Genomic DNA, 144,179 nt, shown 5'->3' on the forward strand with positions numbered 1-144,179 from the left:
TTCTCAATCAGAACTTTTAATGTATTCCAATTTTATTACAAAAATAATTGGAAACACAATTATAGAATAAAGATTTGTTAGCACTGTGCCTAGTATCAATTAAATATTTGATTAATGAATGGAAAAGGAATGTAGTTTTCCCAATCCTCTTAATTGTGAAAGCATGCAAAGCCAGATTAAATTTCCTTGAATGGATGTGCTATCAACAGCAAAGCCACTGAAAAATTATAAGTTTTTTCCTCTCTGTAGATAGTATTTCCATCTCTTTTGCTTTTGAACATTTTAGTTTGCTCTTGATAAAAATTTGGCTGTAAAGGACAGTACAAGTAACACTTAAAATATTCAGAGCAATTTTGTTAAGATTTAGTCTGTTCTTTTTATTGCCTGACAAAATTTACTGTAGATGGAGAATCTTGGCTTGGGTGTTGAAGATTGTCCAGAAGTCCTGAGATGTGAGCCCAGCAACTCTGAGACCCCAAGCAGTACACAAATGCCTTATGGAGAAGTAGGTGATCGGTGACCCCCTTGGAGATTGTGAACTAAGCACCAAGAATCTTCTAGCTACAAATGAACCAAATAGGTTACTGCTTCTCAGATCCATTGCAGGGAAAAGGAAAAAAGAAAAAAAAGACGGTACATGGTGCCCACAAAATCACTAGTGCCTATGATTGTACATTGTCCCCCTTTTTTTATAATATATGTAAATTTTATTCTAAATGTACCTGGAAAGAAAGGGTAAGATCAAAAGCACACTGTGTGATATGGAAATTGCACTTCCAGCATATATTTCAATTATGTCATGGAGTTTGAATTTAGAAGTACAGGAGTTTGGGGAACTGTGCTTTCTTTCCAGTGGGTGCAGATGGTTGATATATTCATTATTGAAGATAAAGAGGATTTCATAGGATATTTTTGGCCAGAAAAAAAAAAAAAAAAAAAGAGCTCTAGGTAAGAAATTCAGGGTCTTCATTAGGGGAAGTTTTATTTACATATTGTCTTTCTTATGGTATTATGTTTTTCTGTTGTGTAAGCTTTTTCACTGAATATTTTGGATATTTTCTAGCATAATAAGAGGATAGTTAGGTCACTAAGATCAGTCTAACTACATCTCAAAAAAAATATGCCATCTGTGCAAACTTAATAGAGGACACTATTGCAAGTTGGGTTTTTCATTTCTTAAATCATGTGGATTTGTGTATGTGTATATTGAGACATATATGTGTGCAATTTAAAATACTATATATTTTTTAAAGAGCATACATCTTTCTACAGAGTTTTGCCAGATACAATTAAACCTCATTTGCTATAAATTCAAGTATGTGAATCAATACTTGTGGTGAAAATAACATTACTGTAAATCAGTCTTTCTGGTCTTCAATGTGAAATCGAAGAAGAAAAGAAAATTGCTAAACAAAGATTCAAGACTTCTGGGAGATTTCAGTGTATGCTTCTGGTTTTCAGTTTTCTCATCTGATATTGATATTGTATTATAAGTCATTTAAGGACCTTCTAATGAAATATTTAATATTGATTAAATGAAATGATATTTACATATATTTGCTATAAGCCACATAAGAAAGCTGAGTGCCAAAGAAATGATACTTTTAAACTGTGGTGCTGGAGAAGACTCTTGAGAGTCCCTTAGACTGCAAGGAGATCAAACCAGTCCATCCTAAAGCAAGTCAGCCCTGAATATTCATTGGGAGGACTGATGCTGAAGCTGAAACATCAAAATTTTGGCCATCTGATGTGAAGAACTGCCTCATTGTAAAAGACCCTAATGCTGGCAAAAACTGAAAGCAGGAGGAGGAGATGATAGAGGACAGGATGGTTGAATGGCATCACCGACTTGATGGACATGAGTTTGAGTAAGCTCCAGGAGTTGATGATGGACAGGGAAGCCTGGCATGCTGCAGTCCATGGGGTCACAGAGAGTCAGACATAACTGAGCAACTGAACTGAACTGAACATATGTCACGATATAAGAAAAAGGTTCAGCGAATGTTTGGTCTTTCCTTTCATTTGTTTCATCTAGATCAAAGTATACTATAACTTTTCCTAACAACTCACATGAGCTTAGTCAAATATTAAGATTTCTCACCATTTTAGATTATGAGTTTCACATAAAATAGTTTGGCTTACTTTTGAGTGAGCAGAGTGGAACATGTGTTTACAGACCCCTTCTCTTTAGATCTACTAAAGAAAATCTGGTATATTCTCTCTCTTTATATATAAATATATATATATATAATATATATATTCTCTCTCTTTATATATAAAACATTATATATATATATATATATATATGTATAATTTGGCTTTCCTGGTGTCTCAGCAGTAAAGAATCTTCCTGCAAAGAAGGAGCCAGAGGAGATGAGGTTTTGTTCCCTGGGTTGGGAAGATCCCCTGGTGAAGGAAAAGGCAACCCACTCCAGTATTCTTGCATGGAAAATTCCATGGACAGAAGAGACTGAAAGGCTACAGTCCATAGCATTGCAAAGAGTTGGACATGACTGAAGCAACTCAGCATGTAGCACATATATATATATACTTATGATATGTATTCATATAAAATTATAATATGTGATAATCACTATCTCATATTTAATGATATAATATATGATATATAAAATTATCTAATAAATGAGATAATTTTATAAGTAAATATGAGAATAGGAGATAATGATAGATCTCTGGAGACATCTTTAAATTATTAATGATATATGTCATTATCTTCGGAATTTAAAGATGAGGCTACTGACAGTATTAAAGAGTTATTTGATCAATGGAATTTTCACACATAATTCAAATGACAAGTACTTTTTATTAGAACAAAACATTCTGTACAACATTGCTTTGAGAATGTGTAGATCTTTTCAAAATATTTGAAAAACATGGAAAGCTTTTGTTCTCCATGCACGTATTGTTTATGGCATTCTCAAATTTATTTCAATGTATTATTATTATTTTTAATATAAACTTATTTATTTTAATTGGAGGTTAATTACTTTACAATATTGTATTGGTTTTGCCATACCTGTGGCAGATTCAATGTATTATTGATATATAATTGTGTAACAGAGAAAACCATAGCCTTGAAGTCTGTTTTAATCCCTCTGTTTACCCTCTGTATCAGAGACCTTATTGACAAATATTACAATTTCCTATTTAGTCTATTATTCTGTTTCTTACAATGAATTATAACCTACTTCAGGCTTTCTTGATTACCTTTTATAAATCATTGTATTCTTAGCATGTAGCATTACATTTGATACATAGTAAATCATAAATGTTATCAGTGAATAATCATTTAATGATTTGCCATGCCATATATTTTTTTTAAATTTCAATTGCCTCAATTTGTATGATTGGTATACTATTTATTTATTTATTTTGCAATGCCACACAGCATGCAAAATCTGGGTTTCCCAACCAGGGATTGAACCTGTACCCCTAATTGTGGAACCACAGAGTCTTAACCATTGGACTTTCAGGGAATTCCCCCAGTATACTACTTAAAGAGATATTTTAAATGATAAAGTTATCTAGTATCAAAAAGATATTTGAATGTTTTTTCTTTCAAACAATATATTAGTATAAACAATCATTCCTTATGAAATGATTATGTCTACTTTTTACTTACGAAAGTGGCCAATCACAATAGGTGCCAATGAAATCACAGTGCAGAGAGACTTTTCTATAGAAAAGCTGTTTATTTAAAAGAAATCAAATGAGAACATTAGTATTGTGCAATTACTGTAGTAATTATGTACTATTGATTTCTGTATTTTTTATGCATTTGTTTTAGAAGTTATAGAAGTATTATGCATTTAGTGTGGCCAATTTGAAGAAAAAATGTAACAGTTTTTGTGGCCTTTTCCCTTTATTGCTGTTAATTTTATTAATATTTTAATGTTTCCTTTCATCATTCTTTCTCTTAATATTTTAAGATCGTATGAAATGTACTCCTCTGTCACATTTAACATATATTTAAAACATTTATTTGATATATCTCTCACATACAATTTTAAAGGCTCTGTAACATTTCACAGTCTTTTGGAAAGCACACACTTTAGAGGCCTCTCTTCTCTAGAAAATGGGTTTTATTCATCATCATCAATGCCAACTAAAAGAAAAAGAGACAACGTTAAGAACTATGAGTTTCAGTTTTATTCTGGGACCTTACTGAGAACTATAACCCAGGAAACAGCCTCTTAGTAGTTCTGCTCCAAATAGGTAGGGAGACAAGCCAGTATATAGATGACTTATGTGGGCTTCCCAGGTGGAGCTGGTGGTAAAGAGAAGTAAGAGACATGTGTTCAGTCACCTGTTCAGGAAAATCCCCTGGAGGAGGGCACAAGAACCCATTCCAGTACTCTTTACTGGAGGATTCCATGGGCAGAGGAACCTGGCGGGCTGCAGTCCATAGGGTTGCAAAGAGTCAGACATGACTTCAGTAACTTAGCAAATACAACACATATGACTTTTTGGCTAAGGGATACACTCAATAAAGCAGGCATTTTCCTAAGAGGTTACTCTTATGGAAACAGATATCTCACTGATTTTAGTGTTGTTCTTTCTGTGGGAACATACAAGAATCTGAATTCATTAAAACTCTTTCTGAAATGTACCTCTGACTGATGCCTGTTTTTCTCAGAGGTAGAGTGCTTCATCCTGTGTTTAATCCTGAATTTCTCACAGGGTGCACTGTTGGTCTGTGACTACATTGGCTAATAATTGAATCCTTGTAGAACTGGATAGTGGGTAATACCTTTGTTTTACACTAACTTTCTTGTTTAGACTAATATTCTTGTTTCACACTTTCTATTATTTATCATCTTTCTTCACTTCTGAAACACACTGAAAAAAATTTAATGGCCTTCCAATTGTATTAATAAAATTTATTGGTGACCACTTTATTTTCTGATATCTTTAGTTATACCTCCATATATTACATAACTTTGTATTTGGGGGACTTTTTTTCTTATTTTCTGTTTTTTCCTTTTTACTATATGTTTACACAAAAATAAATATGCTTGATAAAGATAATATATTAAGAAAATTGGCTTTGAAAATAAACTTTTAAACTTTAAATTTTTAGAAAACTGCATGATTTTGAACAAGCTCTTCAACTTCCTTCAGCTTCATTTTCCTCATCTATAAAATGGGAATAATTTTAGTGTTCATTTCCTAGGATTGTTGTAACTATTTAATAAAATTATGTAAATAAATAGTCTTAAAAAACCTTAGATATTGTGTATATAGTACAGTTAGCTTGTACTGTATTATTTGTGTCATTAATTCTGGTATAACACTAGAGTCAGACACATGATTTTAATGTTTAAATTCATAGGAAGTTAAAACCAGTAAGTCTGAGGCACAGTTCTTACAATTGACTGGATGATAATCTCAAAGCTCTGAAATATCTGACAAGGCACAAATACAAATGCTTAACCTCATTGACTGCATTAAAGTTGAAAGGTATCTGTGAAACAATAGCAACAAGCTATACTTTTAGGCAAGGTAATATTCTGTCTTATTCTTATAATTCCTTCTTGACTATTAAATCTCTGAGGTGTGCTTAGTGTAAAGATAGAAGTCATTTGGGTTTAATTATTTTTGTCTTTGAAAAGCTAATATGTGAATAGAGCTATAAAGATTTTTTATTCCTATATTAATGTAAATACTTGTAATAGAAACGTGTCTCAGGCCCTTTAAATATTTTCTATATTAGTCTTCAGTTCAGTTCAGTTCAGTTCAGTTCAGCCACTCAGTTGTGTCCAACTCTTTGCGACCTCATGAATTGCAGCATGCCAGGCCTCCCTGTCCATCACCAACTCCCAGAGTTCACTCAGACTCACATCCATCCAGTCAGTGATGCCGTCCAGTCATCTCATCCTCTGTCATCCCCTTCTCCTCCTGCCCCCATCCCTCCCAGCATCAGAGTGTTTTCCAATGAGTCTACTCTTCACATGAGGTGGCCAAAGTACTGGAGCTTCAGCTTTAGCATCATTCCTTCCAAAGAAATCCCAGGGCTGATCTCCTTCAGAATGGACTGGTTGGATCTCCTTGCAGTCCAAGGGACTCTCAAGAGTCTTCTCCAACACCACAGTTCAAACGCATCAATTCTTCGGTGTTCAGCCTTCTTCACAGTCCAACTCTCACATACATGACCACTGGAAAAAACATAGCCTTGATAAGACGGACCTTAGTCGGCAAAGTAATATCTCTGCTTTTGAATATGCTGTCTAGGTTGGTCATAACTTTTCTTCCAAGGCTGAATAGTTTGACATCATATTATAATTATTATGATGAGAAAATTGATTCATAAAGGTATGAATTAAGTCTATCAATTTTTAAGCTTGTTGAACAATGCATTAACAGGCAAAGATGGGTAGGCAAAAGAAAGTTGCAGAGAGGGAGAAAGACAGATATCTTTATATCTGGTTAGAGGTGCTATAACAGTTGCTGACTTCCTTAAATCTGAATTTTTAAAAGCATCAATTGTCTGACTTTAGGCAAATATTGCAGTTTCTTAATGTCATTCTCCTGCATAAAAAGGAAACAACAGTCCCCAAAATTGAGATATTGTGATTTTCAAACTAGAAGTATGGAAAGGCACATAAAAATAACAAAGCATTAAAGAACAGTTTTTCTAATTTTTAAATATGCATTCTTTAAGTTGAACATATTTCACGCTATTTGGATGATTTCACTAAAATAAAACTACATAAAAAATCTTAGGGGAAAAAAAGGTATTTAAAGGATTTGGTTAAGGAACAATTAAAAAAGGAGGTTTTGTAACTTTTCAGGAAATGATTATTGGATGTATATGCCAAAGGCAAATTGAAGTAGCATTGCATCGGTAGCAGTCAGGGTTCTGTCACCTTATAATTGCACATCCCTAGACATATGACTTAATCTTTATAATCTTAAGCTGTCTCTTCTGAAACATTCAACGACCAATCCTTTGTATATCAACTATTAATCTCTTTCCAGTATATGGTTGTTCTTTCCCCACTAAGAGTTTTGAGAGAAATAGATTTGCATTCAGGCACTTGACACATTTGAAATGAATTTTTGTATAAATCAGGTACTTTCATAGGAAGCAGAAATGCAGAAAGATTAAATAGTACCTGAAGCAAAATACTGGTTAGGGACAGTATATATAAACATTTAATTACATTACTGTATTTAAATGTTGAATGCTGTTGTGTTCAGTGCACTACAATAATAGAGCATTAATAACACTACTTACAAGACAGCTTTACAGAAGAGGGAGCATGCAAATTTGAATTCGAGTAAGGAGACAAAAAGGCATCATTTTTCTTTTAACTTTCTGTTCAATCACACAAAATTAATGACAAAATAAAAACTTAGATGAATCCAGCTTACCTTGCTATAAACATAAGTATGTAATTAAAATGCATGGAATTAAATAAAAAGAATTAAAAATTTAAATCTCAAAAGATTAACTTAGTTCTCAATAGAACAGCTTTTTCTCTTAAGTATAAAAGCATTATCTTTCATTTATTATGTCTCTTTTTATTTAAAAGAAGTATTACTTAAATAGTCATTGTTATATGTGGTTGACTATGAAGAACTTAAGTCAGAAACTTTAATGTGGAAATAGATGGCATTGAATACAATAAGAGTCCCAAGCGGGGCGGGGGAGTGATTTTTGTTAGAGTGCTTCCTTTTGCAATATAGATTAGTCTAGGTCTTGAATATTCACAATTCGAGATGTATGCAGAGATCTAAAATCAGAGCTCACATAGCCATTATAAAACAAACATACTTGACTCAGTGTCAATCTTTATTATGAAAACACTATTTTCTCAGAGATAGGGAAATAGGTTTGTAGGGCAGCAACTTGTGTGATTTTCCATCCTAAACTCCTGAGTAATGAATGATAGAAGTCATTCTCACCATCTCTCAGTCAGTTTTCCTCCATTACTGAAAGGTAATATAGTGTCGTTTCTGAGGCTCTGTGACTTGGAAACCGTTGAATGCCAAATTACATATTTTCATAGCTTTAAATTGGTAAATAATAACCTGGTATCTAGCATGAACCCAGGAGTGGATTGTTCCAGTTAATCAGATATTTTTATGCTCTACTAAAGGGCTTCCCTCCTAACTCAGCTGATAAAGAATCCACCTGCAATGGAGGAAACCCAGGTTAACTTCCTGGGTCGGGAAGATCCCCTGGCGAAGGGATAGTTTACTCACTTCAGTATTCATGGGCTTCCCTGGTAGCTCAGATGGTAAATAATTTGCCTTCAATGCAGAAGACCTGGGTTTGATCCCTGGGTTGGAAAAATCCCCTGGAAGGGGGCATGGCTACCCACTCCAGTATTCTTGCCTGGAGAATGCCCATGGACAGAGGAACCTGACAAGCTACAGTCCATGGGGTTGCAGATTACTACTTCATTCATTCTGTAAATCAATCTTTCAGATTCCCACACCTTCAAAAGATGTCCCTAGTCTGTATTTCCAGATATCAATAGTTAATATCAGAAAATCACACTTTCCATCCTCTATAATCTTCATTCACTGACTCTATGACTTGGGCAATTAATCTAATGGCTGTGATTTTAGTTTTTCTTATTTGAAAATGAGAATAAAAATGGTATCTGTCTACTTCAATGTATAGAATATTATTATTGACACTGCAAAATCTTCTTTTATGCCAAATCATATATTATTACGATCTTCATTTGCATTTCTCCAGTATGCTGATTGGATGTGTGGCCCTAGAGAAGGGAATGACACACTACTTCAGTATTCTTTCCTTGAGAACCCCATGAACAGTATGCAAAGGCAAAAATAGGATACTGTAAAATGAACTCACCAGGTCAGTAGGTGCCAAATATGCTACTGGAGAACAGTGGAGAAACAACTTCAGAAAGAGTGAAGAGACAGACCCAAAGCAATAACACTGTTGTGGATGTGACTGGTGGTGGAAGTAAATTCTGATGCTGTAAAGAGCAATATTTGTATAGTAACCTGGAAGTTTAGGTCCATGAATCAAGGCAAATTGGAAGTGGTCAAATAAGAGATGGCAAGAGTGAACGTCAACATTTTAGTAATCAGTGAAATAAAATGGACTGGAATGAGTGAATTTAACTCAGATGGCCATTATATCTACTACTGTGGGTACAAATCCCTTAGAAGAAATGGAGTAGCCCTCATAGTCAACAAAAAAGTCCTAAATGAAGTACTTGGATATAATCTCAAAAACGACAGAATTAACTGTTTGTTTCCAAGGCAAACTATTCAATATCACAGTAATCCAAGTTTATGCCCTAACAAGTAATACTGAAGTAGTTGAAGTTGAAAGATTCTATGAAGACCTACAAGACCTTCTAGAACTAACATTCAAAAAAGATGTCCTTTTCGTTATAGGAGTCTGGAATGCAAAAATAGGAAGTCAAGAAATACCTGGAGTAACAGACAAATTTGGCCTTGGAGTTCAGAATAAAGCAGGGCAAAGGCTAATATAGTTTTTCCAAGAGAATGCACTGGTCATAGCAAACACCCTCTTCCAACAACACAAGAGAAGACTCTATATATGGACATCACCAGATGATCAATACCAAAATCAGATTGATTATCTTCTTTGAAGCCAAAGATGAAGAAGCTCTATACAGAGAGCAAAAACAAAACCAGGAGCTGACTGTGGCTCAGATCATCAACACCTTATTGACAAATTCAGACTTATATTGAAGAAAGTAGGGAAAACCACTAGGCAATTCAGGTATGGCCTAAATCAAATCCCTTACAATTATAGTGGAGGTGATAAATAGATTTAAAGGATTAGATCTGATAGAGTGCCTGTAGAACTATGGACAGAGGTTCATAACTTTGTACAGGAGGCAGGGATCAAGACCACCCCCAAGAAAAAGCAATGCAAGAAGGCAAAATGGTTGTCTGACAAGGACTTACAAATAGCTGAGAAAAGAAGAAAAGTGAAAGGCAAAGGAGAAAAGGAAAGATATACCCATTTGAAGGCAGAGTTCCAAAGACTACCAAGGAGAAATAAGAAAGAAATCACTTCCTCAGTGATTAATGCAAAGAAATAGAGGAAAACAATACAATGGAAAGACTAGAGATTCCCCCAAGAAAATTAGAAATGCCAAGGGTACATTTCATGCAAAGATGGGTACAATAAAGAACAGAAATGGTAGGGAGCTAACAGAAACAGAAGATATTAAGGTGAAGTGGCAATAATACAGAGAAGAACTATACAAAAAAAATCTTCATGACCCAGATAATCATGATGGTGTGATTACTCACCAAGAGCCATACATCAAGGAATGTGAAGTCAGTCAAGTGGGCCTTAGAAATTATGCCTATGACGCTAGTCAAAATGATAGAATCCCAGTTGAGCTATTTCAAATCCTGAAAGATGATGCTGTGAAAGTGCTGCACTCAACATGCCAGCAAATCTGGAAAAAGCAGCAGCGGCCACAGGCCTGAAAAAGTTAGTTTCATTATAATCCCAAAGAAAGACAATGCCTAAGAATTGTCAAACTACCACACAATTGCAGTTATGCCCCACAATAGCAGAGCAATGCTCAAAATTCTCCAAGTCAGGCTTCAACAGCACATGAACCATGAACTTCCAGATGTTCAAGCTGGACTTACAAAAGGCAAAGGAACCAGAGATCAAATTTCCAAAATCCACTGGATCATTGAAAAAGCAAGAGAGATCCTGAAAAAGATCTACTTCTGCTTTATTGACTACGCCAATGACTTTGATGGTGTGGATCACAACAAACTGTGGAAACTTCTTAAAGATATGAGAATGCCAGACCACCTGACCTACCTCCTGAGACATCTGTATGCAGGTCAGGAAACAACAGTTAGAACTGGAAAAACAGACTGGTTTCAAATCAGGAAAGGAGTATGCAAAAGCTCTGTATTGTCATCCAACTTATTTAAATTCTATGCAAAGTACATCATAAGAAACACTAGGATGGATGAAGCACAAGCTGAAATCAATATTGCTGGGAGAAGTATCAATAACCTCAGATATGCAGATGACACCACCCCTATGGCAAAAAGTGAAGAGGAACAAAAGAGCCTCTTGATAAAAGTGAAAGAGGAGAGTGAAAAAGTTGGCTTAAAATTCAACATTCAGAAAATGAAGATCATGGCATCTGGTCCCACCACTTCATGGGAAATAGATGGGGAAACAATAGAAACAGTGAGAGACTTTCTTTTTGGGGGCTCCAAAATCACTTCAGATGGTGAGTGCAGCCATGAAATTTAAAAAGGCTTACTCCTTGGCAGAAAAGTTATGACCAACCTATTTAGCATATTAAAAAGCAGAGACATTATTTTCCCAACTAAGGTCTGTCTAGACAAGGCTATGGTTTTTCCAGTGGTCATGTATGGATGTGAGAATTGGACTGTGAAAGAAAGCTGAGCGCCAAAGAATTGATGCTTTTAAACTGTGGTGTTGGAGAAGACTCTTGAGAGTCCCTTGGACTGCAAGGAGATCCAACCAATGCATTCTAAAGGAGATCAGTCCTGGGTTTTCTTTGGAAGCAATAATGCTAAAGCTGAAACTCCAGTACTTTGGCCACCTCATGTGAAGAGCTGATTCATTGGAAAAGACTCTGATAATGGGAGGGATTGGGGGCAGGAGGAGAAGGGGACGACAGAAGAAGAGATGGCTGGATGGCATCACTGACTCAATGGACATGAGTTTGAGTGAACTCCGGGAGTTGGTGATGGACCGGGAGGCCTGGCGTGCTGCGATTCATGGGGTCACAAAGAGTCAGACACAACTGAGGGACTGAACTCTGAACTCTTACATATTCTATATGTGAGTATTATCTCTGATATTTTCTTGCAATATATTTTCACATTATTTATCTAATTTTTTATTTCATTATTAGTATGCTTTGATGACTATGCTTTTAATTTTATACATTTTTATTTATTCATTTTCCTTTATTGTTATTGTTTTCTATATTCTGGCAAATACATATTATACCTGCTCACCTCTGCAAGATAATATAAATGCTGTCTTATAGTACTAATCAAGAAACTGTTTTACCTCTTGCATTTATATCTACAATCCATGTTGTATTTGTTTTTGTAGATTGAATATCATGTTTGATTTTTCATGTCTTTCCTACTTTACTTGTTTCCAATAGTGAAATCATCTTGTACTGTAGTTTATTTGGGGGAAGTTTATTAGTAATACCCTAATTTTTTAAACAGACACAGGAACACAGGATCGTTCAGACACTACTATTTATTCTTTTATCACATTTTAAAAATTATATTTTTCTAGATTAATTTCCACTTCATATAGTTTACTTTCTTTTTTAGCATGAAGCTTCTCTCCTTTTGAGTTTATTTTTTTCTGTCTGTGGTGATGCACCCGTTTATATTCTTTGTGTTGATAATTTATGTCTCAGATCAGCCAATGAATATATCATTTGTATTAGACTTTTAAGTAAAAAAAAAGTCTTAGCTCTCCATTGTTCCATTATAATTGATTTGATGTTAACATGCTTTCTTTTATTCATATATTATGTTTTCAACACTGTCTTTAATGTGTTAATTTTTTTTTCCTGAGTAAGCTTTATCATCACAAATTGGGAATATATATTTTCATTTATATGTCATTCAAAACATTTAATAGTTTTTCCTGTGACATTTTTTGACCCATGTATTAGGTAAAGATACTTTACTTAATTTCCAAATATTATGGGTTTTGCAGTTATCTTATTTTTATTGATTTCTTATTTAATCCTATTAGTATAGTCAGACTATATATTCACTATGAGTATAGAACTTACAAAATTTGTTAATTGTTCCACAGTCACTTGAAAAGAGTGCAAATTGTATATTTCCTCTCCCTCACTTATGAAATTCATGGTTAATTTTTGATTGAAAATAATTATTTAGATTACCAGTTCTCACATTTCCATCCAACACCCTAGCCTCTAATTTTCTTACCTTCTGCCAGCAGAATTCACCTCAGTCACCTACTTCCATGGTCTTACTCTAAGCCAGTCTCTCATCATCTTTCTGTGGTGTGTATCATTAAATTTGAAAACCTAGGAATAAAGCCGCCATATGTCCTAGAAATCCCTCTACTAGGCATACACCCTGAGGAACCCAAATCTAAAAAATGACACAAGTACCACAATGCTCATTGCAGCATTATCTACAATAGCTAGGACATGGAAGCAACCTAGAGGTCTATTGAAAAATTAAAGGATAAAGAAGTTCTTGTACATATATACAATGGAATATTAGCCATAAAATGGAATGCATTTGAGTCAATCCTAATAAGGTGGATGAACCTAGAGCCTATTATACAGAGTGAAGTAAGTCAGAAAGAGAAAAACAATGATTGTATACTAAATTATATGTAGATATATGGAATCTAAGAAGATGGTATTGATAAACCTACTTACAGGACAGCAGTGAAGATACAGACATAGAGAACAGGCTTATAGAGATGGGGTATGGGGGAAGGAAGGAGAGGGTAGGCTGTATAGAGAGAGTAACGAGGAGACATACATTGCCATATGTAAAATAGGTAGCCAATAGGAATTTGCTGTTTAACTCACGGAACTCAAACAGGGGCTCTTTAACAACCTAGAGGATTGAGATAGGAAGGCGGTGGGAGAGATTTTAAGGATGGAGGAAACATATGTGTACCTGTGGAGGATTTATGTTGATGTTTGGCAAAAACAGACACAATGCTGCAAAGTAATTATCTTTCATTAAAAAGGAATTTAATTAAAATATGAATCAGTCATAGGGGCAGCATTGTGTAACTGTGAGGGCCACAACCAAGAATCTTGCCTACCCAGATGAAACAAACACTTTCTATGGTTATCTGGCTTTTTTGTCTTCGTGCTAGTCTAGTTAATTGCGTGGTCCCACTTTTATATATTCTAAAATATAGTTGTTCATACTTAAAATATGAAATACTATAGCTCTATATTTAACAATATATTTATTATATTTTTCAGTTCAGTTCAGTCGCTCAGTCGTGTCTGACTCTTTGCGACCCCATGAATCGCAGCACGCCAGGCCTCCCTGTCCATCACCAACTCCCAGAGTTCACTCAGATTCACGTCCATCGAGTCAGTGATGCCATCCAGCCATCTCATCCTCTGTTGTTCCTTCTCCTGCCCTCAACCCTCCCAGCATTAGAGTCTTTTCCAATGAGTCAATTATTCGCATGAGGTGGCCACAGTACTGGAGTTTCAGCTTTAGCATCAGTCCTTCCAAAGAAATCCCAGGGTTGATCTCCTTCAGAATGGACTAGTTGGAACTCCGTGCAATCCAAGGGACTCTCAAGAGTCTTCTCCAACACCACAATTCAAAAGCATCAATTTTTCAGTGCTCAGCTTTCTTCACAGTCCAACTCTCACATCCATACATGACTACTAGAAAAACCATAGCCTTGACTAGACGGACCTTAGCTGGCAAAATAATGTCTCTGCTTTTGAACATGCTATCTAGGTTGGTCATAACTTTTCTTCCAAGGGGTAAATGTCTTTTAATTTTATGGCTGCAGTCACCATCTGCAGTGATTTTGGAATCTAAAAAAGTAAAGTCTGACACTGTTTCCACTGTTTTCCCATCTATTTCCCATAAAGTGATGAGACCAGATGCCATGATCTTCGTTTCTGAATGTTGAGCTTTAAGCCAACTTTTTCACTCTCCTCTTTCAATTTCATCAAAAGGCTTTTTAGTTCCTCTTCACTTTCTGCCATAAGGGTGGTGTCATCTGCATATCGGAGGTTATTGATATTTCTCCTGGCAATCTTGATTCCAGCTTGTGTTTCTTCCAGTCCAGTGTTTCTCATGATGTACTCTGAATATAAGTTAAATAACCAGGGTGACAATATACAGCCTTGACGTACTCCTTCTCTTATTTGGAACCACTCTGTTGTTCCATGTCCAGTTCTAACTGTTGCTTCCTGACCTGCAGACAGATTTCTCAAGAGACACGTCAGGTGGTCTGGTATTCCCATCTCTTTCAGAATTTTCCACAGTTTATTGTGATCCACACAGTTAAAGTTTTTGGCATAGACAAGAAAGCAGAAATAGATGCTTTTCTGGAACTCTCTTGCTTTTTCCACAATCCAGGAGATGTTGGCAATTTGATCTCTGGTTCCTCTGCCTTTTCTGAAACCAGCTTGAACATCAAGAAGTTCATGGTTAATGTATTACTGAAGCCTGGCTTGGAGAATTTTGAGCATTACTTTACTAGCATGTGAGATGAGTGCAATTGTACGGTAGTTTGAACTTTCTTTGGCATTGCCTTTCTTTGGGACTGGAATGAAAACTGACCTTTTCCAGTCCTGTGGTCACTGCTGAGTTTTCTAAATTTGCTGGCATATTGAGTGCAGCACTTTCACAGCATCATCTTTCAGGATTTGAGACAGCTCAACTGGAATTCCATCACCTCCACTAGCTTTGTTCATAGTGATTCTTTCTAAGGCCCACTTGACTTCACATTCCAGGATGTCTGGCTCTAAATGAGTGATCACACCATCGTGATTATCCGGGTCATGAAGATATTTATTGTACAGTTCTTCCGTGTATTCTTGCCACCTCTTCTTATCATCTTCTTCTTCTGTTAAGTCCATACCATTTCTTTACTTTATCAAGCCCATCTTGGCATGAAGTGTTCCCTTGGTATCTCTAATTTTCTTGAAGAGATCTCTAGTCTTTCCTGTTCTGTTCTTTTCCTCTATTTCTTTGCACTGATCGCTGAAGAAGGCTTTCTTATCTCTTCTTGCTATTCTTTGGAACACTGCATTCAGATGCTTATATCTTTTCTTTTCTCCTTGGCTTTTCACTTCTCTTCTTTTCACAGCTATTTGTAAGGCCTCCCCAGACAGCCATTTTGCTTATTTGCATTTCTTTTCCATGGGGATGGTCTTGATCCCTGTCTCCTGTACAATGTCACAAACCTCATTCCATAGTTCTTCAGGCACTCTATCTATCAGATCTAGGCCCTTAAATCTATTTCTCACTTCCACTGTATAATCATAAGGGATTTGATTTAGGTCATACCTGAATGGTCCAGCAGTTTTCCCTGTTTTCTTCAATTTAATTCTGAATTTGGTAATAAGGAGTTCATGATCTGAGCCACAGTCAGCTCTGGTTTTGTTTTTGTTGACTGTACAGAGCTTCTCCACCTTTGGCTGCAAAGAATATAATCAATCTGATTTTGGTGTTGACCATCTTGTGATGTCCATGTTTAGAGTCTTCTCTTGTGTTGTTTGAAGAGAGTGTTTTCTATGACAAGTGCATTATCTTGGCAAAACTCTGTTAGTCTTTGCCCTGCTTCATTCCACATTCCAAGGCCAAATTTGCCTGTTACTCCAGGCATTTCTTGACTTCCTACTTTTGCATTCCAATCCCCTATAATGAAAAGGACATCTTTTTTGTGTGTTAGTTCTAAAAGGTCTTATAGGTCTTCATAGAATCGTTCAACTTCAGCTTTTTCAGCGTTACTGATTGGGACATAAACTTGGATTATTGTGATATTGAATGGTTTGCCTTGGAGACAGAGATCATTCTGTCATTTTTGAGATTGAATCCAAGTACTGCATTTTGGACTCTTTTGTTGACCATAATGGCTACGCCACTTCTTCTGAGGGATTCCTGCTTGCAGTAGTTGATGTAATGGTCATCTGAGTTAAATTCACCCATTCCAGTCATTTTAGTTCACTGATTCCTAGAATGTCGACCTTCACTCTTGCCATCTCTTGTTTGACCACTTCCAATTTGCCTTGATTCATGGAACTGACATTCCAGGTTCCTATGCAATATTGCTCTTTACAGCATTTGATCTTGCTTCTATCACCAGTCACATCCAAAGCTGAGTATTGTTTTTGCTTTGGCTCCATCCCTTCACTCTTTCTGGAGTTACTTCTCCACTGATCTCCAGTAGCATATTGGGCACTTACTGACCTGGGGAGTTCCTCTTTCTGTATCTATCATTTTGCCCTTTTGTTTATATTGTTAATATTTTCAAATGTTGTAGGAGACAGGAAGAATAAAAGAAAAGCAGGCCCTGGCAAGGGCTGCAAAAGAAATCTATGATTATTGATAAACTGGATGCTATAAGGTGTGAGACTCTTGAAACAAGTCCAGAGGGAACAGTTCATAATTTTGAAAATAAGATATGGTCCTGCGGTCGGAAAACTGACCCCAAACTGTTTCTCAATTGGCATTTCAGAGTCACATGTTTTACGTATCTGGTGGAAAATCTATAAAAAGGAATATTAGTCTTAGTTACTGATTTGTTCTTGATTACTGTTTCCTAATTACTCAATGGTTAATGATCATTTTGTTCTTTGGTCCCAAAGGCCACATGAGTTATAGTTTAACTCTCCGCATATTCTTTCATTCATAGCTGGAAGTATAAAAAAGCTGGCTTGGATTCAGTTTTAGCACCTTCACCTTGGAGCATATTGGTCCCCTGATCTTCGCTTTTCTCTGAATTCTTTTGTCTTGTTTCTCATTCTCTCACTGTGTCACGCTTTTGGAAACCCTGCTTGTCGAGCCAGTCTCGACAAAGTGTAAATTTATAATTAAATTGATTCAGCTACTTTTTCTCAGGTTTTAGTCTCTATATAATAAAGCCATGTTATAGACATGTGCAAATTTAATATTGCTATTTTAGTTTTAAATTGGCCTCTTTAAAAAAATTATGATTCCTTTTAATCTTTTGTAATATTGATTGACCCAAAATTTGACTTCCTATTTCAATGTACTATATCAGTCTTCTTATAACTGGTAGTTTTATAGTATATATGTTTTTTCTGGCCTTTTGTTATCAACTATTTGTGAACTTGTTTAAAATGTGAGGATAATTGAGGTGATCATTTAAGGTCAATTGAAGTTAATAGGTTGTTAGAAGTTAGATTACAATGTTTACTGTAGCTGTAAGTCTAGTGTCCATGATTTTCCATCTCCTCTTATTTATGTCCTTCTCTCAGAACTATTCTATAAATACCTTGTTTTATAGCTCTTTCAGCTCCTTTTTTCTATTAATTCACTGGAGGCCTGGAGATGTCTTAGTAATATTTGGGAGGGGGAATATTTTCTAATTTTATGGTTAAATTGATTTTGATAGGTCTTTGTTCTTGGGCTATGTATTGACACATTCATGAGTGTTTCTTGTCTTCTCCTCCCCCCCCCCTTTTGTAAGGGACAGATTATATGTGATGTAGCAGTCATTGAATGTATGCCCTTCCCTCCAGATAAGATAAGATTCTCCTAAAGTCTTATCACCTAAAAATTAAATCTTTATTATAGAAATCTTTTGGAGGTATTTCAAAATGCTTACTTTCATCTCATCCTGGGGGAATCCTTAGTGGTTTCTCACTGTGAAAACTGGCTATATTCCTAGAGTTAAAATGTGTGGAAGAGTGTCTCCAGCAAGATTGCAGATCCCTTGAAGCTTCTCACTCTCATTCTAGTCAATCCTCACTCACACTCTCCAGCCTTTCCAATGTCCTTACCAGTTAAGAGCTTCAGGGACTTTGCCCCAGAAAAAAAAATATATTGTCCACTTTCTTGTGTGCATCTTTCTCTCTCAATTTTGGAGTAACAGTTTATTTTTATCTCTATGACTTGTGGTATATATATGAACCACCACTGGCATTCTTCTTCAAGTCGTCCTGAACAATCAGCTATGTGTGTCCTTAACCAGTCACTTGATTTCTATTTACTTCAAACATTTTCTACATTTATCCTCCAAAAATATAAATTTTTGAGAAGACTTAAAAATAGTTAATGCCTTGTCACAGTAGTGAGCAGAACTTTAGAAGAAATAGTTTACATTATAGGTTATGAAATTGATAGGCGACTTCTTCAAAATCAAGAGAAAGGAAAATAAATATATGATGAAAATATCAGCCTTTCAGAGGATGTGAACAGAACTATTAAAGCAAAAAAAAAAAAAAAAAAAGAAGATGGAGAACCAACATACATCCAGCACAAAAATTATATTGTATAAGTGCCAAGATTAATCACAGCTTGTGAAGTATTATCTAGATTGAAAAATTACTTTTCAATATCTTACTGGCATGTTTCAAATGTAACCCCATTTTAAACTACTCAGAGATTCCCTTCTTGTATAAATCTTAACAAGATTAGATCTCAAAAATAAACTATACTATGGTTTGAAAAATGCATCTAAAAAGGCCAATACTAGTTCATATGATAAAATATTAATACTGGTTAGTATTTGTACTTGGAAGGAGCATTCCCATCTTTTAAATGATTAGTCATCACATCCTACTTCAACAACATGGAGGTTGGGGTGCAAACCCTGCTGAAAAAAAATGCCTATTACATATTTGGTTGTCATTATATGCAGTTCCTCTACAAATATACAGTTCCGTGTCCATAGATTCAATCAGCCATTGGATTGTGTATTACTTACTGTAGCATTTACTCTTGAAAAATTTTACCTATAAGTGTACCTGCACAGTTTAAACCTGTGTTGTTCAAGAGGCAAGTGTGTCTTCATCTAATTTGCATTATTTCAAAATAATAAAGGACAGAAAAAAATATCTTTCTGAAGCATGTGCCTGATTACCTCAGCATCTGGACTATTTTTTTGAGGGAAATACAGAAAATCAAAATTAACGCCTTGAACAGGGGAAACCTACAGGGTATATCCAGGGGTGCATGGACTTCTGGATCAGGCACTCTAGGAATTGGTGAGAGCTGAATGTCCCATGATGCTGTGCTGTGCTTAGTTGCTCAGTTGTGTCTGATGATGCAACTTCGTGGACTGCAGCCCGCCAGGCTCCTCTGTCCTTGGGGATGCTCCAGGCAAGAATACTGCCATGCCCTTTCCAGAGGATCTTCCCAACCCAGGGATCCAAATCAGATCTTCCGCCTTGCAGATGGATTCTTTATGGACTGAGCCAACAGGGAAGCCTGAATGAGCCATGATACAGAGGAAGTTTGGCTTTTCCTAGAGGATTCAGTCGAAGAGAAGAATGCCCAAGGTCATTCAGCTGCAAACTCCCATGACTCTCCAAAACGGCAGGACAGCTTCTTCCATGGGTACTTGGAGTGTCTGCTTGAACTGACAGAATTTGATGGATCTGTGATGAGTCAAAATGGTAGCTGATTGTTTCCTCTTCTTGCGTTTGGAGGAAGGGACAAAACGTGCACTTGAGAGGATTAGAGAGCACAAAAGTTCTCTAGACTTTTGAAGAGGGATAAGGTTTTGCCAATCAACTTACCACCAGTAGTTATTCTATTCCACTGCCCACGTTGTTTTCCCACTTCTTGCCAAACTGTAAAGGACTAAGGTATATAGGTATTATTGGATTTAAAACTGTCATAAATATGCACACAACACATATATACACATATACATAGGCGCATATACAACTCAACAACATAAGGGAGGAGATCCAAATTGTATATCACAAATAAATATATGTTAAAGAAACACTTTTGATTGCCAAAATTAAAAAAGTAAATATTAAAAAGAAAGCAAAAATGATTTATGGAAAGAAATGAAATCTGAATTTTTCGAACAATAGAGGGTGGAGACTAAAACATTGACCTTCCTGAGAAGATGATTAGTGATTTCAAGTATCCAATTAAAAAAATAAAAAAATAGAATAAACAATGAAATATTATAAGGAAAACGAGTTAGAAGAAAGGTACAAAGACATATTATGAACAATAAATGTTCTAAAAGGAAGAAAAATAATAAGACAACAATTTAGACAAATACAATAAGATAATTTCCTTTATCTAAAGAAAGGACTCAAGATTTGCTGTTGAAAAATTCACATTATGAAGTGTTTTTCAGGTAAACTAGCCATGTACAAACAGTCACACTATTTTGTAAGTTACATAATTTCATAAGTAATTTGAATTATAGTTGTTTAGTAAAATGTAACCATAACAAATTTTTATTTTGTAGCATGTTTCTGCATATATACCTAAAGAAGGTATGCCACAACTTATCATCATTGATTCCTTAATTCTTTAACTCGATTCTTTAACATGAAGGAAATTACATGTAGTTGGGAAAATAAATATATATATATATTTTTAATATATGAAATGTTTAAAGCATGCTATAGATGCAAAGACTGAAGTAATCAGTGACAAACCTAGTAGATGAAGCATCATTTATAAGTGGAAATATGTTCTTTTCTGTGGCAGCATTTTATCATCACCTGTTCAGAAAAAAATGGCATAGCTGAAGGTAGTCTTTATAATCACCTCTTTCTTCAATACATGTATTTAAGCATTTGAGAAGAATAGTATTTTAACTTTGTGAAAAGGTAGTATTATATATACATAGAAGTTTAAAATTTCTTGCTATTATAAACAACTGGGCTGTAGACATATATTCATTTGTCTATTGAAGGATTTTTGATTTAAGTTATAACATCAGTTCCAGGTGTACAACATGGTAAATCTGTATTTTTATAGCTGATATTCCATATAAATTTATTATAAAATATGGGTTAAATGCCCTGTGCTTTACATTAGATTTTTACATGTTCTAATTAGCTGTTTGTACTTCTTAATCCCCTTCATCTATTGTGATCCTCCCACTACCTCCTCCATTCTGGCAAACACCAGTTTGTTCTCTTTATCTGTAAGTGTTTGTTTTATTTATTTGCTTTATTTTTTTTGAAATTCCTTATATTAGAGAAAACATACAATATTTGTCTTTGTTTCACTTGTTTTACCATGTATAATACCCTCCTCATCCATCCTTGTTGTTGCAAATAGCAAAATTTTTATTTTTACAGCTGAGCAGTGTTCCATTGCACACACACACATACATGAAACCATATATGTATAAATAATATCATCTATATATTTCATATTCTTTGTCCATTCAACCGAACTATGTACCAGAATGAAAGGTTGTTGCTGAAACATGCAAAGACGGTTGTATTCTTGGCCTGCAGAGAAGAAGAATTCAATCTGGGGCCAGAGATGAGGCTTGATCACTCAGAGCTTTTGTGTAATGAAGTTTTATTAAAGTATAGAGGAGATAGAGAAAGCTTCTGACATAGACATCAGAAGGGGGTAGAAAGAGTATTCCCTTGCTAGTGTTAGCAATGGAATTATATACACTCAAATGAATCCAAAGAATGTCTGGAGATTGTAAAGACCTGACCAGACCTACTCCCATAATTTACATTTTAAGATAACAGGATTAGCCAGAAGGTTTAATCCAGAGACTGTCCTCAGGCAGGATATATTATTGTTATATAATCCTAAGGAATATAGAGGAAAAATCTTTGTCCTTTCTCTTTGAGAATTCCAGACCCCTCTCTCCTTGGGGACCCCTAGACTTCTTATCAACCCACCTAGGAAATGACTCTCCCATTCCCCCATTTTCTTTTAGGAGAATTATGTTGCCAAGGGAAGGGGGCATTGTTTCCATTCCATAACTACTTTGTGCTATTTAAGGGCATAGTCCCTAAATTGTTGAGGCAACATATTCTCCTAACCCTCATATTAAGGATCTCTGATCCAGGGGCCCCAAGTAATAGTTGGAGGAGGCTGTGGCACTTGTAGAAGCTTGAACAACCATTTGTAACTTAAAAGCTTTTAGACGGTTATAAAACACCATTATACAGTTACAGACATAAGACAAAATAGTCAGTAAACCAAGTTAAAGTCAAAATGAAAAGTCACATTATGTCCATAGTTACATCAGTCCACCTTAAGGTTGTTAGATGGAATCAGTTTAAGAAGAGGCATCACATGCAATTGTTGTTGAGGGTATTCCAAGACTTGGAGAAAGTCATTTCCTTGAACTGGAGATGTCCACCATGGAAGCCTTCCACTGATGAAGAGGGGAGTGCTCTGCAGACCCAGCAGTTAGACCAATTATGAAATGCAGCATAGGAGTGAACCCAGGACAGAAGGGCATTGTCTAGAATCAAACGGCAGACTGAGTATTTTTGGACTCAGCAGAAGTAAGCTCACATAGATTATCAGGCCCATCTTTTGTCTCATCCAGACAGTCCCATTATGGAAGCAAATCAGGAAGAAAGTGGGCCAGGGGCTTCAGTAAGTAAGGAGTAATTTGCCCTGGTGTCTAAAAGGAAATCAATGGATTGGCCTCCCACAGTTAATACCCAGGGTTCCTTAGGTGTAATTAGGATGGGAGCTTGTGTGGGGACCCCTGGGCACCTTCAGTCCTGATTGTCTTGAGAAACCTACACCTCTGGGGGCAGAGTCTCTTCCAGTGTGGTCCTTTGCAGACCAGACATGGAGTCTGGGTGGCTTAGATGCCTGAGGGCAATTCCGCTTGAGATTCCCCTCCCTTCCACAGTAATAGCAAGCCCATCTCTTTTCACCAGGGTCCCTCTGGGCATTTTCTTTTTTTTTTTTTTTTTAATTTTAAAATCTTTAATTCTTACATGTGTTCCCAAACATGGACCCCCCTCCCACCTCCCTCCCCATAACATCTCAGTGGGTCATCCCCATGCACCAACCCCAAGCATGCTGTATCCTGTGTCAGACATAGACTGGCGATTCAATTCTTACATGATAGTATACATGACAGAATGCCATTCTCCAAAATCATCCCACCCTCTCCCTCTCCCTTTGAGTCCAAAAGTCCGTTATACACAGCTGTGTCTTTTTTCCTGTCTTGCATACAGGGTCATCATTGCCATCTTTCTAAATTCCATATATATGTGTTAGTATACTGTATTGGTGTTTTTCTTTCTGGCTTACTTCACTCTGTATAATCGGCTCCAGTTTCATCCATCTCATCAGAACTGATTCAAATGAATTCTTTTTAACGGCTGAGTAATACTCCATTGTGTATATGTACCACAGCTTTCTTATCCATTCATCTGCTGATGGACATCTAGGTTGTTTCCATGTACTGGCTATTATAAATAGTGCTGCGATGAACATTGGGGTACATGTGTCTCTTTCAATTCTGGTTTCCTCGGTGTGTATGCCCAGCAATGGGATTGCTGGATCATAAGGTAGTTCTATTTGCAATTTTTTAAGGAATGTCCACACTGTTCTCCATAGTGGCTGTACTAGTTTGCATTCCCACCAACAGTGTAGGAGGGTTCCCTTTTCTCCACACCCTCTCCAGCATTTATTGCTTGCAGATTTTTGGATCGCAGCCATTCTGACTGATGTGAAGTGGTACCTCATTGTGGTTTTGATTTGCATTTCTCTGATAATGAGTGATGTTGAGCATCTTTTAATGTGTTTGTTAGCCATCCGTATGTCTTCTTTGGAGAAATGTCTATTTAGTTCTTTGGCCCATTTTTTGATTGGGTCATTTATTTTTCTGGAATTGAGCTGCAGGAGTTGCTTGTATATTTTTGAGATTAGTTGTTTGTCAGTTGCTTCATTTGCTAGTGTTTTCTCCCATTCAGAAGGCTGTCTTTTCACCTTGCTTATAGTTTCCTTTGTTGTGCAGAAGCTTTTAATTTTAATTAGATCCCATTTGTTTATTTTTGCTTTTATTTCCAGAATTCTGGGAGGTGGATCATAGAGGATCCTGCTGTGATTTATATCTGAGAGTGTTTTGCCTACATTCTCCTCTAGGAGTTTTATAGTTTCTGGTCTTACATTTAGATCTTTAATCCATTTTGAGTTTATTTTTGTGTGCGGTGTTAGAAAGTGATCTAGTTTCATTCTTTTGCAAGTGGTTGACCAGTTTTCCCAGCACCACTTGTTAAAGAGATTGTCTTTACTCCATTGTATATTCTTGCTTCCTTTGTCAAAGATAAGGTGTCCATATGTGTGTGGATTTATCTCTGGGCTTTCTATTTTGTTCCATTGATCTATATGTCTGTCTTTGTGCCAGTACCATACTGTCTTGATGACTGTGGCTTTGTAATAGAGCCTGAAGTCAGGCAAGTTGATTCCTCCAGTTCCATTCTTCTTTCTCAAGATTGCTTTGGCAATTCGAGGTTTTTTGTATTTCCATACAAATCTTGAAATTATTTGTTCTAGTTCTGTGAAAAATATGGCTGGTAGCTTGATAGGGATTGCATTGAATTTGTAAATTGCTTTGGGTAGTATACTCATTTTCACTGTATTGATTCTTCCAATCCATGAACATGGTATATTTCTCCATCTATTAGTGTCCTCTTTGATTTCTTTCATCAGTGTTTTATAGTTTTCTATATATAGGTCTTTAGTTTCTTTGGGTAGATATATTCCTAAGTATTTTATTCTTTTTGTTGCAATGGTGAATGGAATTGTTCCCTTAATTTCTTTTTCTACTTTCTCATTATTAGTGTATAGGAATGCAAGGGATTTCTGTGTGTTGATTTTATATCCTGCAACTTTACTGTATTCATTGATGAGCTCTAGTAATTTTCTGGTGGAGTCTTTAGGGTTTTCTATGTAGAGGATCATGTCGTCTGCAAACAGTGAGAGTTTTACTTCTTCTTTTCCAATTTGGATTCCTTTTATTTCTTTTTCTGCTCTGATTGCTGTGGCCAAAACTTCCAGAACTATGTTGAATAGTAGCAGTGAAAGTGGACACCCTTGTCTTGTTCCTGACTTTAGGGGAAATGCTTTCAATTTTTCACCATTGAGGATAATGTTTGCTGTGGGTTTGTCATATATAGGTTTTATTATGTTGAGGTATGTTCCTTCTATTCCTGCTTTCTGGAGAGTTTTTATCATAAATGGATGTTGAATTTTGTCAAAGGCTTTCTCTGCATCTATTGAGATAATCATATGGTTTTTATTTTTCAATTTGTTAATGTGGTGAATTACATTGATTTCTTTGTGGATATTGAAGAATCCTTGCATCCCTGGGATAAAGCCCACTTGGTCATGGTGTATGATCTTTTTAATGTGTTGTTGGATTCTGATTGCTAGAATTTTGTTGAGGATTTTTGTATCTATGTTCATCAGTGATATTGGCCTGTAGTTTTCTTTTTTTGTGACATCTTTGTCAGGTTTTGGTATTAGGGTGATGGTGGCCTCATAGAATGAGTTTGGAAGTTTACCTTCCTCTGCAATTTTCTGGAAGAGTTTGAGTAGGATAGGTGTTAGCTCTTCTTGAAATTTTTGGTAGAATTCAGCTGTGAAGCCGTCTGGACCTGGGCTTTTGTTTGCTGGAAGATTTCTGATTACAGTTTCAATATCCGTGCTTGTGATGGCTCTGTTAAGATTTTCTATTTCTTCCTGGTTTAGTTTTGGAAAATTGTACTTTTCTAAGAATTTGTCCATTTCTTCCACGTTGTCCATTTTATTGGCATACAACTGCTGATAGTAGTCTCTTATGATCCTTTGGATTTCTGTGTTGTCTGTTGTGATCTCTCCATTTTCATTTCTAATTTTATTGATTTGATTTTTCTCTCTTTGCTTCTTGATCAGTCTGGCTAGTGGTTTTTCAATTTTATTTATCCTTTCAAAGAACCAGCTTTTGGCTTTGTTGATTTTTGCTATGGTCTCTTTTGTTTCTTTAGCATTTATTTCTGCCCTAATTTTTAAGATTTCTTTCCTTCTACTAACTCTGGGGTTCTCCAATTCTTCCTTTTCTAGTTGCTTTAGTTGTAGAGTTAGGTTATTTATTTGACTTTTTTCTTGTTTCTTGAGGTATGCCTGTATTGCTATGAACTTTCCTCTTAGCACTGCTTTTATAGTGTCCCACAGGTTTTGGGTTGTTGTGTTTTCATTTTCATTAGTTTCTGTGCATATTTTGATTTATTTTTTGATTTCTTCTATGATTTGTTGGTTATTCAGAAGTGTGTTGTTCAACCTCCATATGTTGGAATTTTTAGTAGTTTTTCTCCTGTAATTGAGATCTAATCTTAATGCATTATGGTCAGAAAAGATGCTTGGAATGATTTCGATTTTTTTGAATTTATCAAGTTTAGATTTATGGCCCAGGATGTGATCTATCTTGGAGAAGGTTCCATGAGCACTTGAGAAAAAGGTGAAATTCATTGTTTTGGGGTGAAATGTCCTATAGATATCAATTAGGTCTAACTGGTCTAATGTATCATTTAAAGTTTGCGTTTCTTTGTTAATTTTCTGTTTAGTTGATCTGTCCATAGGTGTGAGTGGGGTATTAAAGTCTCCCACTATTATTGTGTTATTGTTGATTTCTCCTTTCATACTTGTTAGCATTTGTCTTACATATTGTGGTGCTCCTATATTGGGTGCATATATATTTATAATTGTTATATCTTCTTCTTGGATTGATCCTTTGATCATTATGTAGTGGCCTTCTTTGTCTCTTTTCACAGCCTTTGTTTTAAAGTCTATTTTATCAGATATGAGTATTGCCACTCCTGCTTTCTTTTGGTCTCTATTTGCATGGTATATCTTTTTCCAGCCCTTCACTTTCAGTCTGTATGTGTCCCTTGTTTTGAGGTGGGTCTCTTGTAAGCAGCATATAGAGGGGTCTTGTTTTTGTATCCATTCGGCCAGTCTTTGCCTTTTGGTTGGGGCGTTCAACCCATTTACGTTTAAGGTAATTATTGATAAGTATGATCCAGTAACCATTTACTTTATTGTTTTGGGTTCGGGTTTATACACCCTTTTCGTGTTTCCTGTCTAGAGAATATCCTTTAGAATTTGTTGGAGAGCTGGTTTGGTGGTGCTGAATTCTCTCAGCTTTTGCTTGTCTGTAAAGCTTTTGATTTCTCCTTCGTATTTGAATGAGATCCTTGCTGGGTACAGTAATCTGGGCTGTAGGTTATTGTCTTTCATCACTTTAAGTATGTCTTGCCATTCCCTCCTGGCCTGAAGAGTTTCTATTGAAAGATCAGCTGTTATCCTTATGGGAATCCCCTTGTGTGTTATTTGTTGTTTTTCCCTTGCTGCTTTTAATATTTGTTCTTTGTGTTTGATCTTTGTTAATTTGATTAATATGTGTCTTGGGGTGTTTCGCCTTGGGTTTATCCTATTTGGAACTCTCTGTGTTTCTTGGACTTGGGTGATTATTTCCTTCCCCATTTTAGGCATTTTTTTCTCAGGCTTTTTAAGAATGGTTTTCATGGTTTTCATAGCCATTGTGAAGGCTCCCACCTGTTCCTTTGTCTTTTTCTGCCTTTCTTTCTTTTCCTCATATTCTCTACCGTAATAGACTGTCTGAGCCAGTTGTAACAGATTATTTAAAGAGTGATTTGGTCCATACACCCATTTTAATAGATTATGGCAGATATCTGGAGACAACTGAGTGAGAAATCTATCTTTTAAGACCACTTTTCCCTCTTCACTTTTGGGATCAATCTCAATGAATCTGCAAAGGGCTTCTCTCAGTCTATCTAGGAATTTATCAGGAGCTTCCTTCTCCTGTTCTATGTTTGCCAATTTGCAAAAGTTTAAAGGCTTACCACATGCCTGCCTGAGTCCTTCAAGAATACATCCGACAAAATTACTCTGATCCCAGAAAACTTGTAGCTGTGTTGTAGTCCCAGTGTGTTTCTGTAGTTGACACCTCCTGATTTCCAGTGGGGAGGGCAGTTATCTCATCCTCCCTCTTCCCTACTGATTCATTACCAAACCATTCATCTCCATAAACAACCACTTTTCCCAAAACTCGAGTTTCTGAGTCAGGAGCCAGCGTTTGTCCCAAGATATACATCACATCCTTCCAAGTAAGGTCATAAAGCAGAGTAACACCTTTAAAATCTCTGATATATTTTACTGGGTCCTCTAAATAGTCTCCCAGATCCTTCTTGATTCTTTGTATTTCTTGATAAGGAAAAGGCTTAATAACTCTCATAGACTGTTTCTCCCAGTGGGTGCTTCATGAAGAGGCAACAGCTTGTGTGACTGCTCCTCAGTCTTCCTCGCTGCTCTGCACATATGACCCCAGGGATAGATTGGAGAAACCTGCTTTTCTTTATCTCTTTGTCTACTGTCCTCCATCTCATCTAGCAAAGTAGGAGGACAGGAGGGACCTGAAGGAGTCACACCCAAATCTATACCCTTAGGACATAAGTCTGTCATATTTCACAGAGAGAAAAATAGCAACACATATGCTACTTCTATCCATTTCCCTTGTTTTCTAGAGAATTGGTCTAATTGTAAAACAGCATAATTCTTAAGAGACCCTTGAACTGGTCACTGTTCGCCATCCTCCAGTGGATATCGTGGCCATGCAGTATCACATAGGAAGACCAGGTATGTCTTCTTTTAGTCCTGGGGATCAAATCTATCCCAGTTTTTCAGGATGCAGCTCAAAGGAGTGAGGCTGAAATTGTTAGCTCCCAATTGTAAGGGAGAAAAAAAGTGACCAGCACCATCTTTTTTACCAGAGGCATTCTTTCTTGCTCTAGATGGGGGTGTAGACAGATTTTACACCAAAACTTTTCTTTCCTGGTTGGACTTAATCTGTCCCTTACTGACTCAGGTGACCTACTCATCCCTCCTGGTTCTACGACTGAGACAGGGTGGAGATGCACCAGGGGTAGATCTGATGGCATCCCTGATTGACGTCCAGCTCCTCACCATTAAAACCTTGTTTGCCTCTGATGTCACCCAGGGTGGGATCAGAGTAACCTTCCTGAATGCCTCCCAGGCTAAACCGCTGGGGGAAATATTTATCACCTGAGTGCCTGTGCACGACCCTGAGTATATTCCTGACCACAATAAGACTGATATGAACATAAAACTGAGATGTTTCTTCCAAGCGTCACTACACCAGTATAAGAGCCTCCTAAGTGTCACCATACCAGTATAAGAGTCTCCTCTGGTCCACTAAGAGCCAGCGTTACCAAAGGAAAAAAAAACATTGTAGTTCCAATCTGAGTAACCATTAACCTCAAAGATGCTCTTGTAGCTAAAGCTCCAAATAACTTCCAAACTTTCAATTCCTAGCGAGGCTAGGTGCTTCCTGACTACCAATCCAAATTTGGGACCAAAGTCATAGAACACTGTAACAGCATAGATCACAAGTCACTAGAAGGTCTATGGTCCTATAGATTAGGTTCAGTTCAGCTTGGTTAAGTTCAGTCACTGAGTTGTGTCCGACTCTTTGCGACCCCATAAATCGCAGCACGCCAGGACTCCTTGTCCATCAGCAACTCCTGGAGTTCACTCAAACTAATGTCCAGCAAATCTGTGATGCAATCCAGGCACCTCACCCTCTGTCGTCCTCTTCTCTTTCTTCCCCCAATCCTTCCCAGCATCAGAGACTTTTCCAATGAGTCAACTTTTCACAAGAGGAGGCCAAAATATTGGAGTTTCAGCTTTAGCATCAGTCCTACCAAAGAACACCCTGGACTGATCTCCTTTAGAATGGATTGGTTAGATATCCTTGCAGTCCAAGGGACTCTCAAGAATCTTCTACAACACCACAGTTCAAAAGGATCAATTCTTTGGTACTCAGCTTTCCTCACAGTCCAACTCTCACATCGATACATGACCACTGGAAAAAACATAGCCTTGACTAGATAGACCTTTGTTGACAAAGTAACATCTCTGCTTCTGAATGTGCTATCTAGGTTGGTCATAACTTTCCTTCCAAGGAGTAAGTGTCTTTTAATTTAATGGTTGCAATCACCATCTGCAATGATTTTGGAGCCCAAAAAAGAAAGTCTGTCACGGTTCCCAGTTTCCCAATCTTTTTCCCATGAAGTGATGGGACCAGATGCCAAGATCTTAGTTTGCTGAATGTTGAGCTTTAACCCAACTTTTTGACTCTCCTCTTTCACTTTCATCAAGAGGCTTTTTAGTTCCTCTTCACTTTCTGCCATAAGGGTGGTGTCATCTGCATATCTAAGATTTTGATATTTCTCCCAGCAATCTTGATTCCAGCTTGTAATTCTTGAAGCCCAGCATTTCTCATGGTGTACTCTGCATATAAGTTAAATAAGCAGGATGACAATGTACAGCCTTGACGTACTCCTTTTCTTATTTGGAATCAGTGGGTTGCTCCATGTCCAGTTCTAACTCTTGTTTTCTGACCTGAATATAGGTTTCTCAAGAGGCAGGTCAGGTGGTCTGGTATTCCCATCTCTTTCAGAATTGTCCACAGTTCATTGTGATCCACACAGTCAAGGGCTTTGGCATAGTCAATAAACCAGAAATAGATGTTTCTGGACCTCTTGCTTTTTTGATGATCCAGCAGATGTTGGCAATTTGATTTCTGGTTCCTCTACCTTTTCTAAAATCAGCTTGAACATCTGGAAGTTCACGGTTCACGTATTGCTGAAGCCTGGCTTGGAGAATTTTGAGCATTACTTTACTAGCTTGTGAGATGAGTGCAATTTTGCAGTAGTTTGAGCATTCTTTGGCATTGTCTTTCTTGTGATTGGAATGAAAATAACCTATTACAGTCCTGTGGCCGCTGCTGAGTTTTCCAAATTTACTGGCATATTGAGTGCAGCACTATCACAGCATCATCTTTCAGGATTTGAAACAGCTCAACTGGAATCCCATCAGCTCCACTAGCTTTGTTTCTAGTAATGCTTTCTAAGGCCCACTTGACTTCACATTCCAGGATGTCTGGCTCTAGGTGAGTGATCACACCATCGTGATTATCTTGGTTGTGAAGATCTTTGTTGTACAGTTATTCTGTGTATTCTTGCCACCTCTTCTTAATACCTCCTGCTTCTGTTAGGTCCATACCACTGCTGTCATTTATCGAGCCCATCTTTGCATGAAATATTCCCTTGGTATCTCTAATTTTCTTGAAGAGATCTATAAGGTTTCCCATTTTGTGTTTTCCTCTATTTCTTTGCATTGATCTATTCCCTACTATACTTTAACTTTTGAAAAGTGAATCAGGCAAATTAAATGAAATATGCTAATATCAAAGTAGAATTTAGAAAGTAGAAATATTTCAAGCAATATATTCCATCAGATAAAATAATAATAATAATAATAATAATAATCTGGAAATTACCAACAAAAACAAAGAGTAAACCGACAAATAGAAAAACAAACAGGCCCTTTTATCTAGAAAAATTTTAACCTATTACCAAGCAAATCCTGGGTAGAGAAAAAGTATGCTCTGATATTACAGATTTAAAAAGTAAATCAATCATAAAGAAATCAATACTCATCATGGGATATGTGTAAATGGTAGATTCAATTTATTATTAGACAAAATTCATGTCACTATAAACTTTATTACTAATACAGAAATTATTAAAACTAGTGACTTGCTCTTACAGATAAGAAGATAGATAAAAGAACACAAAGTAAATCTGCATGTGGAAATCAGAAGAAGATAATAATGTCAAAATATTATGAGAGAGAGTCTAGAAAAAAGATATAATTAATAAATCAACATTCAACAACTGATAGCCAATGTGTTCAAATAAAAAATGAAAAACTACAAACAACATAAGAAATCCAATGGGAAAAATAAAAACTGAAACACAGGTGACTGGAAAATTATGAGAAAAATATGTAGATCCTTAACTAAAATGGACTGGAATGGGTGAATTTAACTCAGATGACCTTTATATCTACTACTGTGGGCAGGAATCCCACAGAAGAAATGGAGTAGCCTTCATGGTCAACACAAGAGTCTGAAATGCAGTACTTGGATGCAATCTCAAAAATGACAGAATGAACTCTGTTCGTTTCCAAAGCAAACCATTTAATATCACAGTAATCCAAGTCTATGCCCCAACGAGTAATGCTGAAAAAGCTGAAGTTGAACGGTTCTATGAAGACTTACAAGACCTTTTAGAACTAACACCCAAAAAAGATGTCCTTTTCATTATAGGGGACTGGAATGCAAAAGTAGGAAGTCAAGAAATACCTGGAGTAACTGGAAAATTTGACCTTGGAATACGAAATGAAGCAGGGCAAAGACTAACAGAGTTTTGCCAAGAAAATGCACTGGTCATAGCAAAACCCTCTTCCAACAACACAAGAGAAGACTCTACACATGGACATCACCAGATGGTCAACAACGAAATCAGATTGATTATATTCTCTGCAGCCAAAGATGGGGAAGCTCTATACAGTCAACAAAAACAAGACCAGGAGCTGGCTGTGGCTCAGATCAGGAACTCCTTATTACCAAATTCAGACTTAAATTGAAGAAAACAGGGAAAACTGCTAGACGATTCAGGTATGACCTAAATCAAATCCCTTATGATTATATACAGTGGAAATGAGAAATAGATTTAAGGGACTAGATCTGATAGATAGAGTGCCTGATGAACTATGGAATGAGGTTCATGACACTGTACAGGAGACAGGGATCAAGACCATCCCCATGGGAAAAAAATGCAAAAAAGCAAAATGGCTGCCTGGGGAGGCCTTACAAATAGCTGTGAAAAGAAGAGAAATGAAAAGCCAAGAAGATTAAAAAAAAAAAAAAAAGCCTCTCTCAAAGATCAATGCAAAGAAATAGGGGAAAATAACAGAATGAAAAGACAAGAGATCTCTACAAGAAAATCAGAGATACCAAGGGAACATTTCATGCAAAGATGGGCTTGATAAAGGACAGAAATGACATGGACCAAACAGAAGCAGAAGATATTAAGAAGAGATGGCAAGAATACACAGAAGAACTGTACAAAAAGGATCTTCATGACCAGGATAATCACCATGGTGTGATCACTCATCTAGAACCAAACATCTTGAAATGTGAAGTCAAGTGGGCCTTAGAAAGCATCACTACGAACAAAGCTAGTGGAGGTGATGAATTTCCGGTAGAGCTATTTCAAATCCTGAAAGATGATGCTGTGATAGTGCTTCACTCAATATGCCAGCAAATTTGGAAAACTCAGCGGCGGCCACAGGAATAGAAAAGGTCAGGTTTCATTCCAATCCCAAAGAAAGGCAATGCCAAGGAATGCTCAAACTACCGCACAATTGCATTCATCTCACATGCTAGTAAAGTAATGCTCAAAATTCTCCAAGCCAGGCTTCAGAAATACGTGAATTGTGAACTTCCTGATATTCAAGCTGGTTTTAGAAAAGGCAGAGGAACCAGAGATCAAATTGCCAACATCTGCTGGATCACAGAAAAAGCAAGAGATTTCCAGAAAAACACATCTATTTCTGCTTTATTGACTAGACCAAAGCCTTTGACTGTGTGGATCACAATAAACTGTGTAAATTCTAAAACAGATGGGAGTACCAAACCACCTAACCTGCCTCCTGAGAAATTTGAATGTGGGTGAGGAATCAACAGTTAGAACTGGACATGGAACAATAGACTGGTTCCAAATAGGAAAAGGAGTACATCAAGGCTGTATATTGTCACCCTGCTTATTTAACTTATATGTAGAGTACATCATAAGAAACGCTGGACTGGAAGAAACATAAGCTGGAATCAAGATTGCCGGGAGAAATATCAATAATCTCAGATATGCAGATGGCACCACCCTTATGGCAGAAAGTGAAGAGAAACTAAAAAGCTTCTTGATGAAAGTGAAAGAGGAGAGTGAAAAGGTTGGCTTAAAGCTCAACATTCAGAAAACGAAGATCACGGCATCTGGTCCCATCACTCCATGGGAAATAGATGGAGACACAATGGAAACAGTGTCAGACTTTATTTTGGGGGGCTCCAAAATCACTGCAGAGGGTGACTGTAACCATGAAATTAAAAGATGCTTACCCCTTGGAAGGAAAGTTATGACCAACCTAGATAGTATATTCAAAAGCAGAGACATTACTTTGCCAACTAAGGTCCGTTTAGTTAAGGCTATGCTTTATCCTTTGCTCATATATGGATGTGAGATTTCGACTGTGAAGAAGGCTGAGTGCTGAAGAATTGATGCATTTGACTGTGGTGTTGGAGAAGACTCTTGAGAGTCCCTTGGACTGCAAGGAGATCCAACCAGTCCATTCTGAGGGAGATCAGCCCTGAGATTTCTTTGGAAGGAATGATGCTAAAGTTGAAACTCCAGTACTTTGTCCTCCTCATGCAAGGAGTTGACTCATTGGAAGAGACTTTGATCCTGGGAGGGATTGGGGGCAGAGGAAGAAAGGGATGACCGAGGATGACACGGCTCGATGGCTTCACTGACTAGATGGGTGGGAGTCTGAGTGAACTCCGGTAGTTGGTGATGGACAGGGAGGTCTGGTGTGCTGCGATTCATGGGGTCGCAAAGTCGGCCTCGACTAAGCGACTGAACTGAACTGAAATGAACTTGTGAAAATATGAAATCCATAGTTTCCTAGCTAAATACAGATTATCAACATTGATCTCATGCGTTAGACCACACGTTTCAAAACGAAATAAAAGACATTGGCTAGTTGTTTAAAAATAACCCCAACCTGAAAAATCAGTACACATAGAAGGCTCTACAAGAAAATTCTGCTAGATAATACAAGGTTCAGTTCAGTTCAGAGTAAGCGTCTTTTAATTTCATGGCAGCAATAACCATTTGCAGTGATTTTGGAGCCCAAGAAATAAAGTCTGCACAGTTTCCATTGTTTCTTTATGTATTTCCCATGAAGTGATGGGACCTTATGCCATGATCTTCGTTTTCTGAATGTTGAGCTTTAAGCCAACTTTTTCACTCTCCTCTTTCACTTTTATCAAGAGGCTTTTTAGTTCCTCTTCACTTTCTGCCATAAGGGTGAGGTCATCTGCATATCTGAGGTTATTGATATTTCTCCCGGCAATCTTGATTCAAGCTTGTGTTTCTTCCAGTCCAGCATTTATTATGATGTACTCTGCATATAAGTTAAATAAGCAGGGTGACAATATACAGCCTTGATGTACTCCTTTTCCTATTTGGAACCAGTCTGTTACTCCATGTCCAGTTCTAACTGTTGCTTCCTGGCCTGCATACAGATTTCTCAGGAGGCAGGTTAGGTGGTTTGGTATTCCCATCTCTTTCAGAATTTACACAGTTTATTGTGATCCACACAATCAAAGGCTTTGGTCTAGTCAATAAAGAAGAAATAGATGTTTTTCTAGAACTCTCTTGCTTTTTCAGTGATCCCATGGTTGTTGGCAATTTGGTCTCTGGTTCCTCTGCCTTTTCGAAAACCAGCTTGAACATCAGACAGTTCACAGTTCACGTATTGCTGAAGTCTGGCTTGGAGAATTTTGAGCATTACTTTACTAGCGTGTGAGATGAGTGCAATTGTGCGGTAGTTTGAGCATTCTTTGGCATTGCCTTTCTTTGGGATTGGAATGAAAACTGACCTTTTCCAGTCCTGTGGCCACTGCTGAGTTTTCCAAATTTGCTGGCATATTGAATGCAGCACTTTCACAGCATCATCTTTCAAGATTTGAAATAGTTCTTCCGGAATTCCATCACCTCCACTAGCTTTGTTCATAGTGATGGTTTCTAAGGCCCACTTGACTACACATTCCAGGATGTCTGGCTCTAGGTGAGTGATCACACCATCATGATTATCCAGGTAATGAAGATCCTTTTTGTACAATTCTTCTGTGTATTCTTGCCACCTCTTCTTAATATCTTCTGCTTCTATTAGGTCCACACCATTTCTGTCCCTTTTTGAGCCCATCTTTGCATGAAATATTCCCTTGGTATCTCTAATTTTCTTGAAGAGATCTCTAGTCTTTCCCATTCTGTTATTTTCCTCTTTTTCTTTGCATTGATCACTGAGGAAGGCTTTCTTATCTCGTCTTGCTAGTCTTTGGAACTCTGCATTCAGTTGCTTATATCTTTCCTTTCCTCTTGGCTTTTCACTTCTCTACATAGTCCAAATGTTGTACAAGTTATCCTAAGCATTAAAAAGATAAAGACATTTCCAAAGCTTTTGTAAAAGAAATATAACATCGTACATAAAACTGTAAATCAACCTTCTCTTGAATGTACGATATAAAAATAATAAAGTATCAGTGAAAAGAATTCAACAAGTGGATCCATACAGTACAGGTGCATTTTCCAGTTTAGCCCAGAGAATGGCACACAGAGGGTTACTGACAGTTCATATAACCAGCATCAATAGTATTCAACTGACACCATCTCTTTTAAGAGTCTGTTACAGGAAATTTTTACTGAGGAAATAGGATAGTAAATAAGAAATTTACTGTTTTCTTCAAGAAATTCTCACAAATCATTTTGTCTAGTCAAATGATTTGTTCATCTGGAAAACTTCTCTCATACTGATATAATGGATTGCACACATGGCCACAGCCCCCTTACCAGACAAGTTTATTTTAAAACTTTTTTCACAAAAATATTGTTATTTTAATCCAATTACTATTGGCTCCTCATCTCAGAAGGCATATCTTAAAACTCATGAGCCTAGACACAAAAGGCCTATAAATATCTTTCTTCAGCCTACTTCTGAGACGATATTTTCAAGTTAAGTTCTCCCTTGATGCAGTAAATTTAATGAATCCAGATTTCCTTTATCAATAGGTTTCTTTGCTAGCCTTCATGGAGCATTCAGTTGTCAATGCAATACCATTTCATGTTTTTAATATAGTCACCACAGTCAAAGAACATATTTAATTTAAAGCTCTGAAAATCAACTAGTTACAAATCATCCTTCAGACAAATTTAAAATTGGAACTCGTAAGCTAAAAGAAAAGATTTAGAAGTAAGTTTTGCTTCATTTATACATGTTTGGGGCTCCCAGTGGATGCAGTAGTAAAGACTCTGTCTGCCAATGTAGGAAATTCAAGAGACACGGTTCAATCTTTAGGAAGATCCCATGTAGAAGGAAATGGCAACCCACTCCAGAAGTCTTGCCTGGGAAATCTATGGATAGAGGGGGCTGGTAGGCTACAGTACAAGGGGTTGCAAAACAGTCAGACATGAAAGCACACACACATGTAAATGTATCATGTTCATACACATTCTTATTTTAATGGAACCAACCTTTTAACAGACAAAATTTGAATATCAAAAGAAAGATTGGTAAAAAAGTTTACCTTTCCTACTATTAGATTGGTGTAAATGTAATTATGGGTTCAGGCTGTGACTTTTAAATCACAAATAGGTTAAAATACATCTTTATTAATCAAAATAAGAACCTTATATTCAGCACATTTTGCCAAGTTTGTTTATCCCTGTAGCATAAAAAAAAAAAAAAAAAAAAAAAAAAAAAAGCCTGTTTCAGGATTCAGTGAACTCTTGGAAAGTATTTTCTACCTCCTGCTGGTTGTGGAAGCATTTTCCCTGCAGAACGTTGTTGAGGTGCTTGAAGAAGTGATGGTCTAGTAGTTTGGTGAGAGATCAGGTGAATATGGCAGATGAGGCAAAACTTCATAGCCCGATTTGTTCAACTTTGTAAGCGTTGGTTGAGCGACATTCAGCTGGGCATTGTCATGGAAAGATTTGGGCCCTTTGTGTCTACCAATGCTGGCTGCAGGCAATGCAGTTTTTTTGTTGTTTGTTTTTTTCTTTTTTAATATAAATTTATTTATTTTAATTGGAGGCTAATTACTTTACAATATTGTATTGGTTTTGCCATACATCAAGATGAATCTGCCATAGGTATATACATGTTCCCCGTCCTGAACCCCCCCTCCCATCTCCCTCCCTGTACCATCCCTCTGGGTCATCCCAGTGCACCAGTCTGAAGCATCCTGTATACTGCATTGAACCTGGACTAGAGATTCTTTTCTCATGTGATATTATACATGTTTCAATGCCATTCTCCCAAATCAACCCACCCTCTCCCTCTCCCAAAGAGTCCAAAAGACTGTTTTATACATCTGTGTCTCTTTTACTGTCTCACATACAGGGTTATCGTTACCATCTTTCTAAAATCTACACACATGCATTAGTATACTGTATGGTGTTTCTTTCCGGCTTACTTCACTCTGTATAATAGGCTCCAGTTTCATCCACCTCATTAGAACTGATTCAATGTATTCTTTTTAATGGCAGAGTGATACTCCATTGTGTGTACGTACCACTGTTTTCTTATCCATTCATCTGATGATTGACATCTAGGTTGCTTCCATGTCCTGCCTATTATTAACAGTGCTGCCATGAACATTGGGGTACACATGTCTCTTTCAATTCTGGTTTCCTCGGTGTGTATGCCCAGCAGTGGGATTGCTGGGTCATAAGGCAGTTCTATTTCCAGCTTTTTAAGGAATCTCCACACTGTTCTCCAAAGTGGCTGTACAAGTTTGTATTCCCACCAACAGTGTAAGAGGGTTCCCTTTTCTCTACATCCTCTCCAGCATGTATTGCTTGTAGACTTATGGATTACAACCGTTCTGACTGGCGTGAAATGGTACCTCATTGTGGTCTTGATTTGCATTTCTCTGATAATGAGTGATGTTGAGCATCTTTTCATGGGTTTGTTAGCCATCTGTATGTCTTATTTGGAGAAATGTCTGTTTAGCTCATTGGCCCATTTTTTTTACTGTGTCATTTATTTTTCTGGCATTGAGCTGCAGGAGTTGCTTGTATATTTTTGAGATTAGTTGTTTGCTAGTTGCTTCATTTGTTATATTCTTTTTCCCATTCTGAAGGCTGTCTTTTCACCTTGCTTGTAGTTTCCTTTGTTTTGCAAAAGCATTTAATTTTAATTAGATCCCATTTGTTTATTTTTACTTTTATTTCCAATATTCTGGGTGGTGGGTCATAGAGGATCCTGCTGTGATTTATGTCGGAGAGTGTTTTGCCTATGTTCTCCTTTAAGAGTTTTATACTTTCTGGTCTTGCCTTTAAATCTTTAATACATTTTGAGTTTATTTTTGTGTATGGTGTTAGAAAGTGTTCTAGTTTCATTCTTTTACAAGTGGTTGACCAGTTTTCCCAGCACCACTTGTTAAAGAGATTGTCTTTTCTCCATTGTATATTCTTGCCTCCTTTGTCAAAGATAATTTGTCTGTAGGTGCATGAATTTATCTCTGGGCTTTCTATTTTGTTCCATTGATCTATATTTCTGTCTTTGTGCCAGTACCATACTGTCTTGATGACTGTGGCTTTGTAGTAGAGCCTGAAGTCAGTCAGGTTGATTACTCCAATTCCATTCTTCTTTGTCAAGATTGCTTTGGCTATTCGAGGTTTTTTGTATTTCCATACAAATCTTGAAATTATTTGTTCTAGCTCTGTGAAAAGTATTGTTGGTAGCTTGATAGGAATTGCATTGAATCTATAGATTGCTCTGGGTAGTATACTCATTTTCACTATGTTGATTCTTCCAATCCATGAATATGGTATATTTCTCCATCTGTTAGTGTCCTCTTTGATTTCTAAGGATTCTTTAATATCTGCAATCAATCAAGGTAATACACCACATTAACAAATTGAAAAATAAAAGCCATATGATTATCTCAATAGAGGCAGAGAAAGCCTTTGACAAAACTCAACATACATTTATAAAAACCCTCCAGAAAGCAGGAGTAGAAGGAACATACCTCAACATAATAAAAGCTATATATGACAAACCCACAGCAAATATTATCCTCAATGGTGAAAAATTGAAAGCATTTCCCCTAAAGTCAGGAACAAGACAAGGGTGTCCACTTTCACCACTACTATTCAACATTATTTTGGAAGTTTTGGCCACAGCAATCAGAGCAGAAAAACAAATAAAAAGAATCCCAATTGGAAAAGAAGAAGTAAAACTCTCACTGTTTGCAGATGACATGATCCTCTACATAGAAAATCCTAAAGACTCCACCAGAAAATTACCAGAGCTAATCAATGAATAAAGTAAATTTGCAGGATATAAAATCAACACACAGAAATCCCTTACATTCCCAAACACTGATAATGAGAAAACAGAAAGAAAAATTAAGGAAACAATTCAATTTACCATTGCAATGAAAATAATAAAATACTTAGGAATATATCTATCTAAAGAAACTAAAGACCTATATATAGAAATCTATAAAACACTGGTGAAATAAATCAAACAGGCAAAAACACTGGTGAAAAGAATCAAACAGGCAATGTAGTTTTCAGTGCATCTCATTGATTCGCTGAACATACCTCTCAGATGCAGTGTTTCTCTGGGATTCAGAAAGATGTAGTGGATTAGACAGGCAGCAGACCACTAAACAGTGACCATGACCTTTTTTTTTTGGTCCAAGGTTGGCTTTTGGAAATGCATTGGAGCTTCTCCTCAGTCCAACCACTGAGCTAGTCATCACTGGTTGTCCTATAAAATCCACTTTTCATCTCACATTACAACCCAATCAAGAAATGGTTCATCACTGTTGTTGGATAGAATAAGAGAAGATGATACTTTAAAATGATTTTTTTTTTTTTTTTGGATTTGCAGTCAGCTCATGAGGCACCCATTTATTGACCTTTTTCACCTTTCCAGTTTGCTTCAAATGTTGAATAACCATAGAATGGACAATGCTGATTTCCTCAACACCTTCTCATGTAATTGTAAGAGGATCATCTTCAGTGATCCTCACAACCAGTCATTGATACCTTTTGATAACCAGCTACTATGCTCCTCCACTTTAAGGCTCTCTTCTCCTTTGCAAAACTTCTTGAATTATAGCTGCACTGTACTCTTATTAGCGGTTTCTGGGTTAAATGCACTGTTGATGTGACAAGTTGTTTCCACTGCTTTACAACCCATTTTGAAACCGAATAAAGAAATTGTTTGAATTTGCTTTTTGCTTAACATCATTTCTATAGTCTAAATAAATATAAAATAAATAGCAAATAATAAGTCATTAGCAAAAAAATAGTGAGAAATGATCATTAAATTCATGTATAATATAAATACATTTATTTAAGAATGTATTCCAATACCAAATGACAAAGTTCAGCAATGTAAAACCACAGTTACTTTCGTACCAAACTTATACTTACTTTATGAAATTTTTATTATATCTATTTTGGTCTTAAAAGGATTTTTTCCATGGCCTAGTAGTTTAAGGCTAAATACTGTCGCATTATTCATTTTAACTTTATGATTATAAGAAAGTCATTTTACCTCTCAATACTTCATGAGAAAAAACTGTATATATCATCAATTCATAGTTCTAAATTGTTTCTTAATCCTTTACCACATTATATTATAAAGTTATTTCCATAGAAACTCTTAAATATATAAAATATTATTCAATATTATATTTTATTTTCCTCCATACAAATCTGTAAACTTCACTGAAAAATTCATTTGCTCCTGCTGTCACAACAAACTTTTGCATGCCAATGAAAATACTAATTGATATGTTCAGTTCAGTTCAGTTGCTCAGTCTTGTCTGACTCTTTGCAACCCCATGAATCGCAGCACGCCAGGCCTCCCTGTCCATCACCATCTATCTCCCGGAGTTCACCCAGACTCACTTCCATCGAGTCAGTGATGCCATCCAGCCATCTCATCCTCTGTCGTCCCCTTCTCCTCCTGCCCTCAATCCCTCCCAGCATCAGAGTCTTTTCCAGTGAGTCAACTCTTCACATGAGGTGGCCAAAGAACTGGAGTTTCAGCTTTAGCATCATTCCTTCCAAAGAAATCTCAAGGCTGATCTCCTGTTTATTTACTGAGGTGTCTCATGGCTTCTAGTGGTGCATTGTATATTTGCACTGTGAAAAGCAGACTTAAATTCTCCAAAACAAATCATCAAACAGCTGGATAAGAGAACTGAGTTACAAAATCATTCACAGTTTGGAACATCCAGTACCGTTTCTGCCTCCCTTCTATCTGTATACCTGTAAAGGAATAGGGATATGTTGCTTATCCAGGTTAGAGTAATTCCAACAGTAACAAGAAATTAAATGGGAGTACAGAAAAATATGAAACTATTACATTATGTGAAGATCATGTGGAAAAGTGATTTCAAATATGCAAAAAGAAAACATGATAATTCAAAGTTCCTGAATAATAGAGGAACAGCAAGTTGCCTCTAACTTTCAGTTTTCTGGACTATTTCTTGGACTGTTCTTAGAAGTTTCTTGGACTGTTTTCAAGTAAAGTGAAAACTGATATTAAATAATAGTAGTATTGGCTTCCCTGGTGGCTCAGATGGTAAAGCATCTGACTGCAGTGCAGGATACCCAGGTTCGATCTCTGGATTGGGAAGATCCCTGGAATAGGAAATGGCAACCCACTCCAGTCCTCTTGCCTGGAAAATCCCATGAACAGAGGAACCTTGTAGGCTATAGCCCGAGGGGTTGCAAAGAGTCGGATACGACTGAGCGACTTCACTTTTCAAAATAGTATTATTAATAATAGTACCATTAATGATACCAACCTCTTACAGAATTATTTTTTATTTTATCTATCAAAGACCCTTATTCATATCATTTCTAATCCTCACAACCACCATACAGTCAATTTAATATTCAAGTATATATCTGTCTCATCTCAAGGTCATTTTTTTTACATGATGCTATATTTCTTATTCCACTAATGATAATGAGACGTAGGGAATATTTGTGGGAGAGTTATCATTTTCCTTTAGTATCTACATTGGTAAGTTTCCCACCCTAGTCCAATCACTGTATTTCCTTCCTGCCTTCCCAAAACATTTTCTTTGGTCACTTTAGCCTCCTTGTATTGACCATTGCCCTCATTTGTACCTGGACATGAACTAATTCCTATTTCAGTGCTCAGATGAAACAAGAAACAAAATCAGTTCCTCATGAAACATATACTCATAGACACTACTCTCAGTATTTAATCATCACAAGTATGATCAATAATTGAGCTGCTGCTCCTGCTGCTGCTGCTAAGTCGCTTCAGTCGTGTCCGACTCTGTGTGACCCCATAGAAGGCAGCTCACCGGTCTTCCCCGTTCCTGGGATTCTCCAGCCAAGAACACTGGAGTGGGTTGCCATTTCCTTCTCCAGTGCATGAAAGTGAAAGTGAAGTAACTCAGTCGTGTCCGATTTTTCACAGCTCCATGGACTGCAGCCTACCAGGTTCTTCCGTCCATGGGATTTTCCAGCTAAGAGTACTAGAGTGGGTTGCCATCACCTTCTCTGATTATTAGGAATTATATTTTTAAAGTAAATATTCTTAATTAGATTTTAAGTTGTACCAGGGACAATAATTGAAATTTCAAGGGACAGTATTCACAGGTAGGACATTGGTGCCTTTTACAATTCCTGATATATAGCAGGAGCTCAATAAATATTAAGAAAAAGAAAGCAATTATATTTGAGGTAGCAAACACTCTTTTTTCTTGTAAGTTTCTGTTTCATGGAACAGCTGATTATACTCTACATACAGACAGATTTTAGTGTTGAAAAGTTCTTTAAACTTCATTTAGCTAGAGGTTAGATGCTTGCACCTGAGCTATAGCATCTCTTTAAATGGTCACCTGTTCTGAGGCTAAACATCTTTAATCTTGGGAAATTCAGTTAACACATTGTTGTTCAAGACCGGATTACTAAATTCAGAAATCATTCAATAAAAATGTGTATTTTGGCAGCAAACTAAATTTAGATCTATCAAACTCATTAGTGAATTTCTGCTTTTCCAACCACAGAAAATAAGTTTAAATAACAACCAGAAAATATTAAGAACAATGTCTGTTGACCTTCTACCTGGGCATAGATAATGCAGATCCTTAAACAATACATACCCTTAGATATAATCTGTGGATCTTTCTGACAGTTGGATGTAATTCCAACTGTGCTTCAGGGAAAGGTCTGCTTGCTAAAACATTCTCTGCAGGTGATTGTTCCAGCTCACTGGAATTTTGTTATTTAGAGGATCATATCTAGCACAGAAAAAAAAAAAAAAAGCTTGATGATCTTGAAATGTCACCATTTCAGAATGGTTATAAATTAGGCTCCTCTGAGAATCTTTATATAAGGTTTAAAGGAAAAAAATAAAACATAAAACATGGAAATATAGTCATACAGTAGGGTTATTTTCCAGTTGTCATACTGCTATTTATTAAAAAAACACTGGAGACATATGCAGACAAAAAGAAAACTTGCAGAGATTCACTTCACTAGTAGAATTACATTTATGTTATAAAACTTTAATAGTGCCTAGTCTTTTTCTATTTTTTAAATATTTTTTTTTTACGTTCAGCCTTCTGAAGCACACATGCTTAAATTGGTAACATGTAAATAGTTGTGGCATTACAGGAAGGAAAAGCCCAATCTAATTTAATTTGTCAATCTTCCCTGGTCCTCATATATGAGAAGCTAGCTATATTAGAATCTCTTACATAATACTGTTAACAAAAGCAGTTTGTTTTACTAATTTTTTTTTTTAATATAGGCTTCTTCACAATAACTATGTTTGCATTTCAAACTGCTTTATCTTATACAATTGGCTTGATTGATCATCTTCTACATTTCCTTTAAATAAAATGCCAAAATAATAGTAAAATTCTGGCAAAGAAAAATGATTATACCTGCATGTGTTTCCAGTCATAACTATGTACCCATAGCAGGTGAAAATACTCATTTTTTTAAAAAAACACTGTCTGATGTTATAAAACACTAACCTTTGCCCACAGATTCATGTTGTTCCCCATGGTGTATTGTATTATTTGTTTTCCTGACAACAAACACTCAAGAATCTGACACTATATCACTTTCAATTAGGTATCAAAGAGTGGCAGACAAAAACTCAAGGGGAAGATGTATTTTGACTTAATGTCAGTATAAAAGAGTTTTTACTCTGGAAAACATTGTTGTTACCAAATAAAATCCTAGATATTATAGAATCAAAGTTGTTATAAAACATTTATGATATACTTTTATATTGGAACATCAATATATAATTTTTTTTCTTTCACTTTAATGGTGGGAAAACAAGGCTATTAGTATGAGCCCCTGCACATGTTGTCACTCTTAACAAAATAGTCTCAACTTTATACCCAGCCAAATACCTTCCTTTTTAAATCTTTAACTAAAGACAAGGGAGTAACTAGAAGAGATTTAAAATGCACAAGAAATCACTATGATACAAGTAAAAGAAAATAATAATAAAAAGACTACAATAATAATAATATAGATAATTCAGGCTTCTCTGGTGGTTTAGACGGTAAAGAATCTGCCTGCCAATGTAGGAGATCCTGGCTCGATACCTGGGTCAAGAAGATCCTCTGGAGGAGGAAATGGCAACCCACTTCAGTATTCTTGCCTGGAGAATTCCATGGACAGAGTAATCTGGCAGGCTACCGTCTTTGGGGTTGCAAAGAGTTGGACATTACTGAGTGACTAACACTCATTCAGGCTCATAAATAGTTTCATGAGACAGTTAGAGACAAAACATTCTAAATAATTTCATTGAACACATTATAGGTTAGGTAAACTGACAAGCAGGTATGCATATAGTCATGCTTTATTGAATACCTTAGGGCTTAAACTGCATAACTTTCAGGCGTTTGATTCCTTCTATCTGGGCTTAGCCATTTTTTCAGAGACCTCAGATGCTTATAAATAACAGATTCTTTGAAACATCTTTTGACAGACTATTAGATAACAGATTGGTCAAATATCTGGCAGATAGGTACCTGTGTCAGCAAAACAAGCCCCTTTTATTATACCAAGTGAAAGTGGAAGTGAAGTCTCTCAGTCGTGTCCGACTCTTCGCGGGCCCATGGACTACAGCCCACCAGGCTCCTCCGTCCATGGGATTTTCCAGGCAAGAGTACTGGAGTGGGTTGCCACTGCCCTCTCCAGGGAATCTTCCCAACTCAGGGATTGAACCCGGGTCTCCCACGTTGCAGGCGGACACTTTACTCTCTAAGCCACCAGGGAAGCCCTTTATTGTACAAAGCTATCCATAAATCAAATGGGAATGTTTGAGTTTTCAGTAAAGTTTTTTTCTCAAGGACAAGATCAATGTAGAGGAGCATAGACAAAGTGGGAAGGCAACCACCAGTCTTGGTTTCAGTTTAATAGTTCCAGAGAAAAAGAATTTTTGTATTTCAGCACATTTGGCCTTGCTCATATTACAAGTCTACTTTTTATCTCAGAAATTATATTGATAGTAATTTCTTCATAGCTCAGCTGGTAAAGAATCTGCCTGCAATGTGGGAAATCTGGGCTCAATCCCTGGGTTGGGAAGATTCCCTGGAGAAGGGAATGGCTACCTACTCTAGTATTCTGGCCTAGAGAATTACATGGGGTCTCTAAGTCTCAGACATGACTGAGCTACTGTGACAGGTATAGACAGTAATTTCTCCACCTATCTACTAAGATGTAGCCTGAATGAGTATGTGCTGTGTATACTACTCTAAGCTACAACTCATCAGATTTCTCAACTTTTTGATCCCCACACCAAATCCAAACCAATTAAAATATAAAGTATGTTTACTTGTTTGGTTTTTTTTTTTTTTTTCTGAGTGTGCCTCAGGCTTATCTTTTTGGAAGATAATTTTATTATGAATGAGTACAGTCCACATACATTGTTTTTCAAGTTACTGAGCACATCCTACATTTATCCTGTTTTGTCTCAGAAAGCTCTGCATTAATCACATTGTTCCAATGTATATTATCAGCATACAATTATTGCTCTTTCAGGAAAAGAAAAAAACAAAAAAATACTAAGCTGCATTCTTTAAAAATAAGAATTTCCTGGGTCATCCCAGTGCACCAGATGAGAGATGATATGGGGAGGGAGGTAGGGGGGGGTTCAGGATTGTGAGCTCATGTACACCCATGGTGGATTCATGTCAATGTATGGCAAAACCAATACAGTATTGTAAGGTAAAATAATAATAATAAAATTAAAAAATAAGAATTTCCTATATATTATTCAAAGTAAAGGTATGGAAAAAAATTGGAAGTAGAAGTAAAAAGAAAAACAAAGTTAGTTTTGTTTGTGCTTGGACATATATCTACTCACCACAATGAAATTATGCAGCTGCTGCTGCTGCTTCTGCTGCTGCTACTAAGTCACTTCAGTCATGTCTGACTCTGTGCGACCCCATAGATGTGAGCCTACCAGGCTCCACAGTCCCTGGGATTCTCCAGGCAAGAACACTGGAGTGGGTTGCCATTTCCACAATTAAATTATTATTAATAATAATGACAGTCAATCACTATATTGAGCTACTAACATGTTTAACAATTTCTTCATTTTCATTTACCCTCACTGATAACTACCCAATCTTCAATATTTTCTTTTGGATTTAATTTCCTCTTTATTGAAGTATATTGATTTTACTGAATTTTAAATAATGAGCCCTGATTGATTTTTTTTTTTTTCTGAGTTTGAATATGTTCTCATTTGGCCCTCAGTCTAGAATTATCTATTAACATGATATTTGATTCTAATTTGACAGTTGTTTATTATCAACATGTAGAAGATATTAGTTAACAGTTTTATGGACACCTTTGAGTCTGATGAGAAGTCTGTTAGAAACATTACTTTAATTGTAGTATAATTACAACTGTAATATATTTTTAATGATTGTTGTTATAAAGATTTATATAAATATCTATTAGTTCTAATAGATAGCTAATATGACAAGAAGCTTAGCTTGGTACTCTGTGATGTTCTAGAGAGATGGAATGGGGAGAAACTGGGAGTGTGGTTCAGGAAGGAAGAGATATATGCATATTTGTAGCTGATTCACATTGTATAGCAGAAACCAGCACAACATTGTCTTCCATTTAAAATAAAAATTTAAAACGTTATTTAAATTAAACAAAAAAACATTCTGGATATTTGGTATGGAATTGTGCTTATCACTCCAGTTAATTACTTGGTGTGCTCCTTTACTGTCAGCTTGTCTTCAAATGTAGGATGCTTTCAACATTCTCTTTTAATTTTAGTGTACCCACATTATGTATAAGTAACTTTTAAAAATAGATAATTATATGTATGTATCTAGAGAAACTTGAATTAAGTGGTGAAATACTTTTAACTAGATTCAAAGTCCAACTCCCAAATATATTTGCTAATGGAACAAATGAAGTTGTAATCGTGCTAGGCTATAGAGACGTAAGCAGAAGACAACTTATCAGAGGAGATATTGAAAGCTAAAAAGAATAATCAAAAGAACACCACAGAATAAAAGAAAAATATTGCAGGCAAAAATCAATCATAAAGAATGCCATGGTAATTCACTATTCACTACTATTTTATTAGAACAGTTCATATTTACAAAGAACAAAAGCTGACACAATATGTCCATAGATCAGTGAGGAACTGGTGGATGTATTGTCCTAACTTCTTTACAGATAGACTATTGGTTTCCAGAAAAGTAATAGGGACATTGGATAGGAAATTTAAGGCCTGACATTAGCCTAAATTCAGTGAAAAAGTAATTAATACCGATAACAGTCAGCTATTTAGTCAAGTCTTGAGTGGTCAAAAGTCTTGCTTAGGTTTTTCTGTAACATCTTAAGGAAAAACCTGAATGAACTTTTTGGCCAACCCCACACTATCAGATTGGGGGGCTGGGAGAAAAGTAAACAAAAAAGGTGAGAGTAGTCTTTATAAGATAAGGTTTTGAGACTTGGATAATAAGAGCAGAATGAAAATATGTAGGATTTTGGATAAAATGAATAGATTGTCCCAAATATCAACCAAAACAGAAACCTTACAGGTTTTGACTTATCTGGATAACACTGACTTTACTCTCTAATAAGATCTTGTGAGAAAATCCCCTTGGCACTATCACCATGCTACCCCATAGGAAGGACAAGCTTGAAGGAGAAAAAGAGTGGTAGTTTTTCAGGGTCCTATTTAATGGATCCTGTTGCTGAGGTTTTAAGGAGAAACTAAATATAGCTCAGGTTGATTGGTGAAAATAAAATATTTTGTGTTAAAACTCCCTGAATCATGTTTTTATGCTTTTCAAAAAACAGAAAATGGTAAGAGTATATGTATCAATTGGTCAGTTTGAGTAACAATGAGATTATTTTGTAATTATAATTATTATTCATTATATTGAAATATTTTGAAGGCAGCTTTAGACAAAGTATACTATATCCTGTGAGAAAAGTGTGATCTAGCTGAATCTCATGAAGGGTAGCTATGAAAACAATGAATAATAACATAAGAATTAATTGCAAAATATTAAAAATTTTTCTACATTTGATGAGATGCACTAAAACTTTTATTTTTTTCTTTGAGCTTAGAAAAAGAAAAGGAGGTCGACTCTCACCATTTCTATTCAACATTGTACTGCAGATTAAAACTGGCTCTTTAAAGAGAGGAAAATAAATAAAACACATACATATTAAAAAGGAAAAACTAACTTTTCCTAGGTGGTGTATATGTATATGTAGCAAGTGAAAAATAATCTGCCAAAAGCAACCATAAACAATAAGTTGCTTTAACAAACTCACTGGATATAATTTCATATATAAAACTTTATTTCTATGTACTAGCAACCAATATTAAATGACAAAATTAAAATATCACTTACAGTAATGTTGCAAATAAAAGTTGTGAGAAAGAAAGATATAATGAAAGATGGTCAAACTTCAATGCCTAAAGAAATAACTTTAAAATTGGTCAAATAATGAACAGAGACAAATAACTGGAAATATTTGACTATGTCCTTTGATTGAAAGATTCAAAATTATGATAACAAGTTTTCAAAAATTTTCTAAAAACTTATTGTAATTCCAATCTAAGTCTCAGCAGACTTTGAGAAAGCCAATCTTATTCACTACCAACTATAAAGATACAGTATATAATATAGTAACTAGGAAAATATGGATTCCAGTACAAGAAAAGGAAAACCACTGACTGAGTCCCTTCTCCCCAACCCCAGAAAAAGACCAACACACATGATTTTTAACAAAAACATCACTTAAAAATTATGGAGATACTTTTTTCTCTATAAATGGTGCTGAATCACACTTATTAAAATGAAAAACTGAACTGTTCCTCTTCAGTTCAGTTCATTTCAGTTGCTCAGTCGTGTCCGACTCTTTGCAACCCCGTTAATCGCAGCGTGCCAGGCCTCCCTGTCCATCACCAATTCCCGGAGTTCACTCAGACTCACTTCCATTGAGTCAGTGATGCCATCCAGCCATCTTGTCCTCTGTCATCTCCTTTACCTCCTGCCTGCAATCCCTCCTAGCATCAGAGTCTTTTCCAATGAGTCAACTCTTCACATGAGGTGGCCAAAGTACTGGAGTTTCAGCTTTAGTATCATTTCTTCCAAAGACCACCCAGGGCTGATCTCCCTTAGAATGGACTGGTTGGAGCTCCTTGCAGTCCAAGGGACTCTCAAGAGACTTCTCCAACACCACAGTTCAAAAGCATCAGTTCTTCGGCACCCAGCTTTCTTCACAGTCCAACTCTCACATCCATATATGACCACTGGAAAAACCATAGCCTTGACTAGAGAGACATTTGATGGCAAAGTAATGTCTCTGCTTTTGAATATGCTATCTAGGTTGATCATAACTTTCCTTCCAAGGAGTAAGCTTCTTTTAATTTCATGCCTGCAGTCACCACTTAGCTCATATTCTACTAAAAATCTCTGGATACCAAAATGTGAAATCTAAGACAAACAAGTTTACAGAAAAACACACAAGGGAAAATCTTCATAACCCTGGAATAGGCAAGAATTCCTTTAAAATAACACAAAATATACAAATATAAAATACCAAGAGAAAAATGAATAAAATTTGCTTTTTTATATTAAAAGAAAAAGTTTAGCTATCAATAAACAACACTAATTGAGCAGTCAAGCTATAGACAAGAAGAAGAAAATACATGTTGTGGATGGATATGTGGACAGAGGCACAGATATATAGAGACATAGGTATGGCACATATTGTACATAAATGATAAAGAACACATAGGTGGCTTACATATACAGTTAATAAAAGCAATAATAAATAAGTTACTCAGACTTTCAGAGGAATAAAAAATAAATAGAAACTTATTAAACAGGAAAGAGATTGAATAGACTAGAGACTATCCAAATAGCAAGTATAATGTAACCCACATTTAATATTTATAACATCACTATTTTCAGGAAGTTCAGTTCAGTCACTCAGTCATGTCCAACTCCTGCGATCCCATGGACTGTAGCATGCCAGGTTTCCCTGTCCATCACCAACTCCCAAAGCTTGCTCAAACTCACTTCCATTGAGTCAGTGATGCCATCCAACCATCTTATCCTCTGTCATCCCCTTCTGCTTCTGCCTTCAATCTTTTCCAGCATCAAAGTCTTTTCCAATGAGTCAGTTCTCATCAGGTGGCCTAAGTATTTAAAGTTTCAGCTTCAGCGTCAGTTCTTCCAGTGACTAGTCAGGACTGATTTCAGCTTGTGCTTCATCCAGCCTGGCATTTCACATATGTACTCTGCATAGAAGTAAATAAACAGGAAGACATATATACAGCCTTGATGCACTCTTTTCCTGATTTGGAACCAGCCTATTGTTCCATGTCTGGTTCTAACCTCGCTTCTTGACCTGCAAACAGATTTCTCAAGAGGCAGGTCAGATGGTCTGGTATTCCCATCTCTTAAAGAATCTTCCACAGCTTGTTGTTATCCACACAGTCAAATGTTTATTGTAGTCAATAAAGCAGAAGTAGATGTTTTTCTGGAACTCTGTTGCTTTTTTGATGATCCAAAGGATGTTGGCAATTTGATCTTTGGTTTCTCTGCCTTTTCTAAGTCCAGGTGGAACATCTGGAAGTTCATGGTTCACACACTATTGAAGCTTGACTTGGAGAATTTTGAGCATTATTTTGCTAGTGTGTGAGATGAGTGCAAATGTGTGGTAGTTTGAATATTATTTGGCATTGCCTTTCTTTGGGATTGGAATGAAAACTGACCTTTTCTAATCTTATTGGAACACTCCACTGCTGAGTGTTCCAAATTTGCTGGCATATTGAGGGTAGCACTTTCACAGCATCATCTTTTAGGATTTGAAATAGCTCAACTGGAATTCCATCACCTCCACTAGCTTTGTTCGTAGTGAAGGAAAATGCAAATTATAACCATTATGCCTCTAGCAAAACAGCTAAAAGGAAAACAACTGATAATACTACATAATGCTAAGTTGGAGGACCTCACTAATATTGCTAATATGCTCAGTCATTCAGTCATATCCAACTCTTTGAGACCCCATAGACTGTAGCCCCCCAGGGTCCTCCATCCATGGGATTTTACAGACAAGAATACTGGATAGAGCTGTCATTTCCTCTTCAGGGGTCTTCTCAACCACGGATTGAATCCTCATCTCCTGCACTGGCAGGCAAATTCTTTACCACTGAGCACCTGAGAAGAAATATACTGCTAAATGAAGTATAAATTGATACAATTTTTTGATAATTATTTGTCATTATAGCCAAATATGTTCTAACCCTATGAGTCAATATTTCCAATTCTAGGTTTACAAACTATATTTCTCTTTAATAGCTGGATTTCTTTCACTTTTTTTTTTTTGCAAGTAAATAATTTTATTTTTGGAAGATCTAGAGAAAGATAGGAGATTAGATAAATGCTGAACAGAATGGAATAGATAAGACAATGTGTTTTTTTCTTTTTTTTTTTTTTACTATATAAATAAATTTGAAAATACTTATGGTAATAATTTAAATGAATTATTTTAGAACTAGTTTATTCATCGATCAAAACAAAATATTACTTCATCACAAGAAAATGAAGATTCCAAGATATCTGGAAAAATGCTTTTACTATTCATGGTTTTTCTTACTAATTTTTTTACATTTACCAAGTAAAATATTCATATTTACTGTGACTTTTATTAAACACTGTAAATACTTCAATTACTGATAAAAATTTTTAGAAATAATGTGTTAAATACTTTTAAATATTTCAGTATGATCACTTACATTGACTACTTAAAACAGTGTGGTTTCTCCCTTCCCCAATTTTGAATCCATTTATTAAAATTGGAGCGTATAACTTCTACATAATAGAAATATAAAACTATATTTGAAATAAAAAAATTCTGATTTTTAATATAGAAGCAATTTAGGCTCCAATAATTTAGCTGTATAATGACTGTATTTTGAGGAATAAAATATCCTCCCATCTTTTTTTTTTTTTTATAATGAAACTCTCATGAAAAATTACAAATGCTTAAGGAGTGGCTGAGATGGCAGAGTAGGAAGAGCCTCAGCTCACCTCCTCCCATGGGAACATCAAAATTGCAAATATTTGAAGTGCAGAAATTGAAGAGAAAGACTGGAAGACTAGCAGAGAAAAACCTTTGACAGTTAAAGCTATAAAAGTAACACAACAAGATCGGTAGGATGAGTGGCGATTCTAAATAGTCAAGACCCATATTCTTGGGCAAGTGACCCACAAATCTGAGCGTAATAACTATATAGGTCTTCTCCAAGGAGCAAGGGATCTGACCCCTAAATCAGACTCCCGAATCTGCTGGGCTATACTGAAATATGAGCCCTGCAGAATATTTGAATTTAATGGTCACTGGACTTCCTATCAGGAAAGGCAGAGGGCTAAAGTATATGGAGATTCCACTCCTAAAAGGTGCACACAAAATATAACATGTTCTAAGACCCAGGACAGAAGAAGTAATCTGAAAAAGCCTGTGTAAAATACATCTGCTTTATCTTGGAGAGCCACCTTGAGAGTCAGGACACAACTGGAGCTAACCTTAGAAACATAGCTTCAATTTACACACCCATGAGCAGTGTCTAAGTCTTCTCTCTCTACATCCTCACCTTTTGTGATTTGTGTTCTTTTTTGATGAAAACCATTGTGTGTTTTTCAAGTGTGAGGTTTGACTCAGAAAACCTCAATGTGATTTTTACTTCCATTTCTCTAATAATCAAATTTTCAAAAAAATCATTATCTATTTATGGGAAAAAAAAGACTCTAAACAAAGTGAGAATAGAAGGAACATATCTCAACATAAGGAAGGTCTTATATGACAGACTTACAGCTGTCATCATACTCAATGATGGAAAACTGAAAGCATTTCCTTTAAAATCAATCATAAGAAAAGGATACCTACTCTTTCCACATTTATTTACCATGATATAGGAGATTCTCGCCACAGCAATCAGAAAGAGAAAGAAATAAGAAACATCCAGATTGAAAAGAAATAAGTACATCTGTCACTGTTTGCAGATGACTAAATACTATAAACAGAAAACCCTAAAATGCACTCCCCGCCACCCCCCCCATCCCCGCAAAAAAATCAGAGCTCATCAATAAATTTGGTAAGGTTGCAGGAATCAAAATCAACATACAGCAATCTACTGTATTTCTGTACTGTGACAACAAAAACAACAACAAATAATTCAATTTTCAACCACATTGAAAAAAAATCAAACACCTAGGAATAAACCTACCTAAGGAGCAAAAAGTCCTGAACTCAGAAAAATAAGACACTGATGAAAGAAACTTAAGACAACAAAAAGAGGTAGAAAGATTTATCATGTTCATTGATTTAAAGAATTAATAATGTTGAAATGATATTATCCAAGGCAATCTACAGACTAAATGCAATTCCTATCAAAATACCAGTTGCATTTTTCACAGAAGTAGCACAGACACTTCAAAAAATTTTATGGAATCATAAAAGACCCTAAATAGCCAAAATAATCTTGAACAAAGCTGGAAGTACCATTTTCCTGATTTCAAAACATACTATAAAATTATAGTAATCAGAACAGTATGGTACTGGCAAAAAACAGATGCATAGAAAAATGGAATAAATTTAGAACTTAATAGTGAACCCATATTATATGGACAATTAATCTACAAAAAGGAGGCAAAAATATGCAGCGGGAAAATATAGACTTTTCAATAAACAGTGTTGAGAAAATGAGACAGCTACATGCAAAAGAATCAAACTGGACTACTGCCTCACTCCATGCTCTAAAAGAAATTTAAAAATGGATTAAAAACTGAAATTTAATATCCAAAATTATAATACTCCTAGAAATAAACACACACTGTAAGCTCACTGATAGTTGTGTAAGTAATACTATGTTGGATATGGCTCCAATGGAAAAAAAGAAAAGTTAAAGACAAACAAATGGTACTACCTCAAATTAAATCCTTTTGCCCAGTGACGGAAACTATCAGTGAAATGAAAATGTCACCTACTGAATAGTAGAACATATTTGCAAATAATATATTGCAAAATTGGTTGATATTTAAAATATACAAAGAAATAATTCAACTCAACATCAAAAATATTCAATTAAAAAGTGATCAAAGGATCTAAATATAGTTTTCAAAGAATACATAGAAATGAATAACAGCCTTGTAAAAAGATGTTCAACATCATTAGTCATCTGAGAAATGCAAATCAAAACCACAATGAAATATCACTTAATACATATCACAATGGCTATCATGAAAAAGACATCAAATAACAAATGTTGGGCAAGGATGTGGAGCAAAAGAAACTCTTGTGCACTGTTTGGAATGTACACTACTGCAGCCACTATACTTCAAAAAATTAAAAATAGAACTCTGGTATAAGCCAGCATTTCAACTTCAGGGTATTTATCTGAAGAAAATGAAAGCAACATTTGATAATACATGCACCTTTATATTCATTACAGTATTACTAAAATATCCAAGATATGGAAGCAACCTAACTAGCCATCAAGGAACAAATGAATAAAGAAAATTTCTTGTGCAAATCATTCTGTCTTTGGTCAATAAGTGCTCTTTCAGTTGGCTTATTTGTCTCTCTGATATATCTCCATCAAAGCACATGTTATTTTTTCAAGTATTTCATTATTTTCAGGTATTTTGTTACTCTAGGCTCCTCTTGTATATTTTATGCCCCATTGTCACAATCAGCTATTTTTCTTTCCTGAGAAATTCTGATTCCTCTATTGCAGAATGTTATTAGAAACCAAGGCCTAGGTGCTGGGATGAACTCATTTTTACTGAAATAGCATTTCTTCTAGGCTTTCTAAGAACAAAAGCAAGAAAGTAAGTGTGTGCATCCTAACAAGTATATGTTCACACATACAATGTTTCTATATGCAACCATTTATATCTATGAATTCACACTGATATCTTCTAATATAATCCATTAACACACGGACTACTCTGGCTTCCTCCGTGCCTATGTGTATACTCCCACTCTAAGACTGAGAAGCCAGGCTCCCATTATCCACCATTTACTTAACTGATCAGTTCTAATTTACATATATAAAATTTGTATCAATATTGTTAACCTGTACCATTCTGGTGAATGGGAAAATCTGTATGGTTAGCTAGGGTATAGAAAGAAACAATACCAAAGATCAATGAAACTAAAAATTTCTTCTCTGAGAAGATAAAGAAAATTGGTAAATCTTAGCTAGACTAGTCAACAAAGAAAGGAGGAGAACATAAATCAGTAATAATAGAAATGAAATCAGAGAAGTTACAAGTGACTCCACAAAAATGCAAAGGATCATAAAAGACTATTATATGGTACTAATATAGTCAACTTGGAAGAAATGGAAAAATTCCTTGGAAAATTACAACCTTCTAAGACTGAACCAAAGAAAGACAATGCCAGAGAATGTTCAAACTACCGCACAGTTGCACTCATCTCACACGCTAGTAAAGTAATGCTCAAAATTCTCCAAGGCAGGCTTCAGCAATACATGAACCGTGAACTTCCAGATGTTCAAGCTGGTTTTTGAAAAAGCAGAGGAACCAGAAATCAAATTGCCAACATCTGCTGGATCATGGAAAAAGCAAGAGAGTTCCAGAAAAGCATCTATTTCTGCTTTATTAACTATGACAAAGCCTTTGACTGTGTGGATCACGATAAAGTGTGGAAAATTCTGAAAAACCTGAAAGCATTTACTCTAACAAGTGGAACAAGATATGTGTGTCCACTCTCACTACTCTTATTTAGTGTGTTTTTGGAAATCTTAGTCTAGGTAATCAGACAAGAAAAAGAAATAAAAGGAGTGCAAATTGGAAAAGAAGTAAAACTGTAACTATTTGCAGGTGATGTGATATATTACATAGAAAATTCTAAAGACATCACTGGAAAACTACTTGTTGTTCAGTTGCTCAGTCGTATCTGACTCTTTGTGATCTCATGGTGCAGCACGTCAGACTTCCCTGTCCTTCACCATTTCCCATAGCTTGCTCAAACTCATGTCCATTGAGTCAGTGATGCCATTAAAATGTCTCATCCTCTGTCATTCCCTTCTCCTCCTGCCTTCAATCTTTCTTATTCAATGACTATAACAAAATTGCAAGATACAAAGTTACTTCAGAAATTTCTTATATTTCTATATACTAACAACAAATGATTAGAAAGAGAAATTTAGGAACTATTGCATTTATGATTGAAATAAGAAGGGTAAAATACCTAGAAATAAACTGACTTAAAGAAACAAAATAACTGTACTGTGAAAATTATCAAAGAGTAATGAAAGAAATCAAAAACAAAATAAACAGATGGAGAGAGATACTGTATTTTTTCAAATTAATAGTATTATTCAGAGAATTAGAACAAAAATTGTAAAATTTTGTGTGGAAACACATAAGGTCCCAAATACATAGAACAAACTTGAGAAAGAAAAATGGAGGTAGAGGAATTAGACTCCCTGACTTCAGACTATATGAAAACCTACAATAACCAAGGCAGTGTGACACTGACCATAAAAGAAACATATAGATCAATAGAACAGGATGGAAACCCCAGAGATAAATGCACACACCTACTGTCACCTATCCTCTGATAATTTAGCAAGAATATACAGTGGAGAAAGCAGTTTCTTCAATAAGTGATGTGTGGAAATCAAAAGTTACATGTAAAACAGTGAGATTAGATCATTATGCAATAGCATGTTGCTGCTGTTCTTCAGTCACTCTGTCATTTCCATGTCTTTGCGACCCCATGGACTGCAGCACACCAGGCGTCCTGACCTTCACCATCTCTCAAAGCCTGCTCAAACTCATGTCCATTGCAATGGTGATGCCATCCAACTATCTTGTCCTCTGTCATCCTCTTCTTCTGCCCTCAATCTATCCCTGAATCAGGGTCTTTTCTAAGAGTCAGCTCTTTGCACTAAGTGGCCAAAGTATTGGAGCCTCAACTTCAGCAACAGTCCTTCCAATTCAGGATTGATTTCCATTAGGACTGACTTGTTTGATCTCTTTGAGTTCCAAGGGATTCTCAAAAGTCTTCTGTAAGACCACAACTCAAAATTACCAAGACATTCAGCCTTTTCTATGGTCCAACTCTTACATCCACACATGACTGCTGGAAAAAACATGCCTTTGATTAGATGGATCTTTGTTAGCAAAATAATGTCTCTGCTTTTTAATATGCTGTCTGGCTGGTCATAGCTTTTCTTCCAAGGAGCAAGCAGCTTTTAATTTCATGGCTGAAGGCATGGTCTGCAGTGATTTTGAAGTCTAAAAAAAAAAAAAAAATAAACAAGTAAATAAAGTGTCTCACCATTTCCATTGTTTCCCCATCTATTTCCCATGAAGTGATGGGACCATATGCCATGATCTTCATTTTTTGAATGTTGAATTTTAAGGCAGCTTTTCTTCTCTCTTCTTTCACTTTTCTCAAGAGGCTCTTAGTTCCTCTTCATTTCTGCCATAAGTATGGTGTCAACTGCATATCTGAGGTTATTGATATTTCTCCCTGGATTCTTGAGTTCAGCTTGTGCTTCATCCAGCCTGATAGTTTGCATGATGTTCTCTGCATGTAAGTAAAATATGGAGGATGACAATGTATAACCTTGGCATACTCCTTTCCCAATTTGGACCCAGTCCACTGTTCCATGTCAGGTTCTAACTGTTGCTTCTTGACCTACATCCAGGTTTCACAGAAGGCAGGTAAGGTATTCCCATCTCTTGAAGAATTTTTCACAGTTTGTTGTGATCTACACTTTCTAAGGCTTTATACAGTCAATGAAGCAAGAATAGATGTTTTCCTGGAATTATCTTGCTTTTTCTATTATCAAATGGATGTTGGCAATTTGATCTCTGCTTCCTCTGCCTTTTCTAAATCCACCTTGTATATCTGGAAGTTCTTGGTTTAGGTACTGTTGAAGCCTAGCATGGAGAATTTTGAGCATTACTTTGCTAGCATGTGAATTAAGAGCAATTATGTGGTAGTTTGAGCATTCTTTCCAATATATCTAATAGCATACAGACAAATAAAGTGGATTAAAGATGTAAATGTAAGACCAGACACTATAGAACACTTAGAGGAAAGTATAGACAGAACGCTCTTTGACATAAATACAGCAAGATCTTTTTTGACTTACTGCTAGAGTAAGGAAAATTAAAAAATAAAAATAAACAAATTGGACCTAACTAAACTTAAAATCCTTTGCATAGCAAAGGAAACCACAAACAAGACAAAAAGACAATCTAGAGAGTGGGAGAAAATATTTGCAAATGAAAAAACTGACAAGGGATAAATTTCCAAAATACACAAAGAGCTCATTGCAGCACAATTAAAAACAACAACAACAAAAAAAAAAAAAAACACACACAAAACAACAGCCTTATCAAAAAATAGTCTGAAGACCTATATAATTATTTTTTTAAAAAAAATACATACTGATGGCTAACAAAGACATGGAAGATTCTCAACATCACTTATTATTAGAGAAATGCAAATGAAAACTACAATGAGGTATCATCTCACATTTGTCAGAATGACCATCATCAAAATATCTACAAACAATAAATTCTGGAGAAATATGGAAAAAAAGGAACCTTTTTACAGTGTTAGTAAGAACATAAATTGATACAGCCACCATGAAGAAGAGTATGGAATTTCCATAAAAACTAAAAGTAGAACTATTATATGTCTCAGCAACCCATTCCTGGGTATATAACCAGGAAGAAAAAAAAATTCAAAATTATACATACACCCCAATGGTCATTGCAGCATTATTTGCAATAGCCAGGACATGAAAACAGCTTAAATATCCATCAATAAAAATCTGGATAAAGTAGGTATGGTACTTACATACATGGCATATTACTTAGCCTTTATTATTACTCATAAACACAGGAAAAAATTGTCATTTGCAGAGACAGGATGAACCTAGAGACTGTCATTCAGAGTCAAGTAGCTCACAAACGAAAAATATCTACGCATATATGTGGAATCTAGAAAAATGCTATTGATAATCTTATTTCTGAAGCAGAAATAGAGACACTGATGTAGAGAACAAATCTACACTACCAAGGGGAAATAGGCAGGTGGGATTAATCAGGAATTTGTGATGGACACATTCATACTTCTATGTATAAAATTGATAACTAATGAGAACCTATTGTGTAGCACTCAATGCTCTATGGTCACCTAAATGGGAAAGGGACTCCAAAAAGAGGAGTTATATATAAACAAGACTATATTATGAGAAACAGTGGGCTGGAAGAATCACAAGCTGGAATCAAGATTGCCGGGAGAAATATCAATAACCTCAGATATGCAGATGACACCACCCCTATGGCAGAAAGTGAAGAGGAACTAAAAAGCCTCTTGATGAAAGTGAAAGAGGAGAGTGAAAAAGTTGGCTAAAGTGCAACCTTCAGAAAACTAAGACCATGGCATCTTGTCCCATCACTTCATGGGAAATAGACGGGGAAACAGGTGAAACAGTGGCAGACTTTAATTTCTGGGGCTCCAAAATCACTACAGATGGTGATTGCAGCCATGAAATTAAAAGATGCTTACTCCTTGGAAGGAAAGTTATGACCAACCTAGACAGCATATTCGAAAGCAGAAGCATTACTTTGCCAACAAAGGTCCATATAGTCAAGGCTCTGGTTTTTCTAGTAGTCATGTATAGATGTGAGAGTTGGACTGTGAATAAACCTGAGTGCTTTTGAACTGTGGTGTTGGAGAAGACTCTTGAGGGTCCCTTGGACTGCAAGGAGATCCAACCAGTCCATTCTAATGGAGATCTGTCCTGGGTGTACTTTGGAAGGAATGATGCTAAAGCTGAAACTCCAGTACTTTGGCCACCTCATGTGAAGTGTTGACTCATCAGAAAAGACTCTGATGCTGGGATGGATTGGAAGCAGGAGGAGAATGGGACAACAGAGGATGAGATGGCTGGATGACATCTCCAACTCGATGGACATGAGTTTGAGTGAACTCTGGGAGTTGGTGACGGACAGGGAGGCCTGATGTGATGCAATTCATGGATTGGCAAAGAGTCGGACACGACTGAGTGATTGAACTGAACTGATGGCTGATTCACTTTGCTATAGAGAAACAACTGACACAGCAGTGTAAAGCAACTCTAATCCAATATATAAATAAAAGATGGCTTGCATACATTCAATGGAGTAATACAGTCATAAAAATAATGTAAAAAATAATGTAATTTGAACCAACATGGATGGACATAGAGATTGTCATACTGAGTGAAGTTCAGTTCAGTTCAGTTCAGTTCAGTTCAGTTGCTCATTCGTTTCCAACTCTTTGTGACCCCATGAATTGCAGCATGCCAGGCCTCCCTGTCCATCACCAACTACCAGAGTTCACTCAGACTCATGTCCATCGAGTCAGTGATGCCATCCAGCCATCTCATCTTCTGTCATCCCCTTCTCCTCTTGCCCCCAATACCTCCCAGCATCAGAGTATTTTCCAATGAGTCAACTCTTCGCATGAGGTGGCCAGAATACTGGAGTTTCAGCTTTAGCATCATTCCTTCCAAAGAAATCCCAGGGCTGATCTCCTTCAGAATGGACTGGTTGGATGTCCTTGCAGTGCAAGTTAGAGAAGTACAAATATCATATGATATTGGTTATATGTGAAATCTTTAAAAAATGGTACAAATTAACTTATTTGTAGATCATAAATAGAGTTATCAATGTAGAAAACTATATTATGGTTTCTGAGGGAAAAGAGGGGAGGAATATATGGGAGATTAGGATCAACATATGCAAACTACTATATATTATATATATATCATATATATAATTATATATATTTATATTATATATAAAAAACTGGTAACCAATAGATACGGATCTACTGTATATCAAAGAGAACACTACTCAATACTCTGTTATGACCTATATGGGAAAAGAATCTAAAAAGCAGTGTATATATGTTCATGCATAACTGACTCAATTTGCTGTACCATAGAAAATAGTGCAACATCGCCAATAATCTATGAACAAATAAAAATTAAAAATTAAAGAAAATTATTTTTATTTCCCTATTCATGAAAACATTTTTACTTGAAACAGAGAAAATTTAAAACAAAAGCAATTTGCCACTGAAACCCTTCTTACAATGTATCATAATTTTATTACTATTCCATTTTTATACTTCTGCTATGAGTCAAATAATCTTTGAGTCTCTTCTTTAGTTACCTTTTTAAATAAATTTTGTCACATGTCAAGCATTAGACACTAACTGGAAATATAGTTAAAATAGCAATACTTGAAAAAAGCAGTTTCTTTCTCAGCTATTTGACTCATGTTTGCTATATCAAGTGAATGCAGCAATATTATTTTCTACCTTTTAAATTCATTCACATTATTCATTTGTGAGTTCATTAATTATAGAAGGACATTATTTTTTTACACCTCTTTTTAGGCCCCTGTGCAATTTGTTATGAATTCCATGTGATATAATCTAATTTCCAATTAAAGACAAAATTAAAATTACCTAAGAGGTTTATAATTTCTTTGAAAATGGTGAAGACAATCCAAAGCAATCACTAGGAGCAGGATCATTAATTAAAATGACGGTCATATAATTTATATTAATCCTCATTCAATACGATATTGCATTTTTATCTTCAAGAATTTTAATTACAAATAAAAGATTTGTATACATACCACAATAATGAAGCATTATTAGACACAAACACTATCATGAATTTTAAGTCCCAAATCACAGTATGAATACTTGCATATCTTGTGTGGATGCATTCATTAGTTAATCCAATGTCACTATATATATATATATAACTATATATATAAACTCAGTAAAGCACTGCATACATTCATATTAGTATACATATAGATATATAATATCTATATATCATATAGATATATATAGTTTGTATACTAATAACATATATATAACCACAAACACTGAATGTTGATGTAAAATCAATATATCTTTATATTTGGCATTTGTCACATCAACCACCTCAACTGTATGAACCTATTCCATTCTTTACCGTAACCTGTCCCATCTCCATGCCCTTTGCTTAGTTTTCAATTATATTCCTGAAAAAAAGACTAAGAAAATCATCTTCTGGGAAGCCTTTCTCACCATCCCGTTTTCATTATGAAATTCTTTCAAGGTAATCTTAGTATCTCTCTATGTTTAAATATATCTGAAGACAGTGATCTATTTTATACATCAGAAATATTATCCAACTGAAAACACTGTTTTGCATCACAATTTGCCTATCTTCTAAAGCAATGTTTCTCAAACCTTAATTCTCATAACAAATATCGTACACCTTGTTACATAGGAGGCAAGAATATAAAATGGAGAAAAGATAATCTTTTTAAAAAATTGTTTTCAGAAAGCTGGACAGCTAAATCAATGATATTGGAACATTCTCTCACATCATCTATGAAAATAGTCCTATATGTAAGAAGTAACACTATAAAAGACATAGAAGAGAACATAGATAACACATTCTTTAACAAAAATCATTGTAATATTTTCTTAGAGTCATCTCCCAAGGCAAAAGAAACAAAAACAAAAATAAACAAACAGGACATAATGCTAATAATAAAACTTAAAAGTTTTATTTATTTATTTATTTTATTTTTTACCGCAAAGGAAACCAACAACAAAACAAAAAGATAACCTATGAAATGGGAGAAAATATTTGTAAATGAATTGAGTTACAATGCATTAATATCTAAAATATACAAACAACTCATACAACTCAATATAGACAAACAGAAAGCCCTATCCAAAAAAAAAAAAAAAAGAGAGAGAGAGAGAGAGAGAGAGGGAGAAAAGATTGGGCAGAGGACCTAAATAGACATTTCTCCAAAGAACACATAGAGATGGCAAATCAGCACATGAAAAGTTGACCAAATTATTAATTACTAGGTCAATACTAATCAAAACTACAATAAGCTATCACCTCACATTAGTCAGAATGGCTATCATCAAAATGTCTACAAACAATAAATGCTGGAGAAGGTGTGGAGAAAACTAAATCCTTCTACACTGTTGGTGAGAATGTAAACTGGTGTAGTCAATTAATTAAGTAGATAGTCTGTGTAAAGCAAAATGCCAAAAGAAAAACAAAAAGATGAATAGTTGGAGCACAGGGGATTTTTAGGACACAATATACTCTTGCATGACTATACTGATAGGAATGTATCATTATGCATTTATTAAAAACCATACATGTACTACAACCAAGGATGACTAGATGATAATCTGTATTAATGTTGTTTCATCAGTTGTAATAAATGCATCATTCTGGTAGGGTTGTTGAGGTCATAGAATTGAAAATTGTATATGTATGGGGGAAGTTGGGGTATGGGAACTGTCTGTGATTTCTAATCAGTTTTGCTGTGAACATAAAACTTTACATTAAAAATTTTATATATTAAAAAGGGAGAGATCCTAACTTTGATTGATGTTTATGTTTTTTGACCATAGCTATGCTTTAACAAAGTAATTAATTTTGAATATTAGTGACTAAACTGAACTGATATATAAAATTCAATTCAATTCAGTCACTCAGTTCTGTCTGACTCTTTGTAACCGCATGAATTGCAGCATGCCAGGCCTCCCTGTCCATCACCAACTCTTGGAGTTCACTCAAATTCATGTCCATCAAGTTGGTGATGCCGTCCAGCCATCTCATCCTCTGTCGTCCCCTTCTCCTCCTGCCCCCAGTACCTGCCAGCATCAGAGTCATTTCCAATGAGTCAACTCTCTGCATGAGGTGGCCAAAGTACTGAAATTTCAGCTTTAGCATCATACCTTCCAAAAAAATCCCAGGGCTGATCTCCGTTAGAATGGACTGGTTGGATCTCCTTGCAGTCCGAGGGACTCTCAAGAGTCTTCTCCAATACCACAATTCAAAAGCATCAATTCTTTGGTGCTCAGCTTTCTTTATAGTCCAACTCTCACATCCATACATGACTACTAGAAAAACCATAGCCTTGACTAGATGGACCTTTGTTTGCAAAGTAATGTCTCTGCTTTTGAATATGCTATCTAGGTTGGCTATAACTTTTCTTCCAAGGAGTAAGAGTCTTTTAATTTCATGACTTCAATAACCATCTGCAGTGATTTTGGAGCCCAAAAATTAAAGCCTGACACTGTTTCCACTCTTTCACCATCTATTTGCCATAAAGTGATGGAACCAGATGCCATGATCTTCGTTTTCTTAATGTTGAGCTTTTAGCCAAGCTTTCACTTTCCTTTTTCACTTTCATCAACAGATTTTTTACTTCCTCTTCACTTTCTGCCATAAGGGTGGTGTCATCTGCATATCTGAGGTTACTGAGATTTCTCCCGGCAATCTTGATTCCAGCTTGTGCTTCTTCCAGCCCAGCGTTTCTCATGGTGTACTCTGGATAGGAGTTAAATAAGCTGGGTGGCAATATACAGCCTTGACGTGCTCCTTTTCCTATTTAGAACCAGTCTGTTGTTCCATGTTAAGTTCTAACTGTTGCTTCCTGACCTGCATGTAGGTTTCTCAAGAGGCAGGTCAGGTGTTCTGGTATTCCTATCTCTTCCAGAATTGTCCACAGCTTATTGTCATCCACACAGTTAAAGTTTTTGGTATAGTCAATAAAGCAGAAATAGATGCTTTTCTGGAACTCTCTTGCTTTTTCGATGACCAGCAGATATTGGCAATTTGATCTCTCATTCCTCTGCCTCTTCCAAAACCACCTTGAACATCTGGAAGTTCACAGTTCACGTACTGCTAAGGTCTGGCTTGGAGAATTTTGAGCATTACTTTACTAGTGTGTGAGATGAGTGTAATTGTGGAGTAGTTTGAGCATTCTTTGGCATTGTCTTTGTTTGGGATTGGAATGAAAACTGACTTTTCCCGTTCTGTGGCCACTGCTGAGTTTTCCAAATTTGCTGGAATCTTGAGTACAGCACTTTCACAGCATCACCTTTCAAGATTTGAACCAGCTCAACTGGAATTCCATCATCTCCACTAGCTTTGTTCATAGTGATGATTTCTCAAGCCCACTTGACTTTACATTCTAGGATGTTTGGCTCTAGTGAGTGATGAGTGATCACACCATCATGATTATCTTGGCTTGGAGAATTTTGACAGAAAAGTGAGTCAGTTAAGCATATACATATAGCCACTCTTTTATAGGTTACTTTCTTACATGGGCAAATATAAATGCAAAGAGTTCTCAGAACTCTACCCAATACTTTGTATTTGCCTATGTAAGAAAATAACCTAAAAAAGAGTGGAGATATATGTATGCTTAACTGACTCACTTTTCTGTACACCTGAAATTAAGATAACATTATAGATAATATGTACTCAAATATTAAAAAATAAAAAGGAAAAAGGAACATTCAAATACATTAAAGTTTACCATTTCCAATTTTGCAATACTTATATTATTCCAATTTTCCGACAGAATTTCATTTTCTCTATATAGTTCACCCACTTCATCTTAACCATATCTGTTATAACTGTATAAACTTTTCTAATTTACCAAAAAGTTTTTATTAGTGCGGAAACATGACAATACAGATTATTAAATAAAGACATTGATTTTCTTGTTCAGTTGTTTGCTAAAATCAAACTAGTTTTGATGTCAGTACAATTCTCATCTCATAAATCTTAACTACATGAATTTATTTCATATCTGGAATGCCATACCTGATAATACAATATAGGTGATAGGGCAAAGCTTATAAGAGAGAACACAAAATGACTAAAATTCATAAAGCTTTTATTTGAATATTGGCAATTTCCCTAAGATTTTTGAGAGTTATTTTTTGAAAAAAGTTAGTTTACATAATGATAAAGATTCACATTTGTTTGAATCCCAAGCATAAAGTTCATTATCTGCATAACTCTGTATAATGTCTTTTAGAAGAATAAATCTGAGATATTATGAAGACAACAACCATAATTTTGTTCTATGTGACACTTTAAATGTTCGTGCTCTATAAATGTTTGTTAAAAATAACATGTTTGCAGTCACAAAATATTTGCAGTGTTCAGTAGAACAATTAGCCTGCTGTTATCCATTTACAAATACAGAGTGATTTAACTGGGTGCTAAGATTAACACACTCATCAAGTAAAATTTATTTCTTATCCTTGGATAACCATAAAAGCTAATCAATCATTTCACAATCAAAAGCTAATTGGTACATAATAGTTCCGATTTATGTGTGCTTAACTATGTATATATAAATAAGAATAAAATTTAAATGAAAAGTATCTATTCTACTCTGTCAGTATTATTATTATAAGAACTGCCCATTTTCAAAACTCATCTCCATATTTCCCAGTTAACATCATGATCAAGACATAATTTTTGGTATCACAACTGCTTGTGATAATGAGATGTCATCTCTTTCTCATTTTGTAGTTTATATTTTTAAAAATAATTGCTCAATTTTGGTATAATGTCAACAGTACTTTCTCAGTAAACAACTCCAAATGGCTTGTTGATAACAAAAGTGTTTCATAATTTATTTGTGAACCTCTTAGAATTGTTTTAACCCTTTCTCATTCAAGCTTTTCACATCCAGCAAGAGGAAGCTGACAGGGGTTATGTCTAGCTAGTTTTGCATAAAAAGTTCATCTTTATCAGAAAAACTGTCCATCTATAATTTTCTCCCTGTAATTTTCTTTCCTTAGTCTAACTCCTAAATAGAAACATTAATTGAATGTCTAATTGTGCAAGCCATATGTTAAGCACTGATAATGTAAATATGAAGAAAATTTGTTCCTCCTTCAAGAATTCATAAACTAATGGAATAAAAAGTAAAGTTGCAGACTTTCCTGGTGGTCCAGTGGTTAAGATTCCACCTGCCACTACAAGGGACACAGGTTTAATCCCTGGTCCAGGAGGATTTAACATGCCCCAGCTAACTAAAACCCTGTGCCACAGTTACTGAACCCATGCACCTAGAGATTGTGCTCTACAACAAGAGAAGTCCACCCACCTCAAGGAGGAGTAACCCCTGCTCATGGCAACTAGAAAAAGCCTGCACACAGCAACAAAGACCCAATGCAGCCAGTAATAAATAAATGGGAAATATATCTGCAAGACTCGTGGTAGAGCAAATAAAATACATAAGTAATAAAAATAAATCACAACTAATAGCAGCCAAATGTCTAATATTGAGACTTCTCTTTAAGTATGTGAATTAAGCATGCTAAGAACAATATCTAAGAAACTAAAGCAATCTAATGGTTGTAAGCTTATATATGTAGACCTATGGCACCTACAAAACTTTCATGATTATTGTTTTGTACTCATTTCTCAAAATGTATTTTTGACTATATTGAAATGAACCTTCATGTGTGTGTTTATATCCATGAATGTGTGCATTAGTGAACTCTTGCTGAAGGAGCACATTTGTTTCCTCATATTTATAAACTTTAGTTTTAGGAAGAAAGTCAATATAACAAAAATGACGTAAATCTGACTTTTAAAAGTTTTCTCATTTCATTAATAAAATAAAGGGTCATTACCAAATGAATCTTTTTTACTGATGATCTGTTTAGAAGACTGAGCAGAATCTGGTAAATGCTTGCAAATTTAAGTTCTCTCATTTTTTTCTTCAATAAATCAAAGTTATTGAGACCTCAATTTTAAAAGTTAAAAAAACATTAAAATTCAGGCCCAACTAAAATTTTATAGGATTTTGATGGCTAAAATAGCCTATGTTTAAAGACTTTAGAATTCCTATAGATAGCACATCTGACAAATAATTTACTTAATATTAACATAAGATATACTTAATATTAAATGAACATGTAGCATAATCAGTTACTAAAAACAAGTGTTTTTCACAAGTCATTTTTCACTCCATCCCTCTACTTCATTCCTGCACCATGTACCTTAAATAGTAAGGTGAATAGTACAGGAAAGACATACAAACCACCAGAACATTGAAAATGTATGGTCTCCAAATTCACTCAGTTTTCCAACGCCTTTTAACATGTTCCAAGTGTCCCTAATTAGTCTTCTGCTCTGCTCATCAAAATTTCTATTCTAAACTATCTCTGCTCTCTTTGAACTCTCTGTCCTACCATTATGCCCACTTAATTTTATCAATGATTTCACTTGCAAATTTATAAAAGAAGTAATATCGGAAACACATATCCAGAAAGGTCTCTCCCCTTTTTAAAGCCAACTATGAACCTAAAATGGCTGAATTTTCAAACACCACCTGGCTGATTTCATGAAATTCATGTTTCAAGAGTTCAGCAACCATGGAGGCATTATCTAGCTTTCCTGCTATTCTCTGATACACTTTCATGAATGTTTAAGAGTTTTCCTACTTTCTGGGCCTCATGTCTTGAAGATTGAAAAAATAATCAAAATTCATCTTGAGTAGTTAGGGTTTTGGTCTCAAATTTAGTTTTCCATTTTCTGCTGTTATTTTTAAAATTAAGTTACCTACAATGCTTTTTTTTTTATCCCTCATAGAGGAAATAATAAAGAGCCAAAATGGATTCTGAGTGACATCACATTAGGTTCTCTCTTGAAGTCAACTACCAGTTTACAGTAGTGAAATGGATTTGCCCAAGTTTCAGGTAGTAACCAATTAGGTTTTGTTTTTGTTTTTGTTACAAATGCATACCAGTCTCTGGGGACCACCAACAATCTATTTTGGTAATGCTTTGACACCTCTCACTTATTAAGAAAGTGAGAGTGAGAAGCAGTGACTGGTCCAGTGACAAGCAGAAAAATTTGTACTACTGATACCACGTGGTATATTTAAAACAACAACAACAAAAAAGTAGTACATTTAATATTTAAAACAAAAAAGAAGTAGTACATTTTACTTGAAGATATACAAAATTACAGCCTCCTTCATACGTACAAAATCACAAACCAAAGTCCTTTCTTAGTTCTCTTTCAATTATTATTTCTGTGAAAGCTCTACTACAAAATTAGTTCCTTCAAAAGGTCCATGAACATTAATTTAGGGGATAAAGGAGAATGATGTGAAAGCCAGTTTTAGATTTCTGGATCACCTAACTGTAAAGTCTGTCATCAAAACACTTGAGTATTAGGACCCAGAAAATAACTAATTCATTACAAGGAAAGAAATAAAGAAACAGAGGCCAACAAAAAAGCAAACAAAAAACACAAACACTGTTACCAATGGAAGACACAAAACACCCATTAGAAAATGTGTAAAATATCACCAGTTGCATTGTATGTTTTAATCCTTTCATGAGCAAATTTGAGCCAGATATTGTTTTCAAATTAGGAGAGAGTAAGGAGTCAGAAGAAAAAAAAAAAAAAAAAATATTGTTAAGTCGCTCAGTCATGTCTGACTCTGTGACTCCATGGACTGCAGCATGCCAGGCTTCCCTGTCCATCACCTCTTCCATAACTTACTTAAGCTCATGTAATTTGAGTCAGTGATGCCATCCACCCATCTCATCCTCTGTCCTCCCTTTCTCCTCCTTCATTCAATCTTGCCCAGCATCGGGGTATTTTCCAATGAGTCTGCTATTCTCAACAAGTGGCCAAAGTATTGGAGCTTCAGCCTCAGCAGCAGTCCTTCCTCTAAGTATTCAAGGTTGATTTACTTTTGGATTGGCTGGTTTGGTCTCCTTGCAGCTGAAGGGACTCTCAAGAGTCTTGTCTGACAACAAAGTTTGAAACCATCATTTCTTGGGTATTCAACTTTCTTTATGCTTCAACTCTTACATCCATACATGACTACTAGAAAAACCATAGCTTTGACTATAAGGAGCTGAAAGGGTAATAGGCAGGAAGGCCAGGTGTCTCCAAACAGAGGACATAGGCTACAAGTGTCAGACGGTTTTCCCTCTCTCTTAAGCAGCAAGAGGAAACAAACAAGTGTTAGATTTTTTCCCCCTCTCTATACAAATTTAAAAAGAGGGTTTTTTTTTTTTTAATCCTGTGTTGCTATAATGACACCTGGTTCCACCTGAACTTAACTTTTCTCAAACTTTGAGCTAACCAATGCATTTTTCTTATGGAAATGTTTGTCTTAAGCTATGTTAATGAACTTTGTGTTTACCTTAGAGTTTGTCTTCAAGTACCTTCCGCCTAAGACTCAGAACTGACTTGACAAACAAGTATATTTTACTCATACATTGTTCTCCTAATCTATGTTAATGAAACTCTATATTTACTTGGAAATCTGTCTTTCTTCAAGATTCATGTCACTCATTTTATGGCCCAAGATGACTCACCTAGTGCCAATATTATCTCAAAATGCATGTTGTGGGTGAAGGGCCTGGTGCAACTCTGAGTTTTGAGACATATCCTTTCTATAATTAACAGCTTGCCCTAGTGGCTCAGAAGCTAAAGTGTCTGCTTACAATGCGGGAGACCGGGGTTCCATCACTGGGCCGGGAAGATCCCCTGGAAAAGGAAATGGCAACCCAGTCCAGTACTCTTGACTGGAAAATCCCATGGATGGAAAAGCCTGGTAGGCTACAGTCCATGGGATCACAAAGAATCATACACAGCTGAACGACTTCACTTCACTTCACTTCTTACATGGGCCTAAAGACTAGCAGAGGGGCACTCTTTGCCCCTTTCTGATGTCTATGTCATAAGCTTTCTCTATCTCTTTTATAATTTAATAAAACTTTATTACACAAAAGCTCTGAGGAATCAACCCTCATCACTGTCCCCGGATTGAATTCTTCTTCTCTGGAGGCCAAGAAACCTGGTGTCTTTCGTGGTTCAGCAACACCCTTTCATCTTGGGGGCTCATCTGGGATTCTTCAGGACAAGGTAAGGATGCTTGGAGCTTTAGTTCTTTGTTCTCCTAGCAAATACATTTTCTGCTGTAGTTTACTAACTCTATTGTGTGCTTATGTGAATGAATGACATGTACTGTGGGAAACAAGTGAGGATCCTTGCTCTGCGGTTCCTTGATGACTTCATATGGCTTATGGCAGAAACATGTTGTTAATTATACCGACCTGCCAATGCCAAGAGACACCCAACCTCCCTGTGAGGGGAGCAGCAAGAGATGGATGAAGCATGTGGACTCAACTCTCCATTCTCGGTCAAACTTTCAATCTCTTTGACCATTTCATAACTTCTTGGGAATTTGAACTACTAACCTAATATGTCAGATCATAGACTTTCAAGGGACTTGTGGTCTATGCTATTACTGGGTACTGCGACTTAGGTGCCAAACTTGGATTGGTAGTCAGGAAGTGTGTAGCCTCACTAGGACTCAAAACTTTGGAAGCTAGATGGAGCTCTAGCTCCAAGAGCATCTTTCATGTTAAAGGTTACTCAGATAGGAAGTACAACAAGCTTCTTACTTTGGTAACACTAGCTCTTAGTGGACCAGAGAGGCTCCCCAGTAACTTTTGTCCCAACTCCTCGGATATTCTTTCTGTGGAATCTGTGGGAATGAACTGAAGGACTGGCCCTAATAACTCGAGGACAAAAATCACTTTTTCCTCACTGGCCAGCCCTTCACCATCTCTATTGCTATTGCCTATACTGGTGTGGTGATACTTGGAAGGAACATATTGGTTTTATATTCATACCAGTCTTATTGTGTTCAGGAATATACTCAAGGTCATGCAAAGGAAGGACATGAATGTTGCCTCTAGCAGTCTTAGCTCAGGAGGCATTCTGGAATGTGTTACTCTCATTGCACCCCGGGTGACATCAGAGGCAAGCAAGATTTTAATGGTGAGGAAATGGACATCAGTTTGGGATCCCATCAGTTCTACCCCTGGTGCATCTCCACCCCACCTTGGTGGTAGAACCTGAAGGGACGAGTACAGCACCTGTGTCGGTAACGGACAAACTAAGTCTGACCAGGGAAGGAAAATTTCAGTGTAAAGTCTGTCGACACCCATGTCTAGAGCAAGGAGGGACGCCTCCAGTAGAAAGATAATGCTGGTCCTTTATTTCTCTCTTAAAGATGGGAGCTAACAATTTCAACCTCACTCCATTGAACTGTATCCTGAAAAACTGGGATGAACTTTAATCTCCAGAGCTTAAAATAGACATACCTGGTCTTCCTGCATGATCATGTTATCCACTGAAGGCCGGAAAACGGTGACTGGTGGGAGGGTCTCTTAATTATAACACTGTTTTACAATTAGACCGGTTCTGTAGAAAATAAGGGGACTGGGTAGAAGTAACATATGTATTCCCCTTGATCTCTCTGTGAGACATGCCAGACTTGTGTCCTAAGGGTACAGATTTGGGTATGAAACCTTCAGCTCCCTCCTGCCCTCCTATTTTGCTCCCTTACCCGGGGCTCCATACTAACCAATCTGCAAGTCAGAGAACACTCCTACCTCCAGGAAGGATTTCTTTGGTCTCAGTAGAAACTCAAACTAAGATTCAAATGGCCCAAGTAGTGGTCCAGACAACCCCTGTCTCAGTACAACCTCAGACTACTCTGGTTTCAATAGAAACTCAGACAATTGAAGTAAGAGAAGCTCAGACAGCAAAAACTAAGGGTGAAATACAGGATGAGATGGAAGACAGGGGACAAAGAGATAAAGCAAAGCAGGCTTCTCCAATCTATCCCTGGGATTATATGCACTGAGCAGCCAGAGAGGCTGAGGAACAGCCGCACAAGCTGTTTCCTCTTCATGAAGCACCCACCGGGAGAAATAATCAATCTATGAGAGTTAATAAGCCCTTTTCTTATCAAGAAATACAAAGAATCAAGGATGATATGGGAGACTATTTAGAGGACCCAGAAAAATATATATATTAGAGATTTTAAGGGTATTGCTCTGCTTTATGACCTTACTTGGAAAGATGTGATGTATATCCTGGAACAAATGCTAACATCCAACTCAAAAACTCGAGTTTTGGGGATAGTGGTTGCATATGGAGATGAATGACTTGATAATGAATCAGTAGGGAAGAGGGAGGATGAGATAAGCACCCTCTCCACTGGGAATCAAGTGGTCCCAACTATAGAACCAGATTGAGACTATAATATGGCTAAAAGAAGATGGGATCAGAGTCATTTTGTCAGATGCGTTCTTGAAGGACTCAGGCAAGTGCATGCTAAGACTATGTCAAACTGGCAAGCATAGAACAGGAAGAGAAGGAAGTACCTGGTAAATTCCTAGATAGATTGAGAGAAAGTGAAAGTGAAGTCGCTCAGTCGTGTCCGACTCTTTGCGACCCCATGAACTGGGACCTACCAGGCTCCTCCGTCTATGGGATTTTCCAGGCATGAGTACAGGAGTGGGTTGCAATTTCCTTCTCCAGGGTATCTTCCCAACCCAGGGATTGAACCCAGTCTCCAGAATTGTAGGCAGATGCTTTACCATCCGAGCCACCGGGGAAAAGCCCTTCACAAAATTCACTGAAATTGATCCCGAAAGTGAAGAGGGAAGAGTCATCTTAAAAGATAGATTTCTCATTCAGTTGGCTTCAGATATCTGTTGTAAGTTATACCAAATCTGTCTTTTTAGATATTTTCTTGCAACTGGCTCAGTCTATTATGGTAGGGAATATGAGGAAAAGAAAGAAAGCAAAGAAAGACAAAGGAACAGGCAAAAACCCTTGAATTGGCTGTCAGAACCATTCTTAAACAGCCTGAGAAAAATGCCCAGAGGGACCCAGGTGAAAACGGATGGGCTTGCTATTACTGTGGAAAGGAGGAGCACCTCAAGCAGGATTTCTCTCAGCATCTAAGCCACCCCTGGCTCCATGTCCAGTCTGCAAGGGACCACACTGAAAGAGAGACTGCACATAGAGGTGTAAGTTTCATGGGTCGGACTCTCAGGACAATCAGGACTAGAGGTGCCTGGGGCTCCCCACACAAGCTCCCATCCTAATTACACCTGAGGATACCTGGATATCAATAACTGTGGGTGGGGGCAGTCACTGATTTCCTTTTAGACACTGGGGCAACTTACTCTGTGCTTACTGATCCCCCTAACTTACTTTCTTTCCAATCTGCTTCCATAATGAGACTGTCTGGATGAGTCAAACGCTATTATTTCAGTTGTTCTTTAAGCTGCAACTGGGACTCTGTGCTAGCTTCACATGAGTTTCTAATCATGCCAGAGTCTCCCTCATCCCTTTGGGGGAGGGATATACTGACCAAGGTCCATACCTCTGTTTTCATGAATATGGAGCCCTCCCTTTCTCTCCCTTTAATTGAGCAAAATGTAAATCCTAGAGTGTGGCCTGATGGACAGTCCTTGGGTCATGCACAAATTGTTACACCTGCAGTTGTCAAGCCCAAAGACCTGCACTTATTTCCACATATACAGCAGTATCCACTGAAACCTGAGGTTAACGAAGGGTTAAAACCCATCAATGAGAATTTAAAAGAGCAGGGGTTATTAATTCCCTGTAACAGTCCATGCAACACTCCTATTTTGGGTATAAAGAAATTAAATGATTAATGAAAACTAGTTCAATATTTATGAAGAATAAATGAGGCTGTGGTGCCTAATCCTTATACTCTATTGTCTGAAATTCCTGAACGAGCCAAATATGTTTCAGGATGTTTTCTAGAATTAAACCAACACTAAATCATCCCCTGCCTATGACTTTAAGACAATAGAGAAGATTTTTTGGAATCACAGGCTACTGCGGCATTTGGATTCCAGGTTCTGGGGAATTGTCTGGCCTTTATATAAACTTATAACTGAAACTCAGTAGACCCAGACTGGCAAACTGGTTTGGTTTCCAGTCTTAAAGACTTTTAAGGCTCTTCAGACTGTTCTCCTGCAAGCTTCTGCTTTCACCTTGCCCACAGGGTCAGAATTCAATTTGTCACTGAAAGAAAAGGTATGGCCTTGGGAGTTTTGACACAACCCTGAAGGCCTCACCAACAGCATATAGGAGTGTATTCTTAAACTTTAAGGTTAATATTTTGATGGCAGACAGTCATCTTCTTAAATATCAGTCATTGTTGTTGGGAGGACTAATAACTAAGCTTAAAGTTTGTGGAAATTTAATTCCTGCCACTTTCCTTTCTGAGAAGGAAAATTAAACACCTGATCACGATTGTTCCCAATTTCTAACTCTAAATTATGTAGCTTGGGAAGATCTGATGGATACCCCATTAGACAATCATGACATGGAAATATATACAGCTGGTAGTTCTTTTGTTCGGGATGGGAAGTGTAAAGCAGTTTATGCCATGGTGATGGTTGAACAGATTTTAGAAGCAAAATCTCTCCCCTAGGGAATGAGTGCTCAGCTAGTGGAGCTTGTGGCTCTGACCTGAGCTCTAGTTAGGCAAAGGGCAGAGAGCAAATATCTACACCGATTCTAAGTATGCTTATTTGGCTTTACAAGCTCATGCTGCAATATGGAAAGAAAGATAGTTTAAAACAGCAACAGGAGAACCTATTAAGCATTTCAGAGAAATCAAGAGACTTTTAACTGCAATATATTGTCTTAAAGAAGTTGCTGTTATGCATTGCAAAGGGCATAGCAGGGACAGAAGTAAAGTAGCTGGAGGTAATCAGCTGGCTGACTGTCAAGCCAGAAAAGTGGCACTTTATGAAACCCCTTCACTGCATATGCCTTTGATCTGGACAGGTCCTGTGAAATAGGAAAAACCCTAATATACTGAGGAAGAAATATAAAGAAATGAGAAAGGAGGAGCAAAGATTACTGATAAAGGATGGTTACAGTCCAAAAAAGGACGATTAATAATTCCTGAAAATGCTCAATGAAAAAGTTTTTCTAATCTGGTCCCATCACTTCATGGGAAATAGATGGGGAAACAGTCGAAACAGTGTCAGACTTTATTTTGTGGGGCTCCAAAATCACTGCAGATGGTGATTGCAGCCATGAAATTAAAAGACGCTTACTCCTTGGAAGAAAAGTTATGACCAAACTAGATAGCATATTCAAGCAGAGACATTACTTTGCTGACTAAGGTCAAGGTTATAGTTTTTCCTATGGTCATGTATGAATGTGAGAGTTGGACTGTGAAGAAGGCTGAGTGCTGAAGAATAGATGCTTTTGAACTGTGGTGTCGGAGAAGACTCTTGAGAGTCCCTTGGACTGCAAGGAGATCCAACCAGTCCATTTTGAAGGAGATCAGCCCTGGGATTTCTTTGGAAGGAATGATGCTAAAGCTGAAACTCCAGTACTTTGGCCACCTCATGTGAAGAGTTGACTCATTGGAAAAGACTGATGCTGGGAGGGATTGGGGGCAAAAGGAGAAGGGGACGACAGAGGATGAGATGGCTGGATGGCATCACTGACTCGATGGATGTGAGTCTGAGTGAACTCCGGGAGTTGCTGATGGACAGGGAGGCCTGGCGTGCTGCGATTCATGGGGTTGCAAAGAGTCGGACACGACTGAGTGACTGAACTGAACTGAAAGCCTTGGAATTATCTAATTATTTAACTCAGCTCTCAGCTTTTCAACCGTCATTAACGGAACTCTGGGAAGGGACTCCTGACCCTCAATCAACCAAGCCTCTGAGTCAAACAAGGCCCTATTTGAGCCAGGAACTGAGGTCCTGATAAAAACATTGGGATCTGGGGGCCAGTCCCCTGGAGCCCTTCTGGGAAGGCCCTTACCAGATTATTCTTTCTTCTCACAGGAATTCATTTGTGGATGCATCACACTCAAGAAATGGCACCCTGACCAGAACTAAGTGAAGTCATTTTACATCATTAATTTCTATGCTCTGACCTTGTACTTTTCAGATGGGCCTAATAATCTATGTGAGTCTGCTTCTGCTGTCTCCAAAAATCCTGAGTCTGCCATTTGATCCTCAAGACAATGCCTTTCTGTCTTGGGCTCACTCCTATGCACATTCCACAATCTGTCTATCTCCTGGGTCTATGGAATGCTCCCCTCTTCATCAGAGGAAGACTTCCTGTGGTGCACATCTCCATTTCAGGGAAAGCACTTTCTCCAAGTTTGTGACTACCTTTGATAACAACAATCATATGTGATGCCTCTTATTAATCTGATGACATCTAACAGTCTTAAAAGGGTCTGGTGCAACAATTTGTACCTTAAATATGGACATAGTGTGACATTTAACTATGCTTATTGTTCTGTTTTTGCTGTTTGCTCCCTGTATCTGTAACTGTGTAGCTGGATTTGTTTCTAGTCACATGAAAGCTTTTAAGTTACGAATGGTTGTTCAAACTCCTGCAACTGGAGCAACTTCCTTCAACTACTACTTGGGGCCCCTGGATCAGAGACCCTCAATATGAGGGTTAGCAGAACATGTTACCTCACTAATTTAGGGACAATGCCCCTTATTAGCTTGGGAGCAGTTAGAGAATGAGAACGATGACCCTTACCCTAGGCAACATAGTTCTTCTAAAAGAAAAGGGGTGGCGGGGGGGTGGGGGTGGGGGGAGAAAAGCGGGGGGAATGAGAGGGTAACAGGCAGGAAGGCCAGGGGTCTCCCAACAGAGGAAACAAACAAGTGTTAGGATTTTTTTCTCCTTTTATATACAAATTTAAAAATAGGTTGATTTTAAAATCCTGTGTTGCTATAATGACACCTAGTTCCACCTGAACTTAACTTTTCTCAAACATTGAGATAACCAATGCGTTTTTCTTATGGAAATGTTTGTCTTAAGCTACATTAATGAGCTATGTATTTACCCTAGACTCTGTCTTCAAGTAAGTTCCCAATAAGACTCAGAATCAACTTGACAAACCAATATGTTTTACTCTTACATTGTTCTCCTAATCTATGTTAATGAAACTTTATATTTACTTGGAAACCTGCCTTTTTTCAAGATTCATGTCTATCATTTTATGGCCCAGGATGACTCACCTGATGCCAATGTTATCTCAAAATGCATGTTGTGGGTGAGGGGCCTGGGGCCACTCTGAGTTTTGGCTAAAGACATGACTGAGCAACTGAACTGAACCCAAAGACTACCAGAGGAGCACTCTTTCCACCGCCTTCTGATGTCTAGGTCAGAAGTTTCCTCTATCACTTTTATACTTTAATAAAACTTTATTACACAAAAGCTCGAAAGATCAAGCCTCATCAATGGCCCCAGATTGAATTCTTCTTGTCCAGAGGCCAAGAATCCCAGCATCTTTCACAGTTCAGTGACAACCTCAGAACTTTGTCAGCAAAGTAATGTCTCTGCTTTTTAATATGCTGTCGAAGTTTGTTGTAGTTTTTCTTTCAAGGCGGGAGTCAATGTCTGCAATGATTTTGGAGCCCAAGAAAATAAAGTCTGTCTCTTTCCAGTTTTCCCAACTATTTGCCATGAAGTGATGGGGATCTTAGTTTTTTGAATGTTGAGTTTTATGTCAGTTTTTTGCACTCTTCTGTTTCACTTTCATCAAGAGGCTCTTTAGTTTCTCTTCTTCACTTTCAGCTATAAGGGTGGTGTCATCTGCATATCTGAGGTTATTAAGATTTCTCCCAGCAATCTTGATTATAACTTGTAATTCATTCAATCTGGCATTTCTCATAATGTACTCTGAATATTAGTTAAATAAGCAAGGTGATAATGTACAGCCTTGATATATTCCTTTCCCAATTTTGAGCTAGTCTGTTGTTCCATGTCCAGTTCTAACTGGTGTTTCTTGGCCTGCATATAGGTTTCTCAAGAGGCTGGTAAGATAGTCTGGTAATCCCATCTTTTAAATAATTTTCCACAGTTTGTTTTGATCCACGAAGTCTAAGGTTTTAGCATAGTCAATGAAGCATAATTAGGTGTTTTTTTTTTTTTTTCCTGGAATTATCTTGTTTTTTTGATAATCCAAAGAATGTTGGCAATTTGGTCTCTGGTTCCTTTGCATTTTCTAAATCCAGCTTGTACATATGGAAGTTCTCTGTTATGTATTGTTCTATGTTACGTATTGTTGAAGCTTGGATAATTTGAACACTATCTTGTAAGAATGTGAAATGAGCGCAATTGTGCAGTAGTTTGAAATTTTTTTGGCACTGCCCTTCTTTCGTATGGAAATGAAAACTGACCTTTTCCAGTCCTGTGGGCACTGCTGAGTTTTCTAGATTTGCTGACATATTGAGTAGAGCATTTTAACATTATCTTTTAGGATTTTAAATAGCTCAGCTGGAATTCCATCACCTCAGCTTGTTTTGTTCTCAGTAATCCTTCAAAAGGCCCTCCTTGACTTCACACTCCAGGATGTCTGACTCTTGGTGGGGGAATCACACCATCATGGCTGTTCGGGTCATTAGGATCTTTTTTGTACGGTTCTTCTGCAGGTTCTTGCCCCCTCTTCTTAATATCTTCTGCTTTGTTAGATTCATGCCATTTCTGTCCTTTTTTGTGTCCATGTTCACATGAAATATTCCTTGGTATCTCTAAGTTTCTTGAAGAGATTGCTAGATTTTTCCATTCTATTATTTTCCTCAATTTCTTTACATTATTTATTTAGGGACTTCTTATCTCTCCTTGCTATTTTCTGGAGGTCTTCATGCAGTTGAGTATATCTTTCCTTTTCTCCCTTGCTTTTCCCTTTTCTTCTCATCTCAGCTAGTTGTAGGGCTTCCTCAGAAACCATTTTACCTTTCTGCATTTCTTTTTCCTGGGGATGGTTCTGATCACTGCCTCCTGTACCACACCAGGCTTCCCTGGTTGCTCATCTGCAGTGTGGGAGAGCGGGTTTGATCACTGTGTTGGAAAGATCCCCTGGAGAAGGGAACAGCTACCCACTCCAATGTTCTGGCCTGGGGAATTCCATGCACTGTACAGTCCATGGGGCCCTAGAGTCGGACATGACTGAGCAACTTTTAATTCACTTCCTGTACAATATTACGAACCTCTGTCCATAATTCTTCAGGCACTGTATCAGATCTAATCATTTGAAATTTTTTGGTTACTTCCACTGTATAATTGTAAGAGATCTGATTTATTTCATACCTTAATGGCATAGTGGTTTTTCCTGCTTTTGCCATTTTAATTCTGAGCTTGGCAATAAGGATTTCATGATCTCAGCCACAGTCAGCTTTTCGTATTGTTTTTGCTGATTGTATAGAGCTTCTCCATCTTTGGCTGCAAAGCATATAATAAACCTGAATTATGTTGACCATTGGGTGATGTTTATGTGTAGCAATGTCTCTTATGTTGGAAGAAGGTATTTGTTATGGCCAGTCCATAATTTTGGCAAAACTCTGTTGGCCTTTGACCTATTTCATTTTGTACTCCAAGGCTAAGCTTGTCTGTTGCTCCAGGTATTTATTAACTTCCTACTTTTGCATCCCAGTCCCCTATGATGAAAAACACATCTTTTTTTCTTGGTGTTAGTTCTAGAAGGCTTTTTAGGTCATCATAGAACCATTCAACTTCAGCTTCTTCAGCCTTTCTTGTTGGAGCATAGACTTGGATTACTGTGATAGTGAATGGTTTGCCTTGGCAATGAACCGAGATCAATTTGACATTTTTGAGATTGTACCCAAGTTCTGTATTTGACTCTTTTATTAACTATGAGAATTACTTCATTTCTTCTAAGGGATTCTTGTCCACAGTAGTAGATATAAGGGTCATCTGAATTAAATTCACCCATTCCAGTCCATTTTAGTTCACTGATTCCTAAAATGTTGATGTTCACTCTTGTAATCTCCTGCTTGACAATTTCCAGTTTACTTTGATTCATGGACCTAACTTTCTTGATTCCTATGCAATATTGTTCTTTACAGCCTCACACTTTACTTTCACCACCAGACACATCCAGAACTGAGCATCATTTCTGTTTTGGCTCAGCCTCTTCATTCCTTCTGGAGCTATTTCTCTTCACCAGTAACCTCTTGGACACTTACTGACCTGTGGAGTCCATCTTTCAGTGTTATATCTTTTTTGCCTTTTCATACTGTTCATATGCTTCTCAAGGGAAGCATGCTGAAGGGGTTTAACTTTCCCTTCTCCAGTGGACCACGTTTTGTCAGAATTCTCCACCATAACCTGTCAGTTTTGGGAGCCCTACGCAGCACGGCTCATAGTTTCATTTAGCTAGACAAGGCTGTGAGACAGATGATAAGTTTGGCTAGTTTTCTGTGATTGTGGTTTTCAAGCCTCCCTTCTGATAGATGAGGATAAAAGGCTTGTGGAAGCTTCTTGATCAGAAGGACTGGTGATATTTATGCATTAAAAGTAAGCACATAAGCATTAAAAGTAAGATACATAAAGGAAGCTTTAGACTGGAAAAGCCCAAGGATTCATAGCAGAAAGAATAAATTAATGCATACTAAACTATGACTCTCTGTGTTAGTGTTTCATGAATCTTGAATGGAAGATGCCTATATCTACTGTAGCTGTTGAAATCTGGAAATTTTGGATAGCAACTATCTTTTTCCAAAAGTATCTATTGGTGTAGAGTTCTTAATAATGAGGTTTGAGGTCTCTGGTATGAATCAACTTCTTGTGATTCTGTGAGAAAAACACATTTCTTTTAATTGAGATATATAAATCCAAGGACTGATTCATTAGAATATCACTGTTACACTAATGATTAATGTTTGATAGGATCCTCTCTGTCAACATTCAAGAGTTGATTTTCACTGATCTATCTTCAGTTCAGTTCAGTTCAGTTCAGTCGCTCAGTCGTGTCTGACTCTTTGCAACCCCATGAATCACAGCACACCAGGCCTCCCTGTACATCACCAACTCCCGGAATTCATCCAACTCATGTCCATCGAGTTGGTGATGCTATCCAGCCATGTCATCCTCTGTCGTCCCCTTCTCCTCCTGCCCCCAATCCCTCCCAGCATCAGGGTCTTTTCCAATGAGTCAACTCTTCGCATGAGGTGGCCAAAGCAGTGGAGTTTCAGCTTTAGCATCAGTCCTTCCGAAGAAAAGGAAACTAAGAAAAAGTCCCCAGACCTGAATGAAAACCTCAGGCAAAACAAATACACCCCCTTCCTTGTTAAACCTAATGTTCATAGGGCAGGCTAAGGAGGAGAAAACCAAACATACCAAAAGAGGGGGCTAAGATAGTTTGAGGCTTCTCCTTCAGGGTTAGCCCAAGCTTATGCCTCACGGGTGTACTATGTTTTGCTTACTGAATAAAACTCAAGCTTCAACTTAAATGTAACATTTGTTCACCATTTCAAATATTTGTTGTGGTGAGCCTGAACCAAGGAAATTAAACACTCTCCTGACAATTATACTCCAGGTAGCTAACAGTAGTTTGTTACTTAGAAGATACTCATTAAATGTTTAATTTATGAATGAATGAACTAATGCATCAAATGTGTTGTAGAAGAAACTGCACCACTTTATTAGCTCTGATAAATCTTCAGTTTTTGTATTTTAAAATAAATGTGGAATTATAGACTAGCCACCTTTCATTTGATTTGGTTATGTCATTTAAGACTTACATGACTCATCAATTTCCTTTTAATTTATACAACGAGTGCCCTATATACAAAAGAGTTCTGTTATGAGAGTGTATTCATGAGTATAATTTGCTTGTAGGTCCCACAGAGTTAGCCTAGATACTCAACTGACACATTCATCTATATAGTACTGTACTATAATAGGTTTATAATACTTTTCACACAAAAAATAAATGAAAAACAAACACAAAAATAAGGAAAATATTTTAAACCTTTTAGTACAATATTTTGAAAAACACAGTAATACAGCACCAAGAGCTGGCATACATGGGCTGGCATTAAGTGAACAGGCAAGCAAAGTTACTGACTAGAGAAGGGAGTAGATGTGGGAGATAATAGAGCTGAAGGATCATGAGAAATAGGAGATTGACAAGCTAACGGGCAAGCTATAATTTCACTTATGCCTGAAATTGATGGAACGCATGCTCACATCTTTGACATTTCACAACTTGATGGGTCATACATAGGGGATTTATTTTACTAAGACATTCAAGTCCCCTCCAGGTTGTCAGCTTTGCATGTTATTCATCCATGAACTCTTATAAAACATATTCCAGCCTCTCCTCTCCTTATCCTGCAACAACTTATGTAGTGCTCAACAATCAATTTAAAGCTCAATACTCATGATTCTGTGCTATTTTAAAGATATTTATCTGGTGGCAAATGTCCGGATGGTAGGTATAATGAATCAAGTTGAACATTGAATATGTTTCTACCATCTAATTTATAAGAACACTACAGGATTTTACTGAGTGATGACATTAACTTCATCATTAGACTAATGAACCCATTTGAAGTACAGTGTATTGTATGATCTAAGATAAATAAAATGAAATCTCTTCAGCCTCACTTTTCCAATATAAAAACAGAAAGACAAATGACTATAGCTCAGAACTGTCTTGAAAATGAACTAATAATTTGCGTGTAATTCTGTATTCCAAATATGGTATTCAATGTCATGATTCTTTTTCTCAAAAATTATTTTCCATTTAAGAGGTCTCTTTCTTCAGAATTTCTCATTTATAACAGCCTTTGTTGTAGGTAAAGCCAAAATAAATACTTGCATTTTAAAAAACTTTTTCCTCCACTTCCACAGACTACTGTTAACAATATTCTCCTCCTTTTTATTTTCTTTCCCAAAATTTCATATCAAAAGTGGTCATTGTGTCTCTGGCTTGAGCTAGACCAGAGTGAATATGTGTGATGCTGAAGGAACTGATGAGGTTGCTCATCCTGCTATTGTTCCTTCAATATTTCTTTGTCTGAATATATACTCATTTGCACGCCTTTTTCTTACTGTTCTCTTTCCCCTCTCTTCATTTGTATAGATACTTGAAATATCTCCTTAAGTAGCCAAGCTTTTCCATAGATTTCTCTCAGTATGTACCCTTCATTTGAGACAATAAAAGTGATGAATGTAGTTATTAAAAAATGAAGTCATCCCAGTTGTAGGGCAATTATCTTTTATAGATCCCAAACTTGCTCAGACCCACCAAGCTATTTACTGGCTGACAATTCCAGGCCTTTCTTCCAGGTCAGTTGATCAGCGTCAAAATAGTTTAATGATGTATTTTCTTCTCTACATTGTACCAGAAATCCTCACATTTACATAAAGTCAAATATATAGAACTTGAGACTCACGTTCTTGGTTTTCAATTCTAGGTGATCCTTAACGTTATTATGTCTAGATATTGAGACACTACCAAATAAGAAAGAGAATGTTGGAAGAGGGAAATATGATTCAAAAAATTGGGCAAATAAATGCAATAAGAAGTGAAAAATATTTCTATAGGCATCTGGGTTTGTTTAAACTTTGTGGTCGAGTTAATGTTACACTTGACTGTCACAGGAGATGTCAATCTTGTCACAAGCAGGGAATACACCTTATTAAGCACAGTTAGTGTGTGTAGTCCTCTTCATGGATCATAGCCTTGTCATAGTGAAAGAACTTGCAAAACTCAGGTAAATTGAATGTGGTCAAGCAGGAATATCTGAGGAATCAATGAGCTAAATGAACGGAAATGGGTAAATTTAATTCAGAAGACCATTATATCTACTACTGTGGACAATGATCTCTTAGTAGAAATGGAATAGACCTATTAGTCAATAAAAGAGTCTAAAATGCAGTACTTAGGTGCAATTTCAAAAATGACAGAATGAACTCTGCTCATTTCTAAGGCAAACAATTCAACATCACAGTAATCCAAGTCTATGCCTTAACCAGTGATTCTGAAGAAGCTGAAGTTGAATGATTCTATGAAGACCTACAAGACCTTCTAGAACTAATACAAAAAAAAAAAAAAAAAAAAAAAACATTTTCAACACAAGGGATTGGAATGCAAAAGTTGGGAGGCAAGAGATAACTGGAGTAACAAGCAGGTTTGTCCTTGGAATACAAAATGAAGCAGGACAAAGGTTAACAGAGATTTCTCAAGAGAAGCCCCTGGTCACAGCAAATACACTTCTCTAACAATGCATTAGACAACTCCATACATAGACATCACCAAATGGTCAATATTGAAATCAGATTGATTACATTCTTTGCAGCTGAAAATGGAGAACTGAATTTGGAAATCTCAGCAGAGGCCACAAAACTGGAAATGTACAGTTTTCATTCCAATCCCAAAGAAAGGCAATGCCCAAAATGCTCAAACTACTGCACAATTGCACTCATCTCACACACTAGTAAAATAATGCTCAAAATTCTCCAAGTCAGGCTTCAACAATACATGAACCATGAATTTCCAGATGTTCAAACTGATTTTAGAAAAGGCAGAGGAACTGGAGATCAAATTGCCAACATCCATTGGAATATATAAAAAGTAAGAGAGTTCCAGAAAAATATCTATTTCTGCTGTATTGACTATGCCAAAGCCTTTGACTGTGTGGATCACAATGAACTGTAGAAAATTCTTAGAGATGGGAATATCAGACCACCTGACCTGCCTTTTGAGAAATTTGTATGCAGATTAGGAAGTAACAGTTAGAATTGTGCATGGAACAATGGACTAGTTCCAAATAAGGAAAGAAGTACATCAAGGCTGTATAGTGTCACCTTGCTTATTTAACTTCTATGCAGAGTACATCATGAGAAACCCTGAGCTGGATGAAGCACAAGCTTCATCTTGAAGCACAAGTTTCAAGATTGATGGCAGAAATATCAATAACCTCAGATATGCAGATGACACCACGCTTATAGGAGAAAGTGAAGAACTAAAGAGCCTCTTGATGAAAATGAAAGAGGAGAGTGAAAAAGTTGGCTTAAAGCTCAACATTCAGAAAAATAAGATTGTGGCATCCAGTCCCATCACTTTCTGGCAAATAGATGGAGAAACAGTGGAAACAGTGGCTGACTTTATTTTGGGGGGCTCCAAAAAAACTGCACCTGGTGATTAAAGCCTTGAAATTAAAAGACACTTACTCCTTGGAAGGAAAGTTATGACCAACCTAGACAGCATATATAAAAGCATAGACATTACTTTGCCAACAAAGGTCCGTCTAGTCAAGGCTATGGTTTTTCCAGTGATCAAGTATGGATTTGAGAGTCGGACTGTGAAGAAAGCTAAGTGCCAAAGAATTGATGCTTTTGAACCATGGTGTTGGAGAAGACTCTTGAGTGTCCCTTATACTGCAAGGAGATCCAACCAGTTCATCCTAAAGGAAATCAGTCCTGAATATTCATTAGGAGGACTGATGTTGAAGCTGAAAATCCAATACTTTGGCCACTTTATGTGAAGAGCTGACTCTTTTGAAAAGACCCTGATACTGGGAAAGATTGGAGACAGTAAGAGAAGGGGACAACAGAGGATTAGATGGTTGGATGGCATCACTGACTCAATGGACATGAGTTTGAGTAAACTCTTGGAGTTGATGGACAGGGAGGCCTGGCATACTGCAATCCATGTGATTGTAGAGTCAGATATGACTGAGCCACTGAACTGAACTAAACTGAGAATGGAGAAGCTCTATACAGTCAGCAAAGCTAAGACCTGGAGCTGACTGGCTCAGATCATAAGTTCTTTAGAGCAAATATCAGGTTTAAATTGAAGATAGTACAGAAAACCACTAGGGCATTCAGTTCAGTTCAGTTGCTCAGTTAAGTTCAGTTCAGTACAGTTGCTCAGTCTTGTCCAACTCTTTGGGACCCCATGAATCGCAGCATGCCAGGCCTCCCTGTCCATCACCAACACCTGGAGTCCACCCAATCCCATGCCCATTCAGTCAGTCATGCTCAATTGTGTCCAATTCTTTGCCACCCCATGGACCTCAGTATACTAGGCTTCCCTGTCCATCACCAACTCCCGGAGCCTGCTTAGACTCATGGCCATTGAGTCAGTGATAAAATCCAACCATCTCATCTTCTGTTGTCTTCTTCTCCTCCTACCTTCAATCTTTCCCAGAGTCAGGGTCTTTTTCAATGAGTCAGTTTTTTGCATCAGTTGGCCGAAGTACTGGAGCTTCAACTTCAGCATCAGTCCTTCCAGTGAATTTTCAGGACTGATTTATTTTAGGATTGACTGGTTCACTCTCCTTGTAGTCCAAGGGACTCTCATGAGTATTCTCCAACATCACAGTTGAAAAGCATAAATTCTACAGCACTCAGTTTTCTTTATGGCCTAACTCTCACATCCATACATGACTACTAGGAAAACCATAGCTTTGACTAGATGGACCTTTGTCTGCAAAGCAATGTCTCTGCTTTTAATATGCTGTCTAGTTTTGTCATCACTTTTATTCCAAGTAGCAAGTGCCTTTTAATTTCATGGTACCAGTCACCATATGCAGTGATTTTGGAGCCCAGTGGAAACATTGTGTCCCCATCTATTTGCCATGAAGTGATGGGGTCAGATGCCATAATTAGATTTTTGAAAGTTGAGTTTTAAGCTAGCTTTTTCATTCTCATCTTTCACTTTCATCAATAGGCTCTTTAGTTCCTCTTCACTTTCTGCTGTAAGCATGGTGCATATCTAATAAACTCAGATTGACATTTTTTCCTGGCAATCTTGATTCCAGCTTGTGTTCATCCAGCCCTGCCCACCTAAGCAGGCACAGGAGACCTGCTGGCCTTCACCTAATAGCTCTCATACCTTTTTCTGTACTCAAATTTGTAAGAGACAGGGTATAAAATATACTCACTTGTGAAGTGCTTTTCATACTATATTTCTCTAGTTATCAAATCTAAATTTTCCTTATTTTAAGTGTTACCTTTTTTGATAGCTCAGTTGGCAAAGAATCTGCCTGCAATTCAGAAGACCCCAATTTCATTCCTGGGTCAGGAAAGTCCCCTGGAGTAGGGATAGGCTACCCACTGCAGTATTCTTGGGCTTCCCTTGTGGCTCAGCCAGTAAAGAATCCAACTGCAATGTGGGAAACTTGGGTGTGATACCTGGGTTAGGAAGATCTCCTGGAAAGGGGAAAGGCTACCCCCTCCTGTATTCTGGCCTGGAGAATTTCATGGACTGCTGCATAGTCCATTGGATTGCAAAGAGTTAGATATGAATGAGTGTCTTTTACTAGGTTATTCAGGTATGACCTAAATCAAATCCCTTATAATCATGCAGTGGAGGTGACTAATCAAAAAGATCTAGTAGACAGAGTGACTGGAAAGCTGTGGATTGAGGTTCCTAATATTGTACAGGAGAGAGTGACCAAACTCATCCCAAAGAAAAAGAAATGCAGGAAGGCAAAGTGGTTGTCTGAGAAAACTTTATAATAACTAAGGAAAGAAGTGAAGGGCAAGGTAGAAAGGGAAATATATCAACTCAAGGTGAATTTCCAGATAATAGAAAGGAGAGATGAGAAGTCCTTCTTAAGTAAACAATGCAAAGAAATATAGGAAAACAATAGAATTGGAAAGACTAGAGATATCTTCAAGAAAATTAGAGACAACAAATAAATATTTCATACAAGGATGGGCATGATAAAAGAAAGAAATGGTAAGGAAGTAACCAAGTAGAAGATACTGAGGAGAGGTGGCAAACATACACAGAAAACTGTATAAAATGTCTTAATGACCCAGATAATCACAATAGTGTAGTTACTCATATAGAGCCAGACAACCTGGGGTGTAAAGTCAAGTGGGCCTTAGGTAGCATTACTAAGGACAATGCTAGTGGAGGTGATGGAATTACAGTTAAGCTATCTAAAACCCTGAAAGAGGATGTTGCTAAAGTTCTGTACTACACTTGTCAGCAAATTTGGAAAACTCAACAGTGGTCATAGGACTGGAAAAGTCCAGTTTTCATTCTAGTCCAAAAGAAGGGCAATGACAAAGATTGTTCAGAATGCCATACAACTGTCTTCATTTCACATGCTAGCAAGATTATGTTCAAAATCCTTCAAGCTGCCTTTAACTTATATACAGAATACACAGTGCAAAATGCTGGATGAATCACAAGCTAGAACTGAGATTGCCAGGAGAAATTTCAACAACTTCAAATATGCAGATGATACCACTCTAAAGGAAGAAAGTGAAGAGGAATTAAAGAACCTGACTTAACATTAACATTTGTTACCATCATTTCACAGCAAATAAAAAGGGGAAAAGTGGAAGGAGTGGAAGATTTTATTTTCCTGAGCTCCAGAATCACTGCAGGTTACACTATAGCCATGAAATTGAAAGATGCTTGCTCCTTGGAAGAAAAGCTGACAAACCTAGATAGCATATTAAAAAGCAGAGACATATCTTTGCTGACCAAATCCTTCTAGTCAAAGGTATGTTTTTTCCAGTTGTCATGTATGGATGGGAGATTTGGGCCATAAAGAAGTTTGAGCACCAAAGAATTGATGCTTTCAAACTGTGGTGCTGGAGAAGATTCTTAAAGAGTCCTTTAGACTACAAGATCAAACCAGTCAATCCTAAATGAAATCAATGCTGAATATTCATTGGAAAGATTGATGTTGAGGCTGAAGCTCTAATACTTTGGCCACCTGTTGTAAATAGCCTACTCACTGGAAAAGATTCTGGTGCTGGAAAAAATTGAAAGAAAAGGAGGAGGGGGTGGCAGAAGATTAGCTAGCATCACTGACTCAATGGACATGAATTTGTGCAAATTCCCCGGAGACAATAAAGGACAGGAGAACCTTGCCTGTTGCAATCCTTGGGGTCACAAAGAGTTAGACACTACTTAGGGCCTATAAAACAACAATAATCCGTGATGGCTTAGTGGTAAAGAATCTGCCTGCAATGCAGGTGATATAAGAGAGGTGGGTTTGTTCCTTGGGTCAAGAAGGTCCCCTGGAGAAGGAAATGACAACTCATCTCAGCATTCTTGCCTGAGATATCCTATGGACAGAGGAACTTGCCAGGCAACATTGCATAAGGTCACAAAAATAGTTAAACACGAATTAACAGCTAAACTATGATTACCACCACCACCTAGAATAATGATTTAAAAGTCAAAGGCCTCAGTTCTGAGCTTTATTTCAGTGAATTCCTTAATTGGTATTATATTCTATTTGCCAACAGACTTGAGTTCACCTTCATGAAGACCTAAGGAAATACCAGAGCACTTTGTTTACTCACTTGTTTCCTTATCTAATCTACTTATTTTCCTGTTTGATATTAAATAAACAGGAAACAAACAGCAAACATTAATTTAGCCTAAGATGTAATTCCAATCAACTTTTAATTAGAAACTAGATTCATGAACTGGCTTGACTCATCCTTCTGTTAACACCTTCGTTTACTTTCTAAGTAAACTTTAGTGGAGTTACTCCTAAGTCAACGGACATCTGTTTCTTTACTTGTGAAGTAGGTATATTATCTTTCTGCCTTTGCCACTTTCATTTGGAAAATAAAAATTACTGTGCATGTATCAGTATACCCATTTGTTGAAGAAGGAAATGGCAACCCACTCCAGTGTTCTTGCCTGGGAAATCCCAAGGATAGAGGAGCTTAGTGTGTTGCAAAGAGTTGGACACTACTGAACACACAAGAACACACATACCTATTTGTATATTAGCATATCATAAAAGGAAGCATTACCTTTGAGTTTTACTTTGAAAATCATTAAAAACAAGCAAATCCAAATAAAGAGTTCAGTTCAGTTCAATCGCTCAGTTGTGTCCAACTCTTTGCGACCCCATGAATTGCAGCACATCTGGCCTTCCTGTCCATCACCAGCTCCCGGAGTTCACTCAGACTCACGTACATCGAGTCAGTGACGCCATCCATCCATCTCATCCTCAGCCGTCCCCTTCTCCTCCTGTCCCCAATCCCTCCCAGCATCAGAGTATTTTCCAATGAGTCAACTCTTCGCATGAGGTGGCCAAAGTACTGGAGTTTCAGCTTTAGCATCATTGCTTCCAAAGAAATCCCAGGGCTGATCTCCTTCAGAATGGACTGGTTGGATCTCCTTGTAGTCCAAGGGACTCTCAAAATTCCAAAGAATAGCAAGAAGAGATAAGAAAGCCTTCTTCAGCGATCAATACAAATAAATAGAGGAAAAGAATAGAATGGGAAAAACTAGAGATCTCTTCAAGAAAATTAGAGATACCAAAGGAACATTTCATGCAAAGATGGGCTCGTTAAAGGAAAGAAATGGTGTGGACCTAACAGAAGTAGAAGATATTAAAAAGAGGTGGCAAGAATACACAAAATAACTGTACAAAACAGATCTTCACGACCCGGATAATCACGATGGTGTGATCACTCATCTAGAGCCAGACATCCTGGAATGTGAAGTCAAGTGGGCCTTAGAAAGCATCACAATGAACAAAGCTAGTAGAGGTGATGGCATTCCAGTTGAGCTATTTCAAATCCAAATAAAGAAGACCTGGACTAATGTTCAAAGAACGTGCAATTCAATATAGAAAAGGAACACTAAGCAATGTAGTATATTTCTGTTAAAGCTCACATGTTCCTTATTCTGCCAGTTAAAGACTGTTTTTGAATACCTCGAGTCTATTTTTAATTTCACTTATTGCCTCTGTCACCTCTAGAATTTGCATTTTGTTCTTTATCATAAATGCTAAATATTCATTAATATTCTCCACTTGTTTGTGAATTACCTTCATGCCTTTCTTTACTTCTTTATCTGCATTTGGCCAGTTTTAAAATGGTTGATTTTAAAATCTGACAGTTCTTACAGGCAGTTTTAGTTGTCTATATGTTTATCTTGTGTATGTTTCACATGTTCCTGTGTCTGTGCATGTCTCATTATTTAGTTGAAAGCTGGGCATTTAAGTAATATCTTATAGGATCTCTGGATACTAGCTCCACCCTCTTCTTTCTGGTATTGTTTACCTGTTTAGTGACTTGGCTAGACTGTATTAGTGAAGTACATTTTACCTACTTGGTGAAGTCTTTTATCTTGCTCATCAGAGGTCCTAGTCTTGGCTATAAACACAGTCTCCTTGGGATGATTGTAGTTGCATTAAAGGATCTCTGATTGTCTTTCTCTTGGACCTTTCCATTAAGCAGTCTGCTTCATTTGGTATTGCACCCCACATGTGCATCTCCACTAATCATCAGTGTAATACTCTAATGTTTTTGACAATGCCATGGAGCATATATTTCTCAGTAATCTAATCCAACAAAATTTGGGCAAAGCCAGTTGTTGAGGCCAGTCTATGAGAATTTTTTCCTGACATCATCCTGCTTCTTCATCACTGTCTTACTGGTTCTCTCTGGTGGATTAGCTAACCTATCTATGGTTTAGTTTATTGCTCTTAATTAAGATGGAGTGTTGTTTTTGTTTTGTATTCCTTGGTGGCTCAGATGGTAAAGAATCTTCCTGCAGTGTGAGAGACCTGGGTTCAATTCCTGGGTTGGGAAGATCCTCTGGAGGAGGGCATGGCAACCCACTCCAGTATTCTTGTCTGGAGAATCCCCATGGACAGAGGAACCTGGTGTGCTATAGCCCATGGGGTGGTAAAGAGTTGAACATGACAGAGCGACTAAGCACATTGTTTTTGAGAATGATGTTAGTTTTCACCTTCCTCACACTGTTTCTAATGAAGTTAGTTCCTTTGGGGAGAGTATTGGAGCTCTCCTTCTTACAGACAACTTTCGTCCTAGAATTTTTCTTTCTTTCTTTCTTTCTTCCTTCCTTTTCCTTTCTTTCTCTTTCTCCCCTTCTTTCTTTCTTCTTTCCTACTTCCTTTCCTTCTGTTTCTTTCTTAAGGGATGGGACTGACCAGACCATGTGAAGGCAATTGGCCCCAATGTGGAACTGTTGGAAACAAAGAAACCCTAGCCCATATTGCAAGTGTGTTTAAGTTCAAGTGTCTTCTTTGTGTCCAGTGCCCACCTCCCACATGACTTCTGGAATCATCTTTGAACTCTTACCTTGAATAATACTTTGAGCACTAGGCAGGGAAAAAGTCTCTGGTATTCTTGACCTTGGATGAAACCTTCACTGTATGAGATGAAAGTATTCAAAGTCTCATTTTTCTCACCTGGCCTTACCTGGGGCTGTTGCTGTTCAGTCACTAAGTCATGTCCGACTCTTTGCAACCCCATGGACTGCAGCACACTAGGCTTCCTTGTCCTTCACTGTCTCCCAGAGTTTGCTCAAACTTATGTCCATTGCGTCAGTGATGCTGTCTAACTATCTCATCCTCAAGGGTAGAGCCTCAGTCTGGTGGGTAATGGGTGATCTACTGTAGAAAGAAGCTCCCAACTCTCAACTGCACTCACCAGGAATTTAATCTCTTTAAATTGGAACTGGAGGAGATGAGAAATACTGGTATTTTGCTTCTTCTGGTGATACAGAGTAAGCTTTAGCTTAGAAGAGAAGACAGTGAATCCTTTGGCCACATCCACCCAGATCTAGGATGCAGTTTCTGTCAGTCTGAGTTGTCTGTGGCAGGAGAGAGTAATCTGTTAAGCACCAAAAAATCTTGCTCTCCTTACTGAATCTTAGTAGGATTTTTTGATTTTTTTTTTAATTTGCTGCATATTCTTAGGATAATTTTGAGAGGATTTGAATGGTTGCTTTTTTTTTTTTTTTTAATAATTTGTTAGTTTTACTTGCTTTGCAGGTGAGTGGGTCTGTGGAACTCTTTATGCTGAGATCCAGGAAGTGGAACTCCTAGTACTGGTTTTCACTATTTATGAAATGGAGAAGCAATAACTACCTACTTATTTAATTTATACTTAAATGTGATAATATATGATAAAGATTTTATAAACAAACAAACAAAAGCATGTGAATTAATATATTATTGTGGGTGAATTAGTATCTGTATAGCATTTATAAAGGCAAGCATTAACATTTTTATATTGATAAGTGTGAATGTTTGAGTCAGACTTTAGAAAGAGTAATGGCAAATTACCAATTATGTAGAAGAATTTAAGCTAAAGATAACATACCTTCTTCCTATTTTTAATAAAGGTAAAATAAATCTGTCCCAGTACTTGTTTTCTGGAGATTAAAGTGGAACATTTGAGTAAATGTGTCCTTTCAAAGAACTATTTTCTATATTTTGATAAGATTTTCATAGAGGAGAAAGAATATTAAAAGAATGTATTGCAGGATTTCTTTATATTCTCATCAATTGAATTAGAGAAAAAATTATCTTTTTTAGACAGAGATGGATATTAAATTATTTTTTGGTGCAACTACATTTGTCGTCGTTCAGATGCTAGGTCATGTCTGGCTCTTTGCAACCTCGTGGACTGCAGCATGCAAGGCTTCTCTGTCCACTGTCTAGCAGACTTTGCTCAAATTCATTTCCAATGAGTCGGTAATGGTATCTATCTCATCCTCTGCTGTCCCCTTCTCCTTTTGCCTTCAATTTTTCTTTTTTTTCCAACATCAGGGTCTTTCCCAATGAGTCAGCTCTTTGCATAAGCTGGGTAAAGAAAGGATTGGAGCTTCAACTTCAGCACAGTCCTTGAAATGAGTATTCAAGGTTGATTTCCTTCAGCATTGACTAATATGATCATACAGTCCAAGGGGCTTTCAGGAGTCTTTTTCACACCACAATTCAAAAGCACTGATTCTTTGACACTCAGCATTTCTTATAGTCCAATTCTCACATCTATACTGCTATGTAGGATTTTCCTCAAATGCTTCCACAACACCAAAGTTATGTTGGAGGAAGAGGCATAAACAAAATTGTTTGGCAAATCTTGGATGATTGTGGAAGAGGGATGGTGGATAAATGGACTTTTATTATAAAATTTTCTCTACTTCTGTATATGTTGAGATTAAAAAAGAAATAGTTTTAAGAGTATAGAGTAATTCCTGGAAATTGGGACACAAGATCTTTTAAATCTAGAGACTATGACAAAATATGGCAGACACTTTCCAGTCATGGAAGGGTTTTCTTTTGTTTGCTTGTTTGTTTTTATTGTGATAAGAGTTCAAGATGGCTACTTACTTTGTTCCCTTGTTCTTTTTTACTGGTATACAGACTTTATTCACAAATATACAGATGCAAATTTAACAGTCTTCATTTTCAAAATCCACAAGTTTTTACACACTATATACTAATGATGTTTACAAAGCACAATAAAAGCTTCTTATATTTTACTTTTTTATTTAGTTTTATATATTTTATTTAGTTTTACTTTATTTGATATTTGGCCTGAGTTGCATACTGAAGGAATTAGCTTGCAGTAGTATACAGACTTAAGATCAACATATAATTTGTTATCTAAACTGAGACATGTCATTACTAGCTATACAAAAACATAGATGTAGGTTGAACAAAATGGCTCATTGAGTCATATGAACATTACACATTCTTGATAGGAGAAAGACAGCATACCAAAATATTCTTCCAAAAATTAAATAAAATATTAAATAGAATCAAGTATATAATCTGATTCAAATTGCTCTCTTATCTCTCTGTCTCTGTCTCTCTAGTTCAATACATTAATACATTTCAAAATTGGGTCCCAAGATGTTGGAATTTTTTTTGTTGTTGTTGTTGAAAGTCATATAACTCACAAGTAATCCAAGATCATAATTTCTGGATTTTTATAACTAATATAATCCTTTTTCCACTCAGTGAATAGCAACAATAAATTTGAAAACATCAAAAATCTATTTATGAGTTCAAATTTACAACAGCAATTACATATTTTAACTAAATGATAGCTAGAAATAAATACCAATTTTATGTGCTGATGATTAAAGCACATAAATTCTACCTACTGAGTATAATTTTAAAGTTTTATAATAAAGAAAATTAATAAGGAATTGATATAACACATAAAAGAAGAAACTTCAAGCTCAATGTCAGAAATTATTTCTGTCAATGGACACATTAGTTAAATTAGGACAACATAAACATGCAAGATAGAGCAGTTTATTTTCATATGATATCATGGATGTTGCTGTCTTTATTTCCTATAATTTCATAATAAATTACTTAGAATTTTTTTTTTATTTAGTAGGTGTTCTTCAGTGTAAACAAGTACTTTTTTTCATAATTGTGAATACAGTATGCTCAGAATTCTACTAACATTACTTCCAATATTTCCTTAACAAAGATTTGTTTCAGGGATGGATTCCATTTTATGCAGTTCTGAGAAATTGTCCTGACAAAGAATTAGAGTACAGGTCTAATAATCCCTTCCTCCTGCAAAGAGAATTTGCCAGAAGAGCTTCTTTTCTAAATAGCCTATGGTATCATCATTGGTACTGACAGTTTTCTCTTTGTAGCACTGAAGGATTGATAGCAGCAGCAGCCATACTCCCTGTAATCTGAAAATCAAGACAATGTTACTGATCTCAAATAACTAAAAATACAGAAGAGCTTTGTCTGAAAAATCTGGTTCATTCTCACAATTTCAAGTATTAGGCTTGAATCTAAATTACATGTCTGCAAGACAGCAAAAAAGACACAGATGTGTATAACGGACTTTTGGACTCAGAGGGAGAGGGAGAGGGTGGGATGATTTGGGAGAATGGCATTGAAACATGTATATTATCATGTAAGAATTGAATCACCAGTCTATGTCCGATGCAGGATACAGCATGCTTGGGGCTGGTGCACGGTGATGACCCAGAGAGATGTTATGGGGAGGGAGGTGGGAAGAGGGTTCATGTTTGGGGATGCATGTACACTCGTGGTGGATTCATGTCAATGTATGGCAAAACCAATACAGTATTGTAAAGTAAAATAAAGTAAAAATAAAAATTAAAAAAAAATAAAATAAAAAATAAATTACATGTCCTATGAAAGTGCCACATTCATTCAATGTCTGACATTAATACTCACGGTGCATACTACACTGTAAAACGACAATAACTGAGAATCTTAATCATACACCTTCTACCTGGGAAATGGATTAAACACACACACACACACACTTCTCCATGAAAAAGGTAATAATATTTTTAATTTAATGATATGATGGGAAGTAAAGCTAAATTAGTCAAAGTACACCCCTCCATGTTATGTGTCAATTGGTTCGATTTTGTAGGGTAAGTCACTCCACTGGGCACACTGGAAACATATCCCCCCCTCAATTTGGGCTTTTCCTTTACAAGATAAGCCAATTTATTTGTGGTACCCTGTAGGAGTGGGGAAGTGTTGTCGGACTACCTGAGTTGGAATCAGTACTTTGGGAACTAATTCTTATGGGGATAAGCCTATCCTAGTTGGAACTAGTTCATTTTTGTAGGGTAAATTTATTTACCTGATTTGGGAACCAGTTAATCTGTGCATTGATACAATGTGTTTGTTCTAGTTTTGTTGAAATTTGCCTATGTCTTCTTTGTTCTGGTGTTATCAAACCTATAAAAATGGGAAACATTTCATCTATTCCAAAGGAAAACTCTTTGTGGTGTATATTAGATACACTAAGACTGAACAAGCAATGGCACCTGAATGGCTCAAATTGTACAATCTGACAGTTGAAAGTGCTTTGCAAGGGAGAGGAACACACTGATAATAAATGAAGAGGACCTTGGACATAAGGCATCTGATTCTAATTTCCTTATAGGAGTCCCAGGTAAATTTGACAATGGGGAACTTCAACAATGGGGAAATTCAGCTCCAGTTTGGGGAGCTTTCCCTGTGAAGAAGAACTCCAAGCTTTTGGAGAAAAGTCTCAGCTGAACAGATAAAGAATCCACCTGCAATGCTGGAGACATAGGAGACATGGGTTTGATCCTTAGGTCAGGAAGACCCGCTAGAGGAAGAAAATGGCAGAAGAATCTGGTGAGTTACATACAGTCCAAAGGGTCAAAAGAGTCAGACACGACTGAGTAACTAAACAACACTTTTTTTTTTTTTTTCTCAAGAATGAATATGACATTGAGTATAATTGATTAAATTATATCTTTATGGCCAGAAAGTATATACTGTTAAAGTGTTCAAAAAGGATAAATCATCAAATGATAGTATTTACAATCTAGATAACCCTAAACCGCCAAAACAGGAAAAGAAAAATAGCTTCATTCATCAAATAACTGATTTTTATGGGAAAAAAGTAGTATTTAAAGAGTTTTTGTATGGTTTCTAATACTGGTAAATTATTTTACTTATTGACATGTCTATATTTCTTAACAGGCTTGACAGGTTTAGTATTTCTTAAGCAGAAAAAAAGAGGGGAAAGGAATGTTGAACAAGAAGAGTACTGATGACTTTTGTTTCCCACCAAAATTCTAAATGATAACAAGCAAGAATTTCACAACTCACCTATAGAAAGGTTAATAAATATTTTGAATCTGATATTCATTTATTTATCCTAAACTATTTTATAGACAGTCTGCTTTGTATTGAGTACTCTGTAAATCAAGTACTCTGTAAATCACTTCCAGACACCATGCACTTAAAAAGGACACATGGATATCCTAGTATATACAATCACCTTGCTTCTGCCAAAAATAGTTACACATAAAAATTAAGCTAAGCTTCACCTTCCCACCATTAGTCCTTGTTCCACAAAACATTCTTTGACTCCCTCATTTCTTCTCTTTAGCTCCCACACAATGTGATTTGGTATCCTTTAAACTTCTGTTACCTTCCCTCTTTAAGAATATATATATCTATTTTTTAAAGAGATGTGAATCAACCTTTGAATCTTAGAGTGGCTTTTCAGAATATAACTGTTGTTTCAGGTTTTTTTTTTTTTTTTTTTTTTTAATTTCTACCCCTTGTTGGAATATTGGAAACTGAATGAAATGGTAAACCTCACCCCTTGAAGTCTAGTGATGTCTGAATGACATATAAAATCCTTCTTATTCCCTCTCATTTTATGGCACTTAACACTCATGGAAGGAATATAAAGTAACTAAAATATATGTGGTTAGTTCATAAATAGTTTGCATTTTAGAAGAATCCAATTATACAGTTTTTTTTTTTTTTAAACTAAGAGTTGAGGAGGTTAAACTCCTGCCTACTGAAGTCTTTTTTCTAATTATTATTAATTGATGTTTCATAGCTGCAAAGTTAATAAGATCATTTATGCAGAGGAATATGCAAAGTAGCACATGTCAAGTTGAATGTATTTGCCTTTTAAGAACTTCAGTTAGCAAAATTAAACATAACATTAACTGAAAGTTAGTTTCAATGGGTACATTTACTGGGTACATTGAAGCAACCCCATCTCTTTATGAATGTAACAAATATATTTCAAAACAAGTCTGTAGCAGTGGAAAATTGAAAAATTTATCATGCTGTTCAGGTATTTAAAAACGTAGATGATATGAAAGTATTATGCAAATTTATTGAAAATAATGCTGTTTGGCTATTTAATTTAAATATATATATATATCTGAATCACTTTGCTGTACACCAGAAAATATAATAACATTGTAAGTCAATTATACTTTAATAAATTTTAAAGTAAATTAAAACATTTTTTAAATCCTAAAAAAAATAAAATAAAATAGATCATATTTTAAAGTGATATAATGTGGAATCTTATATAGGAACAAATTAAAGACTGTGAAAATATTTGTGACAATTTAGAATAGTTAATCAATATAGAAGAAATCAGATTGCGATTATCAAATCACATGAAATAATGATGGTGAAAAGTAACCATTGTCTACAATGTACCAATAAAAACATTTTGATCATCATAAGTACAGAAAACTATATATATATGGTTTATATATATATACACACATATATATATATATGTATGTATGTATGTATGTCTTGTCCTTGCCATAAGGTAAACTGAGTCAAAATACAGATGGGATGATCCTGTACACTGTATTTTTAAAAGTCATCAAGTGATTCTAGTATCAGGCAATGACTATTGACTAGATCTGATAGACAGAGTGCCTGATGAACTATGGATGGAGATTCATGACATTGTACAAGAAACAGTAATCAAGACAATCCCCAAGAAGAAGAAGTACAAAAAAGCAAAATGACTGTCTGAGGAGGCCTTACATATAGCTGTGAAAAGAAGGGAAGTGAAAAGCAAAGGATAAAAGCAAAGATATACTCATTTGAATGCAGAGTTCCAAAGAATAGTAAGGAGAGATAAGAAAGCCTTCCTTGACAATCAATGAAAAGGAATAGACGGAAAAAATAGAATGGGAAAGACTAGAGATCTCTTCAAGAAAATTAGAGATAGCAAGGGAAAACTTCATGCAAAGATGGGAACAATAAAGTACAGAAATTGTAGGGACCTAACAGAAGCAAAAGATATTAAGAAGAGGTGGCAAGAATTACACAGAAGGGCTGTACAAAAAAAGATTTTCACTCACCTAGAGCCTGACATCCTGGAATGTGAAGTCAAGTGGGCCTTAGGAAGCATCACTATGAACAAAGCTAGTGGAGGTAATGGAATTCCTTTGAGCTACTTCAAATCCTAAAAGATGATGCTGTGAAAGTGTTGCACTCAATATGCCAGCAAATTTTGAAAAATCAGCAGTGGCCATAGGATTGGAAAAGATCAGTTTTCATTCCTATCCCAAAGAAAGGCAGTGCCAAAGAAGGCACAAACTACTACACAATTGCACTCATCTCACACACTACCAAAATAATGCTCAAAATCCTCCAAGCCAGGCTTCAGCAATATGTGAACCATGAATTTCCAGATGTTCAAGCTGGTTTTCGAAAAGGCAGAGGAACCAGAGATCAAATTGCCAACATCCGCTGGATCATCGAAAAAGCAAGAGAGAAAAACATCTGTTTATGCTTTATTGATCATTTCAAACCTTTGACTTTGTGGATCACAACAAACTGTGGAAAATTCTGAAAGGGATGGGAATAGCAGACTTTCCTCTTGAGAAACATGTATGCAGGTCAGGAAGCAACAGTTCGTACTGGACATGGAACAACGGACTGGTTCCAATTGGGAAAAGGAGTACGTCAAGGCTGTATATTGTCACCCTGCTTATTTAACGTCTATGCAGAGTCCATCATAAGAAATGGCGGGCTGGAATAAGCACAAGCTGGAATCAAGATTGCCAGGAGAAATGTCAATAACTTCAGATAGGCAGAGGACACCTCCCTTATGGCAGAAAGTGGAGAAGAACTAAAGAGCTTCTAGATGAAAGTGAAAGAAGGAAGTGAAAATGTTGGCTTAAAATAAAGATCATGGCATCCGGTCTCATCACTCCATGGCACGAAGATGTGGAAACAGTGTCAGACTTTCTGTTTTGGGGATCCAAAATTACTGCAGATGGTGATTGTGGCCATGAAATTGAAAGACACTTACTCCTTGGAAGGAAAGTTATGACTAACCTAGACAACATATTAAAAAGCAGAGACATTACTTTGCCAACAAATGTCCGTCTAGTCAAGGCTTTGGTTTTTCCAGTGTTCATGTGTAGATGTAAGAGTTGGACTATAAGGAAAGATAAGTGAAGAAGAATTGATGCTTTTGAACTGTGGTGTTGGAAAAGGCTCTTGAGAGTCCCTTGGACTGCAAGAAGATCCAACCAGTCCATTCTGAAGGAGATCAGTCCTGGGTGTCATTGGAAGGACTGATGTTGAAGCTGAAACTCCAATATTTTGGCCACCTGATGAGAAGATCTGATTCATTGGAAAAGACCCTGATGCTGGGAGGGATTGGAGGCAAGAGGAGAAGGGGACAACAGAGGATGAGATGGTTGGATGGCATCACTGACTAAATGGACATAGGTGTGTGTGGACTTTGGGAGTTGATGATGGACAGGGAAGCCTGGCATGCTGCAGTTCATGGGGTTGCAAAGTTCGGACATGACTGAGCTACTGAACTGATTGGCTGATCTTTAAAAATACAGACTATATTTCAAAAAGAGCTTAAATATTAAATTTAATTTTTGTAATCTCTATTGTGCATAAATAGTGGTAGCCAAATAGTGGACACAGAGAAAGCATACTGTTTAATTTTAATTTAAGAAACAAGTGAAATGGAAATGCTTACCAAGAATACTTGTGAATTTTCTTATATTACTCTTTTATATAGTACATGTCTTTGAAAACATTTTATTTTCTCATAAAAACATCTGAGTTTACACACACAAACTCTCTCACACACAAACAGATTCTCAAATGAGCTTCTGTAGGCAAATGTCTGGAATAGGAAAATAAATGACAACATGTTAACAAATAGTAACTTAGAACAGTCAAAATTAGGTGTAATAGAAATGTAATAGAAAAAAGAAGTGAGATATGGAACAGAGAACTGAGGAATATCTGAAGGTTTATTTACAGGTTAGGGATTCTGCAATTCTATACTTACCCATAAGAAACAACAATGTGCGTGTTTTAGTCGTGTCTGAGACTTTGTGACTCCACGGACTGTAACCCATCATGTTCCTCTGCCCATGGAATACTCCAGGCAATAATACTGGAGTGGATTGCCATTTCCTTCTCCAAGGGACCTTTTCAACCCAGGGATTGAGCCCTGGGTCTCCTGCTTTGCAGTCAGACTCTTTCTCATCTGAGCCACCGGGGAAGCCCAACAACAACAAAACTGTGTGATAATGAAATGTGACTTATCTGAAGTCACTAAAAATTTTGGAATAAAATAAGCCAGTTACAATAGAAATCTAACTTTATACTAGTAACTTGAGGCCTCCTATCTTAATGGCATTCTCAAACAAAGAGAAAAGAAAGAAAATATTCCAATCAATTTATGAAAGCTACTGGGCAATATGTGTGTATGTGTGTGCTGTCATTTCAATCATATCTGACTCTGTGCAGATGTATGGATTGTTGCCTTTCAGGCTCCTCTGTCCATGGGATTCTCCAGGAAAGAATACTGAAGAGGACTGCCATACCTTCCTTCAAGTGATCTTCCTTACCCAGGGAACAAACCCACATCACTATGTCTCCTGCATTGGCAAGCAGGCTCTTTGCGACTAGTTCCACCTGAGAAGCCCACTGGGCAACATGCACCAATAAAATTAGGGTAAAATTGACAAATATAAAACATAAAAGAAGAGAATGAGGTAAAGAATGTTCGTGAAGTGACAGTAAAATAAAAAGCTTCAAAATGTCACTATATGCCAGTTCTCAAACTCTACCAATCTGGATAGGAGCAGGTTTTTTAAAACCCCATAAGGGATAATCCTCAGAAAGCAACTAATACAAAAAATTATACAACATAATAATATGATATGGAGAAGGCAATGGCACCCCACTCCAGTACTCTTGCCTGGAAAATCCCATGGGCAGAGGAGCCTGGTAGGCTGCAGTCCATTGGGGTTGCTAAGAGTCAGACAAGACTGAGCAATTTCACTTACACTTTTCACTTTCATGCATTGGAGAAGGAAATGGCAACCCACTCTAGTGTTTTTGCCTGGAGAATCTCAGGGACGAGGGAGCCTGGTGGGCTGCCGTCTATCAGGTTTCACAGAGTTGGATACAACTGCAGTGGCTTAGCAGCAGCAGTAGCAGCAGCAATAATATGGGTGATTGAGTTGAGAAATGGTTTATAGAGCCACAGGGTGTTAAGGGAAAACATTATCTGATAGCCATTGCAGGGAATATTTGAAAACACAGCTTATCAGAGAGATAAAGGGAGAGAGGATAGAGACAGAATCTGAATGTTTAACTCCAGAAAAAAAATGCCTAAAATTTGTGTAAGAAAATTTATTTAATATACTACTTGAGGGAAAAACAGATAACTACAGCAGCATAATAAAGAAAATGAATTCAACTAAAATTAAGATATAATTTATTGGGAGGATGAGGTTTAAAGAAAATGGGATATAGCATGGTATTAATAAAGAAGAAGAAGAATTAGGACACCTATCACCGCCATCAGTTGATTGCTTATCGTTAGTTTGCTGCAAACGTAATTGTGGTTTTAAATTGTAAGTAGACTATACACATCTTTATTAATAAGAATGGGAACCATTACAACCCACACATTTTTATCTGTAAGAAACAAATTTGTTCACTCCTGTAACATAAAAATCCATGCTTTTGGTTTCAGCAAACTATAGGAAAGCATTTTCTGCCTCCTGATGTGTGAGGAAACATTTTCCCTCCAGAAAGTTGCCCAAATGCCTGTAGAAGACAGGCAAACAGGCATTTCTCCAAAGAAGACATCCAGATGACTAAGAAACACATGAAAATATCTTCAACATCACTACTTATTAGAGAAATGCAATTCAAAACCACAATGAGATATCACTTCACACTGGTCAGAATGACCCTCATCAAAAAGTCTACAAACAATAAATACTGGAAAGGGTGTGGAGAAAAGGGAATGCTCTTGCACTGTTGGTGGAAATGCAAACTGATACAGCCACTATGGAAGATGGTATGGAGATTCCTTAAAAAACTAGAAATAAAACCACCATATGACCCAGCAATCCCACCCCTAGGCATATACCCTGAGGAAACCAAAGTTGAAAGAGACATATTTATCCCATTGTTCACTGCAGCACTATTTACAATAGCTAGAACATGGAAGCAACCTAAATGTCCACTGACAGATGAATGGATAAAGAAGTTGTGGTATATATACACAATGGAATATTACTCAGCCATAAAAAAGTACACATTTGAGTCAGTTCTAATGAGGTGGATGAACTTAGAACCTATTATACAAAGTGAAGTGATCCAGAAAGAGAAAGATAAATATCATATGCCAACATATATTTATGGAATCTAGAAAAATGGTACTGAAGAATTTATTTAGAGGGCAACAGTGGAGAAAGAGACATAGAGAATAGACTCATGGACATGGGGAGAGGGGAGGAGAGGATGAGATGTATGGAAAGAGTAACATGGAAACTTACATTACCATATGTAAAATAGATAGAAAAAAATAAACATCAAGTAATGTCATTAGTAAAAAAGGAATAAAGCAAGAAGTGTGCACTAAAATGGTATATAACATAATCACATTTATTTAAGAATGCATTCCAATATCAAATGGCAAAGTCTAACACTGAATAATAAGATTATTTTTACATCGGCTTAATATGAGTTATATAATGTTCTAGGTAATTTAAATGCATTAACTTAATCAACCCACATGACAGAAAGGGGTAAAGTTACTATCTACATTTACAGATGAGGAAACATGCAGAATAAGATTAAATAGCAAGTTCTATATTACTTTGGTAATAAATATCTGGGTTAAAATATGATAGACTGGTTTTTCTCAAGGAATTAATGAAGACATAGCTATACATTAATATTACTTAACAATATGAATGTAATAGCAAAACAGATGAGAGTGCTTTCCTATTGGGAATGGAATAGCATGGTAGTGAGGAGAGTAGAGTTTTTATAAAATGATTGAAGATAAGGGATTGCTTCTTTCTGTTTTTAACCTTACCACAGTTTGATTTTTCTTTAATTCCATTAAATACTTTGACATAATTTGCTTTGTAAAGATTTTGTGAAATCATTAGCCATTGTAGCCATTCTGGAAAGCAAATTAGTTTCATGTGTTGACATGAAACTGAGGAACATAATACAATAAAAAAAAAAAAAAACTGAACTACACACTTGCATAGAATTAAAGTCAGAGTGGTAAGGGAAACAATAAGCTATTTTATTTAAGAAAGGCACGACTTGTACTCAGATAACATTGTGTTCATTTATAACTCTAAAACAGTCTTTCTATATACTAGCTTAGTTTTTTTTTTTTTTTTTTTTTTCTCATGGCTTTCCTATCTATACTTTAATCACTAAATTTACAGTTGAGCATCCTAAAGTGAGTAAAGGAAATATTCATTAGTTGCCTTCCCAGATTTGCCAGTTAGACCAATGCCAACGTTAGTAACTAAGAATCTTGACTCTAATTGTAGTGTATTTACTCCTAAAGTATAGTGTTGATATCACCTTTTAGAGATGAAAGGATGTAAGAAGTACTTAGGAAAGATGAGAATTCTTATACAAGTCAAGTAATCTAAAAAGGAAATGTGTGAAGGCCTACTTTTTGGAAGTCTTCACTATGGCAGTGTGAACTCTTGCTGTAGACCTGGGACATTCATTTCAATAGAAAGATGGATTTCTCCATGTATTTTCAGTGAAATCTTTATGATATGCAATACTTCTTTTTCAGTTACTAAGTTATGTCTGACTCTTTGCGACCCCATGGACTGAAGCAGACCAGGTTTCCCTGTCCTCCACTATGTTCCGGTTCAGTTTAGTTCAGTTCAGTCACTCAGTTATGTCCGACTCTTTGCGACCCAATGAATCGCAGCATGCCAGGCCTCCCTGTGCATCACCGACTCCCGGAGTTTACCCAAACCTATGTAATGTCGAGCTTTAATTGTTCCCAAGTCTCATCAAATTCACTTTGGTTGAGTCGGTGTTGCTAGTAACCATATCATCCTCTCAGCCCTTTTCTCCTTTTGTCTTCAATCTTTCCCAGCTTTAGGGTTTTTTCCAGTGAGTCAGCTCTTCACATCAGGTGGCAAAAGAATTGGAGCTTCAGCAACAGTCCTTCAGTGAATATTCAGGTTTGATCTCTATGCAGTCCAAGATACTCTCAAGGCCTCAGTCAATTCATTTATGTCACTCAGTCATGTCCAACTCTTTGGGACCCCATGGACTGTAGCTCACCAGGCTTCCCTGTCCATCACCAACTCCTGAAACTTGCTCAAACTTATGTCCATTGAATCAATGGTGCCATCCAACCATCTCATCCTCTGTGGAAACCTTCTTCCCCTACCTTCAATCTTTCCCAGCATCAGGGTCTTTTCCAGTGAGTCAATTCTTATCCTCAGGTGGCCAAAGTATTGGAGCTTTACCATCAGGCCTTCCAATGAATAATCAGGACTGATTTTCTTTAGGATTGATTGGTTTGATCTCCTTGCAGTCCAAAGGACTCTCAACAGTCTTCTTAAACCACAGTACAAAAACATCAATTCTTCGGCACTCAGCTTTCTTTATGGTCCAACTCTCGAATCCATACATGACTACTGGAAAAACAATAGCTTTGATGAAGCAGAACATTGTCAGCAAATGTCAGCAAAGTAATGTCTCTGCTTTCTAATATGCTATCTAAGTTGATCATAACTTTTCTTCTAAGGATCAAGCATCCTTTAATTTCATGCTGGCAGTCACCATCTGCAGTGATTTTGGAGACCAAGAAAATAGTCTGTCACTGTTTCCATTGTTTTCCCGTCTATTTGCCATGAAGTGATGGGACTGGATGCCATGATCTTCATTTTTTGAATGTTGAGTTTTCAGCCAATTTTTTCACTCTCCTTCACTTTCATCTAGAGGCTTTTTAGTTCCTCTTTACTTTCTGCCATTATGGTAGTGTCATCTGCATATCTGAGGATATTGATATTTCTCCTGGCAATCTTGATTCTAGCTTATGCTTTATCCAGCCTGGCATTTCACATGATATACTCTGCAAATAAGTTAAATAATTAGGATGACAACATACAGCCTTGATGTATTCCTTTCTCAATTTTGAAACAGTTCCATTGTTCCATGACCAGTTATAACTGTTGCTTCTTCACCAGCATACAGATTTCTCAGGCGGCAGGTAAGGTGATCTGGCATTCCCATCTCTTTAAGAATTTTCCACAGTTTGTTGTCATTCACACAGTCAAAGGCTTTAGTGCAGCCAATGAAGCAGATAAACATGTTTGTTTGTTTTTTTTTTTTTCTTCCGGGATTCTCTTGCTTTTTTAATGATCAAGTGGATGTTGTCAATTTGATCTTTGATTCCTCTGCCTTTTCTAAACCCATCTCGAACATCTGGAAATTCTAGGTTCACATACTGTTGAAGCTTAGCTTCGAAAATTTTGAGCATTACTTTGCTAGCATACAGCACCACAATTTGAAAGCAACAATTCTTTGACACTTAGCCTTCTTTATGGTCCAACTAACACATGCATACATGACTACTGGAAAAACCATTGCTTTGACTATATGGAACTTTGTGGACAAAATGATGCCTTTGCTTTTTGGTGCACTGTCTTGATTTGTCATTGTTTTCTTTCTGAAGAGCAAGCATCTTTTAATATCATGGGTGCAGTCATTGTCCACAGTGATTATGGAGACCAAGAAAATAAAATCTGTCACTATTTCCACTTCTTCCCCCTTCTATTTATAATGAAGTGAAGGGATTGGATGCCATGATCATAGGTTTTTGAATATTGACTTCTAAGCCAGTTTTTTTCACTGTCCTCTTTCACCCTCCTCAAGAGGCTCTTAAGTTCCTCTCCACTTTCTGCCGTTAGAGTGGTATCATCTACATATCTGAGGTTATTGATGTTTCTCCTAGCAGTCTTGATTCCAACTTGTGCTTCATCCAGCCTGACATTTTGCATGATGTACTCTGCACAGGGTGCAGAGTAGTTAAATAAATAGGGTGTCAATATATAGCCTTCTTATATATCTTTCTTATTTTGAGCCAATCAGCTGTTCCATGTAAGGTTCTAAGTCTTCCTTCTTGACCCACATATAGATTTCTCAGGAGACAGGTAATGAATGAAAACTGACCTTTTCCAGTCCTGTGGCCACCGCTGAGTTTTCCAAATTTGAAGCATATTGAGCACAGCACTTTAACAGCATCATCTTTTAGAATTTTAAATAGCACAACTGGAATTCCATCACCTCCACTAACTTTGTTTTTAGTAATGTTTCCTAAGCCCCATGTGTCATCACACTCCACGATGACTGGCTCTTACTGAGTGGCCACACCATTATGGTTATCTGAGACCTTTTTTGTGTAGTTTTTTCTGTGCATTCCTGCCACCTCTTCTTACTCTCTTCCTCCTCTATTACATCCTTGCCATTTCTGTCTTTTATCATGCCTGTCCTTTCATGAAATATTCTCTTGATATCTCCAATTTTCTTGGAGAGATCTTGTCTTTCCAATTCTATTACTTTCTTCTACTTCTTTGCTTTTGTCATTGAAGAAGACCTTATTATCTCTCCTGATAGTCTCTGGAATTCTGCATTCAGTTGGGTATATTTTTCCCTTTCTCCCATGCCTTTCACTTCTCTTCTTTCCTCAGGTCTTTGTACAGCCTCCTCAGACAGCCACTTTGCCTTCTTGCACATCTTTTTCCTTGGGATGGTTTTAGTCCCTGCCTCCTGTACATGCTAGGAACCCCTGTCCATAATTCTTCAGACAGTCTCTTCACCAGATCTAATCCCTTGAGTCTTTGACACCTCCGCTGTTTAATACCTGAATGGCCTAGTGGTTTTACCTACTTCTTAAATTTAAGCCTGAATTTCTAAGCCACAGTCAACTCTATATCTTGTTTTTGATGATTGTATAGAGTTTTTTCCATCTTTGGCTGCAAAGATTATAATCAATCTGATTTTTTATTGATTATTTTGGCACAGTAAGTAATCCATTTCAATACAGAGATATAATCACCAATTCCTGTTAGAGCTCAGTGAAAGATCAATGGTTATGTACAGTAGTGTTCTGGCATCTGCTGCTGTAAAAACTAGAAATAATATAGCAAAGTAGAAATCTTGGAAAGCCTAGATTTTGTGAAGTATATCCTCCAATGAATTTTTTTTTTTTTTTGCTGTTGTTCAGTTGCCAAGTCATGTCCAACTCTCTGTGACCCCATAGGCTGCAGCATGCCAGGCTTCCCTGTCCCTCACCATCTCCTGGAGTTTCCCCAAGTTCATGTCCATTGAATTGGTGATGCTGTCCAATCATGTCATCTTTTGCCTCATTCATAAACAATGAATGTTTACCCCTTCTTTATATAACAGAAAACATAGTAGGCAATAGGACCATAGTATTGTATAAGACAAAGTAGGCACCATCTTTCATCAGCTGACATTCTACAGGAGAGAGAAAAGTAACCAATAAGGAAAACAAGATAAACCCAGTTAGCCTTAAACACTAGGAAGAAAATAAGGCTAAGCAAGGGATGTGATGAGTGAGTAAAGTCACTCAGTCATGTCCAACTCTTTGCCACCCCATGAACAGTAGCCCACCAGGCTCCCCCGTCCATGGGATTTTCCAGGCAAGAGTGCTGGAGCAGGTTGTCATTTCCTTTTCCAGGGTATCCTCCTGACACAGGGACTGAACCCAGGTCTCCCACATTGCAGGCTGACACTTTACTGTCTGGGCCACCATGGAAGCTAGCAGGGATGTGATAGATGATGACTAAATTATTATTTTGGGTTTCATTGTCAGACAAATCTCTCTCTTAAGCTGATATTTGACCTGATACTTGAATTGATAGAGAACTATGTAAGGTTCCAAAAAATAAGTATCCAAGGCAAAGGAAACAGTAGATGCAAATACTTTAACCAGGAGAATAAGCTTAGTACATGAGAAATAGAAAGAAGGGCAGCTTCCCAACTGAATCAAGTCACAACAGCATGATGAAAAATGCTTAGAGATATATGGAGACATCAATACACTTATTCCTCCAGACAGCTGGGCATGGTACCTGTGTCCTAAGTTCCTGGGCCCAAATTCACTGATCTTGACAGTGTCCATCTCATTGCACCTTTTCTACGTGTGTCAAACTTGAGGAAAATTTGAAAAGCATAGAATTAAGAGAAGAATGAACCTGGGATACAGGTGAGTGTTCAGAGTGGGCTGAGGTCAATTTATATAAAGTCTCCTAGTTCACAGGAAAGAGTGGGAAAGAATTTAAGTGGGAAAGCATTTACAAGAATTGACATAATTTAATTTGTGTTTTGATAAGATCCCTCCAGGTACTATATGAAGACTGTAGAAGGCAATATATTAGTATCAGGTAATCTCTCATGTTCATCCTTAAAGTCACCTTGAGGTTGTCACTTGCTATCTCAGTACCTCTGCTTCTTTATCAAATCATCAAAGATAATAGCCTTTTTCCTTGGGTTTGCATCACAGTTGTCCTGTGAAGGGAAGCTGGATGATGTCAGTGACTGCCCTCAGAAAGATAACATGTAAAAGGGAGATTGTTATTTGTGCTACTGACACCACACATTCCAACCTGACAACTATCTATCACATATCAGTTTGTGAACAAGAGAAGATTAGTATATTAACTTCCCAGAAGGAGAGAGATAACAGGAACAGTGAGTCACTGGGGATTGCTTTGACACTAATCAGTTCCACTGGCCAAGCTACTCAGAATGAAGAAAAATGTATTCATCCATGACCACTTTCTATCAATTAAGATTCCTGAATAAATGACATCTTTCACCTCACTGCTCTATTACTGTATAATAGTCAATTACTTAATGATAAGACATGACCTCTTAACTGTTCAGTTAACAGTCACACATATAGGTGTTAAACAGAACAAGCATCACATATCTATCCTAAATGGCACATATCAATCTGTAGACCTTATATAGATGAGGTTTTCTTGATGTCTAGAGATAAAAATAACCTCAGATATGCAGATGACACCACCCTTATGGCAGAAAGTGAAGAGGAACTAAAAAGCCTCGTGATGAAAGTGAAAGAGGAGAGTGAAAAAGTTGGCCTAAAGCTCAACATTCAGAAAGTGAAGATCATGGCATCCGGTTCCATCACTTCATGGGAAATAGATGGGGAAACAATAGAAACAGTGTCAGACTTTATTTTGGGGGGCTCCAAAATCACTGCAGATGGTGATTGCAGCCATGAAATTAAAAGAAGCTTACTCCTTGGAAGAAAAGTTATGACCAACCTAGAGAGTATATTCAAAAGCAGAGACATTACTATGCCGACTAAGGTCTGTCTAGTCAAGGCTATGTTTTTTCCTGTGGTCATGTATGGATGTGAGAGCTGGACTGTGAAGAAGGCTGAGCACCGAAGAATTGATGCTTTTCAACTGCAGTGTTGGAGAAGACTTTTGAGAGTCCCTTGGACTGCAAGGAGATCCAACCAGTCCATTCTGAAGGAGATCAGCCCTGGGATTTCTTTGGAAGCAATGATGCTAAAGCTGAAACTCCAGTACTTTGGCCACCTCATGCGAAGACTTGACTCATTGGAAAAGATTCTGATGCTGGGAGGGATTGAGGGCAGGAGGAGAAGGGGACGACAGAGGATGAGATGGCTGGATGGCATCACTGACTCGATGGACATGAGTCTAAGTGAACTCCAGGAGTTGGTGATGGACAGGGAAGCCTGGCGTGCTGCAATTCATGGGGTCGCAAAGAGTCGGACAACGACTGAGCGACTGAACTGAACTGAACTGAACTGAGAGATAAAAAACCAAGAGCAAAAATTTCTGTTTTGTTTCACAGCGTCTAGTCTTTTCTTCTTGAATATATAAAATAAGATTCTTATTCCATTTTCTCAAACTTTAAAAATTAAAAAAAAATTATGACAACACAGTAATATCAAACTGAAAAGAGTTTATTTTATATTGATTTTTAATGTAGATACAAACATGATTCTCCACTTCTTTCAAAATACAAAATATTTTCAATTGGTAGATAGCACTTGAAGGCAATAAAGAAAGGGATTTTAAAATGACAAAAACCTAGAACAAAAGAATGCTCAAGAGGTGCAATGGAAATATTCAGGAGATAGGGAAATTAATGAGGGGCAAGATTATTCAATTTCTGGGATAATTCTGACTCAAAGGACATGAGTTTGAGCAAGCTCTGGGAGATGGTGATGGACAGGGAAGCCTGGCATGCTGCAGCCCATGGGTCTCAAAGAGTCAGACAAGACTGAGCAACTGAACAACAACAGAATAATCCACCAGATTCAAATGAAAGGAAAGATTAATTTTAGGAATAATGTCCTTAAATAAGTGACTGAACAGAGATCTAAAGAACAATGAAATTTTTGGCTTTTGGTCATAGCAAGGATGCTTCATTATTATAAGAAGGAAGGCAAAAATCTAGTTATGCTTTTATCAAGTAGATATATGAATTTGAGAGATGCTGAGTTTCTACATATGTCCACCTTCATTTTCTCTTCTGATTTGAAGCAAGATTATTAGCTGTGAATCCATTGAGAAGAGTGTCAGGGGAGATTTGGGGAGAAAAAGAGGCTGGAAATAATTTCAAATTCAGGGACATAATCAATCTCATTGAGTGCTGCAGTTTCAACTTTCCTGAACTCATTTCACTGGGCTATTACTGCTCACAGAACAGTGTTTTTAAATCAGAAACATTCCAACATTATGAGGAACGCCACTGTTCTCATGCAGAGATTTCTCAGAAGAGTTCTCGTTATTCAAATGTGAGTAATAAAATAATGCAATGAAAATAAGTAATGAAATAATGAAAATAAGACTAGTTTAAAAATCAGACTATAATTCAAACATTAATTCCACTGTATGTAGGCAATGTTGATCTTTGCCAAATTTCTTAATTTTCTTTAAGGGAAATTTGTAACTGAGGTATAATTCTGGAAAGCAGATATACAGTTGGCCAGAGTTAAGGGAAGGAGGCACTACGAAGTGCACAAGAAAAATTTTAGAGGTGATAGATATTACATGTTCATTATTGGAATTGTGGTGTTGGTTTCCTTGATACATACATAAGACAAAACTTATCAGACTATAGGCTTTAAAAGTGTGCAGTATACTATATTCAACTACATATCAAAAAAACTCTAAAGGAAAGAAATAGAGTTAGGTGGTAGGATGTGACCTATTTAACTCATACAGTTTTAATAAATTCCAAATAATGGTGCATATACAAATAACTTAAATTCTTTATTATTTTGCATTGGAATACATGTGATTGACAATGCTATGTTAGTTTTAGGTGTACAGAAAAGTGGTTCACTTATACATATATGTGTAGGCTTTTTTTTTTTTTTTTCAAATTCTTTCCCCATTTACTTTACTGCAGAATATTAAAAATAATTCAAGTTCTTTTTTATTTTTTAATTTAAATTTATTTATCTTAATTGGAGGCTAATTAGTTTACAATATTGTATTGGTTTTGCCATACATCAATATGAATCCGCCATGGGTGTACACCTGTTACAAACCTTGAACCCCCCTCCCACCTCCCTCCCCATACCATCCCTCTGGGTCATCCCAGTGCACCAGCCCCAAGCATCCAGTATCATGCATCAAACCTAGACTGGCGATTCATTTCTTATATGATATTATACATGTTTCAATGCCATTCTCCCAAATCATCCCACCCTCTCCCTCTCCCACAGAGTGCAAAAGACTGTTCTATACATTTGTGTATTTTGCTGTCTCACATACAGGGTTATCATTAGCATCTTTCTAAATTCCATATATATGCATTAATACACTATATTGGTGGTTTTCTTTCTGGCTTACTTCACTCTGTATAATTGGCTCCAGTTTCATCCACCTCATTAGAACTTATTCAAATGTATTCTTTTTTTTTATTTTTATTTTTACTTTATTTTACAATACTGTATTGGTTTTGCCATACATTGACATGAATCCACCACGGGTGTACATGAGTTCCCAAACATGAACCCCCCTCCCACCTCCCACCCATATCATCTCTCTGGATCATCCCGGTGCACCAGCCCCAAGCATCCTGCATCCTGTATCAAACATAGACTAGTGATTCATTTCTTACGTGATATATACATGTTTCAATGCCATTCTCCCAAATCATCCCACCCTCTCCCTCTCCCTCTGAGTCCGAAAGTTCGCTCTACACATCTGTGTCTCTTTTGCTGTCTTGCATACTGAGTTCAAGTTCTTCAGTGTTATAAAATGTAAATGTTTTTTGAAAGTAAAGCTTTATAACATGAAAAGTTCCTCAACCTTAAAACCACAAATTTTGTATCTGAGACTATAAAATTGAAGGATCATGAAGGAGGTTTCTTCTACCACAATAAAGGAGTACTTGAAGTGGTCTGGAAGTTCACTATCTTAGCCCAAGCTGTCAGGTGGTACAAGAAATATCCATATATGAGGGTGCTACATAGACTGTTCTTAGGGAAACTTCATGAGAGGATTTAACCAATAATTCAAGTTTCAAGCCTAGTTTTACTTTCTGTGTGATTTTCATTTCTCCTGCTCTCAACTTATTGTACATTTAAAATTGGGACCACATTTCTTTTTTAATTTATTTATTTAAAATATAAATTTATTTATTTTAATTGGAGGTTAATTACTTTACAATATTGTATTGGTTTTGCCATACATCAACATGAATCCGCCATATTTTCTGGCATCAAATTACTAAAGTTCATTTTACAGAAGTAAAAGATATGTCATGGTAGAGTCTCTCTTTAGTTAGTATATAAAATATCTAATACACATTACCAAACAATAAAAATATTTTCTTGAAATTAAAATTGTAATATATATCATGCATAAAATATTATACATACTTCACAAAAGAAATAATGCAAGTTCTCCTGAGTCAGCTCCTTCATGTTTCATATGTAATATCCCTCCACACTATACACTTATAATTTTTTATTGTCTTTTATATTCCCAATGAAATCAGTACATATATGTGCAGCACATATTCCTGGCACATATTATTACATTTATGTTTTTACATTGTTACATTATGCCCTTAATGCAGAATGTATATTTTATTCATCTTTATATCCTCAGTACCAGGAACAGTTCCTAGTACTTGGTGATTTTTAACTTATAAAAAAGAAATGGAATAAGGAAGGGGAGGAGGATGTAGCGGAAAGGTAAGGAAGAAAGGGAGGAAAAAAGGAAAGAAAGAAGGAAGGCACTATCTTATCCTATTGATAAGATAGTTCCTTATCAACAGGTTACACTAGGAAATAGAAATTAAAAAAAAAAAACAACAACAAGAAACAAACAAAAAAAAAAAAAAACAGCTGTCCATGGAGTCACAAAGAGTCGGACATGAGTTAGCTATTGAACAACAAAAAACCTCACAAACTGGTCTGTTTTTGTATGTATATATATATACATATACACACATATATACCTCTGTTTCTACTTCTGTCTCAACTACACAAAATATATTCTTGGTCTAAACATAGGTTCAATACAAGTTTCCAGTTACTCAGTAAGATATATGTTTCCATGTGGTGGACTTTAAAAGAGATTGGTTATCCCATGTACACATTGACTTACTTCTAATTTACAGAATATCCAAATGCCAATTATAGCAATAATCAATAACCCATAGTTGACTTAGATTTCTGTTCTCAAGCAATAGTCATTAAATTTAGAGATGAAAACATATTTCATATGAGTTAAACTTAGTTGCCTAGACATTAAGTTTAATCCCTGGGTTGGGACGATCCCCAGGAGGAGGAAATGACAACTTACTCCAGTATTCTTGCCAGGAGAATCCCATGGACAGAGGAGCTTGGTGGGCTATGGTCCATATAGTTGCAAAGAGTGGGACATGACTGAAGCAACTTAGCACACAGCCTAGACATCAGAGAAAAGTTATAAAGAAATCACTATTGTATAGCTAATATATATTTAATTGTTAAGGTGAGCTTTTTGTGTCAGAAGTCAGTCACTTGTCAGAAATATGGCTTGTATTTAATGCTACACTAAATTTTTTGGTATTTTAAGTTCATTATAGTCAATGAAACTGCATGCTTTCAGCATGTGTCCTTATTTATTATGGGCAAAATGCGTTTAAAACAGATGGCACATTGATCTTTTAAAAAATGTTATACTACCACATTTAGAAAGAAAATTGATATAAGAAAGATTTAATAACAATCTCATATGTATATATGAATTTTGAATGGTATTAACTCAAATTTATATTTTTCACATTGTCATTTTTCATTACCATCATTAATATGGCATGTGTTTCTACTGAGTCTATCAACTAAAAAGGTTGATTTTAGCAAAAATCTATTTGTAAGTAGCAATTTTTGTAGCTCCTTTCATCTATGCTAAACTTGCATTTCTATAGACATTTCATAATATCCAACATTTTAACTTCAGCATAGATTTTCAAGTAAAAATTTTAAATATAGTAAGTTAACATTGAGATAGATTTTTCTTCTTTATTAACTTAACAGTGCACATAAAACACTTAATATTTCCAAAATTATGAAGTAAAAATGGCAAGCTAGCATTAACTAATCATATCTTCTTAATTGAATGTATGTAATGTTTTTTAATTGCATCTTTTCCTGTTAATTTTTGTGAATGATATTCATCTAAATTGATTTGAAAGTGGTTTTAAGTGATATGCTGTGTATACGCTCAGTTGTGTCTTACTCTTTGCGACCCCATGAACTGTTGCTCGCCAGACTCCTCTGTCCATGGGGATTCTCCAGGCAAGAATACTGGAGTGGATTGCCATGCCCTCCTACAGGGTTTAAGTGATATAGCACTGCATACATCACACAAACATACACACATATGCACAGACACAATTTCTGAAGCCATACAATTTGAAATATACTAAGGGTAAGTGGGTAAAATGTTAGACAAAAACTGGAACGAGTTGTACCAGTAATCACAGCTTAATTCTTTTAAGCAAGTATTTACAATTTGCTCAGGGTTTAGTCAGCAAGCTTCTTTGTACTATGCTATCACTCTCCTGATGATATAGTTTAGGATATATATATGATATAGGATGATATCATATCATCAAACTATATCAGTTTAGAATGATATAGTTTAGGATATATATATAGATAGATGATATAGTTTAGGATATATAGATTTTAATTTCATTTTGATTTTTGTTTGGCCCATAGCTTATTCACATGTGTTTATTTAGAAATATTTGGAATTTCTTGTATATTTTTTTCTGATTGATCTCAAATTTAATTCCATAGTATTTGGGATAATACTTCATATGCTCAATTCTTTTGACTTTCTTAAGATATGTTTTATGACCTATTATATTGCTATCCTGAATATTCCATGAGCATATGAAAATAGCTAGTTTCCTGCTAATGTTGGGTAGAATGTTTTATATATATATATATATATATATATATATATATATATATATATATATATATATATCAATTAAGTTAATTTTGTTAATACTGTTGTTGAAGTCTTCTCCTTACAGATTTTCTGTCTAGTTGTTGTATAAAAAAAAAAAGTATTTAAATCTTTCTATCATTAATCTTTTTACTTTTTTCTTCCTGTATTTTAAAGTTTTATTGATATGTATCTAACTCCTTGATGCATTAATACAAAATTATCACTCTAAATTAATCCTTTTTACTCTACTAATAATCATACTTATAAATCTATTTTTCTCTGATAGCACAGTCATTCTTTTACCCAAAATAATTTATTTTACTTTACATTAACTGTACATAATACTTTACATGATATATCCTTTTTTAAATTTTTTGCTTTAAACCTATTTGAATCTAAGTATATCTTTCATAGACATATAGTTGGATCTTGCTTTTTTATTCATTTTGAAACTATATTTTCACTGAGACATATTTTGATTCATAATTAATATAATCATTAATATTGTGGATTTTATCTGCCATTCAGCTATATTGTATTTTAGATAACTCCAGATGGAATGAAGGGACGCATCCAAAGCAAAAACAACACCCAGTTATGGATTGGACTGGTGATAGAAGAAAGGTTCAATGCTGTAAAGAGCAATATTGCATAGGAACCTGGAATGTTAGGTCCATCAATCAAAGCAAACTGGAAGTGGTCAAATAGGAGATAGCAAGAGTGAACATCGACATTCTAGGAATCAGTGAACTAAGATGGACTGGAATGGGTGAATTTAACTCAGATGACCATTACATCTACTACTGTTGGCAGGAATCCCTTAGAATAAATGGAGTAGCCATCATGGTGAACAAAAAAGCCTGAAATGCAGTACTTGAATGCAATATCAAAAACGACAGAATGATCTCTCTTCGTTTCCAAGACAAACCATTCAATATCATGGTCATCCAAGTCTATGCCCCGATTAATAATGCTGAAGAATCTGAAGTTGAACAGTTCTATGAATGCAAAAGTAGGAAGTCAAGAAACACCTGGAGTAACATACAAATTTGGCCTCGGAGTACAGAATGAAGCAGGACAAAGGCTAATAGAGTTCTGCCAAGAGAATGCACTTGTCATAGCAAACACCCTCTTCCAGCAACACAAGAGAAAAATCTACACATGGACCTTACCAGATGGTAGACACCAAAATCAGATTAATTATATTCTTTGCAGACAAAGATGGAAAAGCTCTATATAGTCAGCAAAAGCAAGACTTGGAGCTGACTCAGATCATGGCTCAGATCATGAACTCCTTATTACCAAATTCAGATTGAAATTGAAGAAAGTGGAGAAAACCACTACACCATACAGGTATGACCTAAATCAAATCCCTTATGACTATACAGTGGAAGTGAGAAATAGATTTAAGGGACTAGATCTGACAGACAGACTGTCTGATGAACTATGGACAGAGTTTCATGACATTGTGCAGGAAACAGATATCAAGACCATCTCCAATAAAAAGTAATGCAAAAAAGCAAAATGGCTGTCTGAGGAGGCCTTACAAATAGCTGTGAAAAGAAGGGGAGTGAAAAGCAAAGGAGAAAAGGAAAGATATACTCATTTGAATGTTAGTTATAGTTTTATTTTTTAAAGGAACTTCATAAGGTTCTATATAATGACAGTACCAATTTACATTCCCACCAACAGTGTAGGAGGTTTCCCTTTTCTCCGCACCCTCTCCAGCATTTCTTTTTTGCAGCTTTTTTCATTGAAGACCATTTAATTTTTGATTGTTCAGTTACTGAAAAATTTGCTATCATCTATTTGCTTCTCTGTACTCAATTTTTCTTCATTTTTCATTTCTTTATGCTCTTATGTTGTACTTTTTCAGTTTCATCAAGATCTATCAACCTTGTAATTTCTAGACCTGCTTCCATTGCTGGATTTATTGCATTCTGATAATGAGTGTTCTTTGGTTTTCTCTTCATGCTTTAGAATGCTTGCTTAGATGATAAGAGTTTTAAGCATTTTTTTTATTTCTTATGTTTTTTTGTATTACTTTGTGCTAAATTTTTTTAAGGCAGAGTTTGGTTACTTGAAATCACCTGAATACTTTTTTGCTTGTTTGTTTGCTTTTCAGATTTGCTAGTGTGGTTTCAGAGCAGCTGTTGGTTTATAGCTAATTTAGTTCTATTATTAAGATAAGCCTCTGAGGATTTTATGTGATACTTTGTGTATTTGAATTCTTTCCTCTCTGACAGAAATTCCCAAAGGTCTTAGCCCCATGTGAGCTCTGAGAATTGCTTGATCTACTGTTTCTCAATGGTTCCTTCTCCAGCCTGGACTATTTTCCTTGTACAAGTGTACAGTCATTCACAGCCAAATGGTTGAGAGAAACCATCTATTGATTTTTTATTTTTAATTCCTCTGCTTGTATGTGCATTTACATAGCTCTCTGCTCTCTCGTAATCTATCCTGAAATTTATAGCTACCTTCTCCACCCTGAAATCCAATCCATTTTTCCTCAACTAAATAAGAATTTTATCCTCACTTTGGGGATCCTTATTCTCATGTTGCAGAGAAGCAGTAAGCAGTGTAAATTATAAGGCCCACCTGTTTGTTTCACTTCATCAAGGAATTGCATTCCTGTGATACCTGTTATTCATCTGAAAATCATTGTGTCATATATTTTATATTTGTTTTTTAATTAATTTATTTTAATTGGAGGCAAATTACAGTATTGTGGGTTTTGCCATTTATTGACATGAATCAGCCATGAGTGCATATGTGTCCCCCATCCCAAAACCCTCTTCCACCTCCCACCCCATCCCATCCCTCTGAGTTGTCCCACTGCACCAGTTTTGAGTGCCCTGTTTCATGCATTGAACTTGGACTGGTCATCTATTCCACATATGGTAATATACATGTACTTTGCTGACTAAGGTCCGCCTAGTCAAGGCTATGGTTTTTCCTGTGGTCATGTATGGATGTGAGAGTTGGACTGTGAAGAAGGCTGAGTGCCAAAGAATTGATGCTTTTGAACTGTGGTGTTGGAGAAGACTCTTGAGAGTCCCTTGGACTACAAGGAGATCCAAACAGTCCATTCTGAAGGAGATCATCCCTGGGATTTCTTTGGAAGGAATGATGCTGAAGCTGAAGTTCCAGTACTTTAGATACCTCATGTGAAGAGTTGACTCATTGGAAAAGACTCTGATGCTGGGAGGGATTGGGGGCAGGAGGAGAAGGGGACGACCAAGGATGAGATGGCTGGATGGCATCACGGACTCGATGGACATGAGTCTGAGTGAACTCCAGGGGTTGGTGATGGACAGGGAGGCCTGGCATACTGCGATTCATGGGGTCACAAAGAGTTTGATACGATTGAGTGACTGAACTGAACTGAATGCTATTTTCTCAAATCATCCCAATGTCACCTTCTCCCAGAGTCTAAAAGTCTGTTCTTTATATCTGTGTCTATTTTGCTGTCTTGTGTATACGGTTGTCATTATCATCTTTGTAAATTCCATATATATGTGTTAATATACAATATTGGTGTTTTTCTTTCTGAGTTACTTCACTCTGTATAATAGGCTCCAGTTTCATTCACCTCATTAGAACTGATTCAAAAGTGTTCTTTTTAATTGTTGAGCAATATCTCGTTGTGTATATATACCACAACTTTCTTATCCGTTAGTCTGCCAATGGACATCTAGGTTGCTTCCATGTCCTAGGTATTGTAAACAGTGTTGCAATGAACATTGGGATACACATGTCTCTTTCAATTCTGGTTTTCTTGGTGTGTATGCCCAGCAGCAGGATTGCTGGGTCGTATGGCAGTTCTATTTCCAGGTTTTAAGGAATCTCCACACTATTCTCCATAGTGGCCATACTAGTTGGCATTCCCAGCAACAATGTAAAAGGCTTCTCTTTTCTCCACAACCTCTCTAGCATTTATTGTTTGTAGACTTTTTGATAGCAGACATTCTGACCAACGTGGGATGGTACCTCATCATGGTTTTGGTTTGAATTTCTCTGATAATGAATGATGTTGAGCATCTTTTGATGTTTTATAATTTTTTAAGTGTATGAAAATAAATCCTGTACTTATAAAATATCTTGAACAAAATTTCCTATTTTGATTATTGGGAGGGTTCAATTAAAACTATAGAGAAACTGGAGGATAATTAATATCTTAATAATGCTGAGACTTTCAATCAAATAATATTGTACTTCTCTATGATCGTTTTAATTTTATTTTTAAATATTTTCTCATAATCTTTGTAGCAATCTGATACATATTAATTTTTCATACTCTCTAACAATAGAACTGAATCAGTTAATTGTAAAGACTCATGAAACTCAAAATAGCATATTCCAAAAGATTGTAATAATGATAACAGATATAATATAGCAGAAGAAAAAGGGTATGGTAATTGTTGAGAAGTTCATGACTTCCAGGCACAATCTCCTGGGTTCTCTCTCAGTATCACAGAATATACTTAGTCTTTGGATTATGTACCACAAAGTAATATGTTTGCTATATTAGTTCCAGGGATGCCTATGTGCAACTTCACTGAGAGATTCTATCATATTTGAATAGTTAAAAGCTGTGCAAATTGTTAAACCAACTGAAACTCAGCAATCCATACATTTTAAATAATGTTAATAAGCTAGAATAGGGCACTATCCAAGGAGTATCAAATCTGCATTGTATATTATAAATCGCTAACTAGATAACCTCATCCATATCTTGGCCAAATGTCAAGATCTAGTCTTTGGGTTTACTGAAGATGAACATAAAGATATGCCAGACCATTGCAAGGTACAAATCACTTTAATATTTTGATACAATTGTAAGTCATATATTTTATGTTTATTTTCCTCATTGTTTATGATATACAAAAAAATGTGGTTTTTAACAAAAAAATCATAATTAATGAATATAATTTGACAAATTTGGGCATAAATACACATCAATGATATCATGTATTAACAAGATCAAGGTAATAAATGTATCCATCATTTTCAAAAGTTTCCTTTGTCCTTTTGCTCTTTATACCCTTTAAACAACTCTTTCTCATCTCCCCCACTCTCATCCTATGAAAGCATCATTGTTTTCTGCTTCTATAAGTTTATTTTACATATCTCATATAAATGTGTAGTTATGTAGTATCTGTCTTTTTGTGAATCAATTATCTTACTTAGCCTAATGCCTTCCAGGTACATCTGTTTTGCAACAAATAGTAGAATTTCTCTGTTAAGACTGAATAAAATTCCATTGTATCTATATACCACATTTTCTAATGTTTATTGTCTGTCATTAGACATTTGAATTGCTTCCATATCTTGACTGCTGTGAATAATGCTTCTATGAACACTGGAGTGCAGACATCTCCTGAAGACCATAATTTCAATTATTTTGTACATACATACTCTGTGAACTTCCAGATCTTCAAGCTGGATTTAGAAAAGGCAGAGAAACCAGAGATCAAATTGCAAACATCTGCTGGATCATGGAAAAAGCAAGAGAGTTCAAGAAAAACATCTATTTCTGCTTTATTGACTATGCCAAAGCCTTTGACAGTGTAGGTCACAATAAACTATGGAACATTCTGAAAGAGATGGGAATACCAGATCACCTGACCTGCCTCTTGAAAAGCCTATATGCTGGTCAGGAAGCAACAGTTAGAAATGGACATGGAACAACAGACTGGTTCCAAATAGGAAAAGGAGTATGTCAAGGCTGTATATTGTCACCCTGCTTATTTAACTTAAATGCGGAGTACATCATGAGAAATGCTGAGCTGGAAGAAACACAAGCTGGAATCAAGATTGCCAGGAGAAATATCAATAACCTCGGATATGGAGATGACACCACTCTTATGGCAGAAAGTGAAGAGGAACTAAAAAGCCTCTAGATGAAAGTGAAAGAAGAGAGTGGAAAAGTTGGCTTAAAGCTCAACATTCAGAAAACTAAGATCATGGCATCTGGTCCCATCACTTCATGAAGAATAGATGGGGAAACAGTGGAAACAGTGTCAGAATTTATTTTTGAGGGCTCGAAAGTCACTGCAGATGCTGATTGCAGCCATGAAATTAAAAGATACTTACTCCTTGGAAGGAAAGTTATGACCAACCTAGATAGTATATTCAAAAGCAGACATTACTTTGCTAACAAAGGTCCATCTAGTCAAGGCTATGGTTTTTCCAGTGGTCATGTATGGATGTGGAAGTTGGACTGTGAAGAAAGCTGAGCGCCGAAGAAGTGATGCTTTTGAACTGTGGTGTTGGAGAAGAGTCTTGAGAGTCCCTTGGACTGCAAGGAGATCCAACCAGTCCATTCTAAAGGAGAAAAGCCCTGGGATTTCTTCGGAAGGATTGATGCTAAAGCTGAAGCTTCAGTACTTTGGCCACCTCACGCGAAGTGTTGACTAATTGGAAAAGACTCTGATGCTGGGAGGGATTTGGGGCAGGAGGAGAAGGGGACGACAGAGGATGAGATGGCTGGATGGCATCACCGACTCGATGGACATGAGTTTGGGTGAACTCCAGGAGTTGGTGATGGACAGGGAGGCCTAGCGTGCTGTGATTCATGGGGTCCCAAAGAGTCGGACATGACTGAGTGACTGAACTGAATTGAACTGAACTGAACTCCATAAGTGGGAGTGCTGTATCATGTAGTATGCTATTAGAAAATTTTTATGAACATTCATTTTGTTTTCCAGAATGGAAGCACCATTTTTCATCCTATCAGTACTGTACAATTTGTTAGTCACTCAATTGCATTAAACTCTTTGTGACCACATTGACTGTGGCCCACCAGGATCCTCTGTCAATGGAATTCTCCAGGCAAGAATACTAGATTGGGTTGCCATTGTCTTCTCCAGGGGACCTTCCAGACCTAGGAATCAAATCCAGATCTCCTGACATGCAGGAAGAGTCTTCAAATTTGAGCCACAGAGGAAGCCCTTTCAATAGTATACAAATGTTCCAATTTTTCAACATGCTCACCAACGCTTGTTGTTTTTTTATGATAATAATCACCCTAACAAGTGTGTTATATTTTTTGTGATTTTAATTTGAAAATGTAATTCTGTTTTGTATCTGTTGATTTTAATCAATCAGCACATTGATTAAAGTCAATACTAATTGAAGAAATTTATCAGTAAGCTTTTTTCTTTTTAACAATTCCTATATTACCAATCATATCATCTAAAGGGGAAAAAATGATAGATTTGTTTTCTAACAGTTGTGCCTATTCTTTTTCTTAATTTTTAATTTTCTTCTCAACTTATTTGTATCTGTAGCATTTAGTTGAATCAAATAAATAAAGACACATTTTCCTTATTTGTTCTTAATCTCAAAATGAAAGCTTTGATAGTTCTTCATTAATTATAGTGTTTGCTGTTGATTATATGTAGTTATAAGTTATCTAAATAGTAATGTTGTGCCTTACTTCCTAGTTTGACAAAAACTATTTTGATTATGATTAAAGTTTAAATTCATCAAGGAAATTTAGTTATGCCTTAAAGGAACACAATAAGAAGGGAATAAAAAAAGAAACTACAAAACAACCCTCAACAATTAACAATATAACAATAAGTACATACATATCAATAACTACTTTAAATGTAAATGGATTATATACTCCAATAGAAAGGCATAAAGTGGATGAATGTATGCAAAAATAAGACCCACATACATGCTGCCTATAGGAGACTCACTTCAGATCTAAAACCCACACAGACTAAAAGTGAGAAGATGGAAAACAGTATGCCATGCAAATAAAAACCTGGATACTAATACTTACATCGGAAAACATAGACTTTAAACAAAGGCTGTAACAAAATAGAAGGGCATTACATAATGTCAGGGAATCAACCCAATAAGAAAATATGAAAATCTAAATGTATCCCACTTATATCAGTGGGCCCGTCATCCATACAGGAAATATAAAAGTGAACAGAGGCCTTGGAAGATACATTGTACAAGATGAACTTCACAGATAGCTAGAGAGCAGTCCAGCCAAAAGCAACAGCAGCTGCTGCTAAGTTGCTTCAGTCGTGTTCAATCCTGGGTAACCCCATAGATGGTGGCCCACCAGGTTCCTCAGTCCCCTGGATTATCCAGGCAAGAATACTGGAGTGGGTTGCCATTTCCTTTTCCAATGCATGCATGCTAAGTCTCTTCAGTCATGTCTGATTCTGTGCGACCCTATGGACAGCAGCCCACCAGGCTCCTCTCTCCACAGGATTCTCTAGGCAAGGATACTGGGGTGGGTTGCCATTTCCTTCTCCAGACCAAAAGAGAAGAAAATATATATTTTCCAAGTGCACATGGAACATTTTCCATGATAGACAGGTCATATGCTGGAACATGAAACAAACCTCAGTATAATCAACAAAATTGAAATCCTTTTAAGCAACATTTCTAACCACAACATTATGAAAGGTGAAATCAACTGCAAGACAAAAGTTAAAAAAAAAAAAAAACAGGAACATGTGGAGGTTGAACAATATGCTACTAAACAACAAATTTATCACTGAAGAAATCAAATAACAATTAAAGAAATACCTGAAGAGAAAAGAAAACGAAAACACAACGGGCAGTTAAGCAGTTATAAGAGGAAAATTTATTAGCAATACAAGCCTATCTTAATAAACAAGGAAAACCTCAATGAGCAATCTAAACTTATACCAAAACAGTCAGAAGAAGAAGAAAAAATGAAACCCAAGGTTTGAAGAAAAGAAATCATAAAGATCAGAGAAGAAATAAATAAAAAGTAGACTAAAAAAAAAATCATGTTGATGTATGGCAAAACCAATACAATATTGTAGAGTAATTAACCTCCAATTAAAATCAATAAAAATAATAAATAAAAATTTAAAAAATTCAAAATGATAAATGAAACTAACAGCTGATTATTTAAAAAGATATACAAAATTAATGAACTTTTAGCCAGACTTATAAGAGAGAGAGCAAGGGCCCAAGTCAATCGTATCAGAAATAGCAAAGAAATTACAACTGATATCACAGTAATACAAAGAATCATAAGAAATCACTGTGGCAAAAAATGTATTCTGATAAAATAGACAAAGTAAGAGAAATGGACAATCACACACAGTGGAACTTTGAGAAATAGAAAATAAAACAAATCAATGATAAGTGTGAAATTAAATCAGTAATAATAATTTAAAAACACTTCAACAAACACAACTCAAGGATAAGATGGTTTCATCAGTGAATTTTACAAAACATTTAGAAAAGAGTTAACGGGCATACATTTCAGACTATTTGAAAAAAAAATGCAGAGAAAAGATAACTTCCAAACTCATTCTGCATGTCCTGTATCACTCTGATAACAAAACTAGAAAAAGATATCACAAAAAAGTAAACCACAAACCAATAACCTTGAGGACTGTAGATGCAGAAATTCACAGGAAAATATAAACAAATATAAGTATGCAACAACATATTAAAAGGATCATATACCATGAACAAGTGGGATTTATCCCTCAGATGCAAGGATGGTTCACTATTAATAAACCAATCAATTTGAAACATGATATTAACAAATTAAAGAATAAATATTTATGGTCATCCCAATAGATACAAAAAAAAAATTTTTAACAAAATTTGACATTGTTTTACTGATAAAAACTCTCAACAAAATGGGTATAGGGACAATATCTCAATATAACATAGCATGTAACATCATACTCAATGATGAAAAGCTGAAACCATTTCCTCTAAGATCAAAAACAAGACAAAAATAATCACACTGACCACTTTTATTCAATAAAGTATTGGAAATTCTAGTCAGAATGTATAGTTAAAAAATAGAAATAACAGAAATTCAACTTGGAAGTAAAGAAGTAAAACTGTAACTGTTTGAATATAACATGAGACAGAATTATAATGACACTGCCAAAAAATTCCTAGTGTTCATCAAGAAATTTGATAAAGTTGCAGAATACAAAATTAATATAGAGAAGTATATTGCATTTCTATAAGCTAAAAACAGACTTAGAAATTAACAAAATGATTCCAATAATTGCATCAAAACTAATAAAATATCTAGCAATAAATCAAACTAAGGAAGTAAACTCAGCTTGGACATCTGGAAGTTCCTAATTCACATAAGGCTGAAGCCTAGCATGCAAGATTTTAAGCATGACCTTACTAGCATGGGAGATGAGTGCAATTGTCCAGTGTTTAGCACATTCTTTGGTATTACCCTTCTTGGGAATTGGGATAAGGCCAATTTGCAGTCCTGTGGCCACTGCTGGGTTAGCTAGATTTGCTGATATAGTGAATGCAAAACCTTGATAGCATCATTCTTAAGGATTTGAATAGTACTTTTTTGCTTTATTAACAGCAGTGCATCTTAAGACACACATGACCTCACACTCCAGAATGTCTAGCTCTGGGTGACTAACCACACTATCATAGCAATCCAGTTCATTAAAATCTTTTCTTATACAGTTCTTCCATGTATTCTTTCCATCTCTTCTTGATCTCTTCAGCATCTACTAGGTCTCTACCATTTTTATCGTTTATTGTGCCCATCCTTGGATGGAATGTTCCCTGATGCTTCCAGTTTTCCTGAAGAGATCTTTAATCTTTCCCCTTTTGTTGTTTCCTTCTATTATTAAAGTTTGTTATTAGAAGAAGGCTTGCTTGTCTCCTCTAGCTACTTTGTGGAGCTCTGCATTCAATTGGATATACCTTTTCCTCTCTTTGTTGTTCTGCTGTTTGTAAAGCCTCCTCAGATTACCACTTTGTCTTCCTGCCTTTCTTTTCCTTTGGGATGGTTTTGTTTGTTCTCTCCTCTAAAATAGTACAGATCTTAGTCCATAGTTTTTCAGGCACACCATTAACTAGATCTGATCCCTTGAATCTATTTGTTACCTCTACTGTGAATTCAAATGTGATTTGATTTAAGTTATATCTGCCTGGCCTACTGTTTTTCCTAATTTTCTTTAGTTTAAGCCCGACTTTTCCTAGGGGAAGCTGATGATCTGAACCAGTCAACTCCAGGTCTTGTTTTTGCTGACTGTAAACAGCTTCTCCATCTCCAACTACAAAGAATGTGACCAGTTTGATTTTGGTATTGACCATTTGGTGGTGTCCATGTGTAAAGTCACCTCTTGTGTTGCTGAAAAAGGGTAAATGCTGTGACTAGTGCATTCTCTTGTGGGAATTCAGTTAACTGATGCCCTGTCTCCTTTTGTTATCCAAGGCCAAACTTGTCTGTTACTTCAGGTTTATCTTGACTTCTTAATTTTTATTCCAATCCTCAATGATGAATAGAACATATTTTTTAGGTATTAGTTCTAGGTCTTCATAGAACTGATCAACTTCAGTTTCTTTAGCACCAGGATAGGGGAATAGACTTGGATTATTGTTATATTGAATGGCTTGCCTTGGAAATGAACTGAGATCATTCTGTCATTTTTAAAGGTTGCACCCAAGTACTGTATTTTGGACTCTTTTGTTGATTATCAGGGATACCCCATTTCTTCTTGAGATTCTTGCCCACAGTAGTAGATATAATGGTCAACTGAATTAAATTTGTCCATTCCCATCCATTTTAGTTTGATGATTATTAGAGACTACACTTTCATGCATTAGAGAAGGAAATTGGAACCCAATCCAGTATTCTTGCCTGGAGAATAACATTGATGGGGGAGCCTGGTGGACTGCTGTCTATGGGATCACACAGAGTCGGACACTATTGAAGAGACTTAGCAGCAGCAGCATGATGTTTATTTTTACCATTTCCTGCTTGGCCATGTCCAATTTTTCTTGATTCATGGACCTAACATTCAAGGTATTTAGAGCATCATATTTTACTTTCGTCACCACACACATACAACTGACCATTGTATCTGCTTTGGTTCAGGCACTTCATTCATTCTGGAGCTATTGCTAATTCTCCTCCAGTCTTCCCCAGTAGCATACTGGACACGTTCAGACCTGGGGTACTCATCTTTTGGTGTCATATATTTTTGGCCTTTTATACAATTCATGAGGTTCTCATGGCAAGTATACTGAAGTGGTTTGCCATTCCCTCCATTAACGGATCATGTTTTGTCAGAATTCTCTGCCATGACACATCTGTCTTGGGTGGTCCTGCATGGCACAGCTCACAAACTCATTGAGTTATGCAAGCCCTTTCATCACAACAAGTCCATGTTGTGATCAATATAGGAAACACTGAAGCACTGATGCCTTTGAACAGTGGTGCTGGAAAGACTCTCGAAAGTCCCTTTGACAGCAAGGAGATCAAACCAATCAATCTTAAAGGAGACCAACCCTGAATATTTACTGGAAGAACTGATGCTGAAGCTGAAGCTCCAGTATTTTGGTCATCTTATGTGAACAGACGACACATTGGAAAAGTCCCTGATGCTGGGAAAGAATGAGGGCAGAAGGAGAAGAGGGTATCAGAGGATGAGATGACTGGATGATTTCACCAATGCAATGAACATGAACTTGGGCAAACTCCAGGAGATAATTAGGGACAAAGAGGCCTGGTGTGCTGCAGTTAATGGGGTTGCAAAGAGTCGGACATGACTGGACAACTGAACAACAACAACAATAAAGGACGTAAAATACTTGCACTTGGAAAAGTACATGACACTGATTGAAAAATTGAACAAGAGAAAAGCAGATATGAATACATACTGTGTTAATGGATTGGAAGAATTAATGCTGTTAAAATAAGCATACTACTCAAAGAAATCTATAGGCTTAATACAATCCTTATTTAAATACCAATGGCATTTTTTCACAGAACTAGAATAAAGGACTCTAAAAGTTGTATGGAGTCACAAAATACCTCAAATAGTTAAAGCCAAATTGAAAATAATGGGCAAAATTGGAGGTATCACACTCCTTGATGTCAAAAAGATACTTTAAAAGTATGGTAATCAAAGTAATATGGTACTGACAGAACCAGATACATAGATAAATGGAGCAGTATAGAGAGAACAGAAGTGAGACCACATTTATATGGATAATTAAATCTACAACAAAGAAGGTAAAAATGTACAATGGGGAAAGATACCTTCTTAAGTAAATGGTGGTGTGAACACAGGCTAGCTATATTACAAAGAATCAAACTGGACTACTTTCCATCATGTGTAAAAATGCAATTCAAAATGAATTATAGACTGAAATGGAAAACCCCAAACCATAAAATTTACATAAGAAAACAGTAAGTAGTGAGCTCTTTGACATAGGTCTTCAAAATAATTTGTGAATGTCTCCTCAAGTAAGGGAACAAAAGCAAAAATAAACTAGCGGGACTAAATCAAACTAAAAAGGTTTTACACAGTGAAGAAAACTATTCAGAAAAAAACAAAAGCCTACTGAAGGAACAAGATATTTGTAAATGATATATTCATTAAAGGAATGATATCCAAAATATGAGGAACTTATGCAACTCAACATCAAAAGCAAATAAAACCCCCAAATATAAATGGAGAAAGGATCTGAATAGATATTTTTTCCAAGGAAGACAGACAGAGAGCCAACATACACATGAAAACATTGTAAGCATCCCTAATCATCAGGAATGTGAAAATCAATATTTGAGACAACTTCACACCTTGAATATTTATCAGAAAGACAAAAAAAAAATGTGTTGATGAGGAGAAAAGAGAATCCTCATGTTTTGTTAATGGGGATGTGTGTTGATGTAGCAACTATGAAAAACAGCATATATATTCCTCAAAAAAATTAAAATAGAAACACTATATGATCTGGTACTTCCATAACTTTGTGCTTATTCATGAAACAAAAACATTAATTAGAAAAGTTATGTGTCCTCCGTGTTCATTGCAGCAATAGTCAAGACACTGAAGCAGTATACAATGAAATATTACTTAGCCATAAAATAAAATATTGCCTTTGTTTACATCATTCATGGACATAAAGGGTGTTAAACTAAGTGAAATAACTCAAACAGGTAAAGACACATACTGTATGCTCTCAGTTTTGCCAGAGGGTGGGAGGTAGAGGACAAAAAATAGATTAAAGATATTAAGAAGTATGTAGACTCAAAAAAGATATACAACTTGAGAGTTGTGAACTAAGTTTTGTCGGGGGGGGGCAAAATGAGGACTGCAGCCTGGGAGGTAGCATGTCTAATAGCTCTGAGAGACTGTTCCAAAGTGGCAGTGGGGGAAAGTCAATACATAAGGTTTTGGTGAAGGGGGCGTTCAATAACATGAAGCACATATTTTATAAAAGGATTTTTGTTAGTCAGGAGGATATGATGTCACCATGAAGGGATTTACTGCTTCTCAAACAACAGTATGGGGAAGACTGGAAATCTCTTCAGGAAAATTAGAGATACCAAGGGAACATTTCATGCAAAGATGGGCTCTAGAAAGGACAGAAATGGTATGGACCTAACAGAAGCAGAAGATATTAAGAAGAGGTGGCAAGAATACATAGAAGAACTGTATAAAAAGGATCTTCATGACCAAGATAATTACAATGGTGTGATCACTCACTTCGACCAGACATCCTGGAATGTGAAGTCAAGTGGGCCTTAGAAAGCACCACTACGAAAAAAGCTAGTGGAGGTGATGGATTTACAGTTGAGCTGTTTCAAATCCTAAAAGATGATGCTGTGAAAGTGCTGCACTCAATATGCCAGCAAATTTGGAAAAATCAGCAGTGGCCACAGGACAGGAAAAGGTCATTTTTCATTCCAATCCCAAAGAAAGGCAATGCCAAAGAATGCTCAAACTACCACACAATTGCACTCATCTCACACACTAGTAATGTAATGCTCAAAATTCTCCAAGCCAGGCTTCAGCAATACATGAACTGTGAACTTCCAGATGTTCAAGCTGGTTTCAAAAAAGGCAGAGGAACCAGAGATCAAATTGCCAACATCTGCTGGATCACAGAAAAAACAATAGAATTCCAGCAAAACATTTATTTCTGCTTTATTGACTATGCCAAAGCCTTTGACTGTGTGGATCACAAGAAACTATGGTCAATTCTGGAAGACATGGGAATACCAGACCACCTGACCTGCCTCTTGAGAAATCTGTATGCAGGTGCAGAAGCAACAGTTAAAACAGGACATGGAACAACAGACTGGTTCCAAATAAGAAAAGGAGTATGTCAAGGTTGTATATTGTCACCCTGCTTATTTAACTTAAATGTAGAATACATCATGAGAAATGCTGGCCTGAAAGAATTACAAGCTGGAATCAAGATGGCTGGGAGAAATATCAATAATCTTAAATATGCAGATGACACCACCCTTATGGAAGAAAGTGAAGAGGAACTAAAAAGCCTCTTGATGAAAGTGAAAGAGGAGAGTGAAAAAGTTGGCTTAAAGCTCAACATTCAGAAAACGAAGATCATGGCATCTGGTCCCATCACTTCATGGGAAATAAATGGGGAAACAGTGTCAGACTTTATTTTTTTGGGCTCCAAAATCACTGCAGATGGTGACTGCAGCCATGAAATTAAAAGACGTTTGCTCCTTGGAAGGAAAGTTATGACCAACTTTGATAGCATATTGAAAAGCAGAGACATTACTTTGCCAGCAAAGGTCCGTCTAGTCAAGGCTATGGTTTTTCCAGTATGGATGTGAGAGTTGAACTGTGAAGAAAGCTGAACACTGAAGAATTGATGCTTTTGAACTGTGGTGTTGGAGAAGACTCCTGAGAGTCCCTTGGACTGCAAGGAGATCCAACCAGTCCATTCTGAAGGAGATCAGCCCTGGGTGTTCTTTGAAAGAAATGATGCTAAAGCTGAAACTCCAGTACTTTAGCCACCTCTTGTGAAGAGTTGACTTCTTGGAAAAGATTCTGATGCTGGAAGGGATTGGGGGCAGGAGGAAAAGGGGACGACAGAGGATGAGATGGCTGGATGGCACCACCGACTTGATGGACATGAATTTGAGTAAACTCCAGGAGTTGGTGACGGACAGGGAGGGCTGGCATGCTGCGATTCATGGGGTTGCAAAGAGTCGGACATGACTGAGCAACTGCACTGCACTGAACTGAACTCTAGATATGAGGAGATGCAAAAATCCTCGTCATGAAATCTGCTCCTAGAAACATCCAACTATCTAAAGGCCTGACCCACCAGATTTCCTGGAGCACAGAGTGCCTCACTCCACCGTGAACTCCTTCAGGGGTTGTTGAAGGTTAACAGCTATAGCAGCATTGGGTTCAATCTCCATGGCAGATGGTAAATGCCTTTATAGTTCAGTCATTGGCAATGCTCTCGGTAAGTGCCAATTTGTAGTTGACAAGTACATACATGTAGCTGCAAATTAAATGTTACAAACATAAATTGTAGAGTGTGGGGAATATAGTCAGTTACTGGGTAATATTTTTGGTCAGGAACGGATTGTACATAGACTGATGGTGATAATCATTTTGTATAAACTTATTCAATTACTGTGTTTTGTATGAGGAACTAACACAGTGTTGTAGATCAATTATATTTCAAAAAGAAAGCAAGTGATCTCATAGAAAAAGAGACCATATTCTTAGTTACCAGAGATGAGGAATGGGGCAGTGGGAATTGGATGAAGACAATCAAGAGGCACTAACTTCCAGTTATAATATAAATAAGTACTAGTGGATAATGTACAGCAAGATAAATATAAATAACACTGCTGTATATTACATTAAAAAATTGTTCAGAGTATATCCTAAGAATTCTTAACCTCCCAAAACGTTTTTTTTATTTAACTTTTTATTTATGTGAGATGATAGATGCTTCTTAACTTATTGTTAAAATCATTTTATGGTATTGGGTTCACCAAAATTTTAGTTCACTTTTATTTTTTTAATAAGATGACTCTACCAGTAATTAGTTGTCTTTAACTTCTTTTTAAACAATTTTGTTTGATTGTATCATGACAGCTGTATATAGATTGTATAATGTATAATTGTATATAGATCATATAATGCCAGAGATAATTTAAAAGAAAAGCTTATGAAAATTGATGAATTTTTGTGTAACCACTTTATACTGAAGATGAAAGAAAAAAGTAACATTTGCATATTGGCATATTATTATTTATTATTTCAAGAAATGTAAAAACAAAAGTAAAATGAAAAAAAAAAAAAAAGATTTGTGCCATGTATGGAGAAGATGCTGTGTTAAATGTCTCAAAAGTGGTTTTGAAGTTTCATGTTGGAGAGTTCTTGCTGGACAATCCTCCACTGTATGGTAGACCAGTTGAAGTTTATATTGATCAAATGGAAACATTAATTGAGAAGAGTCAATATTATACCACACAGGAGATAGCTGGCACACTCAATATACCCAAATTAAGCAATAAAAATAATTTGTAAGAGCTTTGATGTTTCGATTTCACATAAATGAAGTGAAAAAAAAAATCTTGACTATATTTCTACATGTGATTCTCTACTGAAATGTAACCAAAATGTTTTTTATTATTATTTTTTTGGGGGGTGCAGCTCGTAGCATGCAAGATCTTATTTCCCAGATCAGGGATCAAACCTGTGTTCTCTTGCATTGGAAGTTCAGAGTCTTAACCACTGAGCAACCAGGGAAGTCCCCTGAGTATTCCGTTTTTAAAACAAACTGTGACAGGTGAAGAAAAGTGGATACTGTACAATAATGTGGAATGGAAGAGATCATGGGGCAAGAGAAAGGAACCACCATCTACCATGCCAAATGCTAATCTTTATCTAAAGAAAGTGATGCTGTGTATATGGTGGAATTGGAAGAAAGTCCTCTATTATGAAATTCTTTTGAAAAACCAAATGATTAGTTCCAAAAATTACTGCTCCCAATTAGACTAACTGGAAACAGAACTTGGTGTAAAGCATCCAGAATTAGCAGAAAACACATAATCTTCTATGAGGACAATGCAAGACCACATGTTTCTTTGATAACTAAGCAAAAAATTTGCAACTTGACTGGGAAGTTCTGATTCAGACTTTGTGTTTGCCTGACATTGCACCTTCAGATATTCTTTTATCTCAGTGTTTACAAAATTCTGTTGTTGCAAAAACATTTAATTCCCTGAAATACTATAAATGGGACCTGGAACAGTTTTTTGTTCAAAAGGTAAAAAATTTCAGGAAGAATTATGAAGTTTCCTGAAAAATGGCTGAAGATAGTGGGGAAAAACAATAATAACATTGTTCAATAAAGTTATTGGTAAAAAGAAAAAATATATCTTTTATTTTGACTGAAAAAAACAAAGGAAGTTTTTGCCCAGCACAAATATGTACATCAAATAATTACACTGTGTACTTTAAATTTTTATAGTGCTGTATGTTAATTACATCTCAATAAAATTGGAAGACAAAATCAAAATTATAGAAAACATTCTCTGTTTTTTTTTTTTTTTTGGCTTGTTCATTTTCTTTTGATCTCGATTTCAGAAGACATACGTTCTCATATATCACTCCCTTTGTAATATTCATTTTATTTTGTTCACCTATATAATGCCATGTTGAATTATATGATGATTTTCTAACGTTATCAGTGTAAAAATTCTCTGTACTTGACTGACATGGTTATTTACATGATAATTTTATTTTTACTAGAATATATGTTTCATGAAACCTGGAACAGTGTGTGTTTGTGTGGTGTGTGTGTGTGTGTGTGTGTGCACATGTGCGGGTGCATGTGTGCTTTTGAAGAGCTGTCCTTGAAGTCTTTAGAGATTTACTGGCACTTCGTTGGCACTCAATAAACATTTATTGACAGGATTAAAAATTCTTACTATATCCCTCCAAAATTTGAAACCTGACAATCAATTTCATACCTATAGCTCTGTGATGTATGCATTGTTTTGCTCCCAGCTTTCTTTCATGTTGATAAATATTTCAGTGTCTTTCATCAGAGCTTTGCACTGCAGTAAACACAGGGGTCTTGCTTTTGAACAAAATCTATTAATTCAAAATAATCATTTAAAAGGATATAATTATATCAACAGTAAACTGTTTCTGTGATCAAATTTAGATGCATATTCTTAATGTTGTGGCATATTATAGTCTAGTAGTACTAGTATAAAATCTATTGTGCTTTCATTAAAGTAGATAAACATTTTAAAATTTTTGCATTGTATTCTAAATTATGGTTTCTAAAATCACTACTGTTTATCTTTCCATTGTTCCTTTTAATCTAAAGGAACCATTCAACTATACAGTTGCTGTTTTTTTTTTTTTTTATGTAAGCTACAAATGATGTATGTTAAGTTCATCTGACTTAATACTGATATTTTCTCACTGATTTTCTTTTTGGATTATCAATCAATTGATGTAAGTGGGAAGGGGAAAGACTAGAAATCTCTTCAAGAAAATAAGAGATACATAGGGGTCACTTCATACAAAGATGGGCTCGATAAAGGACAGAAATGGTATGGACCTAACAGAAGCAGAAGATATTAAGAAGAGGTGGCAAGAATACACAGAAGAACTGTACAAAAAAGATCTTCATGACCAAGATAATCACGATGGTTTGATCACTCACCTAGAGCCAGACAACCTGCAATGTGAAGTCAAGTAGGCCTTAGAAAGCATCACTACAAACAAAGCTAGTGGAGGTGATGGAATTCCAGTTGAGCTGTTTCAAATCCTGGAAGATGATGTTGTGAAAGTGCTGCGCTCAATATGCCAGCAAATTTGGAAAAATCAGCAGTGGCCACAGGACTGGAAAGATCAGTTTTCATTCCAATCCCAAACAAAGGCAATGCCAAAGAATGCTCTAACTACAGCACAATTGCACTCATCTCACACGCTGGTAAAGTAATGTTCAAAATTCTCCAAGCCAGGCTTCAGCAATACATGAACCATAAACTTCCAGATGTACAGACTGGTTTTAGAAAAGACAGAAGAACCAGAGATCAAATTGCCAAAATCCACTGGATCATGGAAAAAGCAAGAGAGTTCCAGAAAAACATCTATTTCTGCTTTATTGACTATGCCAAATCTTTTGACTGTGTGGATCACAATAAACTGTGGACAGTTCTGAGAGAGATGGGAATAGCAGACAACCTGACCTGCCTCTTGAGAAACCTATATGCAGATCAGGAAGCAACAGTTAGAACAGGACATGGAACAACAGACTGGTTCCAAATAGGAAAAGGAGTACGTCAAGTCTGTATGTTGTCACCCTGCTTATTTAACTTTTATGCAGAGTACACCATGAGAAACGCTGGGCTGGAAAAAGCACAAGCTGAAATCAGCATTGCTGGGAGAAATATCAGTAACCTCAGATATTCAGATGACACTACCTGCCAGCGTGAGGAACTCTGCCCTTGGCAAAGGTCATGAGGAAGGAAGCTTGGTATAGACAAAAGCGTGATCAAGCCTCAGGAAACCCCCTATTCCCAAGCATATACCCCCAAAATCAGAGTACTTTATGGGGGGCTCTCCCCCATAACCATTTCTCTCGGAGAAGGAGTTAACTTGCAGCTACAAGTTTATAAAAATTCCTGGGCATGACAAGAGTGTTTCAGCTTATGAACTCTGAAGGTTCTCTGGCCTGCCTGATCAGGTTCATCTGGCCACATGTGATTGTTTACAGCCTCCCAACTGTGAGAGGCATGGGATGTTTTAAAACTTTCTAAATACAGACTCTTTTGAGAAGTTAGAAGATCATTAGTATAGTATTAGTGGATTGATTAGGAATTATATTGGTGAAGGGTTATTTTCATTTGTCGTGCCAATAATTACTGTTAATTCCCTGCCCTGGGTGTGACAAGGGTGTCTCAGGCCAAACCTCTCTGCTGACAAACTAGCTTGTGTGACAACCTCTCAACCATGAACAGCACAGAGAGTTTGGAGTATTAGCATAGGACTTTATTCATTGATGAGTCAATGATTGCCGTCAGGCCTCCATATCCTTAGGCACCTAGGAATATATTAATCAATGTATTTGGAATATAGAAAAGGAAATATAGTAGTTTTTTGATGTTAGCAATACAAGACTTTTTGAGTTAATGAATTTTCTCTTTTGTTATAGATCACTGTACTTTGTTATAAATCACTATAAATCACTATGCTATGTACAAATGTAACTTTATCACTATCTTAAGACAAAATAGATCTTAAGGGGAACATTGGTGAAGGGTTTACATTTGTTGAGCCAATATTTGCTGCTAAATCTCAATATCCCTGCCCTTATAATGAATATAACTAGCACATAGGAGAAATAAGCATTAACCTTTAAGATTAATCATGTTAAACCTTAGGTTAAGTAAATTCCTTTATTGATTGTAACTCATTACACCCTCACCCTAAAGGAATGCAACTTTATTTGGAGGGTGGCACCTGATTTAAGAAAAAATCACCCTGGAAAAATAAGTTTTGTGGTTAACTGACCAGTATCAGAAAGAGCCATAAAATGTCAGCAGACCTCATGGCTAGAAGATGATGTAAAATCCCATAAGACCTTTGTATAATTTTATATGAAGCACCTAACTGTGACAAGGGTCAGGTCTGCTGACCCCCGCGTGACTCTGTATTCAAAAAGGTATATAAACAAACCTGAAATATAAAGAAATCAGATCAGTTTCTGGAATGACTGATTCCCCCGTGTTGTTTCTTTCTTGCTCCCTGCTTTCCTGGCTGAATTCCCATCTGAAATGTGTACTCATCAAGCCTGCTAATTCTGCCTGGGATTCTGAGATCGGACCGGGGAGGCCTCAGTGCCTCCTCTCCTTTGGGAGAATGGAAAGACGCCTGTGGCCTACGTAGGTGGTGATCGGTATTCCATGTAAACCAGTTATTCAGCCTCTTTTTCTCCGTTAATTTTCCTACTGCACTATCCGTTTCCAATCTCTTTCTATATCTGTAATTAAATAAGTTTTTTCCAGGATGCCGATTCCATCCCCACCTTTGAATTACCCTGGATCCACCGGGGCTGGACCCCGGCACCTACTCTTATGGCAGAAAGTGAAGAGGAACTAAAAAGCCTCTAGATGAAAGTGAAAGAGGAGAGTGAAAAAGTTAGCTTAATGCTCAACATTCAGAAAACGAAGATCATGGCACCTGGTCCCATCAGTTCATGGGAAATAGATGGGGAAACAATGGAAACAGTGTCAAACTTTATTTTCTGGGGCTCCAAAATGACTGCAGATGGTGATTGCAGCCATGAAATTAAAAGACGCTTACTCCTTGGAAGAAAAGTTATATTAACTTTCCTAGATAGCATATTAAAAAGCAGAGACATTACTTTGCCAAGAAAGGGCCATCTAGTCAAGGCTATGGTTTTTCTGGTAGTCATGTACAGATGTGAGAGTTGGACTGCCAAGAGAGCTGAGCACCGAAGAATTGATGCTTTTGAACTGTGGTGTTGGAGAAGACTTTTGACAGTCCCTTGGACTGCAAGGAGATCCAACCAGTCCATTCTAAAGGAGATCAGTCTTGGGTGTTTTTTGGAAGGACTGATGCTAAAGCTGAAACTCCAGTACTTTGGCCACATCATGCGAAGAGCTGACTCATTGGAAAAGACCCTGATGCTGGGAGGAATTGGGGGCAGAAGGAGAAGGGGACAACAGAGAATGAGATGGCTGGATGGCATCACTGATTTGATGGATGTAAGTTTGAGTGAAATCTGGGAGTTGGTGATTGACAGGGAGGCCTGGCGTGCTGTGATTCATGGGATTGCAACTGGTCGGACAGTACTGAGTGATTGAGCTGAATTGAACTGAACTCAATATTTATTTTATATTTAGTTGCTCCTATATTGGAGCTTTTATATTGTTTCCATACATATATTACAAAATGTCATATCCTCCTGTTAGATTAATCTCTTTCTCACTAAGCAATATTCTTGTGGATTTTTTTTTACAGTCAGTGTTTTAAAGTGTATTTGATCTGATATAAGTATAGCTACCTCAGCTTTATATTGATTTCCATTTGTATAAAATATCGTTTTCCATCCTTTCATTTTCAACATGTATGTTCCTTTACATTTCAAGTTGATACTGTGATCAACATAAAATACATTGCTTTACATATGTTACTGTATATACTTTTTCTGGTAACTACAAAGCAAAATGATGTTTAGCTGAAACTGAAGCTCCAATACTTTGGCCACCTAATATGAAGAAATGACTCACTGGAAAAGACCCTGATGCTGGGAAAGATTGAAGACAGGAGAAGGAAAAAACAGAAGATGAGTTGTTTGGATGGCATCACTGACTTGATGGACATGAGTTTGAGAAAGCTCCAGAAGTTGGTGATGGCCAGGGAAGCCTGAGGTGCTTCACTCCATGGGGTTGCAAAGGGTCGGACACAACTGAGCAACTGATCTGAACTGAACAAAGCAAAAACCTATAATAGATACAAAAAGGATAAAGAAATCTAAGCATACCACTAAAGATAGCCATGATACCACAAAGGGGAAGAGCAAGAGAAGAAGAAAAGTAGAGAGGAACTACAAATTAGTCAGAAAATGATGAACCAAATGCCAATAGAAGCATTTCTTTGAGTAATTTCTGTTTTTTATTTTCTGTTTTTATTTTATTTTTTTCACAATCATTCAGTTTACTTGAATATAATTTAATGAATTTTCCTAGGAATGTTAAATCTAGTATGTTAAGAAAAGGATGTACCTCCATATGAATGTTTGTTGTTGTTTTAATATAAATTTATTTTAATTGGAGGCTAATTAGTTTACAATATTGTATTCGTTTGGCCATACATCAGCATGAATCTGCCACGGGTGTGCACGTGTTCCTCATCCTGAACCTCCCTCCCACCTCCCTCCCCATACCATCCTTCTAGGTCATCCCAGTGCACCAGCCTCCATCATCCTGTATCCTGCATCAAATCTGGACTGGTGATTCATTTCATATATAATATTATACATGTTTCAATGTCATTCTCTCAAATATTCCCACCCTTTCCCTCTCCCACAGAGTCCAAAAGACTGTTCCATACATCTGTGTCTCTTTTGCTGTCTCGCAAACAGGGTTATCATTACGATCTTTCTAAATTCCATATATGTGCATTAGTATACTGTATTGCTGTTTTGCTTTCTGGCTTACTTCACTCTGTATAATAGGTTCCAGTTTCATCCACCTCATTAGAGCTGATTCATATGTATTCTTTTTTAATGGCTGAGTAATACTCCATTGTGTATATGCTCCACTGCTTTCTTATCCATTCATCTGATGATGGACATCTAGGTTGCTTCCATGTCCTGGCTATTATAAATAGTGCTGCAATGAACATTGGGGTACTCATGTCTCTTTCAGTTCTGGTTTCCTCGGTGTTATGCCCAGCAGTGGGATCACTATGTCATAAGGCAGTTCTATTTCCAGTTTTTTAAGGAATCGCCACACTGTTCTCAATAGTGGCTGTACAAGTTTGCATTCCCACCAACAGTGTAAGAGGGTTCCCTTTTCTCCACTCCCATTTCAGCATTTATTGCTTGTAGACTTTTGGATCACAGCCATTTTGACTGGAGTGAAGTAGTACCTCATTGTGGTTTTGATTTGCATTTCTCTGATAATGAGTGATGTTGAGCATCTTTTCATGTGTTTGTTAGCCATCTGTATGTATTTCGTTAAATTCAAATGAACTAAATTCTCAAATCAGCAGACATAGAGTAGCTAAATTGATAACAAAAAAAAACAAAAAAAAAAAAACAAAAAACACCTAGACGCCCATCAGCAGAAGAATGGATAAGAAAGCTGTGGTACATATACACAATGGAGTATTACTCAGCCATTAAAAAGAATATATTTGAATTAGTTCTAATGAGGTGGATGAAACTGGAGCCTATTATATAGAGTGAAATAAGCCAGAAAGTAAAACACCAATACAGTATACTAAAGCCTATATATGGAATTTAGAAAGATGGTAACGATAACCCTGTATGCGAGATAGCAAAAGAGACACAGATGTATAGAAGTGTTTTGGACTCTGTGGGAGAGGGAGAGGGTGGTAATATTTGGAAGACTGGCATTGAAACATGTATAATATCATATATGAAA

Source organism: Capricornis sumatraensis, chromosome 16 (genome assembly GCF_032405125.1).
Source record: "Capricornis sumatraensis isolate serow.1 chromosome 16, serow.2, whole genome shotgun sequence".
NCBI classification, from domain to species: domain Eukaryota; kingdom Metazoa; phylum Chordata; class Mammalia; order Artiodactyla; family Bovidae; genus Capricornis; species Capricornis sumatraensis.